The sequence below is a fragment of the Dendropsophus ebraccatus genome, chromosome 8 (assembly GCF_027789765.1).
Source record: "Dendropsophus ebraccatus isolate aDenEbr1 chromosome 8, aDenEbr1.pat, whole genome shotgun sequence".
NCBI lineage: Eukaryota > Metazoa > Chordata > Amphibia > Anura > Hylidae > Dendropsophus > Dendropsophus ebraccatus.
The window spans coordinates 94,900,060-95,017,210 of NC_091461.1; the positions used below are offsets into that span (position 1 = coordinate 94,900,060).

General features: G+C 44.8%; 3 protein-coding genes and 1 long non-coding RNA gene across 7 annotated transcripts; 2 read left to right on the forward strand and 2 right to left on the reverse strand.

Annotated features, from left to right (window-relative positions):
• Positions 1 to 8,055: 8,055 nt before the first annotated feature.
• Positions 8,056 to 58,336, reverse strand: LOC138799641 (zinc finger protein 585A-like). 4 transcript variants are annotated; one of them, XM_069981102.1, is made up of 13 exons: positions 58,144 to 58,277; positions 56,056 to 56,198; positions 55,743 to 55,934; positions 53,522 to 53,642; positions 53,330 to 53,415; positions 53,115 to 53,208; positions 52,312 to 52,463; positions 50,870 to 51,061; positions 50,665 to 50,788; positions 50,493 to 50,581; positions 49,471 to 49,579; positions 43,096 to 44,919; positions 8,056 to 9,122 (listed from the first exon to the last, which is right to left on the reverse strand). In XM_069981102.1, exons 2-13 carry the CDS (start codon positions 56,131 to 56,133, stop codon positions 8,422 to 8,424), a joined length of 3,762 nt encoding a protein of 1,253 aa, XP_069837203.1. In that variant the 5' UTR covers positions 56,134 to 56,198; positions 58,144 to 58,277; the 3' UTR covers positions 8,056 to 8,421. The 4 variants fall into 4 exon arrangements, with proteins under 4 accessions (XP_069837203.1, XP_069837200.1, XP_069837201.1 ...); XM_069981099.1 differs by lacking the exons at positions 8,056 to 9,122; positions 58,144 to 58,277 and adding an exon at positions 58,305 to 58,336 and having other exon boundaries at positions 42,947 to 44,919; XM_069981100.1 differs by lacking the exon at positions 8,056 to 9,122 and having other exon boundaries at positions 42,947 to 44,919; positions 53,333 to 53,415.
• Positions 32,594 to 51,462, forward strand: LOC138799647 (uncharacterized). Its single transcript, XR_011364291.1, has 3 exons — positions 32,594 to 32,682; positions 33,524 to 33,600; positions 51,198 to 51,462. It is a non-coding gene; the product is annotated as an uncharacterized lncRNA (long non-coding RNA).
• Positions 58,337 to 60,566: 2,230 nt separating the features above from the next.
• Positions 60,567 to 68,141, reverse strand: LOC138800086 (zinc finger protein 19-like). The gene is made up of 6 exons (XM_069981893.1): positions 68,048 to 68,141; positions 67,804 to 67,892; positions 66,419 to 66,604; positions 64,089 to 64,271; positions 63,857 to 63,986; positions 60,567 to 61,534 (listed from the first exon to the last, which is right to left on the reverse strand). The coding sequence occupies exons 1-6, from the start codon at positions 68,139 to 68,141 to the stop codon at positions 60,708 to 60,710; spliced, it is 1,509 nt and encodes a 502-aa protein (XP_069837994.1). The 3' UTR covers positions 60,567 to 60,707.
• A 3,232-nt stretch (positions 68,142 to 71,373) lies between these two features.
• LOC138799645 (zinc finger protein 271-like) lies at positions 71,374 to 106,438 on the forward strand. The gene is made up of 11 exons (XM_069981109.1): positions 71,374 to 71,510; positions 75,719 to 75,836; positions 75,946 to 76,086; positions 77,345 to 77,468; positions 78,758 to 78,906; positions 78,997 to 79,188; positions 79,276 to 79,399; positions 79,530 to 79,627; positions 82,075 to 82,186; positions 83,852 to 85,058; positions 104,996 to 106,438. Exons 1-11 carry the CDS (start codon positions 71,380 to 71,382, stop codon positions 106,053 to 106,055), a joined length of 3,456 nt encoding a protein of 1,151 aa, XP_069837210.1. The 5' UTR covers positions 71,374 to 71,379; the 3' UTR covers positions 106,056 to 106,438.
• Positions 106,439 to 117,151: the final 10,713 nt, after the last annotated feature.

Below are 117,151 nucleotides of genomic sequence, written 5' to 3' on the forward strand. Positions count from 1 at the left end.
ATAACGTATGCGTCCGACGCCGAAAACACCCTGGGGGCCATCTTTATACGGGGATTGGTATATGGGGTATGTAGTGGTGTAGTGTCAAACTTTATTCAATGTAGTGTAGTGTGGTGTAATGTAGTGTTTTTTACGAGTTTTTTACAGCAAGTATAAAAAAAAAACCTACGCCAACAAAGGAGTTGCTGATAAATGCCGCACTTATGTGCGGCACTTATCAGCAGACCGTGGCAGTAGAATATAGAAAAAAAACACCCTACGCCAAAAAGGAGGAGTTGCTGATTAGAAGCGCACTTTCGTGCGATGCTGATCAACACTCAGTGGCGATAGGGTGCGGAAAATAGAAAAAAAAAAATTTGGAAAAAAAACCCAAAACTTTTTCTACATTCTGAACATCCCTGTAGCTGCTGATAAGTGTATTACACATATCAGCCACTAGAGGGCAGCAGAGCGCAAAATCCGGAAAAAGACGAGGCTGGAGCCGAAAAAAGCCGATGGGGACCGCCGGAAATAGCCGAAGACCCGATGGAAAGACGGAGGACGCCGCAAACTCGGAAGACGCCGATCAGGACCCCGGGACAGGTGAGTAATGTACAAATACCTGCTCTGGTATTTATACCAGAGCAGGTATTTACTATTTTTGTGGACTCAGCGATCGTGCCACCGGCCCGATCGCCGTAACCGGACGGCGATCGGGGAAACATCGGAAACATCGCGAACACACAGCGATCGGGGAAACATCGGGGGTAAATTTACGCGCTGTAGCGTTAAGTACCAGGGCGCGAGGGCGTAAATTTACGCCCGATGTCGTTAAGGGGTTAAACATGAATCAAACACAAAAATTTGTTGTCCTCCACATGATCTATTTCTATGTTTAGATTCTCAAATTGATCAGATGACTCTTCCTCATCCTCACTGGTGATAACAAATGATTCATCTGGATCCTCATGACAGCCACTAATATGGAAATGAAATATCCGTTTCTCTTTGGTTTAGATTCTCAATCGGTTTAATTGGACTCAAATCAAAAGCAGGTGAATAAGTTTGGCCTAAAATTTTTTTAAGATGACTAACAGGTTGAGTACTTTTTGAGGACTCCACTGTAATTGCTGGATCCAGAAATGAAGAAGTCTGTGGTTCCTCCCAATAAACTTCATTAGAACTAAGTTGTGCAGATGGTGCGGATGTAAATTGTTTGTTTGCAGTAGTTTTGTTTCAGTGGTGTTGATATTTGCTCTAAAATATCCATTGATGTTGATTCTGGTTCCGAATTTAGAATAATTGTCTCATACTGGAAGAACATCCATGTCTGTATAGACAATTTCCTGTTGTGGTAGTGCTTCCGTTTGGAGTGGATTTCTCTCATGTGTTACCTCATCTATAACCGGTAAGACGAATGGTTTCAGTTGAATATCTCGACGACAAATGATTTTTCTGTTTTTTGTGTGGATGAATGTCTGTGTTTTTCTATTTTTCTTGGACCAATATGCAGGTCATACAGGCAATATCACAAGTTTTTTTTTTTTTCTTTTGCTGGTTTGGTCTGACTTTTCTTTGTTGCCAGTGAAGCTGCTCTTTCCTTGGTTTGTGGTAAAGATGTTTCAGATGCACTGCTTTGTTCTTGCATGGCAGTTGTAGTTGCTGCTGTACCAGTATGGGTTTGAACTTGGGTAATTGATGACTCTGAATCCTGCAATTTGTGAAGCTGGGTCAATGTGATGAGTTTTCTTTGAACGTTTTTTGCAAACTGTTTCCAAAGATGGTTCTTGTTCATGTTGGCTGCTATGAAAAGAGAGCAAGTTTGTAGAGATTTGGCTACTTGACGTAATTGTAGATGTTACAGCTCTAGAAGATGACAAGGCCATGCTGTAGGTGACAGAGGTAGTTGATGAAGTGATGATGGAATGTTGGGCAAGAGATGAACTAGTTGAACTTGACTTTTGCAAAATATAGTTGGGATTGCATCTTCTTCATAATTGTAGGAGTCTGTGCTAAAGTGCAGTGAGGACATGTGGTAGACATCTTTAGGTTTGGCTTCCAAAACCTTTTGGACCATCTCTGGAAGGCTTTCCTTGTATTCACCGATTCGTTGGAGCCATATACGTATACGTTGAGGATCCCAAGGGAAACAATGCATTATTACATCTTGTGCCCGGGTACTCCATCTTGTTTGGCATGTCTTCACAATGCACCTTTGCATCCTACCCAAAAAATGAATGACTTTTTTAACATTGTGACACATCAGATTTGAAATACTATGAAGGTAACTGAGGGAATATAAGATAATATAACCAAAATATGGGGCCAGCTATTAACTATACTTGAGCATGACTGTTTTAATTTTTGGCTTGACATGTTATGAGAGAATGATGGGCGTTTTCTTTCAGAAGCCTATGTCTCAATGGGTTGACTAAAAACAAAATCTTTCAGACATGTTTTTTTATTTTGGCAAAATATACTTATTATAGAGCAGCTTAACTACAACCCCTATCATCCCCTTGTTTCAAACTAACGTGGTATGTTTGGAACAGAGTCTTCCCCCACACGGGAAACATCTCAGATATGATGCTGGGAACAGGGGAACTGTTGCAGTCGCGCGGCTCGGTTCTTACATGCTGACGCATATCCATACAGTTCCCCTGCTCCAAGCATCAGATCAGAGATGCTGCCTGTGCAGGATGGTGGAGGCTCCGTTCCAGGAATTCCACTTCGTGTTCTGTGTGAATGCAGCCTTAGGCTATCAACACCCATTAGTCTAACATAACTTTAGCCGTATTACATGATCTAACATATAATTGTTTGCCTATGTTCTGTATGTGCACCAAAATAACAAGCCTAGTACATGACTTGTCAATTGTGTAGCAAGCACTGTTTTGGTCTTTGTAATGTGGTGTTTGTGTAGCCACTAATTTTTCAAGGGATTCAAACCTGTATTGCAGTTGTGTTTTACAAAATGTTATGTTTTTCCATAGCCACCTTTGACACTTCAGGCAACATCTTTTGAATAATTAGCCGCTCTGCCAAAAAGTGTGTAAGACGAGAAAGCCTGGGGACATTGATTTGCTGAAACAAATGTCAATACTGATAATTTGGCAGGAATGCTATAGGTGACTGTGCGGAGCATGAAACATGGTGTCAAGGCTGCAAGACAGCATGAAGCCAGAAAATGTTCGTCTAAAATTTCGTTTTTGGATTGTGTTATAGTAAGCCCCCCCCCCCCCCTTCACACCTCCTGAAAGTTCAGAGGAATTGCTGGACAAATAGATATACATTAGTGACAGACAACCTAAAGGATTTTTCATGAAGGTTTTGTTTCAGGAAAACAGGGCCAGATTTTTAGGCCCTATTCACACATCCATGTCAGTGTTTACTGTCAGGAACACCTGATCAGGAGGCCTCAAAAGGCATCAGAAGAGCATCAAGATTTTCTGACAATAATCGGTTTTTACCTTCATGAAACCGTCAGGAAATGCTTTCTAGATCTTGTGATCTGAAAAAAAAGTTTTTTCTTTTATGTTCTAGGATATGGCCCCGCACAGTGTCATCCTCGTGTACCGTGCCACCGTCTCCCCCTCATGCTAAGTGTTATCCTCTAATCTGTTGCTGAACTACAACTCACATTATGAACTACCAATAGGACATGATGGAAGTTGTAGTTCTGCAACCTGGATGGCTGCATGTGGAAAAACTACAACCACCATCATGAACTGTCAGCAGGGCATGATGGGAGTAGTAGTTATGTTGGTTAATCTCACCTGTCCTGGATCCTGCTCTGGCCACCCTTTTCCTCTTCTTAAAGATACTGAGGTGAGATGGGGGGGGGGGGGGTCTTTGGACCTTTAGCATGGGATTAGGGGGTAAAAAGGGGGTAGGGCAATAGGCCGGGCAGAGCCACTGAGGTCCTGGTGAGGGAAGCCGGGATCCACTGCTGCCAAGGTCCAGGGGGAAGTGCATGGGGGTGTCGGATGGCTGGCCCGGCCCCGCTGGACGAACATGAAACAGGATCTAAAAGATTAAGAACTATTTTCCGCAACGGACATCCTTCGGGGAAAAAACAGAAGGGTGTCCATGACTTATGTAAATCTTTGGATCCGGAAATCCGTCAGAATTTCAGGATAACAAATGAGTGAAAATCGCCCCACGCAGCACTGAAAATGTCTATACCTCCACCTGCACATCGCCACTGCCCTACACATTTGGCCTCCACAACAACGTCAACACTAAATACAGCTGATTCCAGCAGTGATCCACCATCTACCACTCCCACTAACCCAGAACACCCCCCACCAACACTCCGACATCAGCTCCTTATGCACCACAGGACTGCAGCACCAGTGCTGTTTCCAGTCCCATCATCCCTTTGACATGCCTGGATATCTGCTCTGATGTCTGCATGATCTCCTCTTCACCCCGACATTCCGCCAATCAACCACCGCTTGCATAGAAGAGAATAAAGGAAGTTAGATGAGTATCACATCAGGTCTGTGGAGTCTGAGCTAGTTTTGGCTGGAGCCGGAGGTGGAAAAGATGTACCAACTCCTACTCCAGCTTTGAAAATAATCTTTTAAAATTTAATAATTGAGTTTTTATATGGATTTTTATAAATGTCCCTCATGGTATAGTGTATGTTCTATCAATTTAAGCCCTTTATTTATAACAACCAGAAAACCCCTTCTCTCATACATTTAGTTTCCTCCATATATCAGTAATCTGGTCTCTATTTGGCAGTTTGTTTCTGAGCTGGAAGAGTCCATTGTGTGAGGGGAGATCTGTGCTGTTCTCTTCCTGGATACTGGGTGACTGAATATGAGCATCAGTGTAATATGAAGATATCCTGTGTAATACAGAGGAGGAGGAGGAGAAGAAATAAGTAGTGTAGCAGTACCCTCTGTCCTCAGTGTGGTGTTTTTCTTCAGTGTGCTATGCCTGCAGCAGGCTGTTTGTGTGTGCTATGGCTGCAGCATGGTGTGTGTGTGTGTGTGTGTGTGCGCGCGCGCTATGGCTGCAGCAGGCTGTGTGTGTGTGTGCGTGCTATGGCTGCAGCAGGCTGTGTGTGTGTGTGTGAGTGAAAAATCAAGGAAGGACAGAGGGTTGAGATCATAATAAAAAAAAGTTATATTTGCCCCCACAGTGCACTCAGAAATTCCCGCTCAGCCAATCAGTGAGTGAGGCGGGACGCAGCTGCAGTCAATGACTGGCTGAGCGGTAGATCCTGTGGATCTGCGATGATTCAGGAGTGCGGATGCTGACAGACAGCCTGCTTTCAAAGTATCTTGTAGTCAGCATGTTGAGGAACCAGCTTTACCAGCATCTTCTAGTCAGTATGATGGAGGTTCTGGGATGTATCAGGCATTTCCTGATGGTTTCCTGAAGCATAATCTGGAATGCTTAATTTGCTAATCATGCCACGATGCTGACCAAGAACTTTGTATCTGTGAATACTGTCTTCAGTTAAAAAATACATCAGTGGTCATCCACACATCGCTGTTACACGTAGCGAGTCATGGTCGATGCCAGATAACGTTAGGTTGGTATCTCAAGCAGGGTTGTTGAACCTTCTGCCCTCAAGCCAGGGTCGGCCTTCTGGGGCGCTCCGGCAGGCAGAGAGCTGCACTGCGCGCCTGACTTAGAAACAGAAGTTCGATGCGCTGTGTGTCTACATCTAACTTCTGTTTGTACTTAGATGTGCAGTGCAGCTCTCTGCCGGAGCGTCCCTGGCTGCCCTCTTCCCGCAGTACATCTCCTCCCCTGCGCCGTAGCATGACGTCACGACCACATGTCCAGCCAATCAGTAAGGGGACGTGCAGTCCGGGTAAAGTCATGACATAGCCATCTACAGGGAAATAACAGAGATTCTTCTGAAAAGTATTACAGAGCAGAGAAACCAGTCTGGACAATATTGTCATAGGGCATCAAATGATACATGTGTGGGAGAGGGACGCCATGACAGCATTGTCTCAATTGGTTTCACTTCTCTTTAATACTTTTCAGAAGAATCTCTGTATTTATGTTTCTTTATCGCCCATGCTGTCTCACATTATCATATATTTATTCTTTTGCCCCCCTCTCACTCATGTTATTTCCCTGTAGAATGCTGAGTATGTCTTCTAATAACAATTACACATCATTTTTGCAAGGGGACAGACACACAGATGCTCCATTACGTTTTTTATTTATAATACCTTACTGTAAAATATGCATGTGATACTTATTTTGCCATATTCATACCTATATGTATATGAAAGTTGGGATACTGTACTGCACTTTTTATTGTAAGGCTGTGAAGCTAGCGGCAGACTCCCTGGCAATTTTACTGTAATGGATGCCGGTTTCTGTATGAGGCAGGAATTGAGGGCGGCGCTGTACCAGCAAGCACACAGTAATGGCCGCCACTTGCTCTGTGAGGAGGCAAGGAAGGAGGGCGGCGCAGTCATGTCAAGCCCACAGTAATAGCTGCCGTTTACTGTATGAGGAGGCAGGGAAGGAGGGAGGCTCAGTCCCAACCAAGGTAACGCCCCAAGTTGTGGCGACCTGTGTGGGCGGCTCAGTCACGGCAAGGCAACAGTACTTGCCGTCACTTGCTGTATAAGGAGGCAGGGTAGGAGGGCAGCGCAGTCCTGGCCAGTGTAACGCCCCCAGCTGTGACGACCTGCGTGGGCGGTGCCATTCCATTGATTATGCCGCCCACCTCAGATCTAAGTCACGTCACAAAATGGCCGACGGGGACAGACAGCGGGACGTGATGCAGATAGAACTGCATGAGAAGATGAACTTCCGGAGCCATGTGTGGACTGTGGAAAAGTTGTAAGTCGCTATTATTAGTTATAATAGTATATTAACAAGCTATCTAACTTATGATTGCGGGTAAAAAGCTTGAAAAATTTTTTAGGCTGGACTAATATGGTGGTTTCCCCTAAAGGAGCCACCCCTTGGCTGGGTCCTTACCAAAGGGATATCTGGGTAGGCCTGTTTTTTAAGATTCTTAAATTAGGCTACACGGGCCATTTCTGGGCATTTCTGTATGGGGCCATGACATCACATGACCAGGAGCCCGACAGAGGAGCATGAGCTGCGATGCTGCACTATGGGGGCATAAGAACCGGTAAATAGGATACACATACACACACCGCCTGCTGCAGCCATAGCACACTGAAGAAAAACACACAATCTTCTCCCAGTGAGACAACACCACATTGAGGACAGAGGTTACTGCTACACTACTTATGGCTTCTCCTCCTCCTTCTCTATATTACACAGAATATCTTCATATTACACTGCTGCTCATATCCAATCATCCAGCAAGAGAACATCACAGATCTCCCCCCACACAATGGACTCTTCCAGGTCAGAAACAAACTGACGAATAGTGACCACCAACCTCTCCCCGACCACCCTTATCTAATAGGCCCAGTACTTTATTACTGGTATATGGAGGAAACTAAATGTATGGGAGAAAGTGTTTTTCTGGTTTTAATAAAAAGGGGCTTAGACTGATAGAACATAAACTATATTATTGATGAACATTTATAAAATTAAAATTCAATTGTAATATTTTGAAAGATTTTTTTTAAAGGTGGAGTACATTTTTTTCCCCGACTTAAGCCAAAACTAGCTATGACTCCGACTACACAGCCCTTACCACAAGACAAGTCGATTCATCTTGCAGCAGAAAGGCCCTACATTAGAGATGAGCAAATTTACAGTACTTTCTCTTTGCTAGGCTCGGCGGTCAGCTGCCTTTGAACACTGTGACGCTCCTCTCCGGGTGCCTGGAAAAGCTGGATCCACTCGAGGAAACTGAGTATTTACTGGAATTCAAATGCTAAGCTGTTGGGGTTTTGCAAACCTGAATTTATTGTAAATTTCCTAAATATAATCTCATATTAGTTCATTTGATTTAATCAGAAGCCATCCTTGTCTCAGCAAGCAGGGAGACCCACTGGAAGGGCAAACTACTGGCGTTGGGTAAGAGGGAGTAAAAATACAACTGAAAAGAAGTAGGTTTACAGTTATTAATAAGACAACAGAATCAGTGAGCCACTTTTATTTGACGTTAAGAGGCACAAAACTTCATAAATGGAAAAGCAGTCTGAAGAACAATCTGAGAGCGTCATCTAAAACGCATTTATTACATGTTATAGATCCTCTTTGCACCTTACTGAACAAGGGGAAGTAGACTAAGCAGGGAAGATGGGCCAAACTTTAGGCAGTGATTTGCCATCACACCTGACCCCTATCTCCGCCAACATCATCTGTCAGTGGATTGTGAAGAGTCCCACACACCTTATATCGACAAGTATGGGGACCTTTAGGGAGGCGGGAGTTGGAAAGGCTTGCAGCTTAAACATGTGTGCAGAATATTATGGTGGATGTCAAGGGAAGCCTGCTGATATCCTCAGAGGCTGTGAAGAAAATTGAAGTTCATGAGAAGATGTTTTTTTCTTGTTTCAATACTATAGGAGTAGGCGTTTGGAAAAATGCATCCACATCTAGCGCTCTGTTCTCTGTAGTTTCCACCTTGTGAGTTTTCTCATGTTTAACAAGGTGTGATTTCTGAGTAAAACATTTCCCACATTCCAAACATAAAAAAGGTTTGTCTCTGGTGTGAATTTTTTGATGTCTGACAAGGGCTCTTTTATGAGTAAAATGTTTGCCGCATTCTGAACATGAAAATGGCTTCTCTCCCGTGTGAATTTTCTCATGCATATGAAGACATGCTTTGCGGGCAAAACACTTCCCGCACACTGAGCATGAAAATGGCTTCTCCCCTGTGTGAATTCTTTGATGTTTGACATATACTGATCTCTGGATAAAACTTTTCCCACATTCCAGACATAAATATGGCTTCTCCCCTGTGTGAATTTTCTCATGATCAACAAGAATTGATTTCCGGGTAAAACATTTCCCACATTCCAAGCATAAAAATGGCTTTATCCCTGAGTGGATTTTCTGATGAGTAAAAAGAGCAGCTTTATAAATAAAACTTTTCCCGCATTCCTTGCATAAATAAGGCCTCTCTCCTGTGTGAATTCTCCGATGTTCAACAAGAACTGATATGTGGTTAAAACCTTTCCCGCATTCAGAACAGGAAAATGGTCTCTCAACTTGGTGAAGTCTTTGATGTCTCTTCAGATGATCTTTTCGCCTAAAACGTTTCCCACATTCTAAACATAAAAAAGGCCATTCATCTTTGGGCACTGGCTTGTACATGGAAAGACTTAGGTTCTTTATATGTTTCCCACATTCATAGCTTTGAAAAAAATTACCTCCATTATGGTGTGCATTTTCATCGACAATGTTTGATAGATAAGGACATGGCTCCTTGTGGTCATACGACGCCTCTGTGATTTGGAGGATTGGGGAGATATTGAGGGAGTCCCCGGATTTATTATGTACAACGTTGTTACCTGATCCACAATCTGGAGATAAAAGGAGGTGTCTCTCCGTGGCTCTTGTGAAGTCATCTACTGGAGAAAAAAAAATTGTATTTTGATATAACAGTGGAACTAGGTTCACACTGTGTTTATGCTATCTGTTTAACGTGTACGTTAAAAGAAAAAAAAAAAAACGGATACTGTTGTACGCTATACTGCAGAATCCATTTTCTATTGAGGTACATTATAAAAATGGATCCGTTTTTTTTTTACGTACACAAAAACGTGGTTGGCCAAGTTTACTGCACATAGCAATGTAAGATACTAATAGTAATATCATACTTTTGTGGTGTTTATAAAGCGGAGCTGTCAGCAGCTTAACAGGGACAACAATAAGCCTATGGCTACATAGGGATTAGCATCAAATGGAAGTGGGCTCACCACATCTGGGATCTCTCCACATGCCCAGAGAGGGAGTGAGAAAAGCCAGACTAAGGGCCCTATTCCACAGTCACGATAATCGGCCGGATCGGCCCCATTTGGCCCGATTCGGCCGATTATCGTTCGGTGAAATAGAGAGAACGAACAGCCGATGATCGTGTCATCGGCTGATCATTCATTTAGGGCCAGACCTAAAATCATCGTTCCCCCACGCGCAGCGGGCGACCGACGATTTGACAAGCAGCAGCAGCATCATACATTACCTGTCCAGGCTTCTTCTCCGCTTTGTCTTCGTCCCCGAGTCCCGCGCGCTGTCTTCAGAATGGCCGGTCAGCTGACGGAGCGCTTAGCCAATCACAGGCCGGGACCGCCGCGGCCTGTGATTGGCTGAGTGTTGCCTGTCAGCTGACCGGCCATTCTGAAGATAGAGTGTGCGGGACCCGGGGACGAAGACAGCGCGGAGAAGAAGCCTGGACAGGTAATGTATGATGCTGCAAGGACATCGGTAACAATGTCGTTGCAGCCCTCGCTCAACGATCATCGGGCCGAGGAATAGGCCCAGTAAACGAGCGGCGATCTAGCAGATCGCCCCTCGTTTACATCGTTGATTGGGCCCTCCTCGGCCCGTGGAATAGGACCCTTAGGGTCCTATTAGAGAAAGCAATTTTTAACATTTAACGATAAACAATCACAAATTATAGGTCCATTTACACAGAAAGATTATCTGACAGATTATCTGCCAAAGATTTGAAGCCAAAGCCAGGAATGGATTTAAAAAGAGGAAAAATCTCAGGCTTTCCTTTATGACCTGATCTCTGTTTATAGTCTGTTTCTGGCATTGGCTTCAAATCTTTGGCAGATAATCTGTCAGATACTGTCATTCTGTGTAAATGGACCCTTAATCCTTCACCATATTACACAACGATAGTTTTAAGGGTCCATTTACACAGAAAGATTATCTGCCAAATATTTGAAGCCAAAGCCAGGAATGGATCTGAAAAGAGGAAAAATGTCAGGCTTTCCTTTATGACCTGATCTCTGTTTATAGTCTGTTTCTGGCTTTAGCTTCAAATCTTTGGCAGATAATCTTTCTGTGTAAATGGACCCTTAGTAACGATCATTACTACGATCATTTCCTCCATCTGATCCCAGCAAATAAAGGAATGATGTGGAATTACATTGAGCAATTAGTGAACAAATGCGGAATTACAGCGAACGATTGGCGAACAATTAAGGCTGGGTTCACACTACGTACGCAGAAAAACGGATGGAAAAAACAGATGCATGTGTGTGCATTTGTTTTGATCTGTTTTTCCATTGAATTCCGTTATAAAAAAAAAAAAACAGATCAAAACGGATCCTTTTTTTTAACGGACACAAAAATGAGATCGACTACGTTTTTGTGTACGTTAAAAAAACGATCCATTTTGATCCGGTTTTTTTTCAGAATGGTATTCAATGGAAAAACGTTTCAAAACGGATGCACACACATGTATCCGTTTTTTACATCCGTTTTTGGCAAAAAACGGATTGCAAAAACATAGTGTGAACCCAGCTTAACAATGATTTTGGTGTAAGCACCAAACGAAAGATGAACGATTTCTCATTGGCCTGCATTAACACGAAAGGATTATCATTATAATAATAATTTGGATGAAAATCCCTTGTAATAGCATGCGTGTCTATCTGAGGTGGACACGGTGTGACTGCTAATAAGAAACAACAGGTGGTGGGATACTGACATCGTTCCTAGAATATCAGACAGGGTGACACTTTTTAATACTTTTAAAACAAAAGATCTTGAGAATTTGGGGATGTAACTACAAATAGTATTTTTTATGGTATAATCCTTTTGAAACCATATTTTTGTTTCTGATTTTGTTGGAAAAAAATTATCATATAGTGTGTTAGAACCTGGAGTCATAGAGGGCTGTTGGTTTTGGAGGTGGGGGTAAGATGTAAGTGTGTTGTTAAAATTAAACCTAGTAGATAATACTTACCCAGGTGTATATCTACAGGAATTTCCTCCACCTTACACTGATAATCATCTTCTGCTACAGATTCAACTTTAATATCGTGCAGATCTTCGCCCTAGTTCAGTATGTAAACAGTCAGTGCATAGGTCAGAAGACTGGAGATGGGAAACCCTAATAACATCATAACAATATCTCGCATTTATTGAGCTAAATGTGCAGTAGAACACAGATCTTCTAAAGGTACATTTACAGAGGTAAAAATCACATGTGGTTTTAACATATTTCATTGATTTAAAGAAGGACGCTAATAAAAGTCACTTTTCCGCTTGGTTTTGCACGGGACATCACATTGAAATCAATCAGACCCCACACTGTTCTCTAGATAGAGTCAGGAGAAGCAGGAAGAGAAGACCAGCACTCCTCTAAAGAAGTTGGTTGAGGGGCTGAACACTCTGCTCACCGAACAAAAACCTTTGCTATGTCTCTGTGACAGGTCAAAAGATTTTTATATAGGGAATCCACATGACCTAAAAAGCTGCAAGGCAGCCCTACAGATTTAGGGGCCTCTTACATGGGCTGATTATCGGCCAGGAGCATTGCTAGAAACGCTCCTGCGGCTGATAATCTGCCTGTGTAAAAGTGGCCTGATCCTTGGCTGATTGAGTCTGTAGAGCAGGCTTTCAAATTTATCGTTGTTCACGTGTAAACAGGGTTATGCGTGGCCGACAACGATAAAAGGAAAATGAGAAGACAGGTATGTATATATCTGTGCTGTCAGTATCCAGATCACAAGCAGCAATGTATACATATCAGCCACGCTGCTTGTGATACATCATGAAAGGTTTCCTTCAGGCCTCGCCTCCTCCAGAATGATTGACAGCTGGAAAAGGCAGGGCCGTAAGATACAGCTGGTGGCCAGAAGACTGGAGACCTGGATGCCGGCAGCATGGATGGTAAGAGTATACACTGCTGTCTGTGATCTTTAAACTAACAGTAAAAATATATACAGATCTGTGCTGCCAGTTTTCCAGGCAGCACAAAATATGCAAGGATCTTTTGTGCAGCCCCTAGATTTCACTGATGGGTGTTCATTTGTGGCAGCAAAATCTTCCTGTGTAAAAGGACCCTTTTAGTCAGATCTCTGCTTCATTACCTGATGATCCGGTGGGATTCCATGATTCTTTTCTTGCCACAGAGAATGGAGACATCTCTCAGGAGCATTGTGGTCACTGGGTCCATCTGCTGAATATAACACAGTGGTGAACACACTATGTCACACTATATCTCTAGTTCTGAGACCCCACTACCAGTCACTATATATTCCCAGGACACGTGTGTGGGAAATGGTCTCTAGAGACTTACAATGAAGCCTGTCTCTTCTAGTTAGATCGAGTGACGAGCCAGGGAGAGAAGTGCTCGGCCCCTTGCTTCTCCTGGCTATTTTTAGTGACCAGTGGTGGTTTCAGCACCAAGACCACAACTGAATTTGGTGGTTACCACTCACCTGGGCTGATGTCTACAGGAATTTCTTCCTCTTTACACTTCTGAACACCGTCCACATACATTTCTTCTCCTGTCATTACCTCAATCTTGACATTAGTCACATCTTCATCCTGAGGGGCAAAAACAGTTGTAAGAAAGGAAAGACCTGGTAAATACCACAAATGTGAGCTTATATGTGTATATAGGGGAGTTCCCATGGGTCAGATTTGATATGGATAATTCCACAGCAAGTCTGACCAGAAAATCCACCCAAGGTCATGCTGAGTTTGGTGCTTATGAATTTTTCTGCTGCAAAAAACAGCTGAACAGAAGAAGGGGCATTCTAAGTTATACTGTACATGCAATAATGTATCAGCCTGGTGGAAAAATAATACTTACCTTCCTCAACCAGTACCAGCAGAGTACTCTTAAGGATCTCCTTTCCCTTACATACCTCAACAATCACAGCACAAAACATACTACTGACTGCTATGTTATGACATAGTACTGATACACTGGGATTACAATGTGCAATGTGCTATATCTCCAGATCACAGCAGGTCTCAGCAGTGAGACCCACTATGATCAATAACTTTTGCATGCCTGATGACTTGTCAAAAGTTATTTTTTATGACAGTGACTCTCTAAACGCTCGTCCAAAACTGCACAACCCTTTCTCAGTACGCTGTGCAGAGCTTAAGCTAAACTGTTAGAGGGATAATGCTCAGAAAGGCTGCACCTTCTTGTGGTCTGCCATGTCCTGTAAAACACATACTTCTTAGTGTTATGACCACAAAAAGTGAGACAGTCATCATCACGACATATGGAGGTGCTGCCTATAGCGTCCAGACTGCTTCCTTTACTTTTAAAAAGGATTCACCCTCTCAGAACCTCTTATAGTAATGGTATAATGTCCCAGCATTCCCAGCAGCACTCACCTCTCCAGTCAGCAGCTCGATGATCTGGTTAGTGAGCTCTTGGATCCTCTCATCATTGTTTCTGTCATGAATCAGTGACTGAGGCTCCAGGATGGAGTTCTGGCTCTTGCCCCATACTCGGGATATATGGAGATGGCTGCTGGAGGTCACTTGCTCTCCTAATGTTCTCTTTTCTACTGTGTAATTCTGTGTAAGAAGAGAGACCCAAGTAAATATCACAATGTACATTGTATGAGACCCTCCACTTTGTAAAAAAATTCTCACACCATCGGGCATAAGAATCCTGAGGTCAGCAGAGGCCTACAGTATATACTGTACAGTATGCTCCGGAGTGGTGATCAATGGGGATGAGCCTGCGTCACTGTACAGGATGCAGAACCTCCTGTATGAGGACACCACATGATCCACACAGGTGGGACACAAGTAACACAGATGATCATCAGGCTGACTGGTGTCACACAATCACAGTGATGACGTCATCTGACAGTTCCCAGAATCCCTCACCTCTCCAGTCAGCAGGTAGATGAGCTCCAGGGTGAGGTTCAATACCCTGTCGGCCATCTCTTTTCTGTTCTTGTCCATCTTCAGTCGATCTGTCAGAAAAAGGACCATTGTCTTGTAGAGGGGACTTCAACAGGACAGATCCTTTACTGAACAAACCTGCAAGAAAAACCCATAGTATGAGACTCTTGTACTCTAATGATTTCAAGTAAATAAACCCCTTATACTATACACATCGGTAATTCTGCACATCTTACTGGCAGTTATTGTAAAGGTTTGGAGGAGTGACTGCTACTTAGTGGGATATACCTGTTATTAAAGGGTTTACTTACTTTCCCCCTGCACTGTGGATGTTTATTCAATGGGCTCAGTTAAAGACACGAATAGTTATATTGTGTCTGTATTATTAGTATTGTTACACAGAGGTTGTCTATTGTAAGTCAACGTCAATCTGTCAGCTATATTTGATGCTGAGAGCTGCAGATGCTGTTGGATAGCTGCTGGGGTATAAAAGCAATCTGCACCTTTCCTGGGGGTGATGGATTAGTCAAACTTATAAAATCTCCTATTTATTGCTCAGCCAAGTGTCAAGGAGGTGGAGCCAAGTGGCTCAAGTGTCACAGCCTAGCCTACCTCCTCACTTGCCCTCACCTTCCAGCCCCTACAGGGCTCTGTCTGTCAATCAAGAAGGGGCTAGGGGTGAGGGAATATATTTGCCATTGATTCATTTGGTTTTGGTAGGGATAAGCTGGGGGCAGAGGTGTCTGGCTGCGGTTTAGCCCTCTCCTCCTCATAGGCTACAGATAAACATTCTATATGTATGGGAGGGGTCAGGAGAGATAACTTTTGGCCTGTAGGCAGGCTATGTCTGGCAAGGTGCTGAACCATCCAGTATATTGGGGTTGGGGTTAGATAGGAATAATAGAGGAGGAGTCCATGGTGCTGTGATATATAGGGAAGCCAGCAGCTTCAGACATCATGTATACAGCAGAGGAGCCCTATACATTATATGACCATAGAGAATGTCTCCATGTATTATAATGTAGGGTGACATCCTGTATAGAGATAGAGAAGACGATCAGCAACGTCTACTGTATACACAATGCGGTGCAGACATCATGTATACAGCAGAGGAGCCCTATACATTATAAGACCATAGAGAATGTCTCCATGTATCAGAGTATAGGGTGACATCCTGTATAGAGATAGAGAAGACGATCAGCAGGGGTCTCCTGTATATGGAGGACAGTGCAGGTGTCATGTATACAATAGAGGAGTCCTCCTATAAGACCATAGAGAATGTCTCCATGTATCAGAATGCAGGGTGACATCCTGTATAGAGATAGAGAAGACGATCAGCAACGTCTCCTTGTTAAGGATGTGATATTTTGTATACACAATGCGGTGCAGGCATCATGTATACAGTAGAGGAGTCCTATACATTATATAACCATAGAGAAAGTCTCTATGTATCAGGGGGCAGGGCGACATCCTGTATAGAGATAGAGAAGATGATCAGCAGGGGTCTTCTGTATATGGAGGACAGTGCAGGGGTCATGTATACAGCAGAGGAGTCCTATACATTATAAGACCATGAAGAATGTCTCCATGTATCAGAGTACAGGGTGACATCCCATAGAGATAGAGAAGACCATTAGCAGGGTCTCCTGTATACAGCAGGGAGGTTCTGTACATTATAAGACCATAGGGGACATCTCCATGTATCAAAGCACAGGGTGACATCCAATATAGACGATCAGCAAGGTCTGCTGTATATACAGTATGATATATATATATATATATATATATATATATATATATATACACATACGCATATATATGGATATATACATATACACACACACACACACGGCAGCAGTAGACATTGTATATTCATATATTCGCCATAGACATACAATGTAATAACACACCATGACTAGCAGAAGCTGCAGCAGCAGGAGGTGCCGGGCACATCCCGCTCAGTCCCTTCCATCTATTAATGTGCATTGTAGGAAGACACAGGAAATTATAGAGTTCTAGGGAACAGACAATCACAAAAATGACACATACACTGACCACTCACTGTGCCCACAACCACTCGTTCCGGAAGTAGCCGGTCCGTCCCTTTTGTATGTCCCCGGATTCGCAGTGCCGGTGTAAGCGCTTAGGAACCCATGTGACGCGCAGTGTATCCGCGATCTGCTCCCTCTGCCGGGCACTGCGCGCAGATCTCTAGTAGTTGAGAATGAAATAGCTTCTATTGCAAGGCTATAGAAGTGGAAGGCGGCCATATTTCTGTAGCCCGTTACAACACACACGGCCATTTTGTCGGGGCCTGGTCCTCAGACCCTATATAAATGACGTCATAATTCTCCGCTGTTTTATCAATTTGTTTTCCTTTTATACTTGCGTTTGTGTTTTGCTGTATTTGTAGCTGTCAGTAAGGATACATGACAGTTTCTGCACGTCAAACAATAGCACTGACCACCATGCCAAGTCCATGATACAGTATGGAAATAAGGCCCACCCTGGAATACCTTCAGATGGATACAGCAGTGGGCCCTTTAATGGTCCAATATAGATAGATTTTTTTTTTTTGTGCAGGACCTACAAACAGTATACATTTCACTAGTGGACGTGATCGGCCATTTAGATCTGGTTTCATAGTTCCAGTTGGCTGTCTAGGATGACAGTCAGAGGTTTCCCAGGGCCGTGTCCATCATTTCTTGCCAACTGAGACACTTTGGAAGCAGAACTAGTTTCGGCCAGACCAAACGAACCAATGGGCAATCCATTACATTTGGTGAGGCCGCACCCCAGGTGCCCCATGGTATAGGCTGGAATACTTTTGTATGTATTCTGGAAACAAGGCTCTAAACATGATATAAATGGGACCTAACACTGCTTTCTACTTGGAGAACCATGAGTCTATGGAAATTATGGCCTCAGCAACTGATTGTAACAGAAATAGTTTATGGCTTCAATCGAATCTGTCCTGGCAGCCACCAACCCCAAACAGCCGGTACTGTTCTCTAGTCTTCACCACGCCATGTCCGGTCCCGTGTTTGGCCTTCCTCCTAGGGCTGGTATTATGGTTAAAAACAAGTTTTATTCTGGCAGCATGTCAAGGTGGGGAGGCAATGAGGCAAGGCCTAAAGCATCCGAACCCTGAGCCTGCAGCGCCTCTCTCCTCGCCTCCATCCAGCCCCAAAAAGAAAAGATGCTGCAGACCTAGGGCACAGATCTAAGTATTGTATTGCCCCCCCAAAAGTTATACAAATCACCAATATACACTTATTACAGGAAATGCACATGAAGTGCTTTTTTTCCTGCACTTACTACTGCATCAAAGCTTCACTTCCTGGATAACATAGTGATGACATCACCATGTTATCCAGGAAGTGACATCACCATTTTATCCAGGAAATGACATCACCATGTTATCCAGGAAGTGACATTTCCTGTATAAAATGGTGATGTCACGACCTGATTCCCAGAGCTGTGCGGGCTGTGGCTGCTGGAGAGGATGATGGCAGAGGGATGCTCAGTGTCCCTCCAGTGCCCTATGTCCCTCAGTGTCCCCTTGCCATTATCCTCTCCAGCAGCCACAGTCCGCACAGCACTGGGAATCAGGTCGTGACATCACCATTTTATCCAGGAAATGACATCACCATGTTATCCAGGAAGTGACATCACCATGTTATCCAGGAAGTGACATCACCATGTTATCCAGGAAGTGAAGCCTTGATGCAGTAGTAAGAGCAGGAATAAAAGCACTTTATAAGCAATTCCCGTAATTAGTGTATATTGGCCATTTGTAAAACTTTTGGAGGACAATACAATACTTAAATAATTTTTTTTGCCAGACTTCTCCTTTAAGGGTAGAGACACAAGAGAGCAGAGTCACATGAGCAGTGTCCTTAGAATATTACCTACATATTAAGATCTCCATTCTAGGAACATATTATCACACCTGTGAATATTTTTCTACTTTAGGTGGACAACGTAAAGAATAATCATGCAAGGAGACGAACATTCCGATCAGAAGCAAGAATGGAAGAATCGCAGGAAGGTAATTAATATAATAATTAATTACTGGTAACTATCAGGCTAGACTCTTGGTCTAGACCTGCATAGGTGTGATAATATGTTTCTGGGCCATGTAGATATATGTTTTTTATTGACCTATATCTTCCATGGACACTTAATATGTTAACACTGACATTAGGGGGATACAGGGTGACCAGTCTCAGGTGGGGGGAGGGGGATATAGGGTGACCAGTCTGCAGTGGGGGCAGGAGGATACAGGGTGACAAGTCTGAGGTGGGGGTACAAGATTACAAAGTGACCAGTGTAAGTTGTGGACCGTGGGACACAGGGCGACCAGACGAGGGTGGGGGGAGAGGGATAGAGGGTGACCATTCTGGGCTTGGGTAAGTGAATAGAAGATGGCCAGTCTGGGGATGGGGCAAAGGGATATAGGGTGACCAGTCTTGAGTGGGGGCAGGAGGATACAGGCTGACCATTCTTGGGTGTAGGCAAGGGGATATAGGGTGACAAGTCTAGGATGGGGGCAGGGGGATACAAAATGACCAGTCTGGTGTGGTTGCAGGGGGAAATAGGGTATCTAATCTGTGGTGGAGACAGAAGCATACAGGGTGGCCATTCTGGGGTGGGGACATGGAGATACAAGGTGACCAAACTAGGGTGGGGGCAGGGGGTTACAGATTGATCAGTCCAGGATGAAGGCAGGAGGATACAGGGTGACCAGTCGGGGCTGGGAAATGGAGGATGCAGGGTGACCAGTCTTGGGTAGAGACAAAGGAATTAAGGGTGACAAGTCTAGGGTGGTGGCAGGGGGATACAGAATAACCAGTCTGGGGTGGTTGTAGAGGGATATAGGATGACTAGTCTGAGGTGGGGCAGAAGCATACAGGGTGACCAGTTTTTCTTGGGGGCAGGAGGATACAGGGTGAACTGTCTAGGGAGGAGGTTGGGAGATACAGGGTGACCCGTCTAAGGTGTACGCAGGGAGATAGAGGGAGGTCATTTTGGGATGGGGCAGGAGGATACAGAGTGGCCAGTCTGGGGTAATGTCAAGGGGACATAGGGTGACTGGTCTAGGGTGAGGGCAGGGAAATAGAGAATGACCAGTCTGAGATGGGGGCAGGGGGATATACGGTGACCAGTCTTGGGTAAGGGTAGGGACACAAGAGAGCAGGGTCATATGAGCAGTGTCCTTAGAGTATTACCTACATATTAAGATCTCCATTCTAGGAACATATTATCACACCTGTGATTTTATTTCTACTGTAGGTGGACGACGAGAAGAAGAAGCACGCACGGAGACGAACATTCCCATCAGAAGCAGGAATGGAAGAATGGCAGGAAGGTAATTAATATAATAATTAATTACTGATAACTATCAGGCTAGACCTGCATAGGTGTGATAATATGTACCTGGGCCATGTAGATATATGTTTTTTATTGACCTATATCTTTCATGGACACTTAATATGTTAACACTGACATTAGGGAGATACAGGGTGACCAGTCTCGGGTGGGGGCAGGGGGCTACAGGGTAAACAGTCTGTGGAGTTGGGGCAGGAAGATACAGGAAAACCAATCTGGGGCTGGCGGCACAGGATTACAGGGTGACCAGTCTGTGGTGTGGGCCATGAGATACAGGGTGACCAGTCTAGGGTGGGGGCACTGGGATACAAGGTGACCAGTCTGGGCTTGGGTAGGGGGATAGAAGCAGACCTGTCTGGGGTTGGGTTAAAGAGATATAGGGTGACCAGTCTTGGGTGAGAGCAGGGGAATATCTTCCATGGACACTTAATATGTTAACACTGACATTAGGGGGATACAGGGTGACCAGTCTCGGGTGGGGGCACCCTGTATCTTGCACAGCCGGGAGTGTACAGTGGAGCGGCCAATAAGGAGGAGGTGTTGACAGGAATACGAGGCCTCATCCACACAGAGGCAGCAGCATCATCTCTGTAGTGTCACTCTATATGCGGAAAGCTCTAGTCATCCTGGCTATATCCAGCCCGCACAACGCCTCACCATTAGTCTCCATGAAGTGGATGTGCTTTTTATTTCAATTTTTACGTTGGTCCTGGTGCACAATATAAGAAGAAATCCACATGAAATATAGTTGAGTGAACAATGAGAACAGGTTCCTCCTCGGTTCGCTGATGTCCGACTATGGCCCTGTGCACACAAGGCCATGGAGGACACATAGCTGTTATATTATGATAAAAAAAATCATGTCTAGATGCCAGCTGGGAGTTAAAGGGATTTTCTATCTCAACTTATTCACACGCTCTGTGATTTATGGACCCTACGGTGCGTGAAGCTGTGGAATAACAGACCTCTTTGCATCATGTACTAATATGATGCTGGGAGAGCTGACAGTGTTTAAATCTTTGCAGGTCTTCACTGACACAGCTGCGCGACATCCAGCAAAGATTTCAAACATTATGTTTTGATCAAGCAAAGCCTGAGTCTAATAGACTTTTAAAGGGGGACTTTGGCGAAAAAGTGTTTTTTTTTCTCTCATATGAACTGGTACCAGAAAACAGGCTTCAGGCAGCGCTGTCTAGTATAGATGAGCTAAAGGCTAGCATAAATGATTTACAGGAGAAGTCCCATGAATTTATAAAATAATCCAGGGGTAGGGGGGAAATTGATTACAAGTACTAACTTACCTCTTCCCATGCCCGTGGTGAATTGTGGGATTAGCCTCGGGTCCCCCCGCTGGAAGGCATTTCCCCCGAGTTATAATGTCACAACTCGGGGGGGGAGACCTGTCCCGGCTGATTGATTGGCCGTTCAGCCAATCAGTGAATGGAGCGGCATCCCACCCTGGGCACTGACTGGCTGAGTGGCCAGCCCATCAGCCAGGGGACAGGAAAGTTAGTACTTGTAATAAATTTCCCCCCTGCGCCTGCCTGATTTTATAATCCCACGGACATCTTCTTTAATTCGCTTTGAAAAAGGGGTGTATAAAAAAGGAAAGCAATGTGGAATTGCTGTTTGTTTGGGAGTTAGGGTGGGGGGTGAGTTGAGTAAGGCGGTGGGGGATGGGGGTTAAAGACAAATGTACTGTTTGGTTGTTTTTTAACTGTTCAATAAAAAAAGATCCGATTAAAAAATGGTACCAGAAAGTTATGTAGATTTGTTAATTACTTCTATTAAGAAATCTCAAGTCTTCCAGTACTTATCAGCTGCTGTATGTCCTACAGGAATTGGTATATTCCAGTCTGAGACAGCGATCTCTCCTGCCACCTTTGTCCATGTCAGGAACTGTCCAGAGCAGTAGCAAATCCCCATAGAATACCTCTCCGGCTCTGCACAGTTCCTGACATGGACAGAGGGGGCAGCAGAGAGCACTGTCAGACTGGAAAGAATAAACCATATCCTGCAGGACATACAGCAGCTGTTAAGTACTGGATGACTTGAGATTTTCAAATACAAGTAAATTGGTCAACCACATTTTTTTGAGAACTAAAAAAAAAACATTTGTTTTGATCCTTTTTTTATATTTAATTTTTTCTAAGTCAATGGAAAAACTGATCAAAATGGTTTGCACACAGTGACCATGTCACAGTAGAGCAGAAGTTGTTTACAGCTAGCAGCCTAGAAAGGTGTTCCGTGATGTCATCAAGGCTGTGATGACATATATAACTGCTAGACAGGCAGCTGGTTTAGTTTCACCCGGCAGCCAACTAGGTAGGAAAGCAGCTAGGAAGGTGCAGGTAGGTATCGTTCCAAAGGTTTAATGTGGATTTTTGGGGCGCCAGTTTATGCTTCTGCAAACCGCTAAAGTTGTAAGTTACTATACTTACTATACTATTTCGTCAATACTTTTCAAGTTTTCGTCAATACTTTTGTATAATAGTTACTAATTTGTGGAGCAGTGTCTTTAGAGTGTTACCTATATATATTAGGTTCTCCATCCCAGGAACATATTATCACACCTGTGATTTTTTTTTGCTGTAGGTGGAGGATAAGAAAAAAGAACATGCAAGGAGACGAACATTCCCATCATGATGAATGGAAGGATCGCAGGACAGGTAATATATAATTATTAATTACTGATAACTATCAGGCTAGACTCTTGGTCTAGACCTGCATAGGTGTGATAATATGTTTCTGGGCCATGTAGATATATATATATATATATTTTTTTTTTTTTTTTTTTTTTTTTATTGACCTATTTCTTTCATGGACACTTAATATGTTAACACTGAAATTAGGGGGATACAGGTGACCAGCCTCAGGTGGGGGCAGGGGGATACAGGATGACCGTTGTGGAGTGCGGGCAGGAGGTTACAGGGTGACCAGTCTGTGGTGTGGGCTATGGGGCACAGTGTGACCAGTCTAGGGTGAGGGCACTGGGACAAGGTGACAAGTCTGGGCTTAGGTAGGGGGAGAAAAGCTGACCAGTCTGGGGTTGGGATAAAGGGATATAGGGTGACCAGTCTTGGTACGAGCAGGGCATACAGGGTGACCAGACGTGGGTGGAGGCAAGGGGATATAGGGTGACCAGTATAGGGTGGGGCACAGGATACAGAATGACCAGTCTGGGGTTGTTCCAGGGGGATATAGGTTGACTAGTCTGAGGTCGAGGCAGGAGCATACAGGGTAACCAGTCTGGGGTGGGGACATGGAGATACAGGGTGACCAATGTAGGAAGTGGGCAGTGGGTTACAGGGTGACCAATCTAGACTGTGGGCTGGGGCGCAGGAGGCTATAGGGTGACCAGTTTAGGGCAGGAACATATTATCACACCTGTGATTTCTTTTTCTACTTTAGGTGGACGACGAGAAGAAAAAACACAAGGAGACGAACATTCCGATCAGAAGCAGAAATGGAAGAATCACAGGAGAGGTAATTAATATATTTATTAATTACTGATAACTATCAGGCTAGACTCTTGGTCTAGACCTGTATAGGTGTAATAATATGTTCCTGGGACATGTACATATGTTTTTTATTGACCTATCTTCTATGGACTCTTAATATGTTAACACTGACATTAGGGGGATACAGTGTCACCAGTCTGTGGTGTGGGCCATGGGGAACAAGGTGGCCAGTCTAGGGTGAAGGCACTGGGATACAAAGTGACCAGTTTGGGCTTGGGTAGGGGGATAAAAGCTGACCGGTCTGAGGTTGGGTCAAGCGATATAGGATGACCAGTCTTGAATGGGGGCAGGGGCATACAGGGTAACAGTCCTGAGCAGGGGCAGGAGGATACAGGGTGACCAGTCTTGGGTGAAGGCAAGGGGATATAAGATGACCAGACTAGGGTGGGTGCAGGTGAAACAGAATGACCAGTCTGGGATTGTTGTAGGGGGATATAGGGTGACTAGTTTGGGATGGAGGCAGGAGCATACAGGGTAAGCAGTCTGGGGACATGGGATACAGGGTAACCAATCTAGGGTGGGGGCAGGGGGTTACAGGGTGACCAGTCTTGTGTGAAGGCAGGAGGATACAGGGTGACCGGTTTATGTTGGGGGCAGGAGGATACAGGGTGACCCGTCTAGGTTGGGGCCTGGGGGGATATAGGGTGACCTTTCTAAGGTGGGTGCACGGGGATACAGGGAGACCAGACTTAAATTAGGGCAAGAGGATAAAGGGTGACTGGTCTAGGGTGGGGTCAGGGGGATACAGGGTGACTATTCTAGGATGGGGGCAGTGGGATACAGCCTGACCCGTCTAGGGTCAGGGCAACAGGATACAGCGTGACCAGTCTGCGGTGGGGGCAGTGGGGTAGAGGGTTACCATCTGTGGTGAGGGCAATAGAATTAAGGGTGACCAATTTAGAATGGGGGCAGTGGGATACAGGGTGACAAGTCGTGGCTTGGCATTAGAGACAGAAGGTAACCAGTTTGGGAATGAGCCAGAGAGATACATGGTGACCTGTCTAGGGTGGAGGCAGTGGGTTACAAAGTGAACAATCTAGGGTGGTTTACAGGGGGATATAGGGTGACAAAAGTGGGGTGGGGTCGGGAGCATGCAGGGTGACCAGTCTGGGGTAGGGGCAGGGGGATACAGGGTGACAGGTCTAGAGTGGGGGCAGGGGAATAGTGGGTGACCAGTTGAGGGTGGGGGCAAAGGGATACAGGGTGACCAGTTTGGGTTGAGGGCAAGAGAATACAGAGTGACCCATCGAGGGTGGGGACAAGAGCATACAGGGTGACCCATCTAAGGCTGGGGCAGGGGGATACAGGGTGACCGGCCTGGAGTGTGGGTAGGGAGTTATAGTGTAACCATAGTAGGGTGGGGGCTAGAGGATACAGGGTGACCATTATGGAGCAGGGTCAAGGCCATATACAGGTCTAGGCTGAGGGCCGGGAAATACAGAATGACCAATTTGGGGTGGGGCAGAGGGATATAGGGTGACCCTACATATTAAGATCTCCATTCTAGGAACATACGAAGAAGAGAAAAAATAATATGCAAGGAGAAAAACATTCCTATCAGAAGCAGGAATGGAAGAATAGCAGGATAGGTAATTAACATAATTATTAATTACTGATAACTATCAGGCTAGACTCTTGGTCTAGACCTGCATAGGGGTGATAATATGTTCCTGGGCCATGTAGATATATGTTATTAGTTGACCTATATCTTCCATGGACACTTAATATGTTAACACTGACATTAGGGGGATGCAGGGTGACCAGTTTTGGATGGGGGCAGGGGCATTCAGAGTGACCGGTCTGACAAGGGAGGCAGGAGGATACAGGGTGACCAATCTTGGGTGGGGGCACGTGATTACAGGGTGCCTAGTCTGTGGTGTAGGCCATGAGACACAAGGTGTCCAGTCTAGAGTGGGGACACTGGGATACAGGGTGACCAGTCTGTGTTTTGGTTGGAGCATTAAAGCTGACCGGTCTGGGGTTGGGTCAAAGGGATTTAGAGTGAGCAGTCTTGGGTGGGGGCAGGGGGATACAGGATGAACCGTCCTGGGTGGGGGCAGGAGGATACAGGGTGACCAGTCTTGGATTGAGGCAAGGGGATATAGGGTAACCCGTCTAGGGTGGGTGCAGGGGATATAGAATGACTAGTCTGGGGTGGTTGCAGGGGGATATAGGGTGACCAGTTTGGGTTGGGGGCGGGAGGATACAGGGAGACCCGTATGTGGTTTGAGCAGTGGGGTGCACGGTTACCAGTCTGATGGGCCAATTGGATAAAATGTGACCAGTTTAGGATGGAGCCAGTGGGATACAGGGTGACCAGTCTGGGCTTGGGATTAGCGACACAAGATTACCAGTTTGGGGGTGAGGCAGGGGATACATGTTGACCCGTATAGGATGGGGGCAGTGATATACAGGGTGATCAGTCTGGGATGGTTAAAGGGGGTATAGAGTGACTAAACTAGGATTGGGGTGGAAGCATGCAGGATTACCAGTCTTGGCTGGGGACATGGAGATACAGTGTGACCAATCTAGGGTGGGAGCAGGGGGATACAGGTCAACTAATCTAGGGTGGGAGTAGGAAGATAAAGGGTGACCAGTTTAGGTTGGGGGCAGTAGGATACAGGGTGACACATCTAGGGTGGGGGCAAGTGGATACAGGATGACCCGTCTAAGGTTGGGGCAGGGGGACATAGGGTGAACAGCCTGGGGTGGGGGCAGTGATATAGGGTAACCACTCTGGGATGGGGGTTAAGGATACAGGGCGACAAGTCTGGGGTGGGGGCATGGGGATACAGGGTGACCAATCTAGGGTAGGGGAAGGTGGATACAGAGTGACCAATGTAGGGAGGGGACTGGAGGATATAGGGTGATTAGTATGGGTTGGGGGCAGGAGGATACAGGGTGACCCATCTAGGGCGGGGGCCGGGGGATATACGGTGACCAGTCTTAAGTAAGCGTAGGGACACAAGAGAGCAGGGTCATATGAGCAGTGTCCTTAGAGTATTACCTACATATTAAGATCTCCATTCTAGGAACATATTATCACACCTGTGATTTTTTTTGTCTACTGTAGGCGGACTATGAGAAGAAAGAACATGCAAGGAGACAAACCATCAGAACCATTCCCATCTGAAGCAGGAATGTAAGAATCGCAGGAGAGGTAATTAATATAATTATTAATTACTGATAACTATCAGGCTAGAATCTTGGTCTGGACCTGTATAGGTGTGGTAATATGTTCCTGGGCCGTGTAGATATATGATTTTTATTGACCAATATCTTCCATGGACATTTAATATGTTGACACTGATATTAGGGAGATACAGGGTGACCAGTCTGGGGTGGGGGCAGGGGGATTACAGGGTGACCAGTCTGGGGTGGCGGCACAGGATTACAGGGTGACCAGTCTGTGGTGTGGGCCATGAGACACAGGGTGACCAGTCTAGGGTGGGGGCACTGAGATACAACGTGAGTAGTCTGGGATTGGGTAGGAGGATACAAGGTGACCTGTCTGTGGATGGGGCAACAGGATATATGGTGACCAGTACTGGGTGGGGGAAATGGGATGCAGCGTGAACCGTCCTGGGTGGGGGCAGGAGAATACAGTGTGACCTGTTTGGGTTTGGGCAGGAGGATACAGGGTGACCCATCTAGAATACGGGTAGGAGAATACAGGGTGACCAGTTTGGGTTTGGGCAGGAGGATACAGGGTGACCCGTCTAAGGTGAGGACAGGGGGATAAAGGGTTACCAGTCAAGAGGGGGCAAGGCGATGTAGGGTGACCACTGCGGGGTGGTGGGCAGGAGGATACAGGGTTACCAGTCTTGGGCAGGGTTAAGGGGATATAGGGGGACCGGTCTAGGGTGAGGGCAGGGGAATAGAGGATGACCAGTCTGGGGTGGTGGCAGGGGGATATAGGGTGACCAGTCTTGGGTAAGGGAAGGGAAAAAAGACAGCAGGGTCCTTACAGTATTACCTACATATTAAAATCTCCATTCTAGGAACATATTATCACACCTATGATTTTTATTCTACTTTAGGTGGACGAAGAGAAGAAAAAACATGCAAGGAGACGAACATTCCCATCAGAAGCAAGAATGGAAGAATCGCAGGACAGGTAATTAATATAATAATTAATTACTGGTAACTATCAGGCTAGACTCTTGGTCTAGACCTGCATAGGTGTGATAATATGTTCCTGGGCCATATAGATATATGTTTTTTATTAAGCTATATCTTCCATGGACACTTAATATGTTAACACTGGCATTAGGGGGATACAGGGTGTCCAGAATCGAGTGGGGGAAGGGGGGTACAGGGTGACCAGTCTGAAGTAGGAGCAGGAGGATACAGGGTGACAAGTCTGAGGTTGGGGTACGAGATTACAGAGTGACCAGTCTAAGTTGTGAACCGTGGGACACAGGGTGACCAGTCGAGGGTGGGGGCAGAGGGATACAGGGTGACCAGTCTGGGCTTTGGTAGGTGAATAGAAGGTGACAAGTCTGGAGAAGGGGCAAAGGGATATAGGTTGACCAGTCTTGGGTGGGGGCAGGGGGGATACAGAGTGACCCATCCTGCATAGGAGCAGGAGGACACAGGCTGACCAGTTTTGGGCGGAGGCAAGGGGATATAGGGTGACAAGTCTAGGGTGGGGGCAGGAGCATACAGGGTGACCAGTGTGGGGTGGAGGCAGGAGCATACAGGGTGACCAGTCTGGGGTGGGGACATGGAGATACAAGGTGACCAATCTAGGGAGGGGGCAGAGGGTTACAGGGTGACCAGTCTAGGGTGAAGGCAGGAGGATATACAGAGTGACCTGTTTGGCATGGGGGCAGGAGGATACAGGGTGACCAGCCTTGGGTGGAGGCAAGGGGATTTATGGTGACAAGTCTAGGGTGGTGGCGGAGGGATACAGAATGAGCAGTCTGGGGTGGTTGTTTGGTGGATATAGGTTGACTATTGTGGGGTGGAGGCAGGAGCATACAGGGTGACTAGTCTGGGGTGGGGACATGGAGATACAAGGTGACCAATCTAAGTTGGGGGCAAGAGGTTACAGGGTGACCAGTCTAGGGTGAAGGAAGGAGAAAATTGGTTGACCAGTTTTGGTTGGGGGCAGGAGGATACCGGTTGACCTGTCTAGGATGGAGGCTAAGAGATACTGGGTGACCCATTTAAGGTGGAGGCAGGGGGATAGAGAGAGTGTCCTTACCTACATATTAAGATCTCCATTCTAGGAAAATATTATCACACCTATGATTTTTATTCTACTTTAGGTGGACGACGAAAAGAATAAACACGCAAGGAGACGAACATTCCGATCAGAAGCAGGAATGGAAGAATCGCAGGAAGGTAATTAATATATTTATTAATTACTGATAACTATCAGGCGAGACTCTTGGTCTAGACCTGCACAGGTGTGATAATATGTTCCTGGGCCATGTAGATATATATTTTTTATTGACCTATATCTTCCATGGACACTTAATATGTTAACACTGACATTAGGGGGATACATGGTGACCAGTCTCAGGTGGGGGAAGGGGGATATAGGTTGACCAGTCTGGAGTGGGAGCAGGAGGATACAGGGAAACCAATCTGGGGGTGGGGGCACAGGAATACAGGGTGACCAGTCTGGGCTGGGGTAGGGGGATAGAAGCAGACCAGTCTGGGGTTGGGTCGAAGGAATATAGGGTGAGCAGTTTTTGGTGTGGGCAGGGGGATACAGGGTGAACCGTACAGGTGTGGGGTAGGAGGATACAGGGTGACCAGTCTTGGGTGGAGGCAAAGGAATTTAGGGAGACAAGTGTAGGGTTGGGGCAGGGGAATACAGAATGACCAGCCTTGGGTGATTGCAGGGGGATATAGGTTGACTAGTCGGGGGGTGGGGGCAGGAGCAGGAGCATAGGTGTGGTGATATGTTTTTGGGCCATGTAGATATTTTTTTTATTGACCTATATCTTCCATGGACACTTAATATGTTAACATTGACATTAGGGGCGTACAGGGTGACCAGTTTTGGGTGGGGGCAGGGGGATACAGGGTGGCCAGTCTGGAATGGGGGCAGGAGGAAACAGAGAAACCAATCTGTGGGTGGCGGTACAGGATTACAGGGTGACCAGTCTGTGGTGTGGACCATGAGACACAGTGACGGGTCTAGGGTGTGGGCACTGGGATACAAGGTGACAAGTCTGGGCTTCGGTAGGGGGATAGAAGCAGACCAGTCTGGGGTTGGGTCAAAGGGATATTGGGTGACCAGTCCTGGGTGGGGGCAGGAGGATACAGGGTGACTTATCTAGGGTGAGGGCAGGAGCATACAGGATGACCCGTCTTAGTTGAGGCCAGGGGGATACAGGGTTACCAGTCAGGGGTAGGGGAAATGCGATGAAGGGTGACCACTGCGGGGTGGGGGGCAGGAGGATACAGGGCGACCAGTCTAGGGTGAAGGCACGAGGATACAGGGTGACCAGTTTGGGTTTAGGGCAGAAGGATACAGGGTGACCAGCGATGGGTGGTGGCAAGGTGACTCACGGTGACAAGTCTAGGGTGGTGGCAGGGGGATAAAGGTTGACCAGTTTTGTTGGGGGCAGGAGGATGCAGGGTGACCAGTCTTGGGTAAAGGTAGAGACACAAGAGAGCAGGGTCATATGAGCAGTGTCCTTAGAGTATTACCTACATATTAAGATCTCCATTCTAGGAACATATTATCACACCTATAATTTTTATTCTAGTTTAGGTGGATGACGAAAAGAATAAACATGCAAGGAGACGAACATTCCCATCAGAAGCAAGAATGGAAGAATCGCAGGAAGGTAATTAATATATTTATTAATTACTGATAACTATCAGGCTAGACTCTTGGTCTAGACCTGCATAGGTGAGATAATATGTTCCTGGGCCATGTAGATATATGTTTTTATTGACCTATATCTTTCATGGACACTTAATATGTTAACACTGACATAAAGGAGATACAGGGTGACCAGTCTCGGGTGGGGGCCGGGGGCTACAGGGTGACCAGTCTGTGGAGTTGGGGCAGGAAGATACAGGGAAACCAATCTGGGGGTGGCGGCACAGGATTACAGGGTGACCAGTCTGTGGTGTGGGCCATAAGACACAGGGTTACCAGTCTAGGGTGGGGGTACTGGGATACAAGGTGGCCAGTCTGGGATTGGGTAGGGGGATAGAAGCAAACCTGTCTGGGGTTGGGTCAAAGGGATATAGGGTGACCAGTCTTGGGTGGGAGCAGGGGGATATCTTCCATGGACACTTAATATGTTAACACTGACATTAGGGGGATACAGGGTGACCAGTCTTGGGTGGGGGTACCCTGTATCTTGCACAGTCGGGAGTGTACAGTGGAGCTGCCAGAAAGGAGGAGGTGATGACGGGAATACGAGGCCTCAGTCTGTGGTGTATTCCATGAGACACAGGGTGTCCAGTCTAGAGTGGAGGCACTGGGATACAGAGTGACCAGTCTGTGTTTTGGTTGGGGCATTAAAGCTGACCGGTCTGGGGTAGGGTCAAAGGGATTTAGAGTGAGCAGTCTTGGGTGGGGGCAGGGGGATACAGGGTGAACCGTCCTGGGTGGGGGCAGGGGGATATAGGGTGACCAGTCTTGGATTGAGGCAAGGGGATATAGGGTGACCAGTCTGTGGTTTGAGCAGTGGGGTACAGGGTTACCAGTCTGGTGGGGGCAAATGGATAAAAGGTGAACAGTTTAGGATGGGGCCAGTGGGATACAGGGTGACCAGTCTGGGTTTGGGATTAGCGACACAAGATTACCAGTTTGGGGGTAAGGCAGGGGGATACATGTTGCCCTGTCTAGGGTGGGGGCAGTAGTATACACAGTGACCAGTCTGGGGTGGTTGCAGGGGGATATAGAGTGACTAAACTGGGGTGGGAGCATGCGGGATTGCCACTCTTGGGTAGGGACATGGAGATACAGTGAGACCAATCTAGGGTGGGAGCAGGGGGATGCAGGTTGACTAGTCTAGGGTGGGAGTCGGAGGATACAGGTCGACTAGTCTAGGGTGGGAGTAGGAGGACAAAGGGTGACCAGTTTGAGTTGGGGGCAGTAGGATACAGGGTGACGTTTCTAGGGTGGGGGCAAGTGGATACCGCGTGACCCGTCTGTGGTTTCAGCAGTGGGGTACAGAGTTACCAGTCTTGTTGGCCAATAGGATAAAATGTGACCAGTTTAGGATGGAGCCAGTGGGATACAGGGTGACTAGTCTGGGTTTGGGATTAGCGACATGAGATTACCAGTTTGGGGTGAGGCAGGGGGATATATGTTGACCCGTATAGGGTGGGGGCAGTGGTATACAGGGTGATCAGTCTGGGGTGGTTGAAGGGGGATATAGAGTGACTAAACTAGGGTGGGAGTGAAAGCATGCAGGATTACCAGTCTTGGGTGGGGACATGGAGATACAGTGTGACCAATCTAGGGTGGGAGCAGGGGGATACAGGTCAACTAATCTAGGGTGGGAGTAGGAAGATAAAGGGTGACCAGTTTGGGTTGGGGGCAGTAGGATACAGGGTGAAACGTCTAAGGTTGGGGCAGGGGGACATAGGGTGAACAGCCTGGGGTGGGGGCAGTGATATAGGGTAACCACTCTGGGATGGGGGTTAAGGATACAGGGCGACAAGTCTGGGGTGGGGGCATGGGGATACAGGGTGACCAATCTAGGGTAGGGGAAGGGGGATACAGAGTGACCAATGTAGGGAGGGGACTGGAGGATATAGGGTGATTAGTATGGGTTGGGGGCAAGAGGATGCAGGGTAACCCGTCTAGGGCGGGGGCAGGGGGATATAGGGTGACCAGTCTTAAGTAAGTGAAGGGACACAAGAGAGCAGGGTCATATGAGTAGTGTCCTTAGAGTATTACCTACATATAAAGATCTCCATTCTAGGAACATATTATCACACCTGTGATTTTTTTTGTCTACTGTAGGCGAACGATGAGAAGAAAGAACATGCAAGGAGACAAACCATCAGAACCATTCCCATCTGAAGCAGGAATGTAAGAATCGCAGGAGAGGTAATTAATATAATTATTAATTACCGATAACTATCAGGCTAGACTCTTGGTCTAGACCTGTATAGGTGTGATAATATGTTCCTAGGCCATGTAGATATATGATTTTTATTGACCAATATCTTCCATGGACATTTAATATGTTAACACTTGAGCTGAGCTACAGGGTGACCAGTCTGGGGTGGCGGCACAGGATTACAGGGTGACCAGTCTGTGGTGTGGGCCATGAGACACAGGGTGACCAGTCTAGGGTGGGGGCACTGAGATACAAGGTGAGCAGTCTGGCATTGGGTAGGAGGATAGAAGGTGACCAGTCTGTGGATGGGGCAACAGGATATATGGTGACCAGTATTGGATGGGGGCAATAGGATGCAGCGTGAACTGTCCTGGGTGGGGGCAGGAGAATACAGTGTGATCTGTTTGGGTTTGGGCAGGAGGATACAGGGTGACCCATCTAGGATACGGGTAGGAGAATACAGGGTGACCAGTTTGGGTTTGGGCAGGAGGATAAAGGGTGACCTGTCTAAGATGAGGACAGGGGGATACAGGGTTACCAGTCAAGAGGGGGCAAGGCGATGTAGGGTGACCACTGCGGGGTGGTGGGCAGGAGGATACAGGGTTACCAGTCTTGGGTAGGGTCAAGGGGATATAGGGGGACTGGTCTAGGGTGAGGGCAGGGGAATAGAGGATGACCAGTCTGGGGTGGTGGCAGGGGGATATAGGGTGACTAGTCTTGGTTAAGGGAAGGGAGAAAAGACAGCAGGGTCCTTAGAGTATTACCTACATATTAAAATCTCCATTCTAGGAACATATTATCACATCTATGATTTTTATTCTACTTTAGGTGGACGAAGAGAAGAAAAAACATGCAACAAGACGAACATTCCCATCAGAAGCAGGAATGGAAGAATCACAGGACAGGTAATTAATATAATTATTAATTACTGATAACTATCAGGCTAGACTCTTATAGTACATGAGGCAATGTGGTTTGGCCAAATTATATACTAACTTCTGATGTTGGTTTTAAATGTAGCTGAATAAGCTTTCGTGTCAGCCATGGGTGCGATGTGCAGCCATTTCTGTCTTTTTGGCTTGTGCATATTTTATGTATTCTGTCCCTTTTTTCATTGTGGCTAGCACTCGTGCTGTGTAAGATCCATGTGATCCAAATTAGCAGGAAGCACCTGTGTACATAAGGGGAGGATCTCCTAGTATTCTCACATTCTACCTGCAGAGGAATGGAGAGAGGTAAGAGCTTGTTCACACTTGTGTTGCTTGGCGTCCACTTTTTCCGCCGGTGGCGCCTGCGGGGTTCGGGGGGGCCCTTTTGGGTCTGGTCCTGTGACAATGGGGTTGCAGGGCCATTCCGTGGCCCCCCTTCTCTGCTTGCGCACGCTTTGCGGGGATTGTGGTCGCTGACCGGCACAGTGATGTTTTTTGGTTAGGGACTCATGTGTATCGGAAGACCTGCGCGTGGTACATGAGGCAATGTGGTTTGGCCAAATTATATACTAACTTCTGATGTTGCTTTTAAATGTAGCTGAATAAGCTTTCGTGTCAGCCATGGGTGCGATGTGCAGCCATTTCTGTCTTTTTGGCTTGTGCTAGACTCTTATAGGTTGACCAGTCTTGGGTGGGGGCAGGGGGATACAGAGTGACCCATCCTGCATGGGAGCAGGAGTATACAGACTGACCAGTCTTGGGCGGAGGCAAGGGGATATAGGGTGACAAGACTAGGGATGAGGCAGGAGCATACAGGGTGACCAGTCTGGGGTGGAGGCAGGAGCATACAGGGTGACCAGTCTGGGGTGGGGACATGGAGATACAAGGTGACCAATCTAAGGAGGGGGCAGGGGGTTTCAGGGTGACCAGTCTAGGGTGAAGGCAGGAGGATATACAGAGTGACCTGTTTGGGTTGGGGGCAGCAGGATACAGGTTGACCAGCCTTGGGTGGAGGCAAGGGGATTTATGGTGACAAGTCTAGGGTGGTGGCAGAGGGATACAGAATGACCAGTCTGGGGTGGTTGTGGGGTGGATATAGGTTGACTAGTCTGGAGTGGAGGCAGGAGCATACAGGGTGACCAGTCTGGAGTGGGGACATGGAGATACAAGGTGACCAATCTATGTTGGGGGCAGAAGGTTACAGGGTGACCAGTCTAGGCTGAAGGAAGGAGAAAAATGGTTGACCAGTTTTGGTTGGGGGCAGGAGGATACAGGGTGACCAGTTATGCTTGGAGGCAGGAGGATACAGGTTGACCTGTCTAGGGTGGAGGCTAAGAGATACAGGGTGACCCATCTAAGGTGGAAGCAGGGGGATAGAGAGAGACCAGTCTGGGATGAGGGTAGGAGAAAACAGGGGGACCAGCGATAGGTGAAGGCAAGGTGATTCAGGTGACAAGTCTAGGGTGGTGGCAGGGGGATACAGAATGACCAGTCTGGGGTAGTTGTAGGGCGATATAGGTTGACTAGTCTGGGGTGGGGAAGGAGCATACAGGGTGAGCAGTCTGGGGTGAGGCTAGGGGGTTACAGGTTGACCAGTCTAGGGTGAAGGCAGGAGAATACAGGTTGACCAGTTTTCGTTGGGGGCAGGAGGATGCAGGGTGACCCTTCTAAGGTGGAGACGGGAGAGAGAGGGAGACCAGTCTGGGATGGGGGTAGGAGGATACAGGGTTACTAGTCTTGGGTCAAGGGCATATAAGGTGACCGGTCTAGGGTGAGGGCAGGGGAATAGAGGATGAAAAGTCTTGTGTGGGGGACTGGGGATATAAGGTGACCAGTCTTGGTTAAAGGACAACTCCGGGCCAAAAGTATTTTTTGATATGTTATTACTTATGGAAATTTAGACAAATTTCTAATATACACTAATTATGGGAAATGCACATAAAATGCTATTTCCCTCCATTTAGTAGATCAGGCAGACTTCAGATTTTCTAAAAAACCAGTGACGTCACGAACCAAACCAGAGCAGGGCTGGGTGTAATTCCTATGAAGTGTCCAGCAGGGGCGCAGTGTATGGAGAAATTACATAGTAAGAATAACTATCACAAGTGCCAGCAGCCCCATCCACGGCACATAGGATGTGGCTGCTGGCACTTGTGGTGCAGCTGCCCCCGTGCCAGCAGCCCCCAAGTGAACACCCCCACCACCTAAAGACCCCCTAAACTACCCCTATCAGAAGTGCCATCAGCCCCGTCCACGGCGCTTAGGACGGGGCTGATGGCACTTGTAGTGCGGCTGCCCTCTCTCTCTTCCCCCCTGCCACTCCTCCCAGGATGCCGGGAAAAGCTGGATCCAGTTCTGGAAAACTTCTCCAAGTTTCCAAGGATTGGATCCAGCTTTTCCCCGGCACCCATGAGGGAGCGGAACAGCGCTTACAGGCTTGAGAAGTGGAGTGCAGATCCAACAAAACGCAAGTTATTGGGTTATTGTGACCCCATAAACACAAAAGACCGGGGTGACAGGCTCCTGACCCCCTGTTAGAGCCCCCTATACTCACCTAATCCCGCCCGGTCCCGCTTCTGGAGGTGGTCGGGTGACGGAGATCTCAGCCGCTGCAGCCCGGCGCGCGCGCTCCTGATGAGTCCAACGCTCATAGACAGGAGAGTCCGTCCGACGCTCTGTCATGCTCTATGAGCGTTGGACTCATCTGAGGAGCGCGCGCGCCGGGCTGCAGCGGCTGAGATCTCCGTCACCCGACCACCTCCAGAAGCGGGACCCGGCGGGATTAGGCGAGTATAGGGGGCTCTAACGGGGTCGGGAGCCTGTCACCCCGCGGCACAGGAGGGGTGACAGGTTCCCTTTAAATTGTGATACCAGGAATCGCTGCATAGCCCTTAGTCTTAAACTATGTTACTTTTCACATACAGATGTAGAACAGTCACTACTGAGATTTTGCAACTGAACTTCTGGTTTTAAAGGCAGCGCCTAATGACGGCTCTTGCTTCTTATTTTATGGGATAGGACACATAGGAGTGGTTTATAATGAAGGTGGATTTATGTTCGCTACTAACCATTGTTTTATTAGTGAATAGTAATGTGTTGTGCTGCATTTGGATATGTGGAAAAGATGATTTCAGACATAAAAAAAAAAAAAAGTTATTCTTTATTATTCTCCTACAAATTTACATACAACTCTACATACAGCAAAGAGGCCATAGACGCCTCTTATGATCATCTCATGCATGTCAAGGAAGTTTCCTAGATAACATTTGGATTATATAAACCAAGGATAAGATTTGGCACATTACATTAACACTGAGCACATTTCCTGTGTGAAGAAAAGTATAATCTTATGGATATTCTGGTACAAGGACAAGATTACACTAGAAACTCTTTTATGTTTAAGATGTAAACACATGCACTATGCCCATACTAAAGAGGCTTAGATAGGTGTTGTGGATGGAATTTACAAAGCAGGCTTTAAAACAAAGTTGCCACCATGATATGGCTCCCTATTTAAAGGGGAACCCCAGCAATCCCATACAAAATTCACAATTCACATATAGGTGCACTCACTGATCCCCCTTGTTTATCGCCTTTCTCACTTGTCTACGCTGCTCCTAGCCCCAGATTGATTTATTTATTTTTTTTACAAATTATTCCAGTTTTACATCATGGCACCCACCTGGGAAACTACATCTCCCAGCATGCATTGGACCCCAGAACCAACTGCCAGGTATCTGCCCACCTGTCCCCTAACTCAATCTGCTTCTGCTTTGCACAGTAAAAAAAATCTTATCTATTTCTCTTTCTGTCTATATAGATAGATTAGAGAGAGAGAGAGAGAGAGAGAGAGAGAGAGAAAGAGAGAGAGAGAGAAAGAGAGAGAGAGAGAAAGAGAAAAAAAGAAAAAACAGTGTCTCCTTTTCCCTATACTACTCAGGAGTGACTGCTGTTTCCTTGCCCTTGGCCAGTTGATCACCTTGTGATGTCAGTCATGGGCAGGGTTACAGGTGAGGTGTTAGAGCTTTCCTGGCAGCAGAAGAAACAGAGATCATATGACCTCTGTCTCAGAAGGTAGGGAGAGTGGAGACAGAGTGGACCAGAAAGTGAGAATTTTCTGCAACTTTAGGATGTGCTGCAGACAAACGGCCCAATTCATGTAATAGAAGCCTATTACAAACCAGCATAGACTGAAGGGGATTGGACAGGGTTAAATTTTTCTTAAAACAGAAAGAAGAAAGGTCCTCTCTAGCCCATGTGTTTTTTAATGCAACCATGACTAATGACTAGAGATGAGCAAACCGGGTTCGAGTCGATCCGAACCTGAACGTTCGGCATTAGATTAGCAGTGGCTGCTGAACTTGGATAAAGCTCTAAGTTTGTCTGGAAAACATGGATACAGCCAATAACTATATCCATGTTTTCCACATAGCCTTAGGGCTTTATCCAAGTTCAGAAGCCCCCACTAATGAAATGCCGAACGTTCGGGTTCGGATCGACTCGAGCATACTCCAGGTTTGCTCATCTCTACTAAGGACCCAGTGGGGTCTGAAACAAGTCAGTGTTACATGTATACTCAATAAAGCATTGAAAAACATGTGAGCTGGAGAGGACCTTTCTTCCTTCTGTTTTGTGATTTATCCCAGAGTCCAGGGGGAGTCTCTCTGTGCCCAAAACTAAGGCAATCAAGCCAGGAGACACAAATGGTTCATTAGACTGAGTGCTGATCTCAAACTTACTGTTTTGCTTTCTCGAAATTTTTCTTAAAGCGTAACTGTCATGTTTTTTTTATTGCAGAAATCAGTAGTATAAGCGGTTTTAAGAAACTCTGTAATAGACGCAATCTCCCAGCCTCCCCCCTGACTTCTTATCTGTGCATTATCAGGCAAACACGTCTTCATTACAGAGAAGCCAGTGAAGACGGGCTCTGCTCGCTCCATTGTAAGCCTATGAAGGGGGGAGGGGCTGGGGGAGATGAGGGAGCAGGAAGAGGTGACATGAAGGTCAGCTGTTTGTAGACTGTCTGGGCACCTAAAACACTAAATTCAGGTGTCAGAAAGGTCAGTGCTTATCTATGAACTTACTGAGAGAAGATTGCAGGGTGTTGTGCTGTGCAGAAATCCTCCGTGCTCAGTCACTCCTAACAGCCCCTCCCCTCTCCATAGCCACATAATGGAGACAGAAATCCTGCTTCTTCTGATGTGAGGGGGGAGGCTGGGAGATTGCTTTTTCAGTACAGAAGGAAACTCTTTTGGTTTATAAAACCTATTACAGAGTTTCTTAAAATCGCTTGAACTGTTGATATTTAATGTTTTAAAAAAAAAATGGCCCTGAAATGACAGTTACGCTTTAACCAGAGTTCCCCTTTTTAATGGGCAGGCTGCCTGTAACATTTGCTGAATCGCCCAGATTAGCATTGCTCTTGCACTAGACATTTTGGCACAAAAAACTGGATTACCTACTACAGGGCAGTGCACTGATTGGCTGAGTGGGACATCCAGCCGTGAACCCTCGAAGCAAGCCGGAGCGTGGAGAAGGGAACGTATGCTCTGGATGGTGGGGGGCTGTTACTTACATACTCACAGCATGTAAATCCGCAGTGGATTTCGCTGTGAATTTGCAGCGTGAAATCAGCTGTGGATCCGGTGTGTGTGAATTTAGCCTTAAAGCGCAACTATAAAATATTTTTTCAATTTTTTTTTTTAGATTGCCTAGGTCATAAGAATTTTAGCAATTTATTGTAATAAAAAATATTGAACCGTTTTTGAAATATATCCATCTGAATGTTCCCTCAGAGCTGTGTTTGGCTCTGAGTTACTTGTGCAATTCTGTCCAGGTCTCCTGGAAATCCGTACTCTGCCTAAGGAGCAGCTTAGTACGGATTTCCATATAGGTCTGCCCCGGTCCCGCCCACCTCCCTCCATCTTCACTGGACAGTAGGAACCATAGCAGCAGAGGAATCCCACCTCTCTCTTGGACACTGTGAAGTCATGTGGAAGCCCACCAACCGGATCGCTGACGTCTCATGCCGTCCGCATATGCCCTGCCACCTGCTGCTGCTTTCTTCACCCCCAGATCGCCCGGATCGCTGTTGCCCGACCGCAACCCCCCCGTGTGTCTGCCGCCTGTCCGCCCGCTCAGCAGAGTGCCGTTGAACATCCACCCCCTCGCCCCCCCTGCCCACATGTCTGGTGATCCTGCCCGCAGATGCCCCCTCGCCTACCCCCCCCCCCCCCCGGGTGTGTCGGCCATCACTGTTTCCTGCCAGTCTCTCGCCCGGAGTGCCGTTGAATGTCCACCCCAGCCCCCGGATCGCTGCCCACATGTCTGCTGAGGGAGAGCGATCTGTGTCATATAGATTATTTTACTGATTCAGTGAAACATTTTCTTCCTTCTATAGTTTAAATTTTATTTATACATTTTTTGAGAATTATTATGGGTGCAGTTATACTGCCTGAGCTTTTGCGCTCTTGTGCTACCATCATTTAGAGAGATGTTTTACTGCAGACTACACACAATACACTGAGAAGGACTCACTGACTTCTATGCCAATTTTTTAAGCATGTGCTGTGACCTTTGCAGTGGTCAATATGCAGGAAGCAGAGCTGTTATCACTTATTAGGAATGGCTCAATCCCATCCTATCTACATACTGGTGTCACATTTCACTGTGTTCACCTGCCTGTGATGAGGAGTCTGCTTTAAATATTTCTATATTTTTAAAGAATTTTTGATTTTTGTTTCTAATTTTCAATTCTTCTATATTATAAAATAATCCTGATATCTTGCAGTTTTCATTCTCACCACTGGGGCTAAAACTAAACTGAGAATTCCTGTTCTGTCTGTGGTGATAAGAGGAGGCTGCTGTAAAGTGATCTGTACAGCATTACAGCAACATGTGACACCATTAGAGGAGACAATAGCAGCTCCCTGTGGAATGACCTTCCCAAAGGTCCCTGAGCACGCTCAGTGATGTTTCACATTCAGCTCAAAGGGACAGGTCCTGTCTAGTGTTTTCTATGTCCATGAGGCTTGCTGTAAAGCATGTCACTAAATGCAGTTAAAAACAGCTCAGGCAATATGTAACAAATATGTAACAAAGTACATAAAATGAAATAAAAGAAGACACTACAGTAAGAAAATAGAAATATAGCCAACTCTAATCAGGAAAAGAAAATTTAGGCTCCAAATTCTCTTTAACATCTCCAGACCCTATTGTTTGTATTGGTTTGTAAGCAAGCTCTGTAAACGCTGAGGTCATTCTACAAAGGAGGGAAGGGCTGAGCTCCTATTGTCTTCTCTATACACTGGTGTTACCTTTCACTGTTATTCAGATCACTTTCCTCCTTATCATCACAGACAGAATGGGAAGTCTCAGCTTAAGGCCTTATGCACACGTTCAGTAATTTTTTCTGGTCCTGAAATAACCCGCTAAAATTTACGGATTGGACATCCGTATTGCATCCGTATTTCCGTAAATCCATTTTTATTACTCCAATGCTTTTCAATGCACTTCATCCGTATTTTTTTTTACGGAAATACGGATGCCAACATGTTACAATTCGTAAACAATCCGTAAACAATTGATTTCAATGAGAGGATCCGTAAAAAAAAATCAGGGTTCGCACTAGGACATGTCTTTTTTTTCAGGATTGATTTTCATCCATTTCTGCTACTGACAGTGTGAATAGCCCAATAGACATCAATGTGCACTAACTCGGATCCGTAAATTACGGAATGTGTGCATAAGGCCTAAGGCTGCATTACACATAGCGATTATCGTTCAAAGATTCTGAGGTTATTACTTTTGCTCATTACTGTTATGAACTATTGCTTTTACGTCGTTATATGGTCGCTAATCGTTCCTTAGTACTACCCACACAACATGTTTTATCGGCGAACGACTTATTACACAAACAAATATGCGAACGATCGACTAACGATAATTTTTCAACATGTTGAAAGACCAAAACGAACGATTTTTCATTCGTCATTTCATTGTTGGGTGTTATTATACGGACAGATAGTAGTTCATGGTGATCGTTTTAGCGAATTTTTAAACGATAAATGTTCCGTGTACTAGGGCCTTTAGTTTTAGGCTCAATGGTTAACATGGAAAAAAATATATATATATTTTTTTTTCTTCTTCAGTAAAATAGATCATTTTCTGGTGACACATTCCCTTTAAGCAGTAGGCCAGGGAAAAGGCCCATCAATATTAATTTCCAAACAAACCCCTTTAATAGCTAGCATTACTTTCTTCACAACTCTGTCCCTATTTATGTTAATGTCCATAATTACTATTTCTGTACATGTATTATCAGCAACGTGCACATACTTGATATTAATATACACTCTAGAGACCGAGTGGATTATATTGTAGTATATTGTTCATGGTAAACTAATTATATTCATTTATATAAATAAGGAAGGTGGGGTGCATGTTTTTCATACTTCTGATAGTACTTGAGTGACCCAGTATACTGATGGCTCACTGAAAGCCCAAATACGTGCGAGAGTCAATTTGACTCATTAAGAAACAATGGGTCTCCATTACCAGAACTGTAGCAGATAATCTGGCCTTTTGTCTACAACAGGTTCCTGTTTGTTAGCTCTATCGCTTGCATAGCGCTCTGGAATTAAGGGTGCAATAATAATAATAATAATAATAAATAATAACACTTCATTTTTCCAGAGTAATGCAAAAATTGAACCTAAGCTGTGATTGGTTCACACGGGCAACAGCAGTTTTTCTGCCATACAGTTTTGATAAAGGGGACTCATTCGACTAAAAGGGGAATTCCTATTTGAACATTTACACCCAGGATATGACACAGCTGTCTGACAGATATGGTTTCCACCTTGGGAATCCATACCTGTCTCTAGATCGAGGACCCCCTGGTCAGTAGTGTTGAGTGGACCTGTCATACTGTTCAGGTTCAGTAACGTTATGTGAACCTGAACGCTAAGCACTTGATTCCCAGTGGCTGCAGAAATTGCATGCCGCCCCATGGAGTCCTGGAAATCATGAATACAGCCATGGCCAAACCCAAACGTTTTGACAGGTCAGTGATCAGGAAGCCGAAAACAGTCAAGGCGACTGTTTTATAAAGTTTTTACAACTCTTATTGAAGTTAAAGGGGAATTTCCTCTTAGGAAGCTATCCCTTAGGATAGGAGACCAAAGGTAATGGGCAGGGGTCCAACCCCCTTTACTGTTTCCATTCATTCTCTATAGAAACTGCATAAAAAAAGGCTGTTTTTAGCTTCCTGACAGAGATGGGCCCCACACCTATCAGATATTTATGGTATACCATGTAGATAGGAATATTTCTTAAAATCTTAGTCATCTCCCCCTAGCTGTAATTTTTATGTAACTATAATTTGAGGTTGTAGTGGATCAAAGGTAAATCCATCCAAAGCAGAGACATTTGGAACTTTAGAGACGCTTGAAGATGTGTGAATTCTATGATGTCTAATAAGATCGGATCGCTGGATAAAACATTTCCCACATTCTGAGCAAGAAAAAGGTCTCTCTCCTGTATGAGTTCTTTGATGCATCTCAAGTTGAGATTTACGTGTAAAACATTTTCCACATTCTGGACATGAAAACGGCTTCACCCCTGTGTGAATTTTCTGATGTTCAACAAGTCCTGATTTCATGGTAAAACATTTCCCACATTCTAAACAAGAATAAGGTTTTTCACCTGTATGAAATTTTTTATGCTTAACAAGATATGATTTCTGGCTAAAACATTTTCCACATTCTGAACATAAAAATGGACGCTCATCTCGGTCATTTCTCTGATGAACTTCACGATTTCCAGTTTCTGATTGCTTTCCTCCTGGGTGAATTTTTTGATGTCTGACCAGATCAGATTTCTGGATGAAAAATTTTCCACATTCTGAACATAAAAAAGGCTTCTCCCCTGTATGACTTCTCTGGTGTATTTCAAGCTGACATTTCCGTGTAAAACATTTTCCGCATTCAGAACATGAAAATGGTTTCTCACCAGTGTGAGTTTTGTGATGTTCAACAAGAGATTTTTTCTGGGTAAAACACTTACCACATTCTGAACATGAGAAAGGCTTCTCCCCTGTATGAATTCTCTGATGTCTCTCAAGATGATCTTTTAGCATAAAACATTTCCCACATTCTGAACACAAAAATGGCTTTTCACCAGTATGAATTTTTTGATGTTTAATGAGATATGCTTTCTGGATAAACAGTTTCCCACATTCTGAACAAGAGAAGGGCCTCTTCTCTTTATCAATTGCAAGGTGTCTCTCAGGATGGATGCATGTACTACCTTTCTCACATTCCAAACATGAAACAGATTTCTCCACTGTGTGAATTTTCCGATGTTTATCAAGGCCCGATTTCTGTGAAAAACATTTCCCACATTCTAGACATAAAAAAGGCTTCTCCCCTGTGTGAGTTCGATGATGTTTTACAAGACCAGATTTCTTTGAAAAGCATTTCCCACATTCTAGACAAGGATAGGGCCTTTCTCCTGTGTGAGTTTTCTGATGGTCAACAAGAACTGACTTTTTGGCAAAACATTTCCCACATTCTAAGCACAAATATGGTTTCTCTCCTGTGTGAATTCTTTGATGTTTGAGAAACATTGATTTCTTAGCAAAACATTTTCCACATTCTGAACATGTAAACTGATTACGTTCTGAGTGAAGTCCTAAATGTTTAACAAGAACAGATTTCTTTACAAAAGATTTCCCACATTCAGAACACGAATAGGGTTTTTCCCTCATGTGAAATCTCTGATGTTCTACTAGGTACGATTTATAAGAAAAACATTTACCACATTCGACACATGTAAAGGGCCTTTCACCAGTGTGAATTCTCCGATGTCTATAAAGAATAGCCCTGTGCGTAAAACATTTTCCACATGTGGAACACAAAAACGGCTTCTCACCCGTATGAAACACCTGATGTTCTAGTAGATGTGACTTCTGAGTAAAGGATCTGCTGCACTTATCACATGAAAACGGCTTCTCTCCTGTATGCGTTCTTTTGTGTCTCATGAGATTGGATTTCTGGGTGAAACATTTTCCACATTCAGAACATGAAAGATGATTAACACTTCCATGTCTGATATTTTGTGCAACGTTAGAAAAGTTTATTGGTAACTCTAGGTAACACTGCTCTGAGAAGTCATATGCATTGAGAAGTCCTGAATGTAGCCTCGGGACAGTAATGTCTTTTTCTGGAAATTGCTGTTTGATTTTATCTTCAATTTTACAAAGCAGATGTCCCTCTAGCAACGTGTTGTGGTCAACTGTTAGGAATAAAAGGGATACGTTAACATTTAATTTATTACCTATAAAATAGAGTATATATATATATATATATATATATATATATATATATATATATATATATGTGTGTGTGTGTGTGTGTGATATACCACTAATGTAGAAAAAAACAGGCACAGACCACACATCTATCCAAATGGTCAACATGATAAACATAGTCTAATGCCCTTTATGAGCACACCTTAAAGGTTCTCAACCTTTACAAATAAGTTGGGTTGTTTTTACTGTATGAAGTTCAATTGGTACTTAAAGTGACACTGTCACCACAGTTTTCATTTTTTCATAATTTTTAAGGTTTAATTTACTGATATTGCTGTGTTCATAGCTTACTTCAGACAAATGATCAAGTTGCTTGTTCAAGAGAAAAATTAACTTTTATCACCTTGTTATTGCGCCACCAGGGCGGGGCTAATCCACGAAGCGCCACAGCGCTCCGCCCACTCCACCGCCGTTGACTACGCCCCCTTTGCTACGTCATTTCTTCAGGCCGCTCTGCTGCAGCGGCCTCCGTCTTTTTTGGCCCTCCCAGCCTGTGCAGGGACGTTGGGAAGTGCGCGTTCACATCACCCAGAGCGTGATCTTCTCCTGCACCAACCAGCCTGGCTGTGCTTGCGTTCGCATAGCCCGCGGCTGTCAGGTGCAGGCATGGTGGGGCTGTGTGCAGTCCATCTGTGCCCTGTTGTCCCCCGGACCTCTCACTGCTGGCTGTGCCGGCGTCTGCACAGCCAGCATCGATCTGATGCAGTAGTGCACAGGCGCAGTCCGAACAGCTAGTAAAATTGTTGGCCGCCCGCAGCTTTCTTCTCTGTCACACACTGGCCACCACCGGCACAGTGCAAGCAGGACGGCCGCACTGCGCCTCTACCGCATCAGATCGCTGCTGGCTGTGCAGATGCCGGCACAGCCAGCAGCGAGAGGTCCGGGGGACAACAGGGCACAGATGGACTGCACACAGCCCCACCATGCCTGCACCTGACAGCCGCGGGCTATGCGAACGCAAGCACAGCCAGGCTGGTTGGTGCAGGAGAAGATCACTTACCCAGTGAGCCTGTGCGGTAAATGAAGGGGACGCACGCGCATGACGCTCTGGGTGATGTGAACACGCACGTCCCGACGTCCCTGCACAGGCTGGGAGGGCCAAAAAAAACGGAGGCCGCTGCAGCAGAGCGGCCTGAAGAAATGACGTAGCAAAGGAGGCGGGGTCAATTGCGGTGGAGTGGGCGGAGCGATGTGGCGCTTCGTGGACTAGCCCCGCCCAGGTGGCGCAATAACAAGGTGATAAAAGTTCATTTTTCTCTTGAACAATCAACTTGATAATTTGTCTGAAATTAGCTATGGACACAGCAATATTAGTAAATTAAACCTTAAAAATTATGAAAAAATGAAAACTGTGGTGACAGTGTCACTTTAAAGGGGTATTCCCCCCAAGAGCTAAAAAAAAATGAAATGCCTCCAAACCTAGCTGGTCTTACTCACCAAGTCCCCCTGAGTATTTTGAGCTGTCTCCCGACTTTCTGGCTGCTGTCGTTCCCGAGTTACACTTTTTTCTAAAAGATGGTCTATATGCAAGATAGGAAACTACATTTCCCATCATGCAATGCTTCTGCCTGATGATGATGATGTAGCTGAGTGGAGATGGCGATGGTGATGTAGCAGAGCGGAGATGGCTATGTAGCAGAGGTGAGATGGCGATGTAGCAGAGGTGAGATGGCGATGTAGCAGAGGTGAGATGGCGATGTAGCAGAGGTGAGATGGCGATGTAGCAGAGGTGAGATGGCGATGTAGCAGAGGTGAGATGGCGATGTAGCAGAGGTGAGATGGCGATGTAGCAGAGGTGAGATGGCGATGTAGCAGAGGTGAGATGGCGATGTAGCAGAGGTGAGATGGCGATGTAGCAGAGGTGAGATGGCGATGTAGCAGAGGTGAGATGGCGATGTAGCAGAGGTGAGATGGCGATGTAGCAGAGCTGAGATGGCGATGTAGCAGAGCTGAGATGGCGATGTAGCAGAGCTGAGATGGCGATGTAGCAGAGCTGAGATGGCGATGTAGCAGAGCTGAGATGGCGATGTAGCAGAGCTGAGATGGCGATGTAGCAGAGCTGAGATGGCGATGTAGCAGAGCTGAGATGGCGATGTAGCAGAGCTGAGATGGCGATGTAGCAGAGCTGAGATGGCGATGTAGCAGAGCTGAGATGGCGATGTAGCAGAGCTGAGATGGCGATGTAGCAGAGCTGAGATGGCGATGTAGCAGAGCTGAGATGGCGATGTAGCAGAGCTGAGATGGCGATGTAGCAGAGTGGAGATGGCGATGTAGCAGCAGAGGAGCACTGTGGACGTCCAGGGGTGAGGGGGATGCAGGTGGCCGCAGGCGAGTTTGCAGGGGGGGGGGGGTGGGACTGGTACGGCCGCACGCACAGGAGTGCCGTGTGCTGCGGGTGGCCACCGGGACAGCTATGGGGGGCGCACAGAGTGTCTTTGTGTGTGCGGCCATCGGGTGAGCTGACGGGGACGGGGACAGACTATGGGCATGCTCCGGCGCGGGCAGACGCCGGGTGAGCTGCGGGTGACCACACAGACCGTGGGCAGGGGCGGCCACCAACAGACCTGGGGGGGCTGCACGCACAGGAGAGCCGTGTGCTGTGGGCGGCCACCGGGACAGCTGGGGGGGCAGCTTTGTGTGTGTGCCGTCGGGTGAGCTGCCGGGGGGGGGGGGGAGACAGACTATGGGCAGCGGCGCGGGCGGACAACACAGACCGCGGGCATGGGCGGCCACCGGCAGACCTGGGGGAGGCTGCACTGAAAGGAGCACAGCGGGCGGCCACCGGGTAAGCTGGGGGGGATACATATTACTGGTGAGCTCCAGGGCGAGCAGGGGGGGGGGGGGGGGGCGGCACACAGTGGGGTGAGATCAGGGGGGTTGGGTGAATGGGGTTACACAGTGAGGGGGGCTGCTGTCAGAAACGCAGACAGAGATCAGCTGCAGCTGTGAGCGTCTCAGTGTCCTCCCTCACTTCAGTGAGACGGGTTAGAAGCGCTAACCCGGCCCATTGAAGAGATAGAGGACCCTTGATGCCGTCTCAGAGGGCCGGGGCCAGGAGCAGGGAGCGTGTCGGGTTGGACTGAGAGCTGATGATTCTATGCAAACGGTGGGGGTGAATGCATCTAGATAACAGCAAAACTGTGCAGAATCCTTAATAACTTTATATTGGAAAGATGGAAAGCTAGGGGTGGGCAATGTATTAATGCAAAAATAATTTTGGGGGGAATACCCCTTTAAAGGGAATCTGTCATTCTCATGCTGCCCGCTGCAGCCATAGCATATACACACAGCCTGCTGCAGCCATAGCGCAAACACACACAGCCTGCTGCAGCCATAGCATACACACACGCGCACACACACACAGCGTGCTGCAGCTAAAGCATACACACATGGGCTGCTGCAGCCATAGCACGCGCACACACGCACACAGCCTGCTGCAGCCATAGCATACATACACACACACACACAGCCTGCTGCAGCCATAGCATACACACAGCCTGCTGCAGCCGTAGCACACACACACAGCCTGCTGCAGCCATAGCGCACACACACACACAGCCTGCAGAAGCCATAGCGCACACACACACACAGCCTATAGCAGCCATGACACACACAGCCTGCTGCAGCCATAGCACACACACATACAGCCTGCTGCAGCCATAGCACACACACACATACATCCCGCTGCAGCCATACTACTCACACATACAGCCTGCTGCAGCCATAGCGCGCGCACAAACACACACACACACACACAGCCTGTTACAGCCATAACACACACAAAGTCTGCAGCAGCCATAGCACACACACACAGCCACCTGCAGCCATAGCACACACACAGCCTGCTGCAGCCATAGCACACACACACAGCCTGCTGCAGCCATAGCAAACACACATACAGCCTGCTGCAGCCATAACACACACACAGCCTGCTGCATCCATAGCACACACACACACACACAGCCTGCTGCAGCCATAGCATATACACACACAGCCTGCTGCAGCCATAGCACACTGAAGAAAACCACACAGTCTTCTCCTAGAGAGAAAACACCACAGAGGACAGAGGTTACTGCTGCACTACTTATGGCTCCTTCTCCTTCTCTTGAAGGAAATGCTTCACCCTGTGTAGCTAAATGTATGTGAGAAAGTGTTTTTCTGATTTTTATAAATAAGGTCCTTAGATTGATAGAACACAAAATATATTAATAAATAACATTTATAAAATTCATATGAAAATTAAATAATAACATATTGAAAGATTTTTTTAAAACTATCTCTGACAGCGACTCCACAGCCCTGATTTCAACTAAAGCAAATTTTATAAAAATATAAATAGGGAGAGTAAAAAAAAACCAGACACCTACTTTCTGATGTAAACAAAAGGATTCTTATGATAGCTCTGAAATTCATTAAACTTCCTGTTGTAGAGTCTTTTTTTTTCTTAGTTTGTCAAGGATTTAATTATTACTTACCAGGGCTAACATCTACTTGAAGTTCCTCCTCCATGGACTGCTGTTCACACACTATATTCATGTCTTCACTTTCTATAATTTCAACTTTAAAATCAAATATATCTTCATCCTAAAACAAAATATGGAAAATGTGGCATCAAACATTCTTTTTCCCTGCTAACATTAACAGTGTGTGGAGTGCGCTCAGAAGCAGTGGGTGACATTCATAGTCTGACATCAGAGATTACGCCACTGCTGGTTATTTAGGGTGTGTTCACACATACAGGATCTGCAGCAGATTTCATGGCGCAGATTTGAATCTGCAAATTTGACTACCCAGATTAGATTCAAAGCAAATCTGCAACTTCAAATCTGCTGCAGATCCTGTACGTGTGAACGCACCCTTAAGGTTATTTCAGGTGCTATCCGATCAGCACCCTTTCAACAAAATTACAAAGAGGCAATTGGTAGTATTGGCAGCTGGAGGTGTAGTACAGGCCTCTATGGCTGACAGGTAAAGTCTACTAATACAGCCTGCCACAGGCAGACTATATTAATAGATTACAGATCTGACAGTACACTACAATACTATAGTATTACAGTGGGGTTCCTAAGGGGAAAAAATAATAATAATTAAAAAATACACCCCCAAGTACAAAATTTTCTCTATTTTTCAAATAAAATCTAAAATAGTAAAATATAACAAAACTATATAAATTAAGTATCATTGTAATTGTATTGAGCCGAATAAAAATAACAGCACCCCCACAAAACTTTGAAGAATACCAAGTTTACCCAACAAATATTCTTTTTGGCTCTCAGTATATTGTATGGAAAGTAATTTGGTCCCACATAAAGTAAGCCCTCTTATGGCTCTGTACATGGAAAATAAAATGATAGCTCTTAAAAGTGAAGAGGGGAGAAAAAAAAATAAATAAAAATAAATAAATAAATCACAATTGGCTGATCCCCCCCCCCCCCCCAAAAAAAAAGGTAGCAGCCAGAAGTATAAAGACAAACGTATCTCCAGGCAGCATATCTACCTGAGGACTCTGTGAGACAAAGTGACTTTCCTCTGGAGAATACTGCTGACTGGGATAGATCTGTGTTGGGTTTATGTTGCTGGATCCATCTGTAGGATATAAACAGGAAATACATCAGTGATGATTTGGAAGACCCTTCAACTCCTTTATGTCTATGAAGGACTTTCCTTACCAGGTGATGTAATAGAGGGAAGGTTTTTTACCACAACATCCTTGTAGAGATCCTGGTGTCCTTCAAAATACTTCCACTCCTCCATGGAAAAATAGACAGTGACATCGTGACACCTTATGGGAACCTGACACACACAATGATACAGTTATCATCTCGACACAATATTATAGCTTGTGTTACTATATATTTTCCCAGCTGCACTCACCTCTCCAGTCAGCAGCTCAGTTATGTTTCTGGTGAGTTCCAGGATCTTCTGCTCATTGTTTCTCCATTGTACGAATAAGTGAGAAGGAGGTTCGGTGACTGGGCCATGCTGCTGGTTCCATCCTCCTGAAGAAGGGGGGCAGCCACTGGGACTCACACAATCATGAGGTGTCTTCTTCACTATTTTGAAACCCTGTGTAAGGAGAGACAGCAGTTACCATCACAATACACAGCCAATGAATTTCTCACAATTTAGTCAATTTCATGTTTTAGGAAAGAGATAGTCACCCATAACATAAAATTGTATTATTACCCTTTTTTCTTTACAGTTGTTGATGTGGGGTTTTGGGCCAAACACAGGAACAGAATGGATATAAAACAGATGGTCAAGTCCTTTCTTAACACCAGTGCTTGTCAAACGTTTTGTACTGGAGCCTCACCTAACTGAGCAAAACGATGCCTGGGCCTCAATCAGACTGACCAAGAGGATGCTGGGGCCTCACCATTGTAACAGTACACGGTGGTGTCTATTACCCCCTACCTGCTCTGAGTCGTACTGTGCTGTGATCATCTTTCAGCTTGTTCTGAGCTGGCTTTCTGGAGGACTGGGCTCCCTCTAGTGGCAGACATGCATCTGTCCACCTGTTTTTATAAGCTCAGCCCACAGGCTCTGGAGTCTTCTGGCATGTTCTCCTGAGGATATATAGTCTCCACCTCCTCACCTTTGCTCAGTTGCTGTTTGTCAGTCAGCAATCATGTCTGTGCTCCCTGGATTTCTGCGATTTTCTTGCTATTGGATCTCCAACCATTCCTAGTTCCAGCTCAGCTCCAGTCCGAACTACATCTTAACAATGCATCCTGCACTTCTACCACAGAAGAAGAGTACCTAGTCCCAGACTCCAGCACTCCTTCAGTTATTCAGTTGGTGGTGGCCGAGGTCCTCTCCTGAGGGTAGCGACCTGGGAGTTACCCGCAGTGAAGTCCATCCTGCCTTGCTGCGGGCACTGGTGAAAACCGGAAGCTCCTTAGTATCCTTTCTACGGGGCAGGGAAGCCAGCATTCTTCTGTGATCCAGGGGATCCACCTCCTCGGGCTTGGACCATCCATTACAACCATCTGTGGTGGAAGTCCATGCAGATATAAAAACCATTGCTCATTCTACCCTTAGCTTGTCTCCTAATCACTGTATAACATTTAAAATAAAATGAGTCATTGTTACTAAATCAGATATTGTTGCAGCAAGGGAAATTAATCTGTAGCTTTTAGTTACTTTGTAAAATCTGTCCCCCAGTTGTGCTTCACCAGGAACTAGGGAGCACCTCACTGGTAAGGCCTGCCTCACAGTTTGAGAAGCACTGCTTTATACCATTCTCTTCAATCCAAAATGCAATGGTACCAAAAAAGAGGTAAGTGAGGTCATGTGACGTGTGCAGAATCCCTCACCTCTCTGGTAAGTAAGTAGATGATCTCCAAAGAAAGGTTAAGTGCCCGTTCTGTGATCAGTTCCTTATACTTCGTCATTTTTGGAGGGTCGTTCAGGAAGAGGACCACTGTCTTGTGGAAGACACCATTAGGAGAATTCACCTGAGAAGATTCTAAATTAAGGGGAAACAAAGAGTCATACAGTGGAAACATCTTTTGTGAAATATTCATGGAGGGATTTACCTATAAGCACAACAGGCACAATCCAATGCAAAATTTTAGTTGCTGATTTTAGTAATCTGAGGTTAGTTTTAGCCCTATCATCTAGTGTCTTGAGAAGCAATTTCTGGGGTGTTTACTCATCTGGTCATCTTTAAAGGGAACCTGTCACCTCAGCTGCAGGGGTGAAGCCCGCCCGACCCCCCAGTGGAGCCACTTATACATACCCCTTCCTGGAAGTCCCGGTCCTGGAGCAGTCATTCTCTATGGGCATCGGGCTCATCTCTCGTAAGTGCACGCACGGCTTCTGACGGAGATTTTTCGGTGGCAGGACGGGGTCCGGGACTTCGAGGAAGCAGTAAGTATAAGGGGCTCCACCGTGGGGGTCAGTCGGGCGGGCTTCACCCCGACAGGCTCTCTTTAAAGGGGTTATCCAATATTACAAAACAGGTCTTCTTTTATTTTTACAAACAGCGCCACCCCTGTCCTCAGGTTGTGTGCAGTAATACGCCTCAGCTTTATTCACTATACCATACACAAACTGAGGACAAGGGCGACACTGTTTTGTGTCTTATAAAAGCTAATAATTGATTCCATTTACTCACCTGGCACTACCAAACTACACTGTTGGCCGCCTTTCTCAGAAGTCTCTTCCTCACCTTCTAGAACTTCAACTCGTACAGCCCTAAAATCTTCATCCTTTTTCAAAAAGTAAGTAATACAAAAAAATCTTTGTAAGAAACTAGGCACTGTAAGATATACAGAAAGGTTCATAGCATCTCTCTATAGATTACATATCAGGAGCGACTTCAGCTACAACTACCTGATTATCTTGTGGGTCCTCATTTTCCAATGGACAATCCTGGCTTGGGAAACTTTCTGATGTTTGATGCTTACCAGATTCGCCTGTAGAAACAGACAGTCAATGACTGCATACACTGCTTACATAGGATTATCATATTATAGGGAAAGTCTAGAGGACACCCAAAACTGTTCTATTTAAAACAATTACCTGATGATGAGCGGATCTGGTGGCTCTCCATTATCATGTCCTTGTACAGATCCTTGTCTCCTATGTACTCCCATTCCTCCATTGAAAAATAGACAGCGACATCCTGACATCTTACAGAAACCTGATAACACATTATATAACAGTCAGCATGCAGACACAGGGAAAGGTTTACTAAATGAGCAAAAAACTGGTGTACAAGATTTGCGCCTTATTTATGTGTTTTAGACACTTACTGCTCTTCATTAGACAGGGTATGAAAAAGAGGTATGTCTTAAAGTCACTGTCGTTTCATTTTTATTTTTTGCAGAAATCAATAGTACAGGCGATTTTAAGAAACTTTGTAATTGGGTTTATTAGGCAAATATGCTATTATCTGCATTCAGAAAGACTTTCCCCAGGTCCCCCCCCCCTCCTCTGATTCACTTATTATCAGGAAATCTCGACTGGTTTACATCAGTCGGGCCCTGTGTAACCTATGGGGGGGGGGGGAGGAAGGAGGGAGATTAGTCGCCAGCAGAGAACAAAGGATTGCACAGCGGGAAATGTGTGAAAGCCTTATTCTGAGGTCTGAGAGAGCCTGGTGATGTAGCTGTAAATTAACTCTTTGTTGTCCTGTTTTGGTGCCTCATTTCCCTCCACCCCTCCCCTTTCCATAGAGAACAATGAAGACATGGGGGAGAGTTTCAAACCGCTTTTTTATGATAAAAATGCATTTTTTTGGCTAATAAACCCAATTACAAAGTTTCTTAAAATCGCCTGTACTATTGATTTCTGCAAAAAAGATGTGGCTAAAAATGCATCCACACATCAAGATTTTGGTATAGAATATTGGTGTAAAGAAAGCAAACCAAGGAAGAGAAGCATGTCTGACATGTACCAAACTGATTATACAGCATAAGCTATGGTGATAAATGTGGTGATTCTTCAGCGTCTCTGGTCTAGTTTCATTTAAATAGCTATTGCAGCCATACCAAGAGTTTTACAGTGGACTCGGGGGACTTTCATAATAAAGAATGCATACTCACCTGGCACCAGTGGTGCCAGTTCCCTGCAGTAAACTCAATCGTAAAAAAGGAAAAAATGAGGGCACTCACCCGTATGCTTGACTCCTTTATTTCACTTTATTCAGGCAGACATTGTACATGACCTGCTCACGTCAGTCGAAGCATGTGATCTACGTGCGAAACAGCTATCACGTGTCATCGGGGGAGGGGTTGGCGTCCTCACTGAAGTGAGCAGGTCATGTACAATGTCTGCCTGAATGAAGTGAAATAAAGGAGTCAAGCATACGGGTGAGTGCCCTCATTTTTTCCTTTTTTACGATTGAATTTGTTTCTATTTGGACGACACTGTCCTGTAATATGAGTGAGCACCACCCCATCTGACACATTGCAAGTCCTTATATACACGCTAGTGCAACACCTCAAATAGACGCTATAGCCTACAGCAGTGCCGACCACTCTATCTTACCTGGGAGATTGCCCTGCAGTAAACTGCTACTCCCTCTTCATTCCTGCTTAGCCAATCACAAGTTGAGGTGAGTAACCGGTGTTGTCAGTGGCTGAACATATATTCTGTTAAAGGGGTAGTGCACCCAAATTTTTTTTCTTTCAAATCAACTGCTAGAATGAAGTGCCAGAGATTTGTAATTTACTTCTATTAAAAAATCTCAAGCCTTCCAGTACTTATCAGCTGCTGTATGCCCAGCAGGAAGTGGTATTATTGCCAGTCTGGAGAGGAGAGGTTTTCTATAGGGATTTGCTCCTTCCCTGGACAGTTCCTGAGATGGACAGAGGAGGCAACAGAGAGCACTGTGTCAGACAGGAAAGAAAACACCACTTCCTGCTGGACACACAGCAGCTCATAAGTACTGGAAGGCTTGAGATTTTTTAATAGAAGTAAATTACAAATCTCTGGCACTTCATGGCAGCAGTTGATTTGAAAGAAATTTTTTTTTGGTGCACTACCCCTTTAATATCAGAGGAAGCCAGGAGAAGCTGTAACTAGTAGGGGCCCATCGCCATCAGCAGCCAAGAGCAGCTGTGGGGGATCAGGGCAGGAGTAAGCTTTGTTTTTTTTTTTATGAAGGCACCCCCGTGTTTAAAGTAACAAAACTGCTATGGCCAACATACCCCTTTAAGTTTAAAACACCATTAATAAATCTGCTTTTTTATCCCTCAGTATTCCTATAAAATTTCCCAGCATTCCCTACAGCGCTCACCTCTCTAGTCAGAAGCTCATTGATCTTGTTGGTGAGCTCTAGGATCATCTTCTTTCTGTTTCTGTCAAGTATCAGTGAATGAACAGGAGGCTCGGAAATGAGGTCCCGTGTCCTGCCCCATCCTCCAGATACACAATGATCACTGATAGACGTCACAATATCTCCAGATGTCGTCTTCACTATAATGTAATCCTGTGTGTATGTAAACACAAAGATTTTTTTATTTTTTTGTAGGATCACAAAATCTAGTCAATTTTTTTTTTCATTCACTGGAAAACAATTTGGTAAAACACAAAGTGTAAAAATCTCTCACCTCTCCAATCAGAAGGCGGATGATGTCCTGCGTGAGGGTAAATATTCTCTTGAATATTCTGGATTGACTCTTGTCCATCCTTAATTGTTGCTCACAATGAGGACCATGTCTTGCAGAGACGCTTTATGATAGACATATCTGTCCTGTATGAACATAAATGCAAAAAAGTAAGTATACATTTAAAGGGGGTATAGCAGACAATGGCCTACTGTAAAACTGTAATCCTAATGACACAGATATAAGGGAATCCACAATGATGGGTCACTATTAGATGCAGATGCACTTTACATTTATTCTACACACATTTCTTTATTATACTCTGGAGCTGGAGATGCTGAACAAGGTGCACAAAATAAGGGCTCATGCAGGTCTGCAGGTGAAAAAGTGCTATGGCCTTTTAAACAGGAGGAAAAAATAAGTGCAAAAATGAAAATTTGCCTGGTCCTTAAGGGGTTAAAGATGTTAACAGAGCAAAGCAGCAAGAAAATTAAGAATGGGGGAGAGAAAAACTGGGTTTGCTGAGTTCATTATAATCTCTGGAGGGGCCGAGGGGAATGAGGAGAGAAACAGCCCTCCCATTTATAGACTGTCTGGGCGCATAAAACACTGGATTTACAAGTCACAAAGGTCAGTGCTAGTTTGGGGACTTGATGACAGAAGATTGCAGGATGTAGTGTTAAGCAGGGCTGCCTTTTCTCCTCTCTGTGCTCACTTATCCCCCTTGGCTCCTCCCCTCTCCATAGAGCATAATGGACACAGAAAACCTGCTTCTTCTGAAGTGAGGGGGAGGCTGCAAAACAGCTTTTTGAGTAGAGAAGAAAACTCTTTTGCTTAATAAAACATAGCGTTACTTATATGCCGGGGCCATTCAGGAACCTATTTATGGCTGTAACAGCAATTTTTGCATTATTGATTTCCTTTAACGCTGGTGAAAATTTTTTTTTCAAGTCAACTGGTGTCGGAAAGTTATATAGATTTGTAATTGAATTCTGTTTAAAAAATCTTCAGTCTTCCATTACTTATCAGCTGCTGTATATCCTACAGGAAGTGGTGTATTCTTTCCAGTCTGACACAGTGCCCTCTGCTGCCACCTCTGTCCATGTCAGGAACTGTCCAGAGCAGGAGACATTTCCTATGGGGATTTACTACTACGGCTCTGGACAGTTCCTGACATGGACGTAGGGGGCAGCAGGGAGCACTGTGTCAGACTGTAAAGAATACACCACTACCTGCAGGACATACAGCAGCTGATAAGTACTAGAAAACTGGAGATTATCATTAGAAGGAGTGGACCAGATGACGCAGCAGTGCTCCTAAGGGAGCTGCGGGGCGGAGTTTACGCTGACTAACAGCATGGGACCGGCGCTGAGGAGGAAGGTAACACACATACCTTCCTCCTCAGTGTCCCCAATTCTATAGGGGGCTATCAGCAGGTTAGATTCATCAAGCCTCCATATAGTTCCCCTTTAAGGATGAAGGTGAGTAAACTACCTTCTTCCTCAGTGCCTCCTGCTCTACGGGAACGTAACGGCGAGTCTTCTAAGCTGCAAAAAAAACTGCTTGTATTTTACAATATCATGAATACAATGTGACAGATATGAATATGTGCTGATGGGCCGACTACTCTTCCTATTCCATCGCTTCCATAGAGATGGGAACAACTCTACTCAATGGGAGACATTGCTGGGGACCGCGGTCAGTGTCCATATCCGCTCTGTTCTCTCTGTACACAAGATGATGGTAATTAATACATAAACCATCATTGCCCCTATGACAACACTGACAGGAAAGCACTGGGGACCAGGAGTGTTTTCACCTGACCAGCCTATAGAAGTGGCCACAAAAGAGGAAACAGGTCAGGTTGTCATAGCAACCCATAAGACGCCAGTCCATGAACTCACATAGATATAGTATGCTATGGCACATAACAGGATGCTGCCGAGGAGCAGAAGCTGCAGCAGCAGGAGGTGCCGGGGAGATCCCGCTCTGCCTCAGCTATGAATGTTATACAGTGCGGGAAGAGACAGGACGGCATGGCAGATGTATACAGAGGAGACATCACACAAGTGACAGACACTGAGCACTCACTGAGCCGCCGCCGCCGACTCGCCCCGGAAGTAATCCTCTCCTCAGCTGGCTCATTACTGACAACTTCCGCCCTGTATAACGTCTCTAACTGCTCCGGGTCTCCGGAGACCACAACAAGCTCATTCCGGGTTCTCCCAGTCCCCCCAAAGTGAGCGCCTTACCGCGCATGCGCCGTACGGTCGTGCAGAACAGGGACATTTTTCTGAAGCCCATTGGGACGCCATCTTGTTGTGGCCTAATTTCAAAACTCACTGTTATGCAATGGTCTGCAGGGATAGGGGTCTGGCTGTACTGTAATGCAATGGTCTGCAGGGATAAGGGTCTGGCTGTACTGTTATGCAATGGTCTGCAGGGACGGGGATCTGGCTGTACTGTAATGCGATGGTCTGCAGGGACAGGGGTCTGGCTGTACTGTTATGCAATGGTCTGCAGGGACAGGGGTCTGGCTGTAATCCCTGTCTGGGTGTAATGTTCTGCAGGGACAGGTCTGACTGTACTGGGACAGGGGTATGTGGATGTACTTTTATGTAATGCTTACAGAGACAGGGAGATCGTAACCTCTGTCTTAATGCAATGTTCTGCAGGGACTGGGGGCTTTGGCTTTACTGCAATTTTATGTTCTGTATAAGGGAGCTGTAGCTGTACTGGTTTGGAATGATCTGCAGGGCTTGGTGACTGTACTGCTATGTGATGTTCTGCAGGGATGGTGGCTGTACTGTTATGTGATGTTCTGCAGGGCTAGTGGCTGTACTGTTATGTGATGTTTTGCAGGGCTGGTGGCTGTACTGTTATGTGATGTTTTGCAGGGCTGGTGGCTGTACTGTTATGTGATGTTCTGCAGGGCTGGTGGCTGTACTGTTATGTGATGTTCTGCAGGGCTGGTGGCTGTACTGTTATGTGATGTTCTGCAGGGCTGGTGGCTATACTGTTATGTGATGTTCTGCAGGGCTGGTGGCTGTACTGTTATGTGATGTTCTGCAGGGCTGGTGGCTATACTGTTATGTGATGTTCTGCAGGGCTGGTGGCTGTACTGTTATGTGATGTTCTGCAGGGCTGGTGGCTATACTGTTATGTGATGTTCTGCAGGGCTGGTGGTTGTACTATTATGTGATGTTCTGCAGGGCTGGTGGCTGTACTGTTATGCGATGTTCTGCAGGGCTGGTGGCTGTACTGTTATGCGATGTTCTGCCCTCTCTGGGTGTGATTACAGCGCTGTTTATTTGCTGCGTCAGAGGGAGGCGGCCTGGATGCTGGTAACCGCTCCCATGTCTGTATATCTTCTGACATGCGCAGTTCAAAGGCAGCTGGCTGACAAGCCGACCACTGAGTCTAGCACAGCGTTTCGCTACTACTGTAAACTCGGTCATCCCTTATGTCCACTATACACACACACATTATTTACTCCATATAACATATGTTCAGGAGTACACTAACGACTTAGGGGAGGGTGTGTGGAGGGGGGGGGGGGGCATTGCTAGTTGCGCCCCTGCTCCTGACAGTTCCCTACCTGGTGCTGTTTCAGAGCATCTCATCGCACCATCAGTAAAGTTGCAGCATCTGCTGCTTTTACTCCGTCTGCTTTTTCTTTAGCATCATTCATCGTAAGGCAGCATGCGCTAAGCTAGGTTGGCACTAAATAAATAATTATAATATTTTAGCTGCAAAATCTGCACCAAAAGCTGTTAGACCCACTAGTTTTTTATGCTATCATGTTCTCTGTGACTATGTGTTGCATGAATAAAATAATGACAAAAATTTAAAGACAAGTGTTTATTGCAGAATAACTGACAGTGGATCAACATCTCCTATACAGTTCTGATAGAGAATTCTTAAATAAAGGTCCAATATATTATTGTTGAAAATATAAAACTTCCCACTTCCCATATTTGTTCCTATGATCACCCTTCTGGTGATTAGCTAGGTTTCATATCTTCCCTACGCTGCATAACAGTGTGGTCTATTGCATCTGTGCACCTTGTGATGGTCATTCTTTAAAGGGGTTGTCCAGCGAAAATCTTTTTCTTTCAAATCAACTGATATCAGAAAGTTATATAGATTTGTAATTTACTTCTATTAAAAAATCTCAAGTCTTCCCATACTTATTAGCTCCTATATGTCATGCAGGAAATGTTTTATTTTCAGTCTGACACAGTGCTCTCTGCTGACATCTCTGTCCGAGACAGGAACTGTCCAGAGCAGGAGATGTTTTCTATGGGGATTCATAGAAAACCGAGACAGAGTTCCTGTCTTGGCCAGAGATGTCAGTAGAGAGCACTGTGTCAGACTGAAAACAAAACATTTCCTGCGTGACCTACGGCAGTTGATAAGTATGGGAAGACTTGAAGTAGATTACAAATCTATATAACTTTCTGACACCAGTTGATTTGCAAGAAAATTATTTTCGCTGGACACTTGTGACCCAAAGTTTTCTATACTCACTACTGACTTCCTCTAGGACTGAGATTAGGAACCTTCGGCCTTCCAGCTGTTGCAAAACTACAATTCCCATCATGCCTGGACACACAAAACTGGAGGGCTGTAAGTTCCCCATCCCTGCTCTAGGATTACAGGTTTGTGTGTCTCCTTCTGTGAACCCTTAAGGCGTCTACGGTCCTGAAATATTTCCCACATTTATGACATAACTCCGTTCTCTCCCCAGTGTGGATTGTCAGATGTTGAGCGAGACTTTTTTGGTTTTGTAAAATCTTGTGGCACTCAGGGCACTGGACTAAATCCTCACCCGTGTGATTTCTCTGATGTCGAGCAAGCTGAGATGTACAAATGAATGCTTTCCCACACTCCAGGCAAGAATATGGCCTGTCACCTGTGTGAATTTTACGATGTCTGGCAAGGTGATATTTATGAGCAAAAGCCTTTTCGCATTCCTCGCATTGGTACGGTCTCTCTCCAGTGTGAATCTTCTGGTGAGCAAGAAGATGGGCTTTATCCACAAAACATTTCTCACACTCAGTGCAAGAGAAGGGCCTGTCTCTACTGTAACTCTTCTGATGACTACGAAGGGCAGAGCTAGAGCCAAAATCTTTGGAGCATTGAGGACTTTTATAGGTTTTGTGCTGAAGGTGAACTTCCTGATGTTTTACAAGGTTAAATTTGTAACTGAAACATTTATCACATTCAGAACACGTGAACAGTTTCTCTCCTGTGTGGACCGTCTGATGTCTAGCACGATCTGCCTCACAAATGAAGGATTTTGGACACTCAGGGCACTTGTAGGGCTTTAGCCCAGTGTGGCTTATTTGGTGTCTTAGAAGTTTGGATTTGTGACCAAAAGACTTTCCGCAACTCAGGCATGAAAACTGTTTCTTTCTCTCGTTGTTAGGAGTTTTTTGGTTTTTTGATGTTTTTTCAGTTGCCATACTTTCAGTAAAATCTGATGAAGGAATAAATATTTTTATATTAGGTGCTACATCCACAGCATGAAGAAAAATTATATGCATGAATGACCTATAAGTGTCCACACAACTTTACCACTCTCCTCAAGGAGAATCCTTACCCATGATTCATTCAGGAGGCACGTTAATGTTGCTAAGTAGAGATGAGCGAACCGGGGTCGGGTTCGATTAGATTTGAACCCGAACGATTGACATTTGATTAGCTGGGGCTGCTGAACTTGGATAAAGTTCTAAGGTTGTCTGGAAAACATGGATACAGCCAATGACTATATCCATGTTTTCCACATAGCCTTAGGGCTTTATCCAACTTCAGCAGCCGCCGCTAATCAAACTCCGAAAGTTCAGGTTCGGATTAACTCGAGGTTCGCTCATCTCTATTGCTAAGGAAGAAGCAAGAAAAGATAACCAAACCTTGGCAGTTTTACCATCCTCCTATCTGACCCTGCCACTTGGCCTGGCAGATCTGCACTGCTTTTCCTTTATTTAGCTCTTTTCTGCTCTGCTCAAGTGGGCCCTCTGCGCCACTTGCACTAGGGGAGTGGGAAGGGGTCGTAATGGGGGTGCGGCGCAGAGGGTGCGGGGCTCTGAGCTGGTGTAGGTTTTACTTTGTGCACACGGACGAGCAGTGCGCCTCTACTTAAATCCTCTGAGCTCTGGCACTGTAGGGACATTTTTAGTATGGTGCAAAAAACGCAGAAGTTAATAAATGTCCCCCATGGTCCTTAGAAAGGGGGTCCTACTAATAACCTTTTAAAAATGGTGGTCTTTAGCCCTCTTTGAAAACACCACATCTCACTGATTAATTTATGAAGACTGTAAAGGATTAATCCCTTCGCTTTTGCATTCTTGTCTTTAACTCCTTGGGAGAAATTTTAAAGACTAATGCTGCGTTTATACGGAACGATTATCGTGCGAATTTGCACAATAACAATCTAATTTGAACGATAATCATACGTGTAAACGCAGCGAACGATCAAACGACGAGCGAGAAATCGTTCATTTTGATCTTTGAACATGTTCTTAAATTGTTGATTTGCAAAAAATTTGCAGATCGTTCCATGTAAACAGTCGTTCACCGATTTTATGTGCAAGATAGGCTTAAACGATCGCAAAACGATTTTTCCGTACGATATATTGTTCCTTCTGAACGCTGATCGTTTTAGAAGTAACAATTTTTTTTTTATATCGTTAATCGTATGATCGGGCGAATTATCATTAGGCCACAGATGCACACCTGCTGCACAGAGGAAGTTCTTCCATAATTTACACCTGTAAATTAGATGTCCTTCCCGGCTTGCTCAAGTCAGTACAATTACAACCATACACAAGGATGGGTAAGTATACTTTGTTTATTATGTTCCCGCACCCCCCACCTCTTTTTATTTTACTTAGTTTTATTTACTATTTTACTACTCCGTACCCACAATCTGCCCCCCCCCCCCAAACCACTTGTACCTAGCTTCTTTTAATCCAAGATCTGTCCTGGGGTCCGTTCGGCAGGGGATGCAGTTATTGTCATAAAAAACAACTTTTAATCCGGCAGCGCTGTGTCTAATGGCCGGGCTTACATTTGTATATGCATTAGGCTGGCACCACCTCTCCGTCCTTCCTTCCCGCCCTCATCATTAGGAATGATCCAGGAACATTTACTGCTGTTTGGGCTTTGCACAGGTGTATTAACGGGTGGGGAATAGGAAGCAATCTGCCTGGAGTATTCCTAATGATGAGGAGGGTGGGGAGGAAGGACGGAGAGGTTGTGCTAGCCTAATGCACATACAAATGTAAGCCCCGGCCGTTAGACACAGCGCTGCCGGATTAAAAGTTGTTTTTATCACTATAACTGCATCCCCTGCCGAATGGACCCCAGGACAGATCTTGGATTAAAAGCAGCTATTTGAAGGTACAAGTGGTTTGGGGGGTCAGATTGTGGGTACAGAGTCGCTTTAATTGCTACAGCCTGCTAAAGGCAGTCTGCACAACTGCCGAGCCATGGCAGCAACCGAAGTCTAGCATAGCTAGGGAATAAAATAAGGGTACGGTCATATTTTCTGTACACATTTGGAGGCCTGCAATTGCAGGCAGATTACAGGCCCATATATTTTTATGGCCCTGTTCACACACCTGTAGGTGTTATGGGTCCCTACTGGGGATGGGTATACATCCTGTCCGTAGCTGTGGATCCATGGTCACAGACAGTAGTACAGATGTGTGAATCGGGTCTACAAGCCTCTTAAACGTAAATTATAATGTAATCACTAATTACCTTAAACTATGAAAAAATAAAAAAAGTATAAACTTGCTTATTCTAAGTGATGTGAGAGGCCGGTGGTTCTCCATGATGATGTCCTTGTACAGATCACTGTGTTTTTCTAAATATTCCCACTCCTCCATCGAGAGAAAGAGAGCGATATCCTGACACCTTATTGGAGCCTGACAGACACAATGGTAAAGTCATCATCCTGACACGTTACTACTTTACGTTACTACTTTGGTTTTACTGTATTATGTCCCAGCATTTCCAGTAACACTCACCTCTCCACTCAGCAGCTCAGTGATCATATTGATGATTTCTCGGATCTTCTTATTTTCTTCACGTATCCATCCTTCAGCTTGAGGTTTTATGACGGGTCTCAGTCTCCTCATCTTTTTTTCAGAAACACAGTGACGGCCGCCTGACCTCCCCGTTTCATGGTCATTCTCCAAAATTATATATTGCTGTGTATATTCAGGGATGGGGGGGGGGGGTCCATTTACACAGAAAGATTATCTGACAGATTATCTGCCAAAGATTTGAAGCCAAAGCCAGGAATGGATTTGAAAAGAGGATAAATCTCAGTCTTTCCTTTATGACCAGATCTGTTTATAGTCTCTTTCTGGCTTTGGTTTCAAATCTTTGGCAGATAATCTGTCAGATAATCTTTCTGTGTTAATGGACACTAAAGTGTTAAAGTTTTGATGTCATTTGTAAAAACTTTTGACACACCATCTGACATATCAAACATTACTGATCACCCTGGGTCTCTCTACTGAAACCTGCTGAGATCCTGAGATACAACAAGGGGAACGGTGCAGCAAATCTGACTCTTTCGTTTTTTTGAAGCCCACTTCCCCTGTAGTGTCCTGGTACGGGTGGTCCACTAATTCTATTGTCACCCGAGTAAAGGTAATTCTGTCAGGTGTCACACAAGGGATGAAGCTGCCTTTAGCACTTTTACCACTTGGTGTCTCACTCTTCCCTAACTGCTTGTGATAGCACAGCTGAAGGACAAGGGTTAACTGCTGTTCTATGTTCAAAGTTTCTAACCAATCACAGGTGCAGATACCTCACACAATTCACAACCAACTACACTTCTTCTTTCTCCTCTTTCTTACACCAGCAATAGGAGGTTAGACCCGGTGACCCCTATATAAGCTTAGTTAGTTGCTGGTGGGAGGTAATTTTAGTTGGTTGGTATGGAAGTGGGAAAGACACAGACAGATTTCCTCTAGAAGAGAAACTTTCCTTATGATGTACTGCTAAACCCACAGGAGGGGTAACTGTCCTCTAGGCACTACCTTGTCCATGCCAGGGATCCTTCTACAGTTGTCAGGACAGGATTAAGAAGTTTCAGTAAGATAAAGCGCAGCAAGTCAAAGTATCTTACTGGTGCGCATGGCTATATTGGGAAGTCTTAGGAAGTTTGCTACGCCCAGCATAGGCCTGGGTCTTGTACTACCAAACCTGGCACTTGCTAAACTGGTTGGGCAAAAGGCGGTCAGATGTATATCTATATGTCAGTATGAGTATTCTTCTTCACTATCACTCTCTACCTTAATCCCAGCAGAGTACATGTATACCTTGGACAAGGCCCCAAAGATGGTCCCCATATCTGCTCCTAAGTCAAGTAACACTTCTACCTCTACTTCTCTAGTCACTACCTCAAGCACTATTGTTACCTGCACCTGTCAAGTTCTGTGATTATCCCTATCAACTGTATTGCAATGAAGAGTATCAGTAAAAGCTACTTCTGTTTAAAGGGGTTATCCAGCGCTACAAAAACATGGCCACTTTCCCCCTACTGTTGTCTCCAGTTTGGGTGAGGTTTTGAAACTCAGTTCCATTGAAGTAAATGGAGCTTAATTGCAAACAGCACCTGAACTGGAGACAACAGTAGGGGGAAAAGTGGCCATGTTTTTGTAGCGCTGGATAACCCCTTTAAGTCCCCTGCTCTGTCTTGCTTCTTCGGCTGCACCTGCACCCACACCTGGTGCTAACCCTTCAAGTGCCAGTACGTCCCGGGGTGGGTAATACCTTTCCTGGCCACCGTGACAAGTGTCCCAGTAGAAACACCAGAGCCCACCTGCTGAGTGCCATCCTCAGCAACCCCAGGCCACATCACCCCCAATCATATCTGGGAATCGCAGCAGTGAGACCCACTGCGATCAGTAACTTTTGACATGTCTGATTACATCAACTACAGGGTCCCATACATTGGAAACTGGAGCTAATAAGAATGGCCTGACCTACCAAGGTTATATAACTATACCTGACTGTAAGGTCTATTACTACATCATCACCACTATGCCTTACCTCTCCAGAGAGCTGAGCAAAGAAGTGCAAGGTATGGTTTAAAATTAGCTTGGTTAGGTAAGTCCTGTTCTCCTTCACCTTTAAGCCACTTGCATCTTGAACACTGCCTGCCACGATGATGTCCTTGTACAAACCCTTGTGTCCCTCTAAATACTCCCACTCCTCCATGGAGAAATAAACAGTGACATCCTGACACCTTATAGGAACCTGACAAACACAACAATTAATAATTATAAAGTAAAACTAATGGATGAATACGTCAAGAAAATGTAAAAGCATTCCCATTTCTCACCTCTCCAGTCAGAAGTTCATTGATCTTGTTGACAAGTTCTAAAATCTTCTGATCGTTCTCTCTCCTCTTTATCAATAAATGAGGCGGCAAGTTCTCCATCATGGGCTCCTGGGTTTTGTTCCATCCTTCTGACACATGGGGACGGCCTCTGGACTTACCAGATGTCTTCTTCAGTACTGTATAATGCTGTGTGTTGGGGACAGGCATTGACAATATATTGCCAATCTATATACCAGTATTAAAGGAGTTATCCAGCGCTACAAAAACATGGCCACTTTTCCCCCTACTGTTGTCTCCAGTTCAGGTGCAGTTTGCAATTAAGCTCCATTTACTTCAATGGAACTGAGTTTCAAAACCCCACCCAAACTGGAGACAACAGTAGGGGGAAAGTGGCTATGTTTTTGTAACACCGGATAACCCCTTTAAAAGAATTGATGGTATTTTGTGTTATGTCCTTAAAGGGGTACTCTTTAAGGACATAGAAAAGTGTGTGTGTTTGGGGGGGGGGGGGTTCTTTCACATCAGCTGGTGCCAGAAAGAGCGAGAGAGAGATTTGTAATTTACTTCTATTTAAAAATCTCAACTCTTCCAGTACTTATCAGCAGCTGTATGTCCTGCAGGAAGTGGGGTACTTTATTTTTCCCTGTTTTTTTACCTGGACCTGCGCCCGTTGGACCCAGTTGTGGAGTGGAGGATTCTGTTGCTGTTACTATCCTGTTGTGGTTGCCTGGGAGCGGCTGCGGTTCATATACCTGCTGTGGTGGAGTATTGTGCCTTGTATTTGCACAACACCATCAGGTGAGAATCTCCATTTTCTCTTTTTCCTAATGCCCTTCTGCTTGATTTCTACACTAAGGGTATGTTCACACTGTGAGTGAAGTGAGTGAATAAAGGCGCTCGTTCCTCCACTGCCGCCACTCTCCGCTCAAAGAAGTGACATGACAGTGAGCGGTGGCTGCGGAGGAGCGCACGCTCTTCCATAGACGGGCTATGGCACACTGAGACAGGCGGTATTCCACCTGTTTTACTCAGTTTGAACATACCCTAAGGATTGCTGTTTGATTTTATATTTCTTTCCAGTCTGACACAGTGCTCTCTCCTGCCACCTCTGTCTGGAGATTTTTAAATAGAAGCAAATAACAAATCTCTGGCACTAGTTGATTTGAACCAGGCTGGGTTTATATCTCATCTTCTGCCCCATGTTGGGCTGTACGTCAGAAACTTCTCTAAAATGGATGCCAAATCACAAGTGGAGGATATATAGGGAAAACTTGTACTTCTGTTTTCTGTTGGATCCACTTTTGGTTTTGGCACAAAAACTGTGGTGTGTGATTCCAGCCTCAGAAACATAATAGTGATATCACCTAATTCACACAGTGTCTCACCTCTCCAGCCAGCAGGAGGGTTATCTCCCAGAGGAGATTTAACGTCTCCTCAGTCATGTGACTCCTTCCCATACAATAACCAGTTATACCTACAAGGAAGATGACATGAATTATTTGATACAATCATAAATCATTATCGCTAAGACAGACAATTTGATAAGAGAACATGGTTCTTATGTTAAAGCCTAGTTCCTCCCGTCCCGTCGGTGGAGACTTGGGAGGTCCCCATACACTTTATACTCACCTATAGGGGTTGGGTGTGATGGAATTTCACTGCCTGGCTCATTTGTTTTAGGAGAGTACCCAATTACTCTTGATTCGGTTCCATCATGGTGCATTTACACAGACAGATTTATCTGACAGATCTTTGAAGCCAAAACCAGGAACAGACTATAAACAGGGATCAGGTCATAAAGGAAAGGCTGAGATTTCTCCTCTTTTCAAATCCATTCCTGGCTTTGGCTTCCAAAATCTGTCAGATAAATCTTTCTGTGTAAATGCACCCTTAGAATCAATGGGGCTGCGTCACAGAGGGGAGGGTGTTTCATCAAGAATAGACTGACGCAGTGTGTGAGAACAGGACCATGTTGGTCTATTCATGTAAAAAACACAAAGCAATGGACCTACTGGTACATTCACTTTAAGACCTGTAAAGACTTAGCTGCTTATGCTCATGTATACTTACTTCAATGGAGGAATAACAGAGTCCACTAGCAGGTGTGGTTCTCAGTAAGATTCCCACTTGGGGTGGGTCAAAACCCTTTATTTATTCACTCACAACAAGGGTGTGACTGGTGTAACTTTTTAAATACCCCTTCACTTGGTTATCATACTCTAATACATGACTCTGACTGGTTGAACGTTAATCCAACTTTACATGATTGCAGCACAGCCTCATCTTCTTCTAACATAAGGCTACTAACTCATCCAAACTGGCAGGCAGACATTGTCAGGAGCGCCATCTTCTTTTTGCACCTAGAAACTCACACATCACATAATATAAAGTCTGCAACATAGTCCATAAAGGTCATAATTATAAAGATTTCCTTTGCATACCTTAAAAAAGAGGTTTTAATGTCCTGACTGGTAATCTTCCTGTCCTCACTGCAGCACAGAGGATGTAATGTACTGACGACTGATCTCACAGGAGCTCTGAGATCACAGATCAAGACATTACATCCTCTGTGCTGCTGTGAGATCACTAATAAGACATTCTATCCTCTGTGCTGCTGTGAGATCACCTGTAAGACATTACATCCTCTGTGCTGCTGTGAGATCATCAATAACATTACATCCTCTGTGCTGCTGTGAGATCATCAATAACATTACATCCTCTGTGCTGCTGTGAGATCACTAATAAGACATTATATCCTCTGTGCTGCTGTGAGATCACTAATAAGACATTATATCCTCTGTGCTGCTGTGAGATCATCAATAACATTACATCCTCTGTGCTGCTGTGAGATCATCAATAACATTACATCCTTTGTGCTGCTGTGAGATCACTAATAAGACATTATATCCTCTGTGCTGCTGTGAGATCACTAATAAGACATTATATCATCTGTGCTGCTGTGAGATCACTAATAAGACATTACATCCTCTGTGCTGCTGTTGAGATCATCAATAACATTACCTCCTCTGTGCTGCTGTAGATACTCTTATGTAATTTCTAAAGGCTGTCCAGACATGATGGGAATTGTAATTTTGCCACAGCTGGACCGCCAATGGTTCCTCGTCCCTGCTCTAAGGTGAAGTGAGGACGGCTGACAACTGCACATAGTGATGCTAGATTTAACCATTTTACTCACATTAGTTTGATAATTTGCCCATTCCTGATAGAAATAAGAGACAAGACTGCGAGTGGTTGAGGGGTCAGATGAGGACTCATACAGCATTTACATCACTTTCAATCTAAGAAATTCCCTTTTATTTGAACATGACCATCTGGTGGTTTTATTTCCCTATTCTTCTCCCAACGTTGTTCCCTTTTCTCAGCACACAGTTACAGCTTGTGACATTCTTCCTCATTTTAACAAAAAAATTCAATTTTTTATTTAAATGTATACCTCTGCTAAATCTTGCAAAAAGCCAACGATAAAAATAGGTCCAGGTCTTATAAAGTGATCAATGATTTCTCGTTCGGTCGTTAATCGTTAACTGCATTTCAACCGAACTATTATCGTTTAGATTCGAACAATTTAACGATAATCTGAACGATAATCGTCCAGTGGAATAGGGCCCTAATTCTGGCGGAAAACTCCTACCAGCGTACTTCCGCTTCCCCCTCCCCCCCCACCGGCTCCATAGACTCCATTCTATGGTCAGGCGTATTCCACTGTCCACGCATAGAATGGACATGTCATTTCTTTGGCCGGACGACAGAATCCGCCCGAGCATATAATGGAGCCTATGTGATGGGCGAAGCGGGAGCGAGCGGTGGATTCCGCACTGAGTTTTCTGTGAGAATTACTCTGTGTGCATATAGCCTTAGCCATGCTCCTATAAGCCATGGAGATTAGCCACATGAAAAATGCGTACTCCTTGACGCTAAGGTCACTGTCATATGTGTAAAGTCCATCTTCTGGGGTCTTTTGTTTTTTTAACCATTTAGTTGTATTAAATAGTAAAATAGTCCTTCACTTAATTTCATGCCCATCATTTTTATGGCTGTAAAAGGTGTCCAACGTTGTTTCATAAGTCAATTGAGGCTCAGAATACATCTGTTTTATCAATCCCATTTTGTACCATAAACAGAACACCTGTGTAACTATACCCTAGAGTCCTGATTTATTAAAGGGGTACTCCAGCGAAAATCTTTTTTTTTTTTTTTTTTTTTCAAATCAACTGGTTTCAGAAAGATTTGTAGTTTGCTTTTATTTAAAAATCTCCAGTCTTCCAGTACTTATCAGCTACTGTATGTTTTGCAGGAACAACCCCTTTAAGGGTAAGCCAGGTGCAGCCCTGAAAAAATGTTTTTTGCACAATTTTTTTTACTTTTTGGTTGGATCCACACCATGCTGGACAAGTAAACGCCTCTTACTAAAGGGACTTTATGTGGTGTGAGAGGGGCAGCACTGAAATCCGGTCTATGGATAGGCCAGTCTTGGTATCAGGCAGTGTATATACATCCTTATGTTATTATTCACAATTCACTTTAGGAGATTTATCAAGCCTTGTGCAGAGTGGAGCAGTTGCCTATAGCAACCAATCAGAAGGTAGCTTTTTTTTTTCAGAGGCCGTATTAAAAACGAAAGCTGGAATCTGATTGGTTGCTATTGGCGCCTGCTCTTCACTTTCTCTGCACAAGGTTTGATAAATCCCCTGGAAAGTAAAGTAAACTAAACAGTTGCAGAGTGAAGGTTACAGATAATGACCAATCAGAAGACAGCTTTAGTAGCCAAAGAACCAATGAAAACTAAGAGGTGGCAGCTGATAGGTTGCTATAGGCAACCGCTTCGCCCCATCCCAAGTTACAGATCCTCTCCACAAGGCCTGGTCTCTTTTGTTTGAAAACGAGGATGTTGCCTACTGAGTCTACTGCGCATGCGCGGTCGCATCCATAGCGGGTTTGGGATGGAAGGACCAGCCAGTGACAGAAGTCACGTGATGCCCACAGAGCATCGGCAAACGGGCGGAAGTGGCCCGGTAAGAGCGGAGGATTACTTCCGGGGAGTGAGTCGGTGGAGGTTCAGTGAGTGCTCAGTGTATGTCTTGTTCCGACTGTGCTGAGAGGGGACGTCCTGTCTTCTATCTTCACGGCACAGGATCCGGCGGAGCAGTTCTATAGGGGGTCTGCCCGGTACCTCCTGCTGCTGCAGCTTCTGCTCCCCTGCAGGATCCTGTTATGTGTCATTGTGTCTCATTATACTGTATCTGTGTCCACATATACGTCACACCTCCTGCGCCATCTGTATACACTGTATCCCCTCTGTATATAATATGGCAGCTTACACAATGAACATTGTCACAGCTTGTATTGTTTATAGCAGCCAATCACAGCACAGGTGTAATGTTTTAGTTGTCTGGTTGTTATGGGCAACAAAGACAGTGATTACAGTTTCATATCTCAGTGTACATAGACTGGCGGGTGACCGTCTCACACTGGGGGAGATAGGTCGCCCATAGCAGCCAATCACAGCGCTGCTTTTATTTTGTAAACTATGTTTGAAATATGAAATCTCTACTTTGATTGGTTGCTATAAGCAACAAAGTTATAAATCTGACCTAATGTCTTTTAAAGCAGAGGTGTCAAAATTGTGGCCCTCCAGTTGTTGAAGAACTACAATTCCCACCGTAATAAAAATACATTTTTGCTTCATTTATCCCTTCAAGTTGATTTTAAAAGGAAAAAATGCCAAAAAAAGGCATAAAATTATGCTGATTTGAGACCTGGCTTAGGCTGGGTTCACACTACGTTTTTGCAATCCATTTTTTTCATCCACTTTTCCAAAAAAACGGATGCATTTCTGCGTTTTGATCCGTTTTTCCATTGACTTCCATTAGATGTCGCCTCTTGTAAACTCACTGTAAAAGACATATTAAAGGGGTTGTCCGGCGAAAAAAATTATTCACAGAATAACACACATTACAAAGTTATACAACTTTGTAATGTATGTTATGTCTGTGAATGGCCCCCTTCCCCGTGTCCCACCACCCCCACCCGTGTACCCGGAAGTGTGGTGCGCTATACATTACCTGTCACGTGCCGACCACGGTCTCCGATCCTCAGCAGTGACGTCTTCTTCGGGAGGCCAGCGGATCTTCCCGAGTGCTGGCCGCCCTCTGCAGCGTCATCCGAAGCTCAGCCGCGATTGGCTGAGCATAACTGTGCTCAGCCAATCGCGGCTGAGCAGCTGATGACGTGGCCGCGTCATCAGCCGCTCAGCCGCGATTGGCTGAGCACAGTTATGCTCAGCCAATCGTGGCTGAGCTTCGGATGACGCTGCAGAGGGCGGCCGGCACTCGGGAAGATCCGCCGAACTTACGAAGAAGACGTCACTGCTGACGATCGGAGACCGTGGACGACACGACATGCGGTGAGTATAATGCACCACACTTCCGGGTCTAGCGTGGGTGGGGGGAAACACGGGGAAGGGGGCCATTCACAGACATAACATACATTACAAAGTTGTATAACTTTGTAATGTGTGTTATTCTGTGAATAATTTTTTTCGCCGGACAACCCCTTTAAAGTTTTGATCAGTCGCAAATCTGGGTGCTGCAGCTAAGCACTGTTGCAGCAGTCATTGGGGGTCTCAGCACCTTGACCCCCCCCTCCCACCCCCCACCAATCAATATCTCTACATATCTCTATGACGTCAAAAGGATTTTTCCCCCATTTATAAAAAAGTCTTTTTCTCCAACCAGAAATGATTGGGAAGCCAAAAACAGCCAAATAGGCTATCTTATGTCAATTCCCATTGCTTCAATGAGCACTGTTGTTATAACTTTCAAAATCTAAATCAACAGGTGATGTCATATAAAGCAAGTTTGCAATTTACATTCATTATTATTATTTTTTTTAGTTATCAGACTGTATAACAAAGCTATGCTGTACTTACTTGTATCCAGGTTCAGTCTCCTGAAGGCAGCTTTGTAGTGTTGTGTTGCTTGAAAAAAAGAGACCAAACATATGAGGTCCTGGTCATTACAGAGTGTCACAGCTCAATGCGTCCATCAATCACATGACTGCCTTCTCTGTGAGCGCTCAGATGGCCTGGACTAGGAAGTCTTCAGCAGACTGGACCTGGATTTTCAGTAAGTGTAGCTTCTTTTTAAAGCAAGATAAAAAACAAATCAGCAGGTTGGATGAATCTAACCTGCTGATACTTGCCTTCTGTGCACAGGGTGCTGAGGAGTTTCTTACCTTCATCTTCTGCACCATTTCCTTGTGGTTTGTAGATATATCCTTAGGCTAATCGGGTGGTTGTGAGCACTGGGGGCCGGACTACCACCCTCAGAGCACCAATCCAGGCCAACCTGCTCTGTTGTTACTCATTGGGAGGGGCGGGCTAGTGCTGTGTGGACTGTATTCCTGCCCCTAGTACTCCAAACCAACCGATTAACCTGAGGATATAGCTACAAACTACACAGAAAACGCACAGAGGTAAGAGTAGTGGCTGCCAATTCACCAATTTCCCTTTTAGCAGCCCCTTGGTTACTCGCCTGTTTCGTGGGTGCAAACCAAACTATTGCCCCTACGCAGAAAATCTGTTACAAGCACCTTGCCACAGGCTTCTTGGCGCCCCATTCTTCACGGCTGTTTCCTATGCTCTTTCACCCAAGGGACAATCATTTGCGTGGCTGTCCCTCTGTGCTCTCAAAGACCTTTCAGACTCCTGTCCTTTGGGGTTCTGGAAAACGTGTTATCTTCATAATTTCCTAACTTCCCTTCCATCTCCCTCCTCTTTCGCTTGCTCTCTAACCTCCTTTGAGTCACTTTGTGTGGGCTCAGGCCCGTTCTGTCACCCGTTCTGTCACTCGCTCTGTCTCCTGTATACCTTGTTGGGTTTCTCACCGGAGCAACCTAGCCCCCCCCCCCCCCCCCAATACCTTGCTGCATGGGAAGCAGACTTGGGTGTCACACTGTCCACACCTCAGACTTAGAGGGTAATCACTCTTACTCGTCCTCCATTTCTTTCCGTGTGCTGGAAGCGGGATGTAAAGTATTAACCTGATGGTACTGGGTCCCTACTCAAATCCACAGGACCTTTCCGGTTGTTTTGCCACTGTGCTGGAGGAAATGCGGTGAGGATGGCACTCTCCTCACATTTTGGAGTTGCCATAAGCTGGTGCCTTTCTGGAGGGAAGTGTGGCAATGAGCCTCTACTTTCACAGACTACCAGGGACCCTTTACCCCGGCATTTTTCCTCCTGCATATCCTGTAAATACCACTAAAGACATATCACCACTCAGTATTGTGCTGTGAGGGTTTGTATTCCTGCTGACACCTGCTGTTGGTGGTGCAGGCTTAGCTCCTGAGTACACAGCGGGTTGAGAGAAGGTTTTTCCCAATAGCGCCGCATATATATTTTGGATATCAGGAATGATTCAACATGGCTTCTGGAAGTAATAAATTTCATACAAAAATGCTATGTATCTATGAATCCGCTATAATTCATTCCATCTACAGAGCCTTGTGACGTGTGTAGTTTTTATGGGTACTATTTTGTCACTTCTTCTGCGTACGGTTTAGCACTCAAGCTCCCATTGAAGTCAGTGGGAGCTTGAAAGCTGGCTCCTCCAACACTGTCCAAGATTCAGAGCCTAACTACAGAAGTAGCAGTGATCTGCTGATAGAGGATTGCCAAAAGGGCACAGGTCCTCCCAGCGTATAGTCCTGTTCCTCGTGTTGGAGGCCCAAGATTTCTTTACTCCTTGATAGGTATTAAAAGGTATACAACAGGAAGTGTTGTATTCTTTCCCGTTTGGAAAGCAGGAGAGAGGTTTTCTACGGGGATTTGCTACTCATTTGGACAGTTCCTGTAATAGACAGAGGTGGCAGCAGAGAGCACAATGTCAGACTGGAAAGAATACACTACTTCCTGCAGGACATACAGCAGCTGATAAGTACTGGAAGACTTCAGATTTGTTAATAGAATTAAATTACAAATCTATATAACTTTCTGACACCAGTTGATTTAATAGAATTTTTTTGGCTGGAGTACCCCTTTAATTGCATTAAGATTTGTAGGTACACTTTCCCTGATCTTGCGTTTCTGTTCCATTTACCATCATTTGACTCTTCTTATTTTAATAAAAGCTTTGAATGAGAAAAAGAACTTTGGCTTATAACAGAGCATACATTTCTTAACCCATACAGGTGTTTTGCTCACATGTGTTTATAGTGGGCAGACTACATGAATGATGTATCGGCTGTCCATTATGCTAATTTCCTGAATTTTCCCCATAGTTGTGAGACAATGGTCCGCTCCCTGCGTGGTCCGACGAGCATGGACAAGGGCAGGAGCAGCATGACAGAGAGCATACTTCACCTCAGCCTAGACATTATCTGCATGCTGACAGGAGAGGTAAGGAGCTCTGGCAGTTTCTTACATGACATGACTGATATGATAATAAAACTGGATATAGTACTATGGGGATGTGTTTAGTAATATTTGTACCTCTTCCCATACACAGGATTACACAGTAGTGAAGAAGACATCTAGTGAGTGTGTGATCCCTAGCAATCTCTCCTCACCTCCACCTGTACATGAGAAAGACAATGAGGGGAAGATCCTTGAACTCACTAGCAAAATCAATGAACTGCTGACTGGAGAGGTGAGTGCTATAGCTAAGACCTTCACCCATCTCTTGACGTAGTCAGTAGTAGTCTCACTCCTGGCTCCCCGACCGATATAACTCATTACAGGAGACAGGCTTCAGAGACTTATAATGGAGTCCATCACCAGCAATGAATCAGATTGAATGCCCCTTCCCAGCTATATTTAGAGATCATGAGGGTCTCGGTGCTGAGCCCCTAAACGATCAAAGCTTTTAATATGTTTGTGTTAAAGTGTACCTGTCGTTTGTTTTTGTTTTTTGCAGAAATCAATAGTACAGGTGATTTTAAGAAACTTTGTAATTGGGTTTATTAGCCGAAAAATGCCATTTTCTGCATTCAGAAAGACTTTCCCCAGGTCCCCCCTCCTCTCTCTTATTCACTGCTCATTATCAGGAAATCATGTCTTGTTGCATCAGACGTGCCCCTGTCTGTTCTATGGAGAGGGGAGGGGGAGGAGGGAGATTAGTCGGCAGCATAGAGCAGAGAACAAAGGATTACACAACGGGAGCTGAGTCAAAGCCTCTATTCAGAGGTCAGAGAGGTCAGTGCTGACTTCAGAGTAGCTAGCCCAGTGAGGTAGCTGTAAATTAACTCTTTGTTGTCCTGTTTTGGTGCCTCATCTCCCTCCACCCCTCCCCTCTTCATAGAGAACAATGAAGACGGGGGGAGAGCTTCAATCTGCTTTTTCATGATAAAAATGCATATTTGCCTAATAAACCCAATTACAACGTTTCTTAAAATCGTCTGGACTATTGATTTCTGCAAAAAAAATAAATAAATAAAATGACAGTGACACATTAACGTTTTAACCGTTCATGAGGGATCTTAAAAGTGTTTTTACCTCCGGTTCAAGAGTAAGGATCGAAAGTTGCAGATTTGATTCAATTAAAGAGTACCTGTGATAACAATTAACATCAGACATGGCAACAGTTATCGATCACAGTGGGTCTCTGCTGAGACCCGCTGTACCCAGGAGATATAGTTAGGAGAGAGTGCGGTACCACCTTGAACCACTCCCCAGCCGGCCACTAATTCCTGCAGTGTAACCTCATATACTTACATTGTCTGAGTTGGCTGTTACGGAGTGGATGACACTGCTGCCGTGCTATATCTCCTGATCACAGCTGGTCTCAGCAGTGAGGCCCGCTGTGATCAATAACTTTTAACATCCCTGATGTCAAAATTTTTTAATATTTATATTTTAAACCCAGGTGTAAACTAACTAATAAATACTGGTATTATTGTGTGTGTCAGGTTCCTGTAAGGTGTCAGGATGTGTCTGTCCATTTATCTATGGAGGAGTGGAAGTATTTAGAAGGACACAGAAATATCTACAAAGATGTCATTATAAAGAACCACCATCCTCTTTATTCACTGGGTGAGTTATGTGACGCTCAAGACCTTTAAAATGAATTTATACACACCGAGGGGCAGATTTACTGTCTAAGGGTATGTTCACACTAAGTAAAACAGACGGAATGCCGCCTGTCTCAGTGTCCCATAGCCTGTCTATGGGAGAGGGCGCGCTCCTCTGCTGCCGGCGCTCTCCGCTTAAAGAAGTGACATGTCACTTCTTTGAGCAGAGAGCCGCGGCAGTGGAGAAGCGCCCGCTCTCCCATAGACAGGCTATGGCACACTGAGACAGGCGGCATTCCGTCTGTTTTACTCAGTGTGAACATACCCTTACTGTGTAACCTGAACTGTGTTTGCCTTCTGTTGTCTTCTCTATTTACTGATGGTCACTCCTTTCACTGGAGGGCTAAAAATGTTTAAGACATTAAAAAACAACAGGCTGGCATGTATACTCACCAGCAATGATCATTTCCCTGCGGCACCATGCCAGTGCTACGGCGCTGTTCAAATCCCACTGGTGCCCATGTAACCTCTTCTTTGTCTGTCTTTCTAAAGAAAGTTTTTATTGAAGTATTGTATTGCCCCCCAAAAATTATACAAATCACCAATATACACTTATTACGGGAAATGCTTATGAAATGCTTTTTTCCCTGCACTTACTACTGCATCAAGGCTTCACTTCCTGCATAACATGGTGATGGTGGGACACTAAGGGACACAGGGCACTGGAGGGACACTGAGCATCCCTCTGCCATCATCCTCTCCAGCAGCCACAGTCAGCACAGCTCTGGGAGTCGGGGCATGACATCATCATTTTATCCAGGCAGTGAAGCCTTGATGCAGTAGTAAGTGCAGGAAAAAAATCACTTTATAAGCATTTCCCTTAATAAGTGTATATTGGTGATTTGTATAACTTTAGGGAAGCAATACAATACTTTAATAAAAAATTTCGCCGGACTTCTCCTTTAAATGCATCCCTATGGGAGTGTTCACATAGACATGCGTTAAAGACACTGATTTCCGATCTTCTAAAGCCATGAGGAAAGAAGAGGGGTCAGCTGTTGTATATACAAGTTATACCTCTGCTTTTAGCTAAAAGTTATCTACTAAATATATCCCCGAATGAGAGCCTTTGGGCATCCGGTGAGTTGTTCTGTTTACTATACATTCTTACAGGTACAGTACATGGCTATATATTTATTGCTATAGGCAACAACAGCATTTTGCCTTGCACTAGTTTTGATCAATCTTCCTCACATTCTCCTTGTTGAGTGCATTGTTAGACATTACCTTTTCTCATATTCTTCTGTTTAGGTTCTGAATACATTAAGTTAAAGTACCCTTACAATGTTCTCCATGAAAGAATGATCTTCTCCCTGACTGACCCACCATGGATCAACAAGAAGATGACTGAGCGCATACTAAGCATCACTTTGGAGATCATCTACCTGTTGGGTGGAGAGGTAAGAGGCGGCATGGTTCATATTTCAATGATACTGGAAAGTGAGGGATATTGGGAGTGTATGTAATAGTATCTTACTCTCATTACACAGAATTACACATTAGTTAGGAAGACACCTAGCGAGTGTGTAACCGTTAGCCACCATCCACGTGTGTCAGGAGGATGGAGCAAGACACAGAGCCCTTTCACAGAGCCGCTACCTCAACTTCTTGTATATGAGGGAAACAGTCAGCAGAAGATCCTACAGCTCACCAACCAGATCATTGAGCTGCTGACTGGGGAGGTGAGACCTGCTGTGAATGCTGGGACATCCTATAGTAACACAAGAAATTCTGGGTCAGGATGATGACTGTATCCTTGTATGTGTCAGGTTCCTATACGGTGTCAGGATGTCACTGTTTACCTCTCTATGGAGGAGTGGGAATATTTAGAAGGGCACAAGGATCTCTACAAGGATGTCATCTTGGGGAACCACCAGCCTCTTACATCACTGGGTATGAGGAGACTTCTATTGACTGTATGTAAAAGAGAAATTAGAAGGTTTTCCTGGTCATTTGGATACACCATCATCTCATCATCACATATCAGCAATGTGTTCAGTCACAGTGTGTGTATTTCCTACAGATACATCTAGTGAGAGAATAACACTAGAGAGAAACCCAAGTCCTCTGGTCTCTGAGAAGTGTACAGAGGAAAATCACAGTGTCCCGGAGGATCATCAGGTAAGTAGAGCTTACAATCCTAAATGACATCTGAAGGATGCTTGACCCTTAAAGGGTTTTCCGGGCAAATGCAACGTCTAACCCTATGCCTCCAGCTGCAATAAAAAAAAAAAGACAACATTCTCTTCTCTGTTCCTGCTGTCAGATCTTCCGGTTCCCTCTGTGCTACTGTTTTGCCATCCTCTGATGACTTCCCGATACTGCAGTCAGCTCAGTGTTTGGACATCATCAGAATTATGCATTATGTTTAACCATTATTTAACCATTTAAATGTTGCTGTCAAAACTGCTAGCGGTATTAAAACTTCATTAAAAAGCATTCAGTGATGGTCTAGTGGGGAGATTGGATTCCAATGATGCCAACGAAGGAAGCCAATCCGTTATACTTACTGGCCGGGGCCTTGGCGATGCTCCGGCGCTCGTCTTTACTCGGCAATCGCTAGAGGCTGCCTTCAGCAGTCGAGCAGAGAAAGCATAGATCAATGCAGTACATATGTACTGCATTGACCCCTATGAGCAATAGGGGTCATAAATAAAAAAAATCCCATATTTAAAATTTAAATCCACCCCCCTTTTCCTATTTTAAAATTAAAAAAAGATATATATGTATATATATATATATATATATATATATATATATATATATCTGAACTATTATCACATTGTGGACTTAAAACCTTTAAAATTTACATAGTTACTGTATTTTTGAGACTATACACAACAGGAATACATTTTTTTATGCAAAATAATACTACCCTGGTTGTCAAAGGAAGTGAAGGGGTATGGTACAGGACAATAATATTTTACAAATTAAGTACAGTGGTGCCTTGGATTACGAGCATAATTAATTTGGGGACCATGCTTGTAATCCAAATCACTTTTAAAGCAAAGCAAATTTTACCATAAGAAATCAGTGAAATGCAGACAATTGGTTCCACAGCCCCAAAATACTTATTTTTTATTCTGAATAACATGTAGAACAGATAAAGCAAACATTTAGAAACATATTAATATGTCACATTATAAGTTACTGTACAGTAATGGAGAGGATGGGAAACACAAGGGCAGACAGAGACTGCAGGGAGCAGGAAAGAATGAGCAGGATATATGTGGGCACATAAATGCAGTGCTTTCTTCCTACTTATCCTTAAAGGAGAAGTCTGGCGAAAATTTTTATCAAAAGTATTGCCTCCCAAAAGTTATACAAATCACCAATATACACTTAGTATGGGGAATGCTTATAAAGTGCTTTTTTCCCTTACTACTGCATCAAGGCTTCACTTCCTGGATAAAATGGTGATGTCACTTCCTGGATAAAATGGTGATGTCACGACCCGACTCCCAGAGCAGTGCGGCTGTGGCTGCTGGAGAGGATGATGGCAGGGGGACACTGAGGGACATAGGTCACTGGAGGAACACTGAGCATCCCTCTGCCATCATCCTCTTCAGCAGCCACAGCCCGCACAGCTCTGGGAGTTGTGACATCACCATGTTATCCAGGAAGTGAAGCCTTGATGCAGTAGTAAGTGCAGGGAAAAAACACTTTATAAGCATTTCCCGTAATAAGTGTATATTGTTGATTTGTATAACTTTTGGGGGACAATACAGTACTTTAATAAAAAATTTTGACGGACTTCTCATTTAACATTTCCAAGTCAGTCTATCTATTCTGCCTTCTATTTTCCATCTATGCCTGACCCTTGCCTGTCTGCAGACTATGGGACTTTTTACACCAGCTGATCTTCAGTCGAATAAGCATTCCCTGTTGTCGGCATACAGGTCATGTAAAAAGACGTTCATAGGCCGATCATTCTGCTGCCCATTAAATGTATCATTGCATTGCCCTGTGTAAGCAAGTGATATGCAGCGTCAGTGATGCATTAAATGCGCTGCACAATTAATCGCGACTTGGTAAGGCATAGCAAATCAGCGCTGATCATAGAGTATGGGGCTCTCTTGCTTCTGCGTTCCATCAGCTCATGCAAAAGGGCCTTAAAAAGAGCATTTGGTTTACAGCTCTTTTTTTCTAGTTTAAATGTGTTTACAGTCAGAAAAGTACAATAAAGGCTTCTAACTAGATTGTAATTAGAGATGAGCAAACCTGGAGCATGCTCGAGTCCATCCGAACCCGAACTTTCGGCATTTGATTAGCGGTGGCTGCTGAAGTTGAATAAAGCCCTAAGGCTATGTGGAAATCATGGATATAGTCATTGGCTGTATCCATGTTTTCCAGACAACCTTAGAGCTTTATCCAAGTTCAGCAGCCACCGCTAATCAAATGCCGAACGTTTAGGTTCGGATGGACTCGAACCCGAACCCGATTCGCTCATCTCTAATTGTAATGGTTCATGTTGGTTATAAATAATGTTTCTGCATATTTTAACACGTTGCGCTGTATTTGTAGCTGAACTTTGTATTGACATTAATTTGCGCTGTATTTGGAATTAGGCCGAAGATCTCATTGATATTAAAGTTGAAATTGTAGAAAGTGAAGAAGAAACGTATATGATGTCTGATCAAGAGTCTGAAGAGGAGGAAATTCCTACAGATAACAGCAATGGTAAAGAGATGCTAGACACACATTGTCACTGTCACATAGTCAGGTTTTCATAAGATATAAGAATATAAGTTTCCCCTTAATTTCAATCATTTTTATTACTCATTTTAGAAAATAAGGCAGGAAACGTGTTGAAAAGCGCTTGTCACATCCATCAGAAATATGTCCATCACATTCAGATGGGAGACTGTACCCCAACCAAACAGCAAGATGAGGAACTAAGTCTATATTCAAAAAACAGAAGGGGGCTAAGAGACCCTTATACAGGGATATGCAAAAGAAGAGCCCGTGGAGCCTCATTTAAGGGTCTTGAAACACAGGACTAGCCAGATATCCCTTCAGGAAGGGCCCAGCCAAGGGGTGGCTCCTGTGGGGAAACCACCAAAACGATCACATTAAGTGGCCCTATAAGTCAATATAATGACAAGGTATAAACCAAGGCCAGGTATCCATCCACAGACAGCTGTTTCGGGGTGTTGCCCCTCATCAGTGTGGAGCAGGATTCTGGCTAGGTGGGAGCAATGCCTAGTAAAGCCACAAGAGTAACAGATCGCTGATCTCATGGAGACCAGCCAAACGATAACACTGCCGGCTCCCGGTTAAATCGCTCAATGCAGTGAAATCCATAGGTGCAAAGACATCATAGGAAAGATGGGACTAGTGTATTTGCACCTTTTTGAGACATACCTGTTTTGATAAATTCAGTGCAATTTATGCTATTTTTTTTCTTAAATAAATCTGCCCTCTAGTGTTAAGAGTACCGATGTCATACAAGCAGGAGATAGTCTTGTGACTAAGGTGGCTTTAGCTACACGATACTATGCCATTTAGGTCCTGCAGTTCGCTTACATATCGCTTGATGTGAGTGTGATAGAAATGAATAGGGAAAGTGACAATATTTGGTACTGCAGAGTAATCTCAAAATGGTATACCAAGCATATTGTCAGGGGTCCCATCAGTCCCAAAAATTGAGACAGAATTGTGTGCAGAATAAATGGTGCACAGCCAGTGCTGTACTCATCCTTTTTAGGGCCACCATACATATGAATGGATGGAGTACTGTCTGTGCATGCACAATGCGCACTATTGATTCCAAGGATTATTTTGTCCTTATTCTTGGGATCAGTGGGGGTCCCAGTCAGCAAACACCCCCTTCCCTTCAGCTTTTTATCTCCAATCCTGGAATGTCACTAATCCAACACATCAAATGTAACTCGTCCAACATTTACAATACAATTTTCTTGAGTTAGGCTTCGTTCCCACTGAGGAAAGGTAGCGGAATTCCGCGACAGAATTGTCCGCCACGGAATGCCGTTAGCCTCCCGCTCATAATGGGAGTCTATGGGAGGCGCGCGCTCCTGCCCTGTCCGCGCTGAAGAATGAACTGTTCATTCTTCAGCGCGGACAGGGCAGGAGCGCGCGCCTCCCATAGACTCCCATTATGAGCGGGAGGCTAACGGCATTCCGCGGCGGACAATTCCGTCGCGGAATTCCGCTACCTTTCCTCAGTGGGAACGGAGCCTTTGAAAATGAAGATATGAGCAAAGCGATTATACTGATAGAAATGTCCTTCATATCCATGGATTCGTTTTCAAACCTCCAGTCATATGTGCTTAAAAATTGCTTTGTGTAAAAACATGAAACAATAAAGCTTATTTTTGTTCCCAGCAACTGACAAGACCAAGAGCTCAACAGGATTGTCTCAGGATTGTACAATGAAGGATAAGAACATCAATCAAAATTCTTTAGGTGAAAACTCTATTACTGTAATACCCCCAGGACATCGTGGAACAAATCATTTACCTAATGCCCATAATTATCGGGACGCGTCCACAGATAAATCACACACCGTTACGCAAAGGACAGGACCACAGTTTATATGTTCTGAATGCGGAAAATGTTTCACACGGTCCAAGCTTTTCAAATATGAGTCAGCTCACACAGGACAGATACATTTTTTATGTGATACCTGTGACAAGTCTGTAACTCAAAAATCACGTCTTGGAGAACAGCTTATACGAACGGTTGGGAAACCATTTTCTTGTTCTACATGCGGAAAGTGTTTTGCACTAAAGGCCATCCTTTTTAGACACCAAAAAATTCACTCTTCTGAAAGACCACTTACGTGTGAAGAGTGTGGCAAATCGTTTCCTTACAAATCGAGTCTTCTAGAACATCAGAGATTTCACACTGGTCAGAAGCCATATTCCTGTGCAGAATGTGGAAAGTCATTTACTAGAAAACGCGTCCTTGTTGAACATCAGTTAATTCACACAGGGGAGAAGCCATTCCCATGTTTGGAGTGTGGGAAATTTTATGCACGTAAAAGTCAGCTTGAGATACATCAAAGAAGTCACACAGGGGAGAGGCCGTTTACATGTCAGGAATGTGGAAAATGTTTTACTCAGAGATCACATCTTGTTAAACATCAAAGGATTCATAAAGGGGAGAAGCCGTTTTTATGTCTAGAATGTGGAAAATGGTTTACTAAGAAATCAAATCTTGTCGAACATCAGAAAATTCACACGGGCCAGAATCTGTTTTCATGTCCAGAATGTGGGAAATGTTTTACTAGGAAATCCGTTCTTGCCGATCATCAGAGAATTCATTCAGGAGAGAAGCCGTTTACTTGTCTAGATTGTGGGAAATGTTTTAACCAGAAGTCAGCTCTTGTTAGGCATCAGAAAATTCACACAAAGGAGAAGTCCTATTCATGTTTAGAATGTGGGCAATGCTTTACCTGTAAAATCCAGCTGAAAATCCATCACAGAATGCACACAGGAGAAAAGGTGTTTACATGTTTGGAATGTGAGAGATGTTTCATCCACCAGTCTGATCTTGTAAGACACGAGAGAACTCACACAGGAGAGAAGATGTCTTCTTATGCAGAACATGTTAAACAAGAAGATGACTTTGATATAATTGAAATAGACAACAAAGAGGAGACACAATTTTCATGTTAAAAATGTTGGCGAAAATGTTAGAATTCCCATAATGAAGAACCTATTTCTATGTTCAAAATCTAAAAAAAAAAAGACATTTTACATTCAAAACTCATCTTCATATGTTCCGGTCGACTCTCACAGGAGAGAAACCATTTGCATGTTGTGTATGTAGTAAATGTTACATATTGAATCATCCCCCCTCCTGAAGAATAACAATTTGTTCCTTTGTCATAATCTTTTTATTCTCCTTCTCCCAGTTCTGAGCCTGCTGCTTTGTGCTAAGGACACAGAAAACTGTGTGTGAGCTGTTGATTGTTTCCTTTCTGAACTCCCTCCTCCCCCCTCCTTTCCGAGACAGCTCATGTAAAAAGCATCCCTAGCTGGCTGTCACTGCACTCTGTAATGCCAGAAGGGTTAATCTGAGGTCAAGTTGCTGATGTCCTCACTGTGATTAACCCTCCCGGCATTACAGAGTGCGGAAACAGCTGACAAGGGACATTGTTTGTGCAAGCCATCTCAGAAGGGAGGGGAGAGAAGGGGGAAGGAGTGAAGAGCTCACACACAGTTTTCTATGTCTTCAGCAGAAAGCACCAAAATATAAGACAGCGCTCCATAGCGTAATTGAGACAGGGCTGAAGTGGTGTAAGTAAGCACATAGAACTCTCACCTGAGTCGGTTGTGCTGGTGTAAGGTACAACTCTTACTGATAGCATGTGAATGAACCGCAGCGACTAATCCCGCAGGGATTAAAGACCGTCAGTATCCTCCTCCACTCCAAGACGGGTAAAACAGGCGCAGATCCAAGGGGTAATAGTGATATAAAATATAAGATTTATGAAAAGACTTATGCCAGCGACACAATGTGTTTCGAGACCGGTCCAGTCTCTTTATGAAGTGTCTAAGGACACTTGATAAAGAGACCGGATCGGTCTTGAAACGCGTTGTGTTGCTGGCATAATTCTATTAATAAATTTTATGATATTTTATATCACTATTACCCCTTGGACCTGCGCCTGTTTTACCCGACTTGGAGTTCAGCAGAAAGCAGCAGGCTCAGAACTAGGGGAAGGTGATGGAAAAGATAAGAACAAGTATAGAACAAATAGTTGGATTCCAGGAGGAGGGATGATTTAACTTGTATTTTACCTGAGAGGAATACCCCTTTAAACCAATGAATGGCTGAGATGGCATTCCTAGTCATTTACTGGGTGTCAAGACCAGTTACCAGAAAGTGGAGATATAGGGGAGGAGAGGGACACTGGCAGCATCAGAACAACATTGGCCAGAACCCAAATGAGAAATGCTTGTTTTATTTATTTAAAGGGAACTATCAGCAAGTTAGATTAATCTAACCTGCTTATAGCCCCCTAATGCGCCCAGGATGCTGAGGAGGAAGGCATGTGTCTTACCTTCCTCCTCGGCAATGGTCCTGTGCTGTTAGGAGTAATCGCCATAATCTTCAGCTGGGAGCACTGTCGCCTGTGCCACCCCCACGGCGACATCCAGCCTTAAGACACGTACCTTCTTCCTCAGCGCCCTGGGCGCAATAGGGGGCTATTAACAGGTTAGATTATACTAACCTGCTGATAGTTCCGGAATTCTCGCTGACAATGTCCGCGGAATTCCGTCAGCTGTCCGCCCGCACGCATGCCCGTGCGGGCGGACAGCTGATGGAATTCTGCGGACATTGTCCGCGAGAATTTTGTAGTGTGAACCCGCCCTAAAGGGGTATTTCACACAAAAAGTAAAAAATAAAATGCCCCCAAAAGCTGTAGCTGTATTTTGAACCATCTGCCGTCTTTCTAGCTGCCGCTGTTCCTGAGTTACAAGTTTTTCTAAAAGTTGGTCTATATTCAAGATGGCACAAGCTGAGAAACTACATTTCCTATCATGCAGTTCTTCACCCTGATTGGTCTGTTCATGTACCCGCCCCTTTAGCTTTCTTTCTTGCCCACTGCTGGTCATTACTACATTGCACAGTAAACACAGGACTGTGCTTATTGTGTAACTGAAGCTGCAATTGAAATAGAGCAGACCAATCCCTGACAATTGTCATTAGTGAAATCATTCTTAAATATAGTATTATATACCTTCAAAGCTTTGCAACACCTCCTGGCGATACTCCTGCAGCACCTCCTGGCATTGCCCCTGCAACACCTTCTGGCAATAACCACCCTTCACCTCCTGGCAATACTCCTGCAGCACCTCCTGGCATTGCCCCTGCAACACCTTCTGGCAATAACCACCCTTCACTTCCTGGCAATACTCATCCAACACGCTCTGATAAACTGCAGCACCAGAATACAGCTGGAGTTTAGAAACAAAATATAAGACAGCGCTCCATAGCGTAACTCAGACAGGGCTGAAGTTGTGAAAGTAAGCACATAGAACTCTCACCTGAGTAGGTTGTGCTGATGTAAGGCACAACTCTTACTAATAGCATGTGAATGAACCGCATCCACTCCCAACTAATCCCCACAGGGAATAAAGACAGTCAGTATCCTCCTCCACTCCAAGGCGGGTAAAACAGGCGCAGGTCCAAGAGGTAATAGAGATATAAAATATCATAAAATTTATTCAAAGAATTATGCCAGTGACACAACGCGTTTCGAGACCGGTACGGTCTCTTTATCAAGTGGCTGGAGTTTGGCACTTTTTTGTGTCCAGAGGGGGTGAATTAGGGGAAATAACCAGAAAACAGCTCAAAATACACAACATATTGACCTATCGGTGGGCTATTTAACAATAGAAAAATGTTTTTGCGTGGAATACCCCTTTAACCTCAGTCTGACTCATTGGGGGGGGGGACCAGCAAACCCTTTAAAAAAATCAGTGCTAGTAAGATATCAGAAAAGTAATAAAAAATACAAAAGTCAGTACAGTTGCTCCATTTTAATATCTGTGTTAAATGGCAGGGTCCCACTACTTATATCCCACAGTAGGTACTGGAGGAGGAGAAAGGGCACTCTAGTTTTGTGAGCAATGAAGGTAAGTAAGTACGGTCACGTTAGGTCTCACTTTTTATGTCTGCATTTTTCAAATTAGAAATCACAGTCTAGTCTGATGAGACCGTACGACCTGACCGTACATATCAACTTTGTACAGACTTTTTCTATTCAACACTCTTCTTCTTGGCATATACTCTTCTTCTTTGTATACAGACTTTCCTCAGCAGTTTAACATTTCTCATGTTGCCTATGCAGGATATAAACGAATATAATAGCTGGGATTTTAGGGCACCATCACGGAAGTGTCCATAAAGGTGGAAGTGTTTATGTGATAAAACACCAGGATCCAGCCTTTTGGGATCCAGCATAGGCTCATTTTACAAACAGAAAAAGCTGTCATTTCTACTTGAATACAGATGTTTTTAGAAAGACGATATTGAACTCTGTATCCTGTTTGTATCCTGACCGTCCATCCAATGTAACACTTTCTTAAATGACTTTTTATGTGTAATATTTTCTACCTTACCTGTCGTGTGTTATTAACAGCTGTGGACTTTAGAAGTGCGGTAACACTAGAATGACTGGAAGAACTGGTTGTAAAAAAAGAAATAAAAAAGCAGTGTCTTAGAATGTATGTAGCTGATATGTTTATTGGTAAAGATGGAGAATGAAACATGTTATTTAGTGATAATAAGGACTATTGAGACCGGTATTATTTACAATTAGAAATGAGCGAACCGGGTTTGAGTCGATCCGAACCCGAACGTTCGGCATTTGATTAGCTGGGGCTGCTGAACTTGGATAAAGCTCTAAGGTTGTCTGGAAAACATGGATACAGCCAATGACTATATCCATGATTTCCACATAGCCTTAGGGCTTTATCCAACTTTAGCAGCCACCGCTATTCAAATGCCGAAAGTTCGGGTTCGGATCGACTCGAGCATGCTTGTGGTTCGCTCATCTCTATTTACAATGATATAAATGGGGGGGGGGGGGGGGGGGACTCTGGAATAGAAAAAGTGTCTTGAAAAAAAAGATGACAGAAACAGGTTGTATGTAAAATGTTTGTTGGCCACTTTTTACTAAAATACCTAAATAGCATAAACTGTTGTGAAGTGGATGGGAGCAGTCAGTTAAAAGAACGCATCCCCTATCCACAGAATAGAGAGAAAGTGTCACAAGGTGTCCGACTGCTGGGACCCCATGAGTCTAACTCCATTGTTTTGAATTTAAAGGAGAAGTCCGGGAAGGCAGATTTTTTTTTCAGAAGTTACAGGGAGGTTGAAAAAAATAACATGCACTTACCTCCCCAGCACTGGTGCCCACATTCCGCCACTCTGTTCCCTGGCCACTTCCTGGTTTAAGAGGGGATCTACACTGGAGCCAGGGAGGTAAGTGCATGTTATTTTTGTCATCCTGCCTGGACTTCTCCTTTAAAGGGGTATTCTGGGAAAAATTGACTACAAGGACAAGCATCTTAAAGGGGTTATCCAGCGCTACAAAAACATGGCCACTTTCCCCCTACTGTTGTCTCCAGTTTGGGGGGGGGGTTGAAACTCAGTTCCATTGAAGTAAATGGCTTAAAGGGGTTATCCAGCGCTACAAAAACATGGCCACTTTCCCCCTACTGTTTTCTCCAGTTTGGGTGGGGTTTTGAAACTCTGTTCCATTGAAGTAAATGGAGCTTAATTGCAAACCGCACCTGAACTGGAGACAACAGTAGGGGGGAAAAGTGGCCATGTTTTTGTAGCGCTGGATAACCCCTTTAATTGCAAACTGCACCTGAACTGGAGACAACAGTAGGGGGAAAAGTGGCCATGTTTTTGTAAGGCTGGATAACCCCTTTAAAGTGAATGCACCATCAGGCCTGGGCTGAAGCACTGTAGAGGGGGCGCGGACTCATAGTCCGCGCGATTCATTATCTTTTTCTCTTAAAGTTACGCCGAAAACCTACTCCAGCCCTCAGCTGGCGTAGGTTTTTGGCTGTGCGGACCAGAGCGCATGGGATTTATGTAGAGGTAGTCCGCCTCTACATAAATCTTGGCAGCGCCGGAGATGCGGGGACATTTTTAAGGGCCCTTGCACACTGAGCAATTCTCGAGGAATTGTAGCTGAAAAATTTCTGCTTGAAATTCCTCGCCTATTCTGCTCTGGCGGAATTTGAGCGGAATCCGCGCGGAAATCAAGCGGAATGCAAGCGGAATTACCAGCAGAATTCAAACCCCATTGACTTCTATAAGATTCCTCTAGCGGAATCCGCCCAAAGAATTTACATGTACATTCTTTGGGCGGAATTCCGGACGGAAATTTACTCTGTGTGCACGGGCAGTCGGAAATCCCATTGTTCTCTATGGAAAGAGCAATGTTGCATTTACACGGGCGGAATTCCACGCGGATTCCGCCCGCTTTTTATGGCGGAATTCGGGCGGAATTCCGCGAGAATTGCTCAGTGTGCACGCACCCATAGTCTGGCGTAAAATACGTCAGACTTAAAAATGTCCCCCTATGTCTGCAGATAAATAAATAAATAAAGAGAGCAGCCATACACATGCTTAGCCACCTCGGTAGGGAAAGTACTGTATGTGCTTACACTAGTATCTATACATTATTATTATGTTTTTTTACATAGACGTGGCTAATTCTGACTGGGGCAGACGTAACATAACACTGTGAGAAAGTGGAAACCTTTCCCCTCATACATCCCAAGTCACTTTCTCCCCACAGTATGTGATATGGACCAAGGCAAAATGGCCGCCGCCTTTACTGAGCGGGTGCGCGTACTCGCCAGAGAGAGAAAGCGCGCTGCCGCCGCCGCAGACCAGTCACGTGGCGCGCCCAGACCGGAAGTCCCGGGGAATTCCCGGGAGTGGCGTTAGAAAAAAAGAGAACGTCCTTCCGGGGTGAGTCGGCGGCGGCTCAGTGAGTGCTCAGTGTATGTGTCACTTGTGTGCTTGTCTCCTCTGTATAATTACTCCATAACATCCCGCCTCTTCCTGCCTTATACTAGATCCTCTGAGCGCGTTACTCCCGACACGTCCTGCTGCAGCAGCTTCTGCTCCCCTGCAGCCTCATGTGGCACAGAGTGTTATTATTACATCTATATAGGAAGCTTCCACCGTCTCCTATATACAGTAAGGTTCACCAACGTGATGCTTTCCGGCTGCTGCAAAACTACAACCACCAGTCTGATTGGCAGGGCATGTTGGGAGTTGTAGTTCTGCAACAGCTTAAGAGACGCAAGTTGAGGAACACTAATGTGCAGGTTTCCTTTACCATATACAATGATGGGGACGGGGTGACTGGTATGTGTGGCCAGCATGGACCGTGTAACTAAAGAACAATTTCTGGCGGCACTTCTGGGTACCCGGAAGGAATAACTCCCCATATAGTAGTGCAAAGCAAATTGCGGCACTCACCAGTCGATGCTTGAAGGATTTATTGAACAAATCACATATCCAGTCGTCACAGTGTAGCACAGGACACGTTTTGTCGTCAGCCTAAAACAACGCCAGTTCATAAAGGCTGATGGCGGAACGTGGCCTGTGCTACATTGTTACGACTAAAGGATCGACTGGTGAGTACCGCAATTTACTTTGGACTACTAGCATGTACTGTGTGACACAAATCTCCTACCTGCTCTATGTAGATTACTTGTTGCCTTATAGGCTAGGTTCACATGGTGCTGGTTTTTTTTGTTTTTTGTAGGTGGCGGGGAAAAAAATTGAAAACCTGTCTGCATTTTTACTGTGTATTTCTAGGCTGTTGAGACTAGGTTACTAACAGGTCGACTTCTCCGGTGAAAAATTTAGGGTGCGTTCACACGTAATGGATCCGCTGCGGTTCCCTGCCCTGTTCACTAATGAGCAGACAAACTCGCAGTGGGATGCACATCCCGCTTTGAGTATGTCTGCAGCCCGCCCCGTTAACCCCCAGGCCGCCGTTGACTATACTTCACCTGGTCCCCTCTCCAGCTTGCTTCAGGGCTCCCAGCGTCTTCACTTACTGCTCAGCCAATCAGTGCGCTGCGGCGGGTAAGCGCACTGATTGGCCAAGAAGGTTGTGCCGCGAACCCCGAAGCAAGACGGAGCGGGGACCAGGTGAAGTATAGTCAATGGTGGCCTGGGGGTTAACGGGGCGGGCTGCAGACATACTCAAAGTGGGATGTGCAAATTCACAGCAAGAAATCCGCTGCGGATCCATTACTTGTGAACGCACCCTTAGGCTGGGTTCACACTATGTATATTTGAGGCTGTATTTGGTCCTCATGTCAGGTCCTCATAGCAACCAAAACCAGGAGTGGATTGAAAACACAGAAAGGCTCTGTTCACACAGTGGTGAAATTGAGTGGATGGCCGCCATATAACAGTAAATAACGGCCATTATTTCAATATAACAGCCGTTGTTTTAAAATAGCATCACATATTTGCCATTAAATGACGGCCATCCACTCAATTTCAACATTATGTGAACATAGCCTTTCTGTGTTTTCAATCCACTCCTTGTTTTGGTTGCTATACAGCCTCAAAAATACGTAGTGTGAACCCAGCGTATAGCTGGGTTCACACTACGTATATTTCAGTCAGTATTGTGGTCCTCATATTGCAACCAAAACCAGGAGTGGATTGAAAACACAGGATTTGTTCACACAATGTTGAAATTGAGTGGATGGCCGTCATTTAATGGCAAATATTTGCTGTTATTTTAAAACAACGGCTGTTATATTGAAATAATGGCCGTTATTTACTGTTATATGGCGGCCATCCACTCAATTTCAACATTGTGTGGACAGATCCTTTCTGTGTTTTTAATCCACTCCTGGTTTTGGTTGCAATATGAGAACCACAATACTGACTGAAATATACGTAGTGTGAACCCAGCCTTAAGCTGTTTTTTCCGTCAGAGTTTTTGTGTATGTAGTTGTATGGCTATGCAGTGCAGTTCTCTCTGGATGCCTTTTGAAGTTCACTTTTCTTTCAGTTCCACATCTGACGTCTTCAAAGGGAATGCATTTTGATATGACGTACAGCAGCATCTGCTTTTACCACGCATTATTGCATCTGTTGAATGAAGATAAATCAGCAACGGGTCGCTGACTGATTTAAAGTGACTGTACCACCAGGCCCAGGCTGTAGCACTGGAGGCGGGCCGACCCACCCTTAGTGGGAGAAAACCCCAGCCCCTCTATGATAGGGTTCCATTAATTCTAATGGAGTCACGTCATGGAGGGGCTGGGTTGGCCCGACTCCAGTGCTTCAGCCTGGGCCTGGTGGTACAGTCACTTTAAAGGGGTTATCCAGTGCTATAAAAACATGGCCACTTTTGCACAACTCTTGTCTCTAGTTTGGGTGGGGTTTGAAACTCAGTTCCATTGAAGTAAATGGAGCTTAATTGTAAACCACACCTGAACTAGAGACAAGAGTGGTGCAAAAGTGGCCATGTTTTTAGCTCTGGATAACCCCTTTAAAGTTTTGATGTGTCTGTGTGACTTGTAAAACGTTTTTTTTTTTTTTTAAATGACAGTGATGCTAGTGTCACTGTTTCAAAAAACTTTTGACATGTCAAACGTTTTGATCAGTCCCGGTCTGAGTGTTTAGACCCATACCGATTGTAGAAACGAGCGTGTAGAAGCCTGCGCTCAGCGTGGTCCTCTCTCGGCTCTGTGTCACGTTATATGTCAGGCTCATTATGTAAATCTATGAATCCCCGACTCTTTCTCAGTGACACAGAGCAGGAAGCGGACCAAGCGGCTTAATCACTCTCATTCTCTGTCAGGCTCTGAACACTCACAACTACACCAATGTAAACTTTTGATATGACAGATACACTTTAAAATATATTTTTTATATCATTTTTGATGGGTTTTTTTTTCTAATTTTCCATTTTACTGTCTATATTTTAAAATCTTGCCGTTTTTATTGTCACTAGAGATGAGACAATTTACACTACAAATTAAGCGAATCGCTTTGTTAGCTCGGCAATCTGCTTATCAGCCGGCTGCTTTTGAAGTCCGTGCCGCTCCACCCCGGGTGCATGAAAAAGCTGGATTTGGATTTTCCAGACATCCAGGGTAGAGCAGCACAGACTTCAAGGGCAGCCGGCTGAAAAGCAGATTGCCGAGCTAACAGCGATTTGATTAATTTGTATTGTAAATTCACTCATCTCTACTTGTCTCTGTTGATAGGGTTACTCCAACATCAAGCATAAACTTCCTGCACCATAATTTATTAAAATACTAAAACTAAGCTGTGACTCCCTTTTCTGTACAGATTGCCTTACCGCAGTGTCGTTGTTATTTCATCCAGGATTACAGTGGAATGTGACACCAATATATAGACAAGACAATAAGTGATGTTCACAGCTCAACCTTCCCCAGAAGGACCTCAGTACAGGTCACAAAAAATGAGCCCGACTCTATTACCTTGGTCTGTGGGGCTTGCTGTAAAGCGTACCTCTAAATGCTGTTAGAAACATGTCAGGCAAAATTGCCCAGGCAAGAAATGAAAATTAAAAAAATATTACAATCAGAAAACAGAATAGTAAAATGAGAACATTTCAGTAAAAAAGATCTAGGCAACACATCCACTTTAAGAAGCCTTAGGACATGACTGGGGATTTAATTTACTGAGCTAGTAACTCCCCATAAGGAGTTGACAAAGGTTTTTAGCTTTTGTCAATATAGAGCAGGGTACTGGCTGGCCGCAGTGAGGTCAATCGTTTTGGGACCAGAGAGGCAATATTTCTACTTGAAGCGTGATAAAGACATCTGGCCTCCCCATACACAGTAACATTCGGCATAGCCAAGCGTTCCTGTGTCGGCTAGGGGTTGTTCAGCTAATGATTGTTCAGTAAGGCCCCATGCACCATAGATTGATAGTGGAATCACCTGGAGCGACTGGTACAGTCATCTAAGGTGTATGGGGACCTTACCAGACCATCAATCAGCAACACATCTTTATGGAGTGTGACGCAGGAAGGACACCTAAGTACTAAAACTTGTGGTCCTGCCCTAGGACATCTATAAGGTAATATGTGGCACGATACATACATATTTTATTCATGATGCATATTTTATGCCCCTATCGGTAGTGGTCAATATCTCCTGGTGATTCTTAGAAATACACAAATGGAATATTACACAAGTTCTCTTTGTATTGAATGTACAACAAGAATGTAACTGGCTGCTATGTTCCTATAACGCTTGGGAGGCTGATAATGAAGGTCATTTTCTTACCTTCATCCTCAGCACCATTTTTCCACTATTACAAGTTTAATTGTTATGTTTATTAGGTTTTATGGTGCACTGGGGGTGGGGCCTGTTCCTACTAATGACAATCAGCAGAGTGGGCCGGACAGGGTGGATCAGTGCACCCTAACGCCTAAAAAATAGGTGATTGCATGCACACTGCACTGTATGACGGCATACCGTTCTAAATGCAGATGCCCCCCCCCCCTTTCCCCAGTAGTCATCTGATGTTGCCCGGATTTATTAGCAACATCAAATGGCAATTGGAAACTGTATGGGGACATGATTTCGGCCTAATACATCCAATAATGTTTTAGACGTCATTAGTTGCCGTTAAATTAAGCATTAGCTGTAGGCCTATGTCAGGCAGGGTTCACACTATGATTTGTGCCCCTGAGGCATGGATGCAATGAAAAACTGTAAAAAATTACATGCTGATGTACCCCTGCTCGGCTCGAGTGTAGTCAGCTACCGACTACTTTCAAGTAATTTTCAGAGCGTATCTGAATTTTGTAGAGTAGAGGTGTCTGCCTGAGACTTTACAACTCCAACATGGTCCTGCTAAATCAGTCCAGAAGCCTAAGCTGATTACTTCTGTAATAGCTTAGCCTTTCTGTAAAGCTGGTAAGACCCATGTCTTAGCGGTCATGTTACAGCCAGTTCACTTCACCATAAACACGCATGATTATTACTATAGGGCAGAGATAGGGAACCTTTGTATGATGGGAATTGTAGCTGAAGGGCTAAAGGTTCCCCATCCCTACCAAAGGGGAAGAGTATAACCCCCTTCCAGAGCTTTCTGATAGCAGAATTAGGTATGGTAAAAATCTGCCATGCTCAATACTTGTTTGCATGGACCTCTGCTATCTGGGGGCTGTCAGAAGACTCCTGTAAAGGCATAATTGTTGTCTGATCCTACCGAAATCAATTCAGCTGAATTATAGCTAATGTACATAATCATTGTAAGACTGGATTCACGGGTAGTGGAAAAATAAGCCATCCAGCGTTCTTCCAGAGACAGCATTGCTCTTGTCTCCAGTTTAGGTGAAGTTTTGCAACTCTGTTCCATTAAAGTGAATGGAGCTTAATTGCAAACCACACTTGAACTGGGGATGAGAGTCGTGCTGTCTCTGAAAGAAAGTGACCATGGTTTTTTTCTTCTAACGCTGGATAACCCCTTTAAACAATGCAGTGTCAAGAAATCTCTGTGCATATTGGTGTGCAGCTGAAGCCAGAAGACTGTGCTGCTGTGGATACTTTCCATATAGGCAAGTTTTGTGCACAAGCCCTATTCCAATTAATAGGGCCTGTGCATATATCTTGGCCAGCATGGGAGATATCAACAGCAGCACAATCTTCCAAGGTAGCTGCAAGTCAATCTGCACAGAGATTCTTCATGACCCCTTAACACATTTCAGTCTTTGTTTCTAAGAATTCTATGCTTCCTGAAAAAAATATTGAGGTTGAAGGCCTGGCTGCAGATAACAGCTGGTCCTCACCCACTATGGGGCGGGCTCAGCTTGTGAGCCCGCTCCATAGACGGGGACCGCGCCAGGGCATACATTTACCCCCTCCTGCGTTAAGGCACAGGCAGTGGGGGTTTAAATGTACGTCCACGGCCGTTAAGGGGTTAAAGCAGAAGTAACGAAAAAAAAATTGCAGGAAGCTTGGGGGGGGTCATAATAGACAAAGTGTACTTACCTATCCTCGTGCCCCATAGTGCTGCTTCCGGGTCTTGCTGACAGCCTTCGGCCTCCTGCAGCTTCCCCAGCTGCAATGACATGTACCAGTCAGAGAGACTCGGGAGCGGCACTATGGGGACAGGTAAGTACACTTTGATTATTATGTCTACTTGCCTGTCATTTTTTAAGCTCACATGGCTTCCCTTTTAAATTTATACTTAGTGCTCTTCTTCTACAGGTTAGGATCCCACATGCAGAAGTCCTTTCATAATATCTTCCAATAAACAATTGCTCCTCATCCTGACTGATCGACTGAGGATGGACAAATGTAGAAAAAAGATGAGTGAGACCATATTAAACCTCACCTTGGAGATTGTTTGTCTACTTATTGGAGAGGTGAGAATTTCTGGGAAGTAAAGGGAATAATCAATTTCTTTGATAACACAAAACATTTTTTACATTGTACTGTCTGTTTTTTTAAATAATCATGGACTCCTACTGTTTTAATTCTTACCATTAAACCTAAAACTAAGCTGTAACTTCTTTTTCTGTCTGTGATGATAAGGAGAAGACTATGGGAAAGCTACATTTAAGAAATTATAGCAAAAAGTGACACCAGATTAAAGACAATAGCAGCTCAGCCCCCTGTACCCTTTAGAACAGGGGTACTCAACAACTTTTAGTGAAGGTCCACTTACCGGGGTCTATTGTCAGGTGAAGGTCCGAGCTGAACATCAGTAGGAAACGTGCTTTGTTACTTTGTCACAAACATTCAACTATTTATATACAGAATTGCTGCTTATTAGCGGGAAAACTGGCATTTTTTTCTCTCTCACCAGGCCTTTGATATTAGGTACAAAGGGGGTGACTGCCCTGGTAGTATATAGCCCCCCTGTTGCTCCCCCAGTAGTGTATAGCCCCCCCTGTGCGCTCTCCCTCAGTATATAGCCCCCTGTTGCTCCCCCAGTAGTATATAGCCCTCCTGTGCGCTCTCCCCCTGTAGTATATAGCCCCCTGTGAGCTCCCCCCAGTAGTATATAGCCTCCCCGTGCGCTCTCCCCCTGTAGAATATAGCCCCCTGTGAGCTCCCCCAGTAGTATATAGCCCCCCTGTGCTCTCCCCCTGTAGTATATAGCCCCCTGTGAGCTCCCCCCAGTAGTATATAGCCCCCGTGAGCTCCCCCCAAGTAGTATATAGCCCCCCTTGTGCTTTCCCCCTGTAGTATATAGCCCCTGTGAGGTCCCCCCTGTAGTATATAACCCCCTGTGCGCTCCCCCCCAGTAGTATATAGCCCCCTCAGTAGTATATAGCCCCCTGTGAGGTCCCCCCTGTAGTATATAGCCCCCTGTGCGCTCCCCCCAGTAGTATATAGCCCCCTCAGTAGTATATAGCCCCCTGTGAGGTCCCCCCTGTAGTATATAGCCCCCTGTGCGCTCCCCCCAGTAGTATATAGCCCCCTCAGTAGTATATAGCCCCCTGTGAGGTCCCCCCTGTAGTATATAGTCCACCTGTGCGCTCTCCCCTTGTAGATGCCCCCCAGACAGAAAAAAAAAATAACAAAAACAACTCACCTAGCACCTCGTTCCCCGCTGCGGCTGTCTTCTTCTCTTCTCGTCGGTCCGGCCCCCGGCTGATACGCGCTCTGTAGGGATGTCCTGGGGATTCCCCAGCAGAGCGCGCATCAGTGACCTCAGCGTACGCCGCCGGCCTGCACTTCCGGGAAGGACAGGCCGGCGGCGTACACTGAGGTCTGTGGTGCGCGCTCTGCTGGGGAATCCCCGGGACATCCCCAGAGAGCGCGTATCAGCCGGGGGCCGGACCGACACTGCCCCCAGCCCCACAGGCGTACTGACATCTAAGGACAGTACGCCTATGGGGCGGGAGGCAGTGCGGTGGGGAGCGGGACGGACCGGATCCGGGGCGGTTATGAGGTCTGACCAGGGGTCCGGACAGCTGGCCTCCGCGGTCCGGGTTCGGACCGCGGTCCGCCAGTTGAGGACCCCTGCTTTAGAATGATCTTCACAGGCCACAGAGCATGCTTACAAACCTATCCCATACATAGAAAAGCGTCTGAAGGTATTCATGGCAGGTATTCATTCGTGGCAATCGCCATGGGGCTTGTTATAAAACAATCACTAAATGTTGTTATAAACAGTTCAGACAAGAGGATATATACGCCCCATAATAATGTGTTAAAATCAAATCAGAAAATAGAAACGTGTAGAATTGGTATCTATTTTGTGCCAGTCCTGGACAAATTGTAGGCAAGTCGAGCGGTCAGCTTTTAAAGTTATGTACCAATAATGACACTTTATGGCTGTGATTGAAAAGGAATTAAAGGGGTTATCCAGCGCTACAAAAACATGGCCACTTTCTTTCAGAGACAGCCCCACTCTTGTCTCCAGCTTGGGCGGGGTTTTGCTGCTCAATTCCATTGAAGTGAATGGAGTCTAATTGCAAACCGCACCTGAACTGGTGACAAGAGTCGTGTTGTCTCTGAAAGAAAGTGGCCATGTTTTTGTAGCAATAGATAACCCCTTTAATGCCAGCAGCCATGGATGTGAGGCCTGCACCTTATGAGTCACTAGAGATGTTGCCCAGTCCTCCTTTATGACAGTGTTTCCTCTTATAATAAACAGGAATGCATTGTAGTGAAGAAGACATCGGGTGATAGTGTCACTCCCAACAACCAGCCCCTTGCATCAAGAGGAAGGCACAAGAGCAAGAGCACTGCCACAGAGCCTCTATCTCCATCACTGGTGATGGAAACAAAAAATAGGCAGAAGATACTAGAACTTACCAAAAAGATCATTGAGCTGCTGGCTGGAGAGGTGAGCACTGCTGGGAATACTGGGGCGGTATACAATAAAACCAGTAGAGATGTCTGGATGATGACTGTTTTATTGTGTGCTAGGATGCAGCAGACTGTTTACCTTCAAAGAAGTGGAAGTATGAAGAAGGACATAGTGATCTATACAGAAATGACCTGCCTGACAACCAGCAGCCTCTCGCATCACCGAGTAAGACGAGACTTTCTTTATTTGTATGGGAGGATAATTTTGAAGGCTTCATAGGTATATTTCTTCTGACCATCACACTTTATTTAGTCAGTGTGTGTTTCTGCAGATGGATCCAGTGATGAATGTTCCAGTCCGCTGTATTCCCAGAGTTGTCCAGAGGATCAACAGGTAGGTGTCACCTATTTTTCACCTGTGAAAACAGGGACAGAGGTTTTTATTCTGTTAGTAAATATATATACTGTATGTATTAGCATAATATTAATATTAGCCTATAATACATCATAAAAAGGTGTTCCTTATTGTACTAAAGTTACACCCATTGATGACGGCATGATGACAGTATGACTACCTCCTAGATTTATTCATCACAGGTCGAGAATAGTAATTGCAGCGTAAAAGAATGTGTTCTGTGGCAATATCTACCATACACGTACAGCAGATGAGCCTACACAACTGACCTCCCCTATCAGTGACCTGCAGCTGAGTTAAAGGAGAAGTCTGGTGATTTAAAAAAGTTAACAACCAGAAGGAGGGAACATAATAAACAGTCATTACTTACAGCTCTTTGCCTGGCGGGCCAAAAATAATGGCACCACCAGATTTGTACCGCGGGCCAGAGTTTGATATGACTGTTGTAGATGCATCGGTAGTTTTGATATATGTATATTTTTACATATGATGTACAATAGGGATGGTCCGAACCGAGTTTGGTTCGGGTTCGTACGAACCCGAACCCTCGGTAATGATTACCGCTGTCTGCCCGCTCCGTGGAGCGGGCGGATCCAGCGGGAGGACCTCCTGGAAAACTGTGATACAGCCATAGCCATAGGCTGTATCCCAGTTTTCAGGGCGTTACTCCCACTGGATCCGCCCGCTCCACGGAGCAGGCAGACAGCGGGAATCTGCTGCCGAGCGTTCGGGTTCATACGAGCCCGAACCTCGGAAGGTTCTGACCATCCCTAATGTACAAATGTCAGAAACAGGACAATTCTACTTTACACCAGTTTGATCTCCCCCTATGTTTCTGTAGCCCCTTTATCCTTTGCCTCCAGTGTCCTAACAATCACAATGCTCAGTTACATCCAATATGGCGCTGGGTTACACACAAGTGAATGCTAGTTGCATGGGAGACGCCATGTTTCTGTAGCCCCTCTACGAATCCTTTACCTCTAGTATCCTGACAATTAGCACATGCTCAGTTACATCCAATATGGCGCTGGGCCACACACATGTGAATGCTGGTCCTGGGAGACAGCATGTAAGTTAATTATTGGGTTGTCCCTATTATGATTGGGTTGTCCCTCCTGATGTTTTATTGTATTTTTTTTTTTTAAATAGTTTTTTTGGGTTGATGTTATTACGGCATTATTTTCCACCAATGCACTTATTTTTTCATTACTCTTCATTCATGTTGTGTTAGGGGTCAGTTGTTAGTGTATACCATCTTGGACGCAAGCTGAGTATTGATTTATGTATTTTAAGTGTTTTAACCCTGTCTTGTATTTTGGTGTCCTGTGAAATGTCTGCGCTTTTTTAAGTACACTGTTTATCCCACATATAGAATAAAAAAATATATATAAATGTATAGAAAAAAATATAAAAATCATAAAAGTCACATCAACCCCGAAGTAATATCAATAAAAAGCACAGATAAAGGTATAAAGAACCAGCCCCACACAGTTCGATAAATGAAAATAAGAGATCAGCAAAGCAACTTAAAAAACGTTTATATGGGTCATTGCTGTAATCGTAATGATCCCCAGAATAAATTAACTAGTCAGTTTTTACCTCACAGTGGACAAAGTAAAAAAAAATAAAAAATCCCTAAAATATGCAGATTTGCATCTTTTTCAATTGCACCCCAGTAATAGTTGGTTGCACAATACATTGGTAGAAGAATATTGGCATTAAAAAGTATGATTGGTAACCATCCCCCCTTTTGCTCTGTAGGTGGGTAAACAAAAGTTATGGCTTCTAGTAGGAGGGAAACAAAAAAAAGCACAAAAGGGTAAATTTGCTCTGTCTAGGGGTTAAAGTGAATGTACCATCAGGCCCGGGCTGAATCACTGGAGGCGGGCCGAGCCATCCCCAGTGGGAGGCCCCTCTATGACGCAGCTCCATTATAATCAATGGAGCCGCATCATAGAGGGGCAGGGGTTTCCTCCCACTGGGAGTGGGTCGGCCTGCCTCCAGTGCTTCAGCCCAGGCCTGATGGTACATTCACTTTAAAGAAGCTGATTATGAATCTTTTTGTCCTAAGACATTTGCTTTTCCAGTGGATTTACTGATTTAAGTTCATCTAATCCAATGTTGAATTAGGCTGAAGACCTCATTGATATTAAAGTTGAAGTTATGGATGATGATGAAGAGACATATAGGATGGATGATGTGCAGTGTAAGGAGGAAGAAATACCTGTAGAAATCACCACACGTGAGTAATAGCTATTAGATAATACGGAGTCACATATGTGCCTCTATTCAGTGACTATAATAAAGGGGTACTCCAGCTAAAGGTAAAAAACTGTAGAAGCATATAGCATTGCTTACCTGTCAGACCCAGTTCTGACTACCAAAAATCCATTTGGTTTGGGGGTCTTAGTTCTGTATTTTGTGGCTGTACTTCCTGGTTGAGCAGTTGCTCCGTACTACAAGTTGCACGATGCAATGCTTTCCCTTAGCTGTTCATAAGAGTCCTCCACCCTTCCTATTCCCCGCCCAAAGCTGTTGTAGAATATCTAGGCTGTGTTCACACATTGCAGTTTCATTGTGTTACTGAATTATTTAATTACAGTCCTGCACCACTTCATTGTGTTCTTGCCCACACAGAGCGCTGTATCCTCTACCTGTAACACCACACAGCACGCTGTATTCTCTACCTGTAACACCACACAGCACTGTATCCTCTACCTGTAACACCACACAGCACAGTTACTACCTGTAACACCACACAGCACACTGTATTCTCTACCTGTAACACCACACAGCACGCTGTATTCTCTACCTGTAACACCACACAGCACGCTGTATTCTCTACCTGTAACACCACACAGCACTGTATCCTCTACCTGTAACACCACACATCACGCTGTATTCTCTACCTGTAACACCACACAGCACGCTGTATTCTCTACCTGTAACACCACACAGCACACTGTATTCTCTACCTGTAACACCACACAGCACAGTTACTACCTGTAACACCACACAGCACACTGTATTCTCTACCTGTAACACCACACAGCACACTGTATTCTCTACCTGTAACACCACACAGCACACTGTATTCTCTACCTGTAACACCACACAGCACACTGTATTCTCTACCTGTAACACCACACAGCACGCTGTATTCTCTACCTGTAACACCACACAGCACACTGTATTCTCTACCTGTAACACCACATAGCACGCTGTATTCTCTACCTGTAACACCACACAGCAGGCTGTATTCTCTACCTGTAACACCACACAGCACACTGTATTCTTTACCGGTAACACCACACAGCACACTGTATTCTTTACCGGTAACACCACACAGCACTGTATTCTCTACCTGTAACACAACACAGCACGCTGTATTCTCTACCTGTAACACAACACAGCAGGCTGTATTCTCTACCTGTAACACCACACAGCACACTGTATTCTTTACCGGTAACACCACACAGCACACTGTATTCTTTACCGGTGAAAAGCCACCGAAGCGAGGACTATTGGTAATAACATTATATTAGCAAGTTGTATCTCTTGGGGTGGGCTAATTTAAAGTGTCACTGTCATTTAATTTTTTTTCTAGAAATCAATAGTACAGGCGATTTTAAGAAACTTTGTAATTGGGTTTATTAGCCGAAAAATTTATCATGAAAAAGCAGTTTGAAGCTCTCCCCCCTGTCTTCATCATTGTGTATGGAGAGGGGAGGGGTGATGGGAGATGAGGCACCAAAACAGGACAACAAAGAGTTAATTTACAGCTACATCACCCGGCTATCTCTTCTGACAGTCAGCACTGACCTCTCTCACCCAGCTCCATGCCTGTAATCCTTTGTTCTCTGCTCTTTGCTGCCGACTCATCTCCCTCCTTCCTCCTCCCCCCTCCCCTCTCTATAGAACAGACAGGGTTGTGTCTGATGCAACAAGTCACAATTTCCTGATATTTTGCAGTGAATGGAAAAGAGATGGGGGGTCCTTGGAAAAGGATTTTTAAATGCAGATAATTGCATATTTGCCTTAAAATCGCCTGTACTATTGATTTCTGCAAAAAAAAAAAAGGACAAGACAGTGACTCTTTAAATACAGTTTTCTCATACCAGAGTACCGCTTTAATTACAGAGCAACCAAAAGTTAAATGGGTTTTTCCCAGGTAAAATAACACAAGTGTCATATTTTGGGGCGGGGGCTCCGACCTCTGGGGCCCCTGCAGTCTCAAGCACATGTTGCTTCAATTATTATCTAAGAGCAATGCTTGACTACCTTTGGCAGCTCTATAGACAATCGTGGCCTTGTTCTTGAGATTCCAAATTCTGCCCCCACCCAAAAAAAAGTGTCACTTCTGTGGATGGGGAATACATTATTTTAACTTTGAGTACCCTTTTAGTAATATAAAAAAAGTTAAATCTATCTGTTGTACTGTTGTATAAAGCAGGACCATTAAAGTTTGCTTTTATTTTCAGCTGATGAGTTGAATAAAAAGGAGGAAGAACGTCCAATTATTTCATCTGATTGTAAAGTGGAAGGTAAAAATATCACACAGAACACTTTAAAAGAATGCAAGCCAAATGCATCATCAGTCCTTCACAGCAAAAATCTGACTGAACCCTGCCCTTCTGAAGGAACTTCTTCATCAGATCCATCACACACTACTAAGCAAAGTGCGAATCAAAAAGGGGACAAATTGTTCCCATGTTCTCAATGTGGAAAGTTTTTTAAAAGTAAATCAAGTCTAATTAAACATCGATTGATTCACTTAGATAAGAGACCATATTCATGTACACAGTGTGGGAAGGGATTTACCCAGAAATCAGGTCTTATTAAACATCAAAGAATTCATACAGATGAGAGGCCGTTTTCATGTTCTGAATGTGGAAAGTGTTTTACTCAGAAATCGATTCTTGTTGAACATCAGAGAGGTCACTCAGGAGAGAAGCCATTTTCATGTTCAGAATGTGGAAAGTGTTTCACTTGGAAATCTGTCCTTTTTGAACATCAGAAAACACATACAGGAGAGCGACCATATACATGTGCAGAGTGTGGAAAATGTTTCACTCAGAAATCAAATCTTGTTGACCATCAAAAGACTCACACGGGAGAGAAACCATTTTCGTGCTTTGATTGTGGGAAGTGTTTTACTCGTAAGTCAGGTCTTGTTCAGCATCAACGACTTCACACAGGGGAAAATCCATGTATGGAGTGTGGGAAATGTTTCACCCAAAAATCTGATCTTATTAAACATCAAAGAACTCACACAGGGGAGAGACCGTTCTCGTGTTTGATATGCGGGAAATGCTTTACCCAAAAATCATCTCTTGTTGGACATCAGAAATGTCACACAGGAGAGAAGCCATTTTCATGTGCAGAGTGTGGGAAATGTTTTACCCGAAAATCAGTTCTTGTTGACCATCAGAAAACCCACACAGGGGAGAGACCATACCCATGTTTTGATTGTGGAAAGTGTTTTGCCCAGAAATCAGATCTTGTTGTACATCACAGAGTTCACACGGGGGAGAAACCATATTCATGTTCAGAATGTGGAAAATGTTTTACTCAGAAATCTTCACTTGCTGAACATCAAAAAATTCACACTGGGGAAAAGCCATTTTCATGTTCAGAATGTGGAAAATGTTTTACCCAGAAATCATCTCTTGTAAAACATCAAATGACTCACACAGGGCCAGGATCATTTTCGTATTCAGAAAGTGAAATGTATTATCCAGAAATGAACTATTTATCAGCAGAAAACATTAAGGAAGAAGAATTGTTTAATATTCAGACTGTGGAAGATGAGTTACCAGTGGAGCAAAGCCATGAAGACGTCTGATTCTTTGTAGATTTAAGAATCCTTTTAGGTGTTGCATTGGAAGTGGTCCAAAGTGGCTCCGATCAGAGGAGAGGGGGATAGATCTTGACGTGTTTGGAAGCAGTACCACTTCAAATACCCCATTCCCTCTCACCAGGATTGAGTAAGAAAATCAACAGGCCTTCAAGGCTGTATGAATTGACTTGGTTTTAGGAGTAATCCTGCAATACACTCTTTTGGGTGTGAGACTTTGAAGTGGAGCATCACCCATTGCTGAGTATAACACAGTCTCTCTTCAAAATGGTTAAAAAGTGGTAAATGTGTCATTAATAGAGATGAGAGAACCTGGAGCATGCTCGAGTCAATCTGAACCCGAACTTTCGGCATTTGATTAGCGGTGGCTGCTGAACTTATAAAGCCCTAAGGCTATGTGGAAAACATGGATACAGCCAATGACTATATCCATGTTTTCCAGACAACCTTAGAGCTTTATCCAAGTTCAGCAGCCACCGCTAATCAAATACCGAACGATCGGGTTTGGATCGACTCAAACCCGGTTCACTCATCTCTAGTCATTAATCCAAAGAATAGATTTTATTACATAGATTTGCAGGGTCCAAGCTGTTTTCACTGATCTGGCTTTTTCATGAGAGGATGAATATATATATATATTTTTTTGTATGTGTTTTTCTCTAACACTATATTATGTTGCTCTTCCTAGTATTAACGTTTATAACATGATAGCAATTGGTCAGTTTAAGGTGAACTGTATATATGTATTATATGCATTATGTGCTTGAAGCTTTCAAATATTAATAAATTTCCTTATCATGGTGGGGAGTTTATGGTGAGATTGAAAGAGCACTAGTCGCATGTTACGGTCTAGTTCCCTTCTTACCAGCTGCTCTTGGCACTCTACCCTAAGACACCGGCCGTTCTGTGACCCGGCCGTGTCACAGAACAGCCGGTGTCAGTGAAGATTCCTTCCGGCCGGTACTGCACTAAACTTTATTTGTGCTGAATTAAGATACAGCCGCATCCGTGTGGGCACGCATCCCAATTCACTGCCGCTCACAATGGAAAGTGCGGCCAGAGCCGCACTTTCTGTTGTGGGACCTGTTAGTTCTGTGCAGCTGCAATTCAATGAATAGCAGCCGGCGAAAACTGACATGTCAGTTTTTCCTGCAGCCGCTTGCAATCCCGGCTGGAATCTATACTATGTGTGTACACTCTTGCCGAGATTCCATTGACTGCAACGCAACATAAATTTTCTATTAATCACGGCCATTGTTGCAAATCGGCAACAACAGATGTGGTTAATAGAATATTTACGTTGTGTGAACATGGCCGCACTGCGGTGTGAAATTCAGTTCTGGGTCTCATATGATGTCACAATGCTTTAAAGGGGTTCTCCAGCGAAAAACTTTTTCTTTCAGATCAGTTGGTATCAGAAAGTTATATAGATTTGTAATTTACTACTATTAAAAAAATCTCCAGTCTTCCCATACTTATTAGCTCCTATATGTCTTGCAGGAAATGTTGTTTTATTTTCAGTCTGACACAGCGCTCTCTGCTGACATCTCTGGTTGAGACAGGAACTGTCCAGAGCAGGAGATGTTTTCTATGGGAATTCATAGAAAACCGAGACAGAGTTCCTGTCTCGGCCAGAGATGTCAGCAGAGAGCAGTGTGTCAGACTGAAAATAAAACAACACTTCCTGCAGGACATACAGCAGCTAATAAGTATGGGAAGACTTGAGATTTGAGGTCGGTACTATTACAATGGTACAATATACAGTGGTGCCTTGAATTACAAGCATGATTGGTTCCGGGGCAGCGCTTGTAATCCAAATCCACTCTTTAACCAAAGCAAATTTTCCCATAGGAAATCATAGAAATGCAGACAATTGGTTCCACACCCCCAAAAATAAATATTTATCATTCTGAATAACATGTAAAACAAATGAAACAAACATCTAGAAACAGCAGCATATGTGATATTATAAGTTACTGTACAGTAATGGAGAGGATGGGAAACACAAGGGCTGACAGACTGCAGGGAGCATAAAGGAATGAGCAGGGCAGATGTGGTCACAGTATAGCAGCACTCTCTGTCCGGGGAGAGAAGGGTTACAGCTATGCAGAGATTACCTCTACAGTCCTGTCCCCTGATGTAAGCCCCAGCCTGAAGTGGATCTGCTATGATTTGGAAGGTGAGGGAGACTTCCTGTGTCAGAGTACAGGGCTGTAGACCCCGCTATGCAGACCATGCCCCTCCCCCACTCCACCTCCAACCAAGTACTGGGAGCTCTTAAACCAAGTCACAATTTTGAAAAACTGTGAGCTCTTAAACCAAAACGCTCTTAAACCAAGTTACTCTTAAACCAAGGTATGACTGTATTTTCATTTTAATTTACAACTTACACTGTACAAATGTTACAAAAGTTTAGTATTTTGTAGTTTTTTCGAGTCTTTTTTTAGTGCGCAATGATTTGCAGCTTTGAACACTGTTTACTGTGCGAGATTGGGAAGGTAGTATGGCTGACACGCAGTATAGTAGGTCAGGGGTAGTAGTTGTATGGCTGATACGCAGTATAGTAGGTCTGGGGTAGTAGTTGTATGGCTGACACGCAGTATAGTAGGTCGGGGGTAGTAGCTGTATGGCTGACACGCAGTATAGTAGGTCAGGGGTAGTAGTTGTATGGCTGACACGCAGTATAGTAGGTCGGGGGTAGTAGCTGTATGGCTGACACGCAGTATAGTAGGTCGGGGGTAGTAGTTGTATGGCTGACACGCAGTATAGTAGGTCGGGGGTAGTAGTTGTATGGCTGACACGCAGTATAGTAGGTCGGGGGTAGTAGTTGTATGGCTGACACGCAGTATAGTAGGTCGGGGGTAGTAGTTGTATGGCAGATGCACAGTATAGTAGGTTGAGGGTAGTAGTATGGCAGATGCACAGTATAGTATGTTGGGGGTAGTAGTAGTATGGCAGATGTACAGTATAGTAGGTTGGGGGTAGTAGTAAGGCAGATGCACAGTATAGTAGGTTGGGGGTAGTAATAAGGCAGATGCACAGTATAGTAGGTTGGGGGTAGTAGTAGTAAGGCAGACGCACAGTATAGTAGGTTGGGGGTAGTAGTAGTAAGGCAGATGCACAGTATAGTAGGTTGGGGGTAGTAGTAGTATGGCAGATGCACAGTATAGTAGGTTGGGGGTAGTAGTAGTATGGCAGATGCACAGTATAGTAGGTTGGGGGTAGTAGTAGTATGGCAGATGCACAGTATAGTAGGTTGGGGGTAGTAGTAGTATGGAAGATGCACAGTATAGTAGGTTGGGGGTAGTAGTAGTATGGCAGATGCACAGTATAGTAGGTTGGGGGTAGTAGTAGTATGGAAGATGCACAGTATAGTAGGTTGGGGGTAGTAGTAAGGCAGATGCACAGTATAGTAGGTTGGGGGTAGTAGTAGTAAGGCAGATGCACAGTATAGTAGGTTGGGGGTAGTAGTAGTATGGCAGATGCACAGTAAAGTAGGTTGGGGGTAGTAGTAAGGCAGATGCACAGTATAGTATGTTGTGGGTACTACTATGGCTGACACATAAAACAAGTATAGTATATTGGGGGTTGTAGTTGTATGGCTGACACATAACATTAGTATAGTATATTGGGGATAGTAGTTGTATGGCTGACACGCAGCTATACAACTACTACCCCCAACATGCTATACTAGTGTTATGTGTTAGCCATACAACTACTGTCCCCAACATACTATACTAGTGCTGACCCAGCACTAGTATAGTACATTGGGGATAGTAATAGTTGTAGTGGAGCAGAACCTTCACCTCCTGCTCCATGCTGCCCGGTCCCGACGTCCCTCCCTCCCCGCTCCGCTGTGACTCCCGGCCCCCGCACACAGGCCGCAGCCTCCTCACTACAGGACAATCACTAAAGCCATCGGCTGCTGCGTACGGAGCTGCTCGGATGCTGCTGACACGGCGGCATCTACACAGTTAAATAGCCAGTGTAACTGTGTAGATGCCGCTGTGAAGTGTCAGCAGCATCCGAGCCGCTCCGTACACAGTAGCCGATTGCTTTAGAGATTGTCCCATAGTGAGGAGGCTGTGGCCTGTGTGCGGGGGCCGGGAGTCACAACGGAGCACAGCCCAGTATGAATACCGCTCCATAGTGACAACGGCATGCCACACCCGGACGGACCCCGCTGGTTGCAGAACAGGGGTCGGCCAGTGGGTAGTGTGGGGTCAACCCCCGGCCGTGACACATGTGCTGTGGCACGCTGGCTCACTGACCTGCTTGACCGGGCAGCATGGAGATGGAGCAGAAGCTGGTGAGTTGGTGAGCAGTGCGGGGGAGAGAGATGACACCGGGACCGGGCAGCATGGAGAAGGAGTTGGTGAGCCGCGCGGGGGTGGGGAGCACACAGAGAACACAGCCGGCACTCAGATAGCCGCTGGCCGTGTTCTCTGCACTATACTCTATGTTAAGCTGCGCTATTGCACATCTTAACATAAAGTATCGATACCAGGAAATCCTGGTACCGAACCGTTTTTTGCCCCGAATATCGATATTAGTATCGATATTTCGGTGCATCGTGCATCACTAGTTGTGATACAGCTAAACTCTACCTGTTTCAGCTTTGGCTCTGTACAGGATTCTTTTTCTTGCTATTGTGAGCGTTTGATTTGATTTACGTGTCCCAAAACTGTACTGCACCTGTTCTTCTGCTTGTCCGTTTACTTTCCTCTTTATTATGCAGCTGTAGCAACCAGAAGTTAATGAAATGACTGGAAAATTGTGTACCCCCTGTTGGTGTTTAATGGAAAAGATGCCTACTATTTGCACTCTAGCCAGTTATATTCATGCATATTAAGACAGAAAGAATCAGTATTTTGGTACATGACATTACACACTGTACCCTTGGCTCACCTACTATATTATGATTAGTGATGAGTGAATTTACAGTATCAATGAAGCAAAGCGATACATTAGCTCAGCAGTCAGCTTATCAGCCGGCTGCCTTTGAACTCCATGCCACTCCACTCCAGGTGTCCGTAAAAGCTGGATCCAGCCCTGGGAAACTGAAAGATGTTTCCCAGGACTGGATGCAGCTTTTCCAGCTTTCTCAGTGGAGCTCCAATATAATAGTAGGCTCCTTTGTGCTGCCACTATACAATAGATATCACTCTCTTTGCATCCCCTACAGGGCTCCAGACTAAAAAATTTACCTAGGAGCCATTGGCTCCTAACCTGAAAAATTTAGGCGCCAAATAGAATATTTGGTCGCCAACATTTTAAAACATGTAAAATTAATGTTATGTTAAATGGGACTTACTGTGTGCAGAGGCCACGGCAGCATCCTCCTGTAGATTCTTTCTTTTCTTAGTTTGAAAACGTTCAACATGGAAACTTGCAACTTGACAACTATATACAGTCTGACTCAGTACTTCAGCTTCACTTGGCTAGCCTTTTAATGAGGCTTACTCTTCTGAACTTGAACTTAAAAGCTTGCAACTTGACAACAATATACAGTCCACTAGAATGTGTGAGGTGGTCTACAAGTCAGGTTCTGAGTCAGTGTATATACATGCAGACACTGAGGGAAGTGGTACTGTGCAGTGTATATACATACAGACACTGAGGGAAGTGGTACTGTGCAGTCTATACATACTGACACTGAGGGAAGTGGTACTGTGCAGTGTATATACACACACACACTGAGGGAAGAGGTACTGTGCAGTGTATACATACAGACACTGAGGGAAGTGGTACTGTGCAGTCTATACATACAGACACTGAGGGAAGTGGTACTGTGCAGTGTATATATACACACACACTGAGGGAAGTGGTACTGTGCAGTCTATACATACACTGAGGGAAGTGGTACTGTGCAGTGTATACATACAGACACTGAGGGAAGTGGTACTGTGCAGTGTATACATACAGACACTGAGGGAAGTGGTACTGTGCAGTGTATACATACAGACACTGAGGGAAGTGTTACTGTGCAGTGTATATACATACAGACACTGAGGGAAGTGGTACTGTGCAGTGTATATACATACAGACACTGAGGGAAGTGGTACTGTGCAGTGTATATACATACAGACACTGAGGGAAGTGGTACTGTGCAGTGTATACATACAGACACTGAGGGAAGTGGTACTGTGCAGTGTATACATACAGACACTGAGGGAAGTGGTACTGTGCAGTGTATACATACAGACACTGAGGGAAGTGGTACTGTGCAGTGTATACATACAGACACTGAGGGAAGTGATACTGTGCAGTGTATATACATACAGACACTGAGGGAAGTGGTACTGTGCAGTGTATATACATACAGACACTGAGGGAAGTGGTACTGTGCAGTGTATATACATACAGACACTGAGGGAAGTGGTACTGTGCAGTGTATACATACAGACACTGAGGGAAGTGGTACTGTGCAGTGTATACATACAGACACTGAGGGAAGTGGTACTGTGCAGTGTATACATACAGACACTGAGGGAAGTGGTACTGTGCAGTGTATACATACAGACACTGAGGGAAGTGATACTGTGCAGTGTATATACATACAGACACTGAGGGAAGTGGTACTGTGCAGTGTATATACATACAGACACTGAGGGAAGTGGTACTGTGCAGTGTATATACATACAGACACTGAGGGAAGTGGTACTGTGCAGTGTATATACATACAGACACTGAGGGAAGTGGTACTGTGCAGTGTATACATACAGACACTGAGGGAAGTGGTACTGTGCAGTGTATACATACAGACACTGAGGGAAGTGGTACTGTGCAGTGTATACATACAGACACTGAGGGAAGTGATACTGTGCAGTGTATATACATACAGACACTGAGGGAAGTGGTACTGTGCAGTGTATATACATACAGACACTGAGGGAAGTGGTACTGTGCAGTGTATATACATACAGACACTGAGGGAAGTGGTACTGTGCAGTGTATATACATACAGACACTGAGGGAAGTGGTACTGTGCAGTGTATATACATACAGACACTGAGGGAAGTGGTACTGTGCAGTGTATATACATACAGACACTGAGGGAAGTGGTACTGTGCAGTGTATACATACAGACACTGAGGGAAGTGGTACTGTGCAGTGTATACATACAGACACTGAGGGGAGTGGTACTGTGCAGTGTATACATACAGACACTGAGGGAAGTGGTACTGTGCAGTGTATACATACAGACACTGAGGGAAGTGATACTGTGCAGTGTATATACATACAGACACTGAGGGAAGTGGTACTGTGCAGTGTATATACATACAGACACTGAGGGAAGTGGTACTGTGCAGTGTATATACATACAGACACTGAGGGAAGTGGTACTGTGCAGTGTATATACATACAGACACTGAGGGAAGTGGTACTGTGCAGTGTATATACATACAGACACTGAGGGAAGTGGTACTGTGCAGTGTATATACATACAGACACTGAGGGAAGTGGTACTGTGCAGTGTATACATACAGACACTGAGGGAAGTGGTACTGTGCAGTGTATACATACAGACACTGAGGGAAGTGGTACTGTGCAGTGTATACATACAGACTGACCCCCCCGCACTGACTACCGTACCTGGCCGCCATCACAACAGACACTACCAATCAGCCGCCCAGGCCGCGGTCCCCCCACACAGATTAGTGGCCGGCCACCACCCCTGCCGTCCCTCCGGTTGTACTCACACTCTCCACAATCTTGGTGCCGCTGGGGTGCACTTGAAGAACCGCCGGGTGAGGAGAGGCGGGAGAGAGGCGCTGGAGGAGTGTGGCGCCTCTGCGGCCGTCCGTCCAATGAATGAAGGACGTGCGGGATGACGTCACTGGAGAAGCGTGTCCCTGCACACGTCATCCAGCACGTCCATCATTCATTGGATGGACGGCCGCAGAGGCGCCACGTGATTCGGTGCAGCGTGCGGAAGTCCTTAAAGAGACAGCCACCGCTGGGGCCAGTCGCAAATGGCGCCCAGATTAATAAATCTGGCCGCCATTTGCAAGATATCAGTCGCATTGGCGACCATTTTGGTCGCCATCTGGAGCCATGCCCTATTGTGTATGCCCTATGTAGTAGGTGGCACCCTCTGTATATCCCTTTATTTAGTAATAGGCCCCTCTTTGCGTCTCCCCTATAGTAGATGGCCCCCTCTGTGCAGTCACCATATAGTAAATGCTCTCGTGTGGTTAAATTAAATCTGGGTCCCCTCATGCTCAGGGCCTATATATATTTGCACTTACACAGTGACTGATCTCTAATGGTAGAAAATATAAAGAGGGAATGCAAAAATACAGTGTTTGTTACAATGCTAATATCAATATACAGAAGAGAGAGAGGGAGATACCAACTTTAATTCACCATTGGATTTATATAGCTCCTGACTTTGTGTCAGTCACCTGCAGGGTGGATTGTGCTTAGTTATTGAAGATGGTATTTTTCTCCACTGATACGGTGACTGATCTCTGTTGGTGGAAATCCAAAGGACAGGAAATGCAAAAAAATTACGGTTAGTATCACATTGCTTATTTCAATGTGCTGTATATATAGGGAGAGAGACATCAACTTCAGCTCACCATCTGTTAGATGGATTGGGCTCTGATACCAGGTTTCTGGATACAAGACCTTGGGGGACATTTATGAAGATTGGCATACGAGTACGCTGGTCTTGAATAAAGCCCCGTCTCCTTTTTGGACAGTCCTCTATGTTCTGCCGACGGAGATTTTGCTCATTTTTTGGTGGCAGGTTTTTTTTATTGGCATAATTAATTTGCCTCCGTGTGTATTGCTGCCACTGTGCACTGATCAGTGACACACAACTCATCAGCATGTGCTCGGTTTTTAGGGCAGGTTTTTTTTTAATTCTCAATTCATAAAAAGTAAAAAAAAAAAAAAAACAACCATTAAACATACACTACACACAAAGTTTAATTCACTCTACACACATTCACCTAGTTTAAAAAAAAAAAAAAAAAAGCCCTTAGGTATTTTTCAGTTGAAGAGGCATATGCCCTCTGTGCCTCTGACACCGAGACAGCCAGTGAGGGAGAGGAGGAAGATCCACAGATTCATAATTTTGTGGGACAATTAGGAATCTTATTTGACCCCACAGTCTTCACTGAAACTGCCATTTTCAGTATCTTTTTCATTGAGGAACTGGTAAATTTGATGGTGGTTCAAACTTATTTTTACACCCGGATGTTTTTGAACCATGTCAGTTCTTTAAGCAGAGGTGTGCGAGACATCACAGTGAGGCAGGCGGGATTCAGAGCAGAGTCCACAGTGCGGCCTGTTCTGCTCAGTGTGAACGTACTGTAAGTCCTGGTGCCGCGAGTGTGACCTTCCATGTCATACAGCAATACTGACATTCACTAAGATGCCAAGCTGTTCATCAAATCAACAGCTGTTGATTTCAGAAGAATAATGTCCAACTTTTCCCCAGTCATGTAGAAACTTGTTTGGCATGAATATATGTCCAAACTGCACCTCAGATCACCACATTATCCAGTAAGGCTAAACTCATGTTCCTATAGTGTCAAACTACAAGACATGAAGTATGTAAAAAGTTGGCCAATATGGCCATATTCATCCAGCAGCAAAGCCAACTGGCATCGCTTTAGTCTATTATGACATATCAGCACGACCCTAGCACTCCATTGGCAACTGCAGTGTGTAGACATGCAGGAGATCTACTGAGCGATAATATGGCGTTTGTTTGGGGGGTTTTTGTACTTTTTTTGTGTTGTTTTTTTTGTATGGCTTCTTAAAAACAACCTGAAGAAATCCAAGTCCAAAGGAGGAAAATGAGGAATAGAGAGAAGTCAAGGTCATCATCAGGCCTCCCAGAGAAGAAGTTGTGTCCAAAGAAAGAAAGAGGCCGGAAGAGTGGGTCACAGGCTAAGGATTTAAAAGCCCAAAATCCTAGGCCAGGACTCGGCAGTGACAGCTAATCGGAGAGTGACTCCACCATCAACCTGAAGAGGTTCAAACTTGGAAAAGTCATCGGCAAGGACAGTTATAAAGTTATAAAAGTAATGGACAGCACCCTGATCAAATTTCTGACCGTAAAATTGTGCTAAAAGGCTCCTCACCATCAGCCCAGATAAGGAGATATACAGAAAACAAGCTCTTACAACTGGCTGCAGGGAACCCTTTTTGATGTAGAATCACTTGTCCTTTTTAACAAAAAAAAAGTGCTACTTTGCCATGCAATTTCTATAACGGGGAGATCTCGGTAACCATCTGAAGAAAGAAGGACGTCTCCCCACCTCCAGTGCCATTTTTTATGCTGCTGGGTTACAATTTCTTCATGGTAGAGGATTCATCCATAGAGACATCAAACCAGCAAATATCCTGATCGCCCACTCCAGCCATATAAAAGTAGCTGATTTTTGCCTTACCCTGAAGAAGACCAAGGGAATTGTAAGATATGCTGGGACCATTCTACATAGCACTGAAGGTAGCTCTAGGGCACCAATATAACATTGCAGCAGATTTGGAGTCCTCCTTTTCCAGCTCATGACAGGACAGCACAGCTCACAATGTAACATCTCTGCACTGCCGCAATACCATCTTAATGCTGCTGTCTGAAGACCCAGAGAGAGGATTCATGGCTGCATTAGATCTCATCCTTGCTTCAAAGAAATTGATTGGGCCAAACTGGAGGGACTCAGCAAACTACCACCATTCATGTTGCCCGTTGGCAACAGGCTAGAGATATCTGGCTATCCCATGTTTTGAGACTCGTAACTGAGGCTCCATGGACTCTTTTTTTGCATATTTAAATTTTTGGGGGCATCAGTGGAGACTCTTGATTGAGTACTTCATTGGAATTTTTTTCGCTGTTCTCCTTGAGTTCAGTGATTACTGTGTTTTGTTGGTTGATTTTTCATTGCCCCAACTAGCCAGAATCCTACCCCACACTGACGAGGGGCAAAAACCCCGAAACGGCTGTCTGTGGGTGGAAGCCTGCCTTTGCAAGCCCTTGTCATGATCGCAATACTCGCACCTTGAGTTAGACATTGACAAAAGGGGCCACCCTGTTGTTTCCCTGTCTATGTTCCAATACTCGCAAC

Excerpts from the sequence above, each read along its gene's own strand:
- LOC138800086 (XM_069981893.1), bottom strand. The coding sequence starts at position 68,141 with ATGCACCATGATGGAACCGAATCAAGAGTAATTGGGTACTCTCCTAAA. Across the intron at positions 67,893-68,047 it reads ATCACACCCAACCCCTATAG|GTATAACTGGTTATTGTATG; the intron begins GTGAGTATAAAG and ends TCTTCCTTGTAG. Across the intron at positions 66,605-67,803 it reads CCCTCCTGCTGGCTGGAGAG|CATTATACAGTACTGAAGAA; the intron begins GTGAGACACTGT and ends CCCAACACACAG.
- LOC138799645 (XM_069981109.1), top strand. The coding sequence starts at position 71,380 with ATGGAAGGACCAGCCAGTGACAGAAGTCACGTGATGCCCACAGAGCAT. Across the intron at positions 71,511-75,718 it reads AGGTTCAGTGAGTGCTCAGT|TTGTGAGACAATGGTCCGCT; the intron begins GTATGTCTTGTT and ends TTTTCCCCATAG. Across the intron at positions 77,469-78,757 it reads CCATCCTCTTTATTCACTGG|GTTCTGAATACATTAAGTTA; the intron begins GTGAGTTATGTG and ends TCTTCTGTTTAG.
- LOC138799641 (XM_069981102.1), bottom strand. The coding sequence starts at position 56,133 with ATGGACAAGAGTCAATCCAGAATATTCAAGAGAATATTTACCCTCACG. Across the intron at positions 53,416-53,521 it reads CCAGATCCGCTCATCATCAG|GCGAATCTGGTAAGCATCAA; the intron begins GTAATTGTTTTA and ends CTGTTTCTACAG. Across the intron at positions 52,464-53,114 it reads GTGTAGTTTGGTAGTGCCAG|AATCTTCTCAGGTGAATTCT; the intron begins GTGAGTAAATGG and ends CCCTTAATTTAG.